General features: G+C 38.8%; 8 protein-coding genes across 12 annotated transcripts; 2 read left to right on the top strand and 6 right to left on the bottom strand.

The window, feature by feature from the left end:
- Window positions 1–3698: 3698 nt before the first annotated feature.
- plpp2 (phospholipid phosphatase 2) lies at window positions 3699–24546 on the top strand. The gene is made up of 6 exons (XM_014472630.2): window positions 3699–4015; window positions 21132–21283; window positions 21386–21648; window positions 22032–22089; window positions 22404–22580; window positions 24079–24546. The coding sequence occupies exons 1-6, from the start codon at window positions 3955–3957 to the stop codon at window positions 24229–24231; spliced, it is 864 nt and encodes a 287-aa protein (XP_014328116.1). The 5' UTR covers window positions 3699–3954; the 3' UTR covers window positions 24232–24546.
- Window positions 24547–27587: 3041 nt separating this feature from the next.
- Window positions 27588–36849, bottom strand: LOC102223230 (amino-terminal enhancer of split-like). Its single transcript, XM_005809347.2, has 7 exons — window positions 36500–36849; window positions 33366–33463; window positions 32265–32328; window positions 32052–32096; window positions 31897–31959; window positions 31431–31505; window positions 27588–30382 (listed from the first exon to the last, which is right to left on the bottom strand). The coding sequence occupies exons 1-7, from the start codon at window positions 36524–36526 to the stop codon at window positions 30143–30145; spliced, it is 612 nt and encodes a 203-aa protein (XP_005809404.1). The 5' UTR covers window positions 36527–36849; the 3' UTR covers window positions 27588–30142.
- A 3155-nt stretch (window positions 36850–40004) lies between these two features.
- On the bottom strand, window positions 40005–76735 carry LOC102238377 (guanine nucleotide-binding protein G(q) subunit alpha). 4 transcript variants are annotated; one of them, XR_002754522.1, is made up of 8 exons: window positions 75454–76720; window positions 56990–57174; window positions 54084–54238; window positions 49980–50108; window positions 47258–47387; window positions 46924–47077; window positions 44600–45665; window positions 40005–44473 (listed from the first exon to the last, which is right to left on the bottom strand). XR_002754522.1 is itself a non-coding variant. In XM_005798351.3 (7 exons), exons 1-7 carry the CDS (start codon window positions 75587–75589, stop codon window positions 45475–45477), a joined length of 1080 nt encoding a protein of 359 aa, XP_005798408.1. In that variant the 5' UTR covers window positions 75590–76735; the 3' UTR covers window positions 40005–45474. The 4 variants fall into 4 exon arrangements, 2 of the variants coding, with proteins under 2 accessions (XP_005798408.1, XP_005798407.1); XR_002754521.1 differs by having other exon boundaries at window positions 40005–44691; window positions 44791–45665; XM_005798351.3 differs by lacking the exon at window positions 49980–50108 and adding an exon at window positions 52733–52861 and having other exon boundaries at window positions 40005–45665; window positions 75454–76735.
- Window positions 76736–77185: 450 nt separating this feature from the next.
- LOC111612170 (protein ALP1-like) lies at window positions 77186–81382 on the bottom strand. Its single transcript, XM_023352397.1, has 4 exons — window positions 81116–81382; window positions 79670–80218; window positions 79434–79594; window positions 77186–78553 (listed from the first exon to the last, which is right to left on the bottom strand). The coding sequence occupies exons 1-4, from the start codon at window positions 81281–81283 to the stop codon at window positions 78121–78123; spliced, it is 1311 nt and encodes a 436-aa protein (XP_023208165.1). The 5' UTR covers window positions 81284–81382; the 3' UTR covers window positions 77186–78120.
- A 1146-nt stretch (window positions 81383–82528) lies between these two features.
- On the bottom strand, window positions 82529–84697 carry tpgs1 (tubulin polyglutamylase complex subunit 1). The gene is made up of 2 exons (XM_014468526.2): window positions 84289–84697; window positions 82529–83305 (listed from the first exon to the last, which is right to left on the bottom strand). Exons 1-2 carry the CDS (start codon window positions 84630–84632, stop codon window positions 82648–82650), a joined length of 1002 nt encoding a protein of 333 aa, XP_014324012.1. The 5' UTR covers window positions 84633–84697; the 3' UTR covers window positions 82529–82647.
- A 1260-nt stretch (window positions 84698–85957) lies between these two features.
- isyna1 (inositol-3-phosphate synthase 1) lies at window positions 85958–91730 on the bottom strand. Its single transcript, XM_005798349.3, has 12 exons — window positions 91640–91730; window positions 90617–90891; window positions 90397–90521; window positions 90119–90280; window positions 89373–89502; window positions 88638–88831; window positions 88391–88540; window positions 88083–88301; window positions 87823–87987; window positions 87619–87732; window positions 86738–86955; window positions 85958–86622 (listed from the first exon to the last, which is right to left on the bottom strand). Exons 3-12 carry the CDS (start codon window positions 90508–90510, stop codon window positions 86421–86423), a joined length of 1668 nt encoding a protein of 555 aa, XP_005798406.1. The 5' UTR covers window positions 90511–90521; window positions 90617–90891; window positions 91640–91730; the 3' UTR covers window positions 85958–86420.
- Window positions 91731–95826: 4096 nt separating this feature from the next.
- Window positions 95827–108239, top strand: pdcd10 (programmed cell death 10). Its single transcript, XM_005798348.2, has 8 exons — window positions 95827–95935; window positions 98682–98900; window positions 100117–100170; window positions 102832–102949; window positions 105323–105449; window positions 105964–106042; window positions 106118–106200; window positions 107371–108239. The coding sequence occupies exons 2-8, from the start codon at window positions 98811–98813 to the stop codon at window positions 107450–107452; spliced, it is 633 nt and encodes a 210-aa protein (XP_005798405.1). The 5' UTR covers window positions 95827–95935; window positions 98682–98810; the 3' UTR covers window positions 107453–108239.
- A 2200-nt stretch (window positions 108240–110439) lies between these two features.
- LOC111612169 lies at window positions 110440–124933 on the bottom strand. Of its 2 annotated transcripts, none has more exons than XM_023352396.1 (5): window positions 124762–124933; window positions 113001–113612; window positions 112174–112504; window positions 111921–112096; window positions 110440–111373 (listed from the first exon to the last, which is right to left on the bottom strand). In XM_023352396.1, exons 2-5 carry the CDS (start codon window positions 113579–113581, stop codon window positions 111160–111162), a joined length of 1302 nt encoding a protein of 433 aa, XP_023208164.1. In that variant the 5' UTR covers window positions 113582–113612; window positions 124762–124933; the 3' UTR covers window positions 110440–111159. The 2 variants fall into 2 exon arrangements, with proteins under 2 accessions (XP_023208164.1, XP_023208163.1); XM_023352395.1 differs by lacking the exon at window positions 124762–124933 and adding an exon at window positions 120515–120601.
- Window positions 124934–139011: the final 14078 nt, after the last annotated feature.

The raw sequence follows: 139011 nt of genomic DNA, 5'->3' as shown, positions 1-139011 counted from the left end.
TCCTGAATCCACGCCATGCGATTCTTGTGAGGTCGGGGTTGCGTCACATCGGAAAGTATTTACATTGTTGCTGATTGTGTGTCGTTTTCACCAGGCAGTCAGAGTTGCATTGATGGGATTGTGGTTTTATCTGCTTGATTGGGTTTGAGAGACGTTCATTCAAAGTAATTGCATCAGGTTTATTCTAAATCCTATAATTCAGAGCAACTTACACTCCTGTCAGGTGACTCAACTTCGGACTCTCCTAATCATTTCAGGACAACGTGTGCACATTAACACCATTTTCATCTAGGATGGTTTGGTTGGTTTTCTTTCCCTTTCTTTTTTTTCATTTTCTTTTACACAGTAGGAAACTACAATTTCAACAAGCCTGCACAATTAAAAGGTCTTTGGTTTATTTGGCTTCTCCACCCTGCAAACTTGCCCAAGAAGCTCCTATGGGAGCAGCCTTTGTTTGTGTTAGTTCAGCATTTACTCAGTCGCATAACGAAGCCGTAACATGCTTCACTCAAGCTCTAGACTCAGATTTCTTTACATTTAATCATGAAATCAATTTCAATTGTACTCCAACACCAGAAACCATGAGTTGAACTCATTGCATTTTTATGCAACGTGAAGCCAACGGCGGGGCTTTCTGACCCCAAACTTTGCTGCTTCATTAAACACTGTGAAAAAATAATATAATAATAATAACTTAGCAGTTATCTCTATAACACAAGATGTTAGATTTCTCATCAAACTTACAACTGGAAACAAACAAAGGCTTGCCTCTGCTGCCCTCAAGTGTGTCAAAGTAGGAAGAAATACACATCTCCATTTTTTAATAGACTCTCCTCCTGGCAGGATAGAGATTCTTTCTCACTAACCCGTCTGCATGGAGACTCACGTTTCTACCAAAGAATTTTACAAAGATTCTACATCTTTGTAAAATCTCTCCAGCTTAAGTCAGATCGGATAAGGAGAGTCTGCAAACATCAGCTCTGTAAGATACCCAAAGGTTGGAATAGTGTTTTAGGACATGAAGCTGCTTTAAACCTCTCAATTTCTTTCTCCCTGACCTCTGTTCCTTAGTCTTCATAATCCTGATTGGTCAATAATGTTCCCTAAAATTTAATTGGCAGGTTAGAAAGAAAAAATTATTTCACATCCTCAGATTTTTTTCAAGCCTCTCTAGGCTGACATCCCAGCTCAGTGTCGGTTTAGAGGAGATATGTTTGATGCACTCAGGGAGTATTGTGTGTTTGGGCCAAGCATTCAAACTATGCAACACACTTTTCATCATCATTGACAGAAGAAAAGCTTTGGAATAGACTCCCATCACATCGGGCTAACAGAATAACTTGTAGAAATCAGCCAGCTGTCTACGAATTATGCAACTAAAGTTGGCGTTGCGGTATTGTGAAAGCTTCTGTTTTTAAAATAAGGTCTGATGCTTTTTATGATCAAGATATATATAGGGTGGGCCATAAGTTTCCATATGTGGGAGAATGTAAAATGTATATTTCTTTTATATTTCAGATACCCAAGAAGATGCCTTTGACAAAAGAGCAAAGAATTGAAATTGTACTGATGGCTGAATCGGGAAGCAGTCGCATGGTTGAGCGAAACTTTAACAGAAAACATGGAACCAGCATCACACACGACTCTGTGGCAAAACTTATTTGCAAGTTTCAGAAAACTGGAAATGTTGCAGATCAACCAAGAAGTGGTCCAAGACACGCAGCGATTACACAGAGTCCCACAAAACTAAAAACCATATAAAATGTTAACTTTTTCTATGCGTGGAAACGTATGGCCCAGTCTGGCATAATTGAGCCCATGTTTTAGCCAGATATGTTCGCCTCAACTAGCTTTCACATCGAGTCGAAAACAGATCAGTAAAGATTTTAATTTGGCATCACAGCATGTTAACGAGTTTATGGGGAAGTGGTTTTCAAGTGCGTTGAAGCTTCGGTTTCGTATGCAGCTGAGTTCTGTTGTATTGTTTCCACTTTCAAAAGCAAACTGAAACCCCTTTCTCTTCTCCCAGCCTGCGGTTGGTGCTGCTGTAAAAACGGGCGGATGTTTGCTGGAACAAGACGTTGCTGGAAACATGACCTGCTGTAAATCACCAGCTGACACATTTGTGCAGGTCAAATTCCATACATGGCTGATGATTAAATAGGAAAACATATTGCATTAAAATGATAAAAATAAGTAAGTAGGAAAAATAGTCTTCAGAGAAAGTGTTGCGGTCTTGGATGAGCCATAAAGAAATACGTGGAGTTCTCTGAACTTTATTGGATCTTTAACTGGAGCAGATTTGAGTTATTCAGTAAAAACAGATTGAGATATTTAGACGAGGTCAGCATGAAACAAATATTGTTTAAAAATGACCTTAAACTCTTTAAGTGTCATGGAGAATGATGGCATTTACGCTCCATGACAGCTTGAACTCTTTGAAATGCTTGGAGATTTTGAATATAAATCTAGTGAGCTCCACCAGAACCAGTTCTGATGTTGGTAAAACTGAGTTCTGCTCCAGGTGGCATAAGAAAGGGGGCGCTACACAGCAAAACAAAATTACTGTCAGTCCTCCTTCAAGGTGATTTTGGTATCTGATTCTGAGTTTAATACTGAAGGTTAATTCAAAGGATATTTGAGTTTTTGAAGGATTCTGGACAGGATTTGACTATTCCCAGGCGGTCAGAGCACAACGTCATTATTATTCTGCAGTAAACATAGGTTCTTATTTACAGAATCAGATTTTTTTTATAGAAAATATTATTCTATTTGTGAAAAGCATTGCTTTCTTGGCATTTAACCTGAACTGAGTCTGAAATGCAAGCTGTGAAAATTAACTAGACCTAGGACAATATTTGGGTAGTAGCTACTTGCTACATTTACTTGTGTAACGTGTAGAGAGAAAAAACTTTTAAGAGTATTTTTACAAAGCTGTACTTTTTACTTTTACTTGTGTAATCTTATTATAAAGTATCGCTATTCTTACTTGAGTACAATTTCTGGATATTTCTGTGAGTAACTTCACTGTAAGAAGAATAAACCCATTTCTTCTTTTTTTTAAAGAAAACAAAATCACCAGACACACACCTGCAGATTTTTTTTATTTATTAAAATTTAATAAGTTTTATATAGAAGGAAACAAATTTGGAAAAGGTTTATGTTGCTTGATTTTGTTACTATGTTATTTATATTAATTATTGAGCTTTAAAATACCAACATTTCCACATAACTTTATTCTCTAGTCTATCTGATTATTTAGTTACTAAATAATCAATGGTTTGATCATAACCATGTTTCTTTATTAACCCTTTTGCAGCGTTTTTACCGGAGTTTCAATGAGACTATATCTTGCACAATGAGCTCAGAAGATGCGCAGCTCCATGCTAACTGCTGCTAGCTAGTCTGAACGGTTGCCATGGAGATTAAAGGATCTCTCAAACATGCGAAAAAGAATCAAAGCAACAAGAAGGAATTGATGAAAGAGCAACATTACAGCATGACGTAAAGCTTAAAAAAAAGTCCATTTCACGTGACACTGTCCCTTTAAGAATATTGCGGCAAGGAGAAAAAAAAGGGAATAGAATAAGCTGAAAGTTTTCACCTTTAGCCGCAAAGAGAGTTTTGATGAACTAAAGCGACCGCTTTCAATTTTCCCGCGCCGAGAGCCGCGCCCCTCCGTGGGGGCAGTCCACGCTGCGCACCTGAAGCAGCCCTCCTACAATCAGTCAGTCAGGGAAGCAGGCTGCCAGACGGGTGGGAGGCCAGGTACGCAGCAGCGGAGCAGGAAGAACAACCAGGTCGTTTTCCCTCCCCCTACCCCATTTTTTTTCCTTCTCTATTGTTTTATTTCCACGCACCCACTCCCGCAACCAGGTGCTCCTCTCAGCCCACCTGCGTTTTCAGCGACGCGGTTTCGTTCAGGAAAGGCGGCGCAGCGCTGGCGGGGAAAACATGCCAGAAGACAGGAAAAAGCGGCTCTTCATCGTGGTGGATGTTCTGTGCGTGTTTGTCGGTGAGTGGCCGCGTTTTGTTTCCCCACTCCTTTTGACAGCGGCTGGGCCTGGGATCGGTTTCACCGCGCAGTCAGCTGCACAACGGGGGGAGGAAAAAAGGGAGAAAAACTGCGCTTCCTTTTGGGATTGTGTGACGCACAGGATTGCGCAACAGAGAGTCATTGGATTTATCGTAGGTGATAACTGTTGCTCCACAAGATGAAAGGGCAGAAAGTAAAACTGATTGTGTGAAAAAGGTTGCTCATCAGGTGGCACAGATTTAACTACGGAGTGGGTCTTTAAAGCCGAACAGAATATTTCTCAACACTGAGTGATCTTTGATGCTTATTGGCGCCTTTCCCTGAAATAATCTGCAATACTTTATTTACTTTTTATCTCATTTATTATCCTCCTCTTGTCTTGCGAAACTGTAAATGTATCCAGATGGGTGTGTGGAGTTGGTGCTATCTTCTCTGCACTTTTTTTTTTTTTTTTTTTACACTTTATTATGTTTTTTATTTAAAAAATGCAATCCAGTACATTTTCCCTAAATAGATGTACACTGACAGGACAAAAAAAAAAAAAAAAAGCACAGCCTGGTGGTAAAGTATAGATTTGAGAAGTTTGCAAAAACAGTTTTCTCAAAGGACATCATGTGGACAAAAAGGCTAATTAATCTGGGTCAATGACACCATAAGAGGCGCAACAGTCAGCCGCCCTTTGGCCTCCATTTCATACTTGCACATTGCCATTTTATTCACGTAAATAATTAATTCGCATCTATGAGTCTAAGCCACCTGTTTTTCTTTTTTGCTGTATTTCCATATTTTTATGAGCTGTGGAGATGCACAGAACTAAAAAAGCTGCAATTTTATGTATAATTTTAATTCAGTTGCAATAGTCCCTGTTTCTATTGTTTATTATTTTTTTAAATGATCATTATTCTGATTCTGTCCGGGCTTGTTGAGTCATATACCAAAATATCTCTAAGCGCCTAAATAGAAAGTGACTTTAATTGGTTTTAACTGTAGTTTAAACAAAAATAACAACTTCTTTCAGCTAAGGTTTTGTAAAATGGTTTCCACCGTTTCACAAGCCTTTCTGCCATGAACTGAGTCCAAACATTCAAAATTGCAGGAGATGCTATAAGTGACTGAAAATTCACAATAATATGTAATATTACACAATAATATACAATTTTAGTCTTTTTTTTTAACTTTTGTACTTTTAGCACAATGTCTTCCATTTGTGTCCTAGATTGTAAATATTCCTGCGTTCTCTGTGTTGATCAACAGGGTCCTAACATTTCCAGGTCCTGTTTATGGCCGACGGTTTGAAAGTCCAAAAGAACCAAAAACAACAGAGTTTATGTTGCTGCTGAAGCTCACCGTTGTTGTTTCGTAGCGCCGGAGGTTACACTGCTGTAATAGCTCAACATGATTTTGAACCCAGTATCTGGTCCAGGAGTGTCAGTTTTGGATCAGAAGCAGACGTTGGTTCAGACCAGGCGCATAAAACCTCATTGGTTTAAAACCATATTTTGAGTTTTGACTGCATGGTCCTTTTGAAAAAATTTAATTTTGGTGTTCTAAACCCCTGCTCAAGAGTTTTCCAGAAGAAAACAAATGCATCTGAAAGCAAGATTTGGTTTAAAAATCAAAAATATAAACTGATGTACACAGTTGCAGGGTTTCTCCCAGTGTAATATAAGCCTGGTGGGCCTCCAGGCTTTACTTGTGCCCCCATCAGGCTTAGCATTGCTTATTTATAAATTATTTTTTTAAATGTTTGCATTTTTTAAGACTTTATAGTTGGTGTTCAGATATTAATCTTAACCCTAACCCCCTGCCAATAATACATAATTATCAAGTGGTATTTTCAAATTTCCTGTCAACTTTAAACATTTTTAACTCATAAACATGGCCGGCTGCTGGATGAATGACTGTTCAGCAAGTTTACTGGGGGAAACCTTGCAGTTGCCTTATGTGATGTGACCTGATGCACATAGGCAGGATAAATGTTTATCTTGATTAAATAACGATTCCTGACACAGTCGCTAAATAAGTGGATGACAAATTTTTACGTACAAGTCGTGTTAGTGGCTTTAAAACAATCAGGAAGAACAAAAATATCTGTTGCTGATTCTTCCTGATGGTTAAGATCCTGTTTTGGAAACCACAGATTATGTGTGTTATTGTATAACCGTGTGAGTCCATCTATCCGACATGGAAAGGTCTTTGTTAAAACAAAGTTTTTTCCTAACTTTAAAGGTCCCATTCAGGAGGGGTGGGAGTGTGTGTGTGTGTGCGCGTTTGTTTGTTTCTAATACCTTGTGGGGACCATTTTCCTGACATATACTACATTGCGGGGACCCACTGCTCCTTCTGGGGACCGAAGCCTGGTCCCTACAAGGGGAAACCCTGTTTTTGGGTCAGGGGTCAGATTTAGGACTAAGGTGTGAATTGAGTTTTGGTTAGGGTTAGGTATGCAATGGCTAGGGTTAGGGTAAGGTTTAGGCTGTAGAAATGAATGGAAGTCAATGAAAAGTCCCCGCAAAGATAGCTGCACAAACGTGTGTGTGTGTGTGAAGCGGGGGGGGGTACAGCTTGTCAAACCGCATCCTCACAGAGACCCAAAGGTGGCCGCTCATGCATGTTGCTCAGGGTGGGCTCAGCTTGTGTGCAGGAGTGAGTCGTGCAAAAGGCAACAAAGCGACGCGCCGCAACTTGCTCTGCTCCCTGGCTTTCACACAAAGCCATCAGTGGCTTATCTTCCAGCTGTTTAGGTTAGGCTAGGTTAAACTTTATTAATCCCATAGGGAAATTGAGGTTATCTGTGTCATTATTGTTTCGGTTGTTTGCGTCACGCTGGACGCGTTTCTGACACCGCGATCCCGCCGAGCGTTGGTGATGACCCCTGGTATCGGATTCTCGCTTCGCTTGATTTTCTGCAGCTGCTTGTTGGGGTTGGGGGGTCACAAAAAGCAGAGAGTTCCTGCTGGAAGATTACAGGATTTATGTGTGGCCTTTGCATGTTTGCCTCCACTTGCGGATGCTTCTGCTGAGTGACATGGAGGAATGATAATGACTGCAGACTCTGCTGTAAATGCTCTTCTGTTTGTAGGAGGAAGTCTTGATTAAAAACGGCTTTTTACTGAGTTACTCAATAAAGACGGTCTGAGTCATTCTAATCTGAGTGATCAGGCGTAATGTTATGACCACTGCCAGATTGGGTGAATAACACCGATCATGGCAAGGCAATTCGTTCATACACAGGGTAATATGAAGTCCTTCACAGATAAAATACGAAGAAGTTTAGCTGAATGATTTTACACGTTTAGTAAAAGCATAAAAACACTGAGAGTTCATCACAAAAGAGAAACAAAACGATCAAATATAAGCAAATAAACATATGACATGACAGAAATGACCTTTTTATAGAAACGCTGCAGTAAATCGAAACATTTAAGCGAGCCAGCAGTTTTTGTTCATCTCAGGTTTTCAGGCAGATATGAAACTCTGCCTCGTCTTCTGCCTGGTCCTTACCTGACCAGGAGCTCTGAGTGAATCAGACGTGTTCATGCCTAAGACCATCAACAAGACTTTAAAATTGATCATTTGACTAACAGGGAGCCGGTGCAGTCAGGTTTATTGCTAGACCTCCTGTGGTTGTTTGAAATTCAGCTCTTAGTTCTTGATGAGGTTTGAATGCTAAGTCTTGAGTCTTGTAGTCAAACTGAGCCCTGATTTAGAACATTTTGCAAACAAAGCCAATAACTTCTGTCTCTTCTGCATTAACACTCTGGCTGGATAGGATATATCACTTCACACAATATCAATATCACAAATAACAGATTGGATGGCGATAAATAGCGCTATGCACTGAGGCTCTCTAGCTAATTGTTTATTTGGTGAGCTTGTTGTCTTAATACAGCATCAAATTGTTTCGGAAGGTAAATTGGTGATAAATTCATTATTAAATTCGGTAACACTTTATTTGAAGTCTCATATGACACGAGACTGTCACAAACATGACATGAATGACTCTTCATAAATGTTTACGACTGTTGTTCTGAAGCGTCATTCGGTAAGTAATGACACTTTTAATGCAACGTTGTACTAAAAGTTGCTTGAAAAGTTTATTAAAAGTGTAAACTTTGCATTATGTAGACAATAATGAGCATTTTAATACAAAGTTCCATTAAAACTTGCAATAAAATTGTCAACTTTGCATTACTTGTCACAATTTACCGAATGACACTTCATGACAACAGTCATCCATGACGACTCCTTCATGCTTATACGGATAATTATTAGGATTTGTTTACGTTTTTCGGGACCCAAACTGAGTTGAAGAGTCCTCTGCCAACATGTCGGTGACTGAAACACCAGAACACCTTCAGGGGTCTCATGGGGTCGGTAGGTACCTCAACCAAAATGGGGTACCAACTCGTTTTTAGACAAGCGGTCGTAATGATCTGCCTGATTGGCGTAGCACCTTGTTGTGAAATCGGAGGTGAGTCATTGTTGTGATGAGGAAGAGTTGTGAAGGCGAGTTTTCCCATCTGACAAGTTCACACAGCTTCCTAAATGTCCTGGATTTCTCTGTTCTTTTTTTTTTTTTTACTTGTAACCATTTATGATTAAATCTTTGTCACTGGCGGATGAACTGACAGCAGAAATGTTGCAAACATCCTTACGCCTTTCTGTTTCATGTTTAATCTAGTAATTATAAAAAAGGAAAGGATATTCTCTTGATCTTCAGTCTCGCTCCGTGTGTTGTTGATTACTCTGACGCTTTAAATCTTCTGACAAAACACAGATGATAAAATTGCCAAATTTCTCTCCTGATGAACTCTTCCTAAATTCCTGAGTTTTTAAAAAAAAATTTTTATCCACATTTATTGATACAAAGTGTTGGACTTCTGTATTGGTTTCTCACTAAATTTGAATATTATTTGCATAATATTTTGGCAGATTTTTTTTCCCCCATCACATCATATGCAGCTTAATGGAAAGGTAGATATGTCGCCACTTTTTAACTACACCAGTTAGAAATACAAGCAGAAAAACTCCTGCAACAGTTTAGTTAAAAGTGACTTTATCCTTGTAACATGACTCTTCAGCTTGTCATCTTGTTTGTAAGAAAAACAGGTTGGACTAGCTATGGAAAGCACAATTACGGTCGTTTTACGCACTTATCGTGTGGGTCATTTTTTAGCTTTATGCATTTAAAGATCTTGAGTGTTTATGTGAGTCATTCTTTTTTTCAGTGAAATAAATACAAAGCATATAATAATGATTTGTGCCCAAGTTTTATGTTGAAGAGTTTGGATGTGTTTTTGTTGTAAAATAATTGTCATAGTTTAACCTGTATAGATGCCGAGTTCCAGGTTGTTGCTAAAGAGTCAAGTCAAAGATTTATCTATTTGCAGTAGACTTTATGCAGAAGTTATGTTTAACATAACTTCTGCATAAAAATAAAAAAAACAGAACGATGCAAAACAATTATTTTGTTTGACTGACAGTTTAGGTTAGTACAAATTTTACCGCAACAGAGCAATGACCTCTGAAGTCATTTTAAAACCTGATTATTCAGTGCATCATGTTTTCTGAGTAAATTTCCCAAAGTTTGAACTTTTTTCTTTTTTTTTTTAAATGTGAAAGTCTATCTTTTTTTAGGCAAGAAGCTGACAAATATGTTTCGGTGTTTTTACTCCTTCCTCTTCCGTTCTGCACACAAACCTCCACCCTGTGGCTCTGACCTGTCGCCATTGCATGCAGAACCATCACAAACTGTACACACAGCAAGATGTACAAGTAGGCCTGTCACGATAGCAAATTTTGCTGAACGATTGTCTCAAAAATTATTGCGATATACGATAATATTGTTTGAAGATCTTTTTACACTGATTTAATGGAAATGACGTAATAATGCATGCGATTTCCTGTCAAAGATAGATACACTTTATTTTCAAAAGAACACTAAACACTGGAACTGATAAACAAAATAAACAAAACAACCAAAAACAAAAATAAAATGGATTCTCAGTCTCCATTAACAAAAAATGTAATGGAAAAAAAACTAAACATAAAGCCAAAGTGGAAATAAATACTGCATTCAACCAAAAGAGTGCAGATTATGAAGTGTGTATATTATGTTGCCCTTCAGTAATAATTAGATTTAAATAGAGAAGATGGGCACATCGACTACCTGATGCAATAATTCACACTATACTATTTTTTGCTTCTATTTTTCCCCTTACAACAATCTTAAAACGTTGGTCTTGGTAGATCGTCGTTGCCGCTCCGATCTAAATCAGGGGTTTATCCCCACTGGGATCTTAACGCAGCCTGTTGAATGTGACAGGTAGCCAATCAGAAAGCGTGGATTCTCCTTAGTGTTTTCTGAGGGGAAATTACGTCGGGGAATCCCAAACAGCTGACACGGCGCAACCCGAAGTCCAGCGGACATCGGAGATGATATGAGGAAACAACATTAATGTTTATTCAACATGCAAAGAATATAGAAATGACAAGAGGAGGAGTTGGAGCGAAATTGCTACCGCAATTTCAGCTGTTCCTTGTTAACGTGACATAAATAGGTTATAATGATTTTCATTCAGTCAGGACTTGACGCTGACACTAGCCACATGCATTGCAGGTAGATTGTAGTAAAGCATTGATTAATGCCTGGTTTTAAAATTAGTTCACTGGACTTGTAGCCATTATTTTGTGCCCATTGTTGGACACCACACGGCAGGACCGAACCCGATCGAACCGTTAAACCTAGGATTTCTGTCGGCTAATGTTTGGTCTGTCAGGTTTTGAAAATGAGCCGACAATCGGCCGACAGCTCTAAGATCGTGTCGTGTGCGCTGGGCTTTACACTAAGGAAATGAGGAAGGGAGGAGTCGGTGGAGAGCACCGGAGTTGAGCCTTTTTTCATTCGGTGTCATTAACAAAAAGAGAAAAAGGCCGGAAGAGACGATAATGCCGATAATTAAAATGACGTCGATAGTTTTAATTTATCGTACGATTAATTGATTTATCGTTTATCGCGACAGGCCTAGTCACAAGTGTGCATAACACGGCTGCCGACTCATTCACACACACTCGTTTAAACGTCACTCTGAGCAGACACACAGCAGTGTTTTTAAGAGATGCATGTATATAATTTTGTTTTCTTTCTCCTTTTAGGATTGCTTTAAACATTTAAACGGCCTACATTAAGAACATTTTAGGGTTTTTATGTGCTCCTAATGAAAGGCACTGAAGTAATCACCATGACAACAATTAGAAAGTATTGAAATGATGAGAAATGTGAATGACTTCAGCGATGGCTTCATGGTGAGACCTGTTATGGCTTAAAATGTGTCCAACTCGAGGCCCGTGGGCCAAATCCGGCCCGCCACAGCTTTTTATGCGGCCCTCTAGATTTTAAGTGTGTTTAACTATTGTATTGATCAAATCAATGCAGTTTTTATCTGTTTACTGCCAAATTCTATAAATCAGTCCCTCCAGATTCTTGAGAATTATTGTGGAAATTCACGCAAAATCTACAAATCCTCAAACCTTTTTGCTCTAATACATAATTGGGAGTTTATTGCAGATTTTTATCAAATTGTCAAAAGCTTTCTTTCTTGTACTAAACAGCTGCCTCAGCCTTAATTGATCATAATCTATGATCTATACAGCAAGTAATAAATAAATAAGCGTAAATATTTCCAAATTAGTACCACAAGCACATAGATTTTTATTGCCAAAAATCACAATCACTGGAGGGACTGAAAAGATGTTCAATAATACTATTTAATTTTAAGAAATCATTGATATTTTAACAGTTTGTGATCAGGTTTTATCAATACATTCTGGCACAACCGGCCCTTTAAGCGCATTCATGATCTTGATTTGGCCCAAAACGAAAATGAGTTTGACGCCCTGGCATAAAATGTCTGCACTCAAAACTTCCAGTTGGTAAAATGGCATAATTTCCAGTTAAAAGTTGGAAAACGGTGAGATTGTTAACGACTGGGATAAAACTAGCCATGTATTTTTCTTCCAGATACAAAAACATGTTTATATAAATGTATTTTGCAGCGCTGCGTGTGCTGCCCTTCGTTGTGATGTAGATCTTAAGTGTTTAGTTTTGCAGATGTGTAGTTGGATTGTCACACCAGTGACTTTCACCACATGACGTAACCAAAAAGCCAAACCTAAAAGCTGCTCTGCAAGCTCAAACTTTCTGTTTCAAGTCAAACTTTACAGGGGATTCTGGTCGTTTTTTTTCCTTCCTGACTGGGAATTTGTCAAATCCGACAGATATTAAAATCAGATTACAGTAATTCAATCCCGTCAAAGCGTGCCTCCTTATGCACACGCATCACAAATCGTTTGTTCACATAGACCTGGGATAATCTTGGATTTTCTGTTGGATTCAAACCTACTTTTGTCAAATTACACTTTCCTTTCTCTTATATGTTGCAATTCAAAGTTAGTATCTGCAGTTTAGACCCCACAGAACCAGAAATAAGTATCGATTGCTGTCACTGTCGTAGCTCGGCTGGTTTATTTTGGTCCTGAAGCTCGATACGGGTCTGCTGAACAGAAACAGAGCCTCCCTAAAATCTAACTGATAAACACAATTTTTCTTTTGCAAGTAGGCAATTAAAATCATTCAACTGGACGGGGAAAATCTGTAATGAGGAACTGAAAATGCTAATTGCATGTACTTTTGTTCTGAGGCATGACAAAAACGACCTAAAACTCCTGTGGCGTTTAATGGCAGTCGTCCGCATACAGCGTTGACAATTTGTTGAAAACATAATTTATGCTCCATTTGAAGGTACTGACAGATGTTGCTGCTGTTGGTCCGATTAATGGAGACGCAGCGTTGGTGTCGGTTTCTGCCACATCAGAGTCGATTGCAGACGGTTGACTCTGGCTGCCCGACATTCCTGTGCGACGGCGCCGCTCACACACTTTCCTGTGCCGATGTATTTATTATGTAGCGGTTTCATCAGAGGGGGGCTGTTTCAGTTTCTTTTGTTGCAGAAATGGTCAGAGTCTCACATCCATGAACATGGTGCAAATTACAGAGTGGCAGTTGATGGTTGGATGAATTTATTTTTTAGTTTTCCAATGTTTGTGCCTTTTGAAAGGAAAAGTGCAATTCTTTCAGTATCTGGCTTCTTTTAGTACAATCGAATGTTGATTCTCGTAAAAAAAAAAAAAAAAAGTGCAGAGAAATAAACTAATTATAGTAAATAACTACATAGACGGTGCAAAAAGGAATACAGTAAACTGACCCAGATCCCATGTATAGTGGTTAAACATTGATTAACATCCGTTTCTGAAGTTTAGCTAATTTTTACTCTGTTGGACGCAATTTCAGCAGTTTCCCTTAGACACGGCTGTGTCAGCTGAAAGTGAAGCAGCTTGCTGGATACAAATCTTGTGGTGATGATTTTGGAAATTTTCTGTGAAGCGAAAATCTTTTTCATGAAGCTCAGTTGTTGCTCTCGTCAAAAGTCTTGAGGGACTGAATCTAAACCATGCAGGAGTCGGTAGGCGGACGCTCCTGCGTTAATCATGAGGTTTGATTTGAAGGCTGATCCTTCAAGTCTGACAAACTGTATCTTAAAGTGAAACAAGACGTATTCCTGCAGTTTTTTTTGTTTTTCAATAAAGTTGGTTAATAAAGACTCCACGTCAAGCTGGACAAGCTACACTTTTTTGGTTACCAAAGCACTGAAAAAGTCACAGATTTCTTATTTATTTTTTAGATTGTTGATGTAGCAGCAATTTGGGTCCCCAGTAGAAAGAGAAATCTTGAGAATGTGATGTAAACGATGCGTGAACACTGAGAGAAAATCCCCACTCGCCAACTATTAGCTGCTAACTAAATTAACATTAACATTTCAGTAGGTTATGCTTACTGTAGTTGTGTGAAACATTAAATATTTTAAACGCTGAAACCTGAACTGTGTGATTTTAAATCATTTCTTGAAGCTGAAGACGATATATAAAGTATCAGCACATCGTCAGTTCTTCTACAATTACAAATTCTTAATAAAAAAAAACAAAAAAGAACTCCAATTAGTAAAAACTTTGTTATATTTGTGGAAAAGCCATTATTTAACCCAAAGTATTGCTAAAATTCTGCTCCATTCTTTTGAGTACAGTTGGCACACTTATATTTTGTTAGACACAATACTTTGATGTTTATCAAAATAATATTTGAACATAATTTTTAGCAACAAATCTCTTGTTTTCAGAGAAAATACTGCTCTGAAAACAAAACTCGTCTGTTTTGAATTTGACAATTCAGCTGCCTTTTGTCACATTTTCAAATGTTCATAATGATAATTTATAATTACTGATGCTTCCATAAAACCAACACATTGTTTAAACGGCAGCAGCAGCAACCTAAAGATCCACTAGTGTTTATCAGGATCATAAAATAAAAGTATTTGTCCATCACTACTTGTACAAGTTGCGATAGTTTATATTTTTAAAGTTTTCACGTCTTCTAGCTTAAATCAAGCCGCACGGTAATTATTATTTCCTTTGGTCAAACCGTGATAAATCCTCTCGGAACGTGAACAGTTGAGAAATGTAAAGCATGTGGTAAATATGCTGTAAGGCTTAAAGCAAACAAGCACCAAGTGCATTGAGCCGTGGCTTTCTGCGTTGACTCACAGCTTTATTGACGTAGTTAAACCTCAAGGTTATTGTTGAGTCCCTTCCAAGCATTGCATCAGATTTTAATACATTTTTCGTATCAGTAAAGCTCGAGCCAGCAGCAGTCGGGTTATCTTAACACAAAGACTGGAAACGACGGGGGTGGAGAGGGAACGGTGCGCCTTGCGCTGGCTACACTTGATAAAAGCACCCTTTGTGGCCTTCTCCAGTCTCGTAAAAATCAGTTATTTGCCTTCCTTTGAAACACAAAGCTGTCTGTTTCTTTTTATTTTTCCCAGGAAAAACGCCCGTCCTGACAGGACGCGATGCTCTTTTTCTGCAACAACACTCGTCTTGATTGCAGCAGCTGTCCAGAGAGTTCTTGGACGACGATGAACGTTGCAGACGGATGGGATTTTGACCGAGCCGCGCTGACGGAAAGCAGCCGAAGTGGACACAGTGTTGCTATCGTGCCGCTCTTCCTGAGCTCATTTCATGGGAATGCGGTTCAGGAGAAACGCAACGCGAACTGAAAAAAAAAGTCACTCATAAACAGAAAGATCTGTACAAGTTAAATATTTGTTTTCCTAAACATCTCCCAGGAGGATGTGCAGTCGGCTCGCAGACTTCAAACGTTCCTTACCTTTCCCCGTTTTTGGTTCTGCTTTTTGGCAAATATCTCAGTTATTCAGCTCTTACGGGTCTGTAGTGATGGCCGCTCATTTTGAGCAGAATAACAGGAACACTTCCCCCTTCCTGCAGGGTCATAGGTCAAGGGGAAGTTATACTTGCGTCTGATCCCAAATTCCATCATGTTTATTTTCTCAGGGTAGATTCAGGGTCTTTTTTCTTTCTTTTTTTTTTAACCTGACAGGACTGTAAAAGTGTGAAACAATACTTTTCCCCTCTTCTTCCTCCCCCTCTTTTTTTCTTCCTTTTTTTTTTTTTTTTTTAAATCTGTCCGGTTGACATTTCATATCAGAGGACAGAAAGTCAGCAAAAACCACGAGTGTGTTCCTCCTCCTGGGTGGAAACGTTGTGAGACGAACCCATTGTTTGTTCGGAGCGCTAACGGCTCACGCAGGAACTAAAACTTGACAGCAGCGTGGAAAATGTCACATCGGGATGAGAAAAGCTGGTACAAGCCTAAAACTCTTTCTACAGCTGTGAGCAAAACGTGGTGTTGTTTTTTGTTGTTGTTTTTTTTTTTTACATTTTTATTTAAGACGGATTGCATGAGAACCATTCCAAGACAAAGAATTAGGCCAAAATCATTTATCAGGCTGCAGAAATGGAGGAAGAATTCACTTTAGGCTGTTTGAAACATTTTCTGCATGAAGTGAAAAATGCTTCATTTTTATCCAGGTTCTCTGGTATGTGTCGGTCAGGCCATCAGCATGACGCGTAGCCCACCGTGCTTCCCTGTGCTGCGGCTTGGAGTTAGTGTTTGGTTTGTTAAACTCTTCACGGTGCTTAGTCACTTTGAGATGCAAATTTATTTTGAGATCTTTTCCTGAAGTGGACTAGTTAGATCCTGTTGATCCAATTTGAACTGAACCAACGTGTGGGTTTTGTAAAAATATCGGCAATAAACTCTCTGACGCACTCTGAGGTTCCAGGCGTCGGCGCGGCCCGCTCCTCGGTCCAGAACACGTCCCATAGGAAGGAAACAAAACCAGGCCTTCTGGAATAACAGAGCAGATAGAAACAGACAACAGGAACTCTGATCTGGATTCAGCTCACAGTCGATGTCCACTTCCTCATTCGCTGTGTGGCTAAATGCGCTTGGTGCCGGTTGATCCCTGTGTGCGTTTTTTTTTTTTTTTTCTTTTTCTTTAAACAAACGCGGCTTAAATTTGTCCGGTCACGCAGCATGTAGCCTCCTGCGACTCGTGTCGAACAATCAGCGTCTTATCTTAATCTTATCCCCCCTCCCTGCTGAACAAACACTGGATGGGCCTTCGCTTCAACGCCAGGCTGAGGGCAACGCTTGACCTGCTGGAGAGATGGGCCTCGGAGATGAGAAGAGCAGAGGAGGGGCGGGACTTCCTGTCATGAAATCAATTCTCCTGAATGAGGAACCCGCTCATCATCAAAGACCAGTACGGACATTAGGGTTCGTCTTCTGGTGCCACTGAAATATGCTGCATGCGTCACAATCTGTGATTCACTAATGATGTAACTGGTCAGAGTCAACTTAGGATGACTAGAAACACTTGTGGTTGTAAAACATTTTGCAACACGGTTTGTGGATCGACTGGGAGACGTCTGGACATTTTATTCTTTCCTCTGACGGTTCACCTTGGCTTTGGAAATTAATTTCAAGTGAATCAAAAATGTTATTTTCCTGAACTAGGTGACCAACAATTTCCTTTTTATGAAAGCTTTCCTCAAGTGATGGGTGCTATTGGGTAAAAGAAAACGATTTAAGATTTTATAAACTCATTTAACGTAAAAAAAAAAAAAGCCCCCCAAAAAACATATTTTTTGTTAAACTGTGATTTATTCTGCTGGTTAGGGAGCATCCCGTCAATTCGCACACATTTTTCCACAGATTCTGAGGGGATTTAGATCTGGACTTGGACTGAGCCACTCGTACGCAGCAATGTGCTTTGATACAAACTGCAGTTGCATCAGATAAAGAAAACAACCAACTGGAATACTGAGATAAATTGAGATGTGACTCCAGTATGTCTTTTCCTTCGTTGTCTCGTCCCCACCACTCTTTGTGAGCTTTTGAATCTGTTATAAGAATAACAAAAGCCTTCCAACAAGCTAAAAATATTACTGGTATACAGGGAATTTTGTCCATGGCACTTAAAATAAGATGCCAAATGTCCTGTGCAGTGGTCAAATTGCAACCTTCCACTGGACAATGAATCTCTGCCTCATCTCTCTTTTTTTATTTTTATTTTTGCAGCCTCTGACTGGATTTCTTCCAGGATTTTTCTCATTTAAGGTTCATTCATTTCCTCCAAAAAATGCTGATTAAAGCTTCCCCCCCACAGCACGACGCTGCCACTGTTTGGCATTGATCAGGTCTAATACAAGCATCGTCGATCTAAATTGTAAAACTTGTGCCCCATACTTGATTTGTGGCAAACTGCATTTTATTTTTGCTAGCATAAACGTTTCAGATTTACATTTGCAAAGAAAAGAAAACAAGTGTCCCATAAAACCCCTCCCAAATGATCAAAGGTGTGTGGATACTATTGCAAAACACTGCAGCGGTTCAGAAAATTCAGAAAAAATATTTTGGTGCAGATTCTGGTGCAGAATAGTGAGGTTTATTTGTCTTTGCAGCATTTGTCAGCAGGCATTTACATGAAAACAACATAAACAAACGAATGTATGTAACGGTTCGCTTTGAGGCCATTTTGAAGTCGTTCCCTTGACACGGTTGCATAGTCTACCTCTGTCCTGTAGCTGAGCACCAGATCTCTATGTGAGATTACTGCTGTGACTTTACGTGAACTTTGGTGGATTATTGTCTTTCTGCTGGACAAACTGAAGGTGCGCTCTCCGAGGAAATGAAGGAAGTGCTGTCTTTGCAGGGAACACTTGTGGTGCGTGTCAGTGACTACGCAGCTACTAGCCTAACACATAAACTCCATCCAATTCCCCCCTTGTTTCTGCCTTCAGCAGAAAGTTCTTGAAAACAGGAAAGCTATTTAAAGGCTCTTAGTCAGATAAAACTGTTGTCCTCCTCTGATTTAAGAGACGACTCTATGTCATCTTTTGTTTGCTCTGAGGGGAAGTTTTGAGCCCAGCGTTTCCTGACCGTCCTCAACAAAAGCCTTTTCTCATTACGACCTTATAAATGCACGCCTCTCTTTTTCGAGTCAGCAAACTTCGGCCCTTTTTTATTTTCCTTTTGTCTGTCAGGAGTGTGTGTGAGCACGTCAGCACGTCTTCGGAGGCATGTTGAATGTGTGTTTTCCCCCTCCGCTGCCCGGCTTCCCAGGCCCTTTACAGTGTGAACGCCGCCCCCGCTGTCAGAGGTCGCCTCTGCAGTGTCCGGCCGGTTTCCACGGCCACCGGTGTCTCGTTTTTTTTTTATTTTTGTTGTTTGTTTTTTGTCGGGGTTTTTTTAAAGAGAAAATGCAACCTGCAGGGATAAAGCTGTAGCCTCTGGCAAATTCACGCTCTTGGGAGAGTGGTGTCTTCTTTCTGAAGCTAAAATCTTGAGTGTGTGTTTAGCCGTTTCCTGAGTAGCAGCTGTCTGTGTGTTTGAACTATTCTTACCAGGACTTTAGAAACATTACAGACCCACAAGCTTTGGCTCCCAACTGGCCACCAGTTTATTGGCATCAACGCAAACTAAGGTTTTTAAGTGGTTCAGGGTCTTAAAAGTGCAACAAAACTTGCGATTCCGTTGTCCACCTGTCCCTGCCCACAAGTTGACCGGCTAAAGCAAAGCTACGCCGTGTTTTTCCTCTTGCTTACAAAAAAAGTTTAACAAAGCGCTTTGGAAAACTGAGCTTTGTGCTTTGAAAAAGTCCTTGCTCCGTTAAAGATTACATTTGCTGTAGACTTTCTGTCACACTTTCGTGTTCAGCAAAAAAATAAATAAAAAATGATAAAAGGTGACTTCGATCATGAATTTTCAAAGTCATAGTTTGTGTTTACTTCACCAGCAACACCCAGGCCTGATTACTGTTCTAAGATCAGAAAATTGATTGAGGGAGGCTGAAAGGGGTAAATGTCCCAATTTAAGACGGGGGAAGCATTCATCGCTATGTCAGGTTGGAAGCTGCTGCAAAGTTTGTGACTCCACAAGGCTTTGTGACTCCAGTGAGCTGCAGCGAAAGACATTATCTATGAAGGGAGAAAATATGGAACAGTGGTGAGTGTTTCCATGAGGGGTTAGCATCACATCACTTCTCTAAGCACACTTTAGTGGGTTACCCAGCGGGGCAGAAAAGAGCAACATTTAAAAATACTTCAGGCTTCATTTGCCTCAGGTCAGTGTCTGGATTCAACAGTAATGACTTGGAAAAAAAGGCCCCAAGGCCAAAATCACAGCTGATAAAAATATGACAAAACAAACAAACAAAAAAAAAAAAACACTATTTCACATTTGCTCAAACTCACCTTGACGATCCTCAAAACATTTGGAAAAATGTTCTCTGGACTGGTGAGAGGAAATTCAACTTTTTTTTTGCCGTTACATCTGCTATAAAACTAACAGGATTTTCTAAAAGGAACACCACACACGCACTCAAACACGGCGGTGGTGGTATGATGGGCTTTGGAAGACACGCTGGGTTACACGGCAGAATAATTGTCTGCCGTAAATGCACCATCAAGTCCAACCTTCATCAAGTCCAAGTCAGATTGAAGGTTTTGCAGTGGCTTAGTCAAAGCTCAGGTTAGAAATTAATTTTCAAAAATGTGGTTTGACAATAAAATACGTTAAGAGTGACAAAGATTGGGGAACAGTTCCTCCACAGCCACGTAAAGAAAACTACTTGCCAGTAATTGTGAATCCTCGATGGCAATTCTTGTTGCCTTGGGCTGCAAAAACAGTTTTAGGGTGAATTTATTTTTGACTTTTCATAAAGTCTGTAGAAATCCCTCAAACGTCTGTTCTCTCTCTCGCTCTCCTCTGTATTTCATCACTACTAGTTTATTAAAGTGATGAGCAATCTGGATGCGGCCATGTTTTCAGAATGGTCGCATTTACTGCCGATGAGACCAGAATCATCCAATTGTTAGTCGGCACATTTTTTGAAGTGACTCGAATGTTGCCCCTGAACGCCGACCCGGCGCATTATTGTGATTAAAATGTAGCGGTGGGCTCCGTTTCTCGTTGGGTTCTTTAAATAAAAGCAGATAAAGCAAATAAAAGCATAAATGCGTACGTGACGCTATCGCTGCATCAGACTGTAAATGTGTTGCCAAAAATTCACGCAGCGCAGCTTGTGTGCATCGGTATCGTTTCTGTAAAGAAAACATCGATAATGTCCTTTTTTATATTGGATGAAATTTAATGTAGAAAGTGATGTGACAGGTTTTGTTGTTGTTGTCTTTGCTTTGCGTCATGTTTTCTCTCAGCTACTGAATTTATAAAAAATCTTTTAAGTAAATTAGAAGTCATAATTTGTATAAAGCTTGAACAAAATACTGGATTTATTTTTTGAATAATAATAATAAAGGAAAGCTTACTGTTCTTTTTTTAAAAAGTCAAACTCTCTAAAGAAGGCAGAACTTAGTTTGGTGATTTTTATTTTTTAACATCATTAGACATTGTAATCATATCTACTGAAGAGACTCACTGTGTTTTTAGATATTAAAGTTCCCGCCTTTCCTACTTAATGAGCACATTTCATTTTAGGATCCACACTGACGTTCAGGCATTTCTTCTCCTACCCAAACATTTAAAAAGGGGAATAAAAAAAAAAAAGAAACTACCTTTATTACTAAATTAATTTTCCTGCGTCTCCACCTCCAGCGGCTCTGCCTTCAGCCATCCTCACGCTGAGGTTCAAACCCTATCGGAGAGGAATCCACTGCGACGACGAGAGCATCAACTATCCCTACAGGAAAGACACCATCTCCCATGGAACCATGGCCGCTGTCACCATCACCTGCTCTATGGTCATTGTAAGTCCTATTGTTGAGCTCGTGGTTGCGACTCGTTGCGTGAAGGTCGTTGGTTTTTGTTTTTGTTTTTTAACGCTTTGCCAACCGTTTTTCTCGCTGCAGATCACCACCGGAGAGGCCTACCTGGTGCACACGAAACGCCTGCGTTCAAACTCCACGTTCAACCAGTACCTGTCCGCGCTCTACAAGGTGGTCGGCACCTTCCTGTTTGGCGCGGCGGTCAGCCAGTCCCTGACCGATTTGGCGAAGTTCACCATCGGCCGCCCCCGTCCGAACTTCTTGTCCGTGTGCGCCCCGAAGTCCTGCAAGGGATACGTGCTGGATATCAACTGCACAGGCAGCCTGCACAATGTGACGGAGTCCAGGTGAGAGGAAATGGATCCGCCACTCGCTCAGTGTCCTCAGAGTTGGTTTACACACGACATTGCAACTAGCATTAATATTTGCTTTATTTAGGCATCACTACAACTCAAGAGTCAATTCATATAAAGTTGCATGAAATCCAGTTCTGTCCAGATTTGGTCTAAAATCAGCATCACACACAGAGTGGATGATTTATTCCTCCTTGAAGGAATAAATATGAGTGTCTTGAATTATTTCTCAACCAAAACTGCTTTTTATTTTCTCCTCTCCCCCCCAGTAATATTAAAAACAGTATATTGAATATTGTGAATTAAAAAAATAATAACTATAATCTCCCAATGGAATGAATCTTCATTTTAATTTTGTTCTCTCTCTCTCTCCTCAGGCTGTCATTTTACTCCGGTCACTCGTCCTTTGGGATGTACTGCATGCTCTTCCTGTCGGTGAGTGACCCCGTTTGACCTTTTGTCCAGATGTGAAAAGACTTGTTTAGTGGAAAGCCCAGAAATGAGCCACAACAGGAGGAGGCTGTCGAGACACGGACGTCTCCGGTCTGAAAACACCATTGTTGTCATTTTTCATATTTTTACTGTAGGAGGAAAGCAAACAGATCTAATAATAACTCCAGTGTCATTTAATAATAACCTCCAGTGTCATTTGGTCAGAGTTAAGTGTGTGTGTGTGTGTGTGTGTGTGTGTGTGTGTGTGTGTGTGTGTGTGTGTGTGTGTGTGTGTGTGTGTGTGCGCGTGTGCGCAGCTCTACGTCCAGGCCAGGATGCAGGGGAAGTGGACGAGGCTGGTCCGGCCCACCATCCAGTTCTTCCTGGTGGCGTTTTCTCTCTACGTTGGATACACACGCGTCTCCGACTACAAACACCACTGGAGCGACGTCCTGGTGGGGCTGCTGCAGGGCGCGCTCATCGCTGTGCTCACGGTGAGTCGGCTAACGCTAGCATCTTACAGACATGTGAAGCACAGTGAGAGAAAACCATGTCACTTTTTTAAAAAGTCTTTATACCCCTATGAGCCATATTAGAAATATTTAGAGTGGGTGGGTTCGATTCCCAGACCCGGCGACATTTACCGCGTGTCTTCCCCCCTCTCCTTCCCCCTTTCCTGTCAGTCTACTTTCATTTAAGGGACACTAGAGCCCACAAAAGATTCCCTGGAGGGAAAAAAAAGAAGAAATATTTAGAGTAGCTGAGAGACTCAAAGATGGCGAAAGGATGGAGATTTAAAATATTCAGCAATAGCATCATGATTAGTTTGCAGCCTTATTCTGTTGTGCCATAATCTCTACAGTTTCAAATCATGCATTTAAAACTGCAGTTTTAAAAAAATTGTAACTTTTTAAAAAACTGTCACTCTTTTGTGACAGTTTGGCATTAGATGGTAAATCTGCGGAAAGAATCGAGCTCTTCTTTCAGCGCCAACTAGAAACAACCAATCAGAGTAGACTGAAAACTCCAAGATGCTCCTGATTGGTTGTTTTTGACCGAGAGTATTTCTTCAGACGGCTCAGGGAGGAAGTGGAGGAGCTCGATCTTTTCACAAATGATCTGTTTCATATTCTACCGTCAGAACACTGTAAGAGTATGTTTAAAAAAAATACACTTTTGTTTATATATAAAATGTTAATTCTGCAGCTTTAACTTCAAATTGTGAACTTCAGATTTAGTTTCATGTCCTACCTCTGCTGTCCATTTTTTCTCCCTGACCTGTCGGATGTGTTCCTTCGTCACGATTCTGCTTGTTCATTAATGCGCGACGTACCCGAGGGAAGCTGACTCTTCAAATCAGACAAAATTGGTGTCAAACGTTTGTGCAGCAAAATGTTTTGTTTGTGCCGCTTTGACTTTGAAGATATTAATGAAAGTTTAAAGGTCAAACCATCGACCAGACCCCCCAACTTTTACTAAACCAAAATGACCTTTTAAACTTTCATTAATGTCTTTAAAGCCAAAGCAGCACAAACACGTTTCTGCTGCACAAACCAACACAAGTCGGGTTAATTGACACCAATTTCATCTGATTTGAAGAAGGTGGTGGTGGGGTGGGGGGGGGGCTGACTGATTGACCTTTCAGGACCTCTGGAAACATTTCTAAATATCTTTAAAATTATAGCGGCACGAACAAACATTTTGGCTGCACAAACGTAGCAGAAGATGATGGAGACCGACTTCACTGAGGTGTTCATTAATTAACAAACCTCTGAGGCCTCCACAGCACAGCTGCACTGGGCTGTATTTATGTGTAGCAGATTAAAGACAACTAAATACAAATGCTTGTCTCTCTTCTGGTTCGTTTGCAAAAGTTTAAATATGAAACATTTGAAGGGGCTGTTAAATAGCAGTTCCAGTATTTACATTACTTCCAGAGGCGGCCTTTCTGCTTTCTGTGTTTCAAACTCGCTCGCTTCTCTCCGCTCTCAGGTTCGACACGTGTCGGATTTCTTCAAGCAGCGGCCGCCGCTCTGCGCGCAGGCGGACGAACAGGCGGAGGAGGAGCAACTCGAGAGCAAGCCGAACCCGCAGCCTTTGGACTCGCAGCACGGAAACCACTACAGCCACCCCGGACTGGCGTGAGCCGCAGACGAGCGCCGGCGGCAGCCGCTCCGTTGTCCACAGGACTGTTTTTTAAAAGCACAAATAACCCACACAGAAAACTTTGACACGGCTATTTTATGACTATGACAAGTATGATTCCCCCAAAACCTGCTGGAACAGAAACTTTAGGATGTTTTTGTGGGTGGGTGTGTTTTGCTGCAGAAAGATGTGCCCAATTGACTTGTGTGTGTGTGTGGATTTGTGCACCAGTGTAGAATAATTATGTTTTATATCGTCTCTTAATCGCTCAGCTTTTCAAATTGTGCCAAATTAAAAGTGACAGTTTTAAACAAATGGCAAGAGAACGTTCCTCTTCTTCAGTCGAATAACAAACCCTTGCCGCGTTGTCGCAGTCCGGACCGGTTTTATATTCGCTGCAGCTGAATGTATCTGCACCTCCCTGACGTTTTAATTTTCCTATGCATGTGTTTTTATCCTCCTCAGAGGCAGGTGCATCTGTTCAGCCATGTTCTCCTCTTTATAGCTATTGCATGCAATGTATGTCATTTCAAGATTAACACGTTTTCTATGTTACAGTGGCAGTTCCTGCTTTGACGGCACGTCGACTAATAGAGAGTTAAGTTTTATATATTTTAAAGAATCTGTCGACAGAATAACTATCTCCAGGTTTTAACTAGTGTATATATTGTTTTGATTCTTGTCTCATGCGAAATGGTTCTAAAGCCAAAAGGCAAGGAAAACAAATGGAATAAAGATTTCATACATTTCAGGTATTTTTTAGATTTTTATTTTTTAAAGAAACACTTTTGTGTGGTTAAAGTTGGGCCGGTTTTTAAAATTTAAACCACAGATGACAAACTAGAATTAAGTCCAACTTGAATCAGAAGGCGGCTAAAATACAACTCTGGAAAAAATTACAGAGACCACTTATCAGTTTTTACTCTTCATAGGTTTATGTTTGAGTAAAATTAACATTGTTTTATTCTATGAAGTATTGACAACATGTCTATGAAATTACAAGCAAAAATTTTGCATTTATTTGCACAAAATGAGAAATGGTCAAATAATAAAGTTATTATGCAAAGAAAACAATAAAACTGACTCGGGGAAGAGTTCAGAAATCAGTATTTGGTGGAATAACCAAGAGGTTTTCAATCGGGTTCAGTGCAGTGGGCTCTTAATTTTTTCCAGAGCTGCATGTAGCGAAGCCCCTATCAAAAACCATTTTACATTTACAGCAAATTTACTGTATTTTTAGCAGTATAAACCTCTTTTTTCCCACGCTTTGGACCATGCGGCTTATAGCCCGCTGTAGTCTGGAAAACGCGGACTTTTGTTTTCATCATATAATGCTATTATCCTTACAACCCATGTTGGCTGTAATTCCCGCCCCGTGTCCCACTTCAACCAGGAAGAAGAAAGAAATTGCATAACAATGTCTCGCACTGAGAAAATGCTTTACTTGCTGATCTCCGTGGTCGCGTTCAGAACCTGCTCAGACTGGGTTCATGTCTGAACCTGCTGCCAACAGTTCAGATTCCTGACGGAGAGCGAACCGGGCCGGTCGAGCCACATCACACGTAGCAGAACAAAAGGCTGTGAATAATGCTTTTTTTTTGCTCCTTTTAATAAGTGTAATCCTCACTTGTTGGATGGATTATTATTACGGAAGCATGTCAGACTTGCTCTATTTACGCCACAGTCCATGCAAACGAGTTTAAATGGTTTCCACTGATCGTCAGCAGCAAACGGAGTAGAACTGTGGAATGGGCGAGGCCCTCTGTTTTCATTTAAATCATTTTTTATAATATCCAAAGCAGTCTTAAAGTCTAAATTAAGACATAAAAGGAAAAAAACAGTAAGGAAATGTTTGTTTCTTAAACTTTACACCTTGGTCCAATACTGAAAGGATAAAAAAAATTTTTATCACAAATATCAATTGTTTTGGTTTTACATTCCACAGTTCACTACGTTTTCTTTCACTTAAACAGTTTGTACCCAACACACTGTTTTTTTTTTTTTTCCTTTTGTTTGCAAACAAAATAAATGTATCAAAAATTTCCAACTTGCTTAGCTGCCTTTTTTTTTCTTCCATTATTGTTGGGGAATTTATCCACAATATACATGCAGGTATTGTGGATTTTAAAATAGAGCTGAGCTTAGTTGGTCCAGGTTGAAAATAAGTGTGAAACCTACAGGCTAGACAATAAAAAAGTGCCAGGATAGAAAACTAATTTTTATTTTATTTTTTCAAAATACTTGGGTGTGGAAAAAGAGTATATTTTTATGCCTATATGGATCACGAGTCTTAAATAAATCAAATATAAATCTTAATTAAAACCAATGTTTTGTATACGTTTAACAAGCTAAGAGCCCAAATATTAAATTACGTAAAACAATTTCTTGCTGTCAGATTCTAAATTGAGACTGAATTTGAATATTGTGAATATAACAGACATATATAGGAGACACAACCAACTTTTCTTTCAATTTACTGTCAAATAAAACCCACTAAAGCCCAAACATCCTCTAAAATGAAAAAGAAAAACCTGTTTTTGCAGTGATGCAGAGACCTCATGTAACTTTGGCCAATTTTGTTGGTTTTAGAAAAACCCATCACCAATATAGGTTGAATTTTAATTCACACAGGAAAACAAAAACCTTGTTGTAATAATTGGGTTACGCATTTTCAGACTATTCAGCCGAGGTCTCGGTCCTTTACAATCATTGAAGTAAGGAAACATGGAAAGAAGAGACAAAAGGAAGGAGTAGTTACACAAAACATAAGATAACAAAAGGGGAAAGAAAATCAGAACAAAGGATTGAAAGAAGAGAGGACACAAGGAAGGTTGCAAAAGCAGAAAGAACAAAGAAATTTAATTCAAAAAGCAAAATTAAATGTAACTAATATAGTCAGCAGAAGACGGTGACACTGGGGCAGAAATGAGCTCCTGTAGCAGTCAGTCTAGCAACGAATCTGAAGTGGCCTCTGACTGAAGACTGACCTGACATGCTAACAGCTGCTAGCAGAGATAATACACAGCATCACATCCTGGACGACACCATCAGGTGTTGGCGAGCTCTGCTAACCCGCCTCATTTGCTTTTGCCACTCCTTACATTTCTGTCTGGCTGAGTCTCTGGACCCAGTGGAGTCTGGGAAATGATCCGTCCCGCTTGGGGTTGAAAGAAAGAACGATAAGGAAGTAATGATACAAAGAATCACAATAACTCCGGAAAACATTTCCTTTTGATAAAACGAATTTTGACACGATGACTTGGAAATCAATGCCGTACCTTTACAGTAAAGAGCTTTTCAAGGGGTTTACCTTCCCGTTTCTTCCTTTCCTTCAGGCAATTAATGACAAACGTAAACACTCTTAATCACATCTTTTATTTGTAAGGCACCAGAGAAGCTTCCTTACTGCTAAAAGGTTGATTCATTCTTAAGTACAAGCTGCTTGCTTACATCATTTTTTTTCTGTCCCGAGTATTTTTAAAATGTGTTTCTTGACACATTTAAACAGGGTTTTTTTTGTTTGTTTGCACAGAAAAAGAACGAAATATGTAGAAAACTAGAATTAATGTTACAAGACAATGAGAAGAAGGAAATTAAACAAAAAAAACCAAAGATGTTATACGACATTGTGCCTCTATGCATGTAATGCGCACGCACACACATACGACACCAAGGTCTTTTTATGATATACACACACACACACACATTAAAAAGCAGCTTTGAAACATACAAAAATGCTTTAAAAAATATGTATATTGATATATCCGTATGTATACAAATCGGCCCTTCACAGCAAAACAAACACACAAACTATTCACAAGTCTGAGTTTTGCCAAAAGGGAGTTTTAGGAGAGCGAGCTCGCAGATGTGTCAAAGTTAAATCTCACCAAGACTTTCTTCTTTTTTTTTTTTTTTTAAACTTCTCCAGCAGCCAGAAGAAAAGCAGGACAGGACTCATACAAATCTTAAGTGCTTCAAATTAAGATAAGGAGGGTAACGTTTTTAAAGTTGATCTCAGCTGTTAATGTAATTCGAGTAAAAGGGGTGAAAGCAAGCAGGAAATGCAGATCAGGGGGAGGAAAAAAAACAAAACTTTTTCCCTGGAATAAAGAGCAATGCTGCCCTCTGCTGTCTGAAGAGAAAATTAAAGTCCAACAATGATGCTATTTGAAGAAATTCAAAACTATCGGAGACACTCCTAAAAATTAGAAATGGCTTTTGAATTGGAATTACGTTTATTAAAAAAAAAAAAAGCACTAAATCAACCTGATCCATTAAAAATATATTTGATGTTTATGATAAATCATGAATTAAATAATGAATCAATACGCATTTTTCTGGTTGTATTTCACCAGCCACACCCCAAAGTGATTATTGCCACACCTGTAGGATAAAGAAACGCTTCAACTGATTCTGTTTAACAACACAGGTGGGCTGAAAGATCTCAAACAGCAACACTTTATGCCCAAACTAAAGAAAACTCAAGAAGAAATGAGAAGTCATTGACATCCAGTCAGGAAAGGGCTACAAAATAATTTCTAAGATTTTAGAGCGACGTTAAAGACTCGGGTATCACAACACTTGATAGAAAAAAAAAAAGAAAATAATAACGTGCTTTCATATGAACAGGTTGGTTTAATTAGTACAAAACAAACATTTACTCAGCTTGTCTTTCTCCGATATTAAACCTGCTTTGATAACTTGAAGCATTTAAATGAGACGGAGAAAAAACAAAGAAAGAAGCAAAAACACTGTTTTACACCAGCGAATGAAATCCGATCCAACATGCCAGCAGGCAGCGCGGCTCTCTGTGCACAGACACTCAACACAGAATCGATGCGACATGCATACAACTCACTCAAAGTCTAGTAAGGAAGGATTCTGAGTCCAAAGAGAGTAAAAAAAATGAGAGTATTCTGTTGTCTGAGCTTCACGTCTGCGTTCGACGGCGAGAGAGAGAGAACAGAAACGAATTTATCACCTTTTCTTTACCTACAACATTGCAGTCAGTGAATTTCATGTAAGTTAAGATTTAGTTGGATACGGAGCCATTCCTGCTGTGCACTGGAGGAAGATTATGTTTTTGATAGAAAGCTGAAATTCACCTAATGGGTCGTGATTTACTGGAAGCTTCGTCTCACGATGGATTTATCGGGAGCAAACAAACCAAAAAAACTGATTTTAGAGGAATAAACTAGAAACCTGACGATGAAAGAAAAGAAGAAAAAACAACACACACAACACACTCTTCAGTCTGGTCCTAAAAATACGATGTTAACCTTTTCTCTCCAGAGGAGCAGCTCAGTAAAATAAAAGCCTTCCGTCTAATGTGATCAAAGTTAGGATCAGATTTTGCTCATCTGGGATAAGCAATCAACTCCAGAGTCAGACGTTTGTCTTTCAGAGTCGTATCAAACAGCCTGGAGTTTTATTTAGAATAAACTGACAGGAGCTTCAGTTTCACCAACATGGAGGAGAACAAAAGATCCAAATGAACTTGGAGGATTTTAAATCTGCTTTCTGTCGCTGCCAGACTGGCAGGAAGGAAATGAAGAAAGTCTGCCGTTATCGTTTCTCACTCAGCCCTCTCTCCAAAAAGGAACAAACATTTATATTTGTTAGGCCTAATAACAACTGATTACACACAAAGAAACTATTGAAAGTCTGAGGTCTGAACTGAGTCTATTACCACTAAATGAAACAGACGTTACCTCTCGGGTTTTAAGCGTTTCAGGATCCAAACGGTTCAGCGCCGTCCTCTCTGTGGTTTCTCCTCTACAACACGCAGCAACCAGACCTGCATCAACCCCCGTTTACAGTCTGTTTTTCCATTTCTTTTTGAACACTTACACCCCTTCCCCACCACCCACGCACCACCTCCCCTCGGCCCGGTGACCTCGGCGTGCCTTCACTAATCAGACTTGTCTCCGTCCTCTCCTCTGGGCGCCCTCTCCGCGGCGTCCCTGGCCTTGTCCTCCTTGGCCGCCTGCGGCTGGCTGTGGGAGTAGTTGGCCAGGATGGAGGAGAGGGAGAGCAGGCCTGAGCTGGAGGAGACGGCAGGCAGGGAGGGCGGGGTGAGGCCCAGGGGCAGCGGGGCCACAGGCAGGGTCAGGCCCTGCAGCTGGGACAGGTGCTGCACCTGCAGCTGTTGCTGCAAACGCAAAGGGAAACGATTAGCAGAGCCCACGATTCGTCGTTAAATGTTTAAAAGGCAACGTTTGAGGTTTCAATCATCAGTCAGCGCTTGGAAAAGGAAGGAGATACAGCGCCCTCTACTGTCAAAACAGACAATCAACACAAACCCAGCTTTCATAGTTGCCTTATCTTATTTTACTGATTTCAAACTTTAAATTAATACGCAACAGGATTACGGCAAAATAAATAAATAAATGGTAAAAGTCAGAATTCTGAGAAAAAAAAGTCAGATTTTTTTTTCAGCAGCCTAATCCTTGTCTGTAACTTAAAGACATTTATTTGATGAAGGAAAAAAACAAACACAAAAACATCTGACACCCCAAAAACACCTCAAGAAATTTCCTTAAACTGCAACTAACAAATTTTTAGTTTCTTTTTTTAAGCAGCAACATGCTACGACAAACATAAAAACAACAGCTAAAGATTACTTGTTGACAAAATGGATGCTAACAACTGAGCCACTGGTGATTTAGTAAAATATTAATTTTAAAGCGGAACTGATGTTTTCTGCTTTAGGTATAAGTTTTCCTGCAATAATTTTTCTTTCATGTATTTAAGGAAGCTTACACACCTTTACCCTCCAAGTTAATGACAGCGTAGCTAGCTACATGCAAAACTTTATGTAGTCCTCCTGGCTTGGATTTGTATCATCGTATTTTGAAAAGACAAAAACACTTTTTACATACATCACAATAGATTTGGCTTGGTGTGAAATCAGAACGGTAATAAAGTTTTCTGTTGTGATCTGATGACTCAATACTAAAACAAATGATCAAATTCCCTACAATAATATTTTAGCTTCAGGCCCTTAAGGAAGCGGTTCTTCCTGAGCTCGCTTACAGAGCAAGATAAAGAAATAAATGCTGTAAATAAGAACATCTGGAGAGTTGCACAGATCAACAATCAGGCGGATCGAATGACAGCAGATCGTCTCTGTCTGTCACACTGAGCCTGGATGGACAGCAGGGTTAAATGAAGCACGAACAGTCATGAGGTTTGCTCACCCGTATGATGGAGTTCATCTCAGGAGGCGTGACCTGCTTGGCCCTCTCTATCGCACCCATGACTTGCTGTTGGTGCTGAAATGGTGAGATTTCATTGTCGTATGAATACAAGAGAAAGTTGAAAAATGGAGGAAAAAAAAATCTGCTTTTCCTGCCATTTATGTTCTTTTGCCGATTGCAGAATTAAAACATTTTAAATGGAACAATAACAACAACTTGCAAAAATGTTAAGACCTCTTTTTTTTCTCTCTTTTTGCTAAGTTACAATCCGGTGGTGGCAGTATTATGGTGTGGGGATGCTTTCATTCAGAAGCTCTCAGATGAGATGAAATTTAATTTTCAGATCTGACCAACATCATCCCTCTGAAACCTGGTCTCTCTAATTCAGCCAGGACTTTGGCTCTGTAAATAAAAACTCTTATCCACTGCTGGACGGAGTCTAATTCAGACAAGAGGGCGTCCTCACCTCCTGGGACAGGTAAGGCAGCACCTGAGCGCAGATCCCGTTCAGTCTTTTCACTATTTCAGCCTGCAAAGAAAACAAATTTAACCAGGAACCTCCTGACCGCCAAGCCTGAATTTTGACATAAGGAGGATTTCTAATAAAATAGAATGACTCACCTGTTTGTGCATTTCAATGTTGAGCCCATAGGACATTTCATAATACTGCAACACAAAGACAAGAATGATAAGCAACCAAAATCCATTTTTCAGAACAAAAAAGTGAAAAATAAAGCCTGGCAGTCAGCTACAGATCAGTAATTGTGTGAAATGTAACTACTGTAACAAGAGCCGGTTTTGTCGCCAAGATGATTTTATCTTAGCGACGCTCACCATGATGTAGTGGCGCTGCATCTCCGACTTCTCAGAGGCCAGCTTATCACACTCCAACTTCAAACTGGATGGGAAAATCAGAGGAGATTTAAACATGGAGATCAGCTCCAGGCGATAAACACGAAGCCCTGCAATTCTGTTTTAATGAGCATTTTAATGAACATTTTTAAAGATATCCGGAAACTAAAAGTATTGAATGATTTTTTTTAATTGACTGAATAAATGTAAAAAATAGGAACGCTAATAAAATAAGTATCAAAAACAATATTAGTTATTATTTTTGATTTCTTTTAAAAAATGCTGCATAGGCAATTTTTTTAGATGATTTTCAATTAATCAAAATATTTATACATCCAGTTAGAAGACGCATGTTGGTGAAATTAAAACCTCTGAACCTAAATCTACCAGGAATATATATAATTTTCTGTGTAACTAGTGAATAAAAAATATATGAAGGCGTGATGAAATACTGAAATGAAAAGCAGCCAACAATTAATATATCAATTATTCTGGCAATTAGGCAAAAGAAAAATTAGAAAATTGTGCAGATTTTTAATTTGAGTGCTTTTTTATACAGTGGTAAATACAATGCATAAAAAGATTGTTGCATTTTTTCTGCAAAAAATGCAACAACAAAGCATTCAATTAGTGCATGTTTGATCACTTGTAGCAAAAGTTCAATCTGCAGATGAAAAAATATTTCTAAAGTGTGAAAAGCTGAACGCTTTCTGCTTGATTCAACATCGGTACAGCGTAGGGATGATCTGTTGATTAGTTTTTCAATTAACTAGCTAATAATTGGTTCGCAAAAGATACCGAAGGGTTGTTTTGTTTTTTTACATAACTTGAACCAGGTGAAGCTAGGCCACTTGAGGAGGTTTGGGTACAACATATTTACAGAAAAAGGCTTTTTTGTATATATTTTTGTAAATTTTTGGCTTAATTACTGCTCTGAGCGTGTTATTCTTTCAGTCAATGGCCTTTTTTTGAGTCTGTATAACCAAGCTAACAATTAATCAACTGCTAAATTAGTTGATGATAATTTTAATAATGGATTAATCATTCCACCCCTGTACTTTAGAGCTAAAAACGCGTCTGTACCTGTGATACTGTGCTTGGAGGAACTGGAACTCATCCTTGATTCGGTCACAGGAGTCGGAGGTGGTGAACTTCAGAGCTTGGCCGGACTGGGATGACGCCTTGAGGAAAACGGAACAAGAAACACGCGTCAGGTTTAGAAATGTAGAGGAAAATAAACCCCTCGCATCTGAAAAGGCTGCTCCAATTCACAGCCTTTTGATTTCCAATTTGACAAGTGAGGCCAGCACGGAGAAGAGATAGACACGTCGCCTGCAGATAAGCAGGTTGTGTGTGTCTGTGTTAATCAAAGTGTGGTTGAGTTTGTTTAGAAACAGCAGCTTGACCTCTGAGATTAACCGTGTGAGGTTAAACGAGGTTCAGCCTAAACTCCAGCCTCATTTTGGATTGAAGTGCGTTAGATTTATAGCGCACGGCTAAAGCACATCACCCATCGACATAAAACATCTGTCGGCCCAGAAACACCCATCGCCCTCACTACCTCCCTTTTGAGGAGCGCAGAGCACGTCGACAAAAGGAAGAGTGTTTACATAAGGCCGAGCGCAGCAGAGCGGACCAAATGCGCCAAGTATTTAGAAGCTGCATAAGAAGTCTGGTTATAAACTGACAACATTTAAACCATCCCGCAAAGCTGTAATCCAGGGTCCCTAAACCTCATTACTCTCTAAACAAGTGGCACAAGGGCAAGAGGTTTCCAGCCGGATTATGGGATTGAAACGAGAGGAAGGAAACATTCGGTTAAACGGAGGTCAACGCTCTCCATCCAACATGTGTGGCGCCAACATCAATCAGAGCAGAAATAGCGGGATTAGGGTTGGTTCTTAAGAGTCAAAAATTAATTGTAATAACATTTGGGGTTGATACAGCAGATATACTGCCAGTTCTTTTTTGTTTTTTTCTTCAGATTTCATTAGATTAGAAAATAGCTTTCGTTGCTCTGGAGACAAAGGGTGACCACACGGTTCAAGTAGAGGTGAGTTTATTACCCGATTAGTTCCGTCTGAAGAAAAACTAAACATTTTCATAACGACTCGATGCTGGGTTTTCTTTGACAATAACTTCTTAAACTTCAATAACTAGAATAAGTAGAATGCACGTGTGACTGAACTGAAATGACTTTTTTTGTAAAAATGTCAACTGAATTTAACCGAATAGGGCGTTTGCCAGTGTCAAGGTAAACTAAGGTTTTCAAAAATTTCTATCGCTTCTATATTTTCCATCAAAACATCCCTTCAATTAAAAACCATGGTGCAATGTCGCTGGTTGACAAATGAATCAACAGAAAAAGGAAATAACTGGACAAATGTATGGATTGTGGACAGACGGACAAACGTGTGTGGATGATGGACGGCCAAATGGTCACATCATACAGACAAATCGATCAACAGACATGAATGGGGAAAAAAATGGACGGATGGACAATATGAACAAGACAGATGGACAAATGTATAGATGGGTGGAAAGATGGACGAAAAAAATAGATGGACAACAAACACGCTCCCTCAAAAACTATTAAATAATTTACCGATAGTCTAAACATTCACGTTAGTCCAATAAATACATATTAATCATATAATAATTGTAATATTCAGACATTTTAGCAATGGCAGGATAGGTTTTTGATTTTAAATAAAAACTATTTGTCTTGTAAATCATATAAAAACATGGCATTTTTATTCAGCTTTACTGTGAATGTTTCAAACCAGCCCCTCCCTAAAAACACATTAGATTTCACTATAAATAAATCTGAAAAAAGCTGGCCTCTAGACATACAGTACAGACCAAAAGTTTGGACACACCTTCTCATTGAATTCAATTAGAAAGTGTGTCCAAACGTTTGGTCTGTATTGAGTACAGACCAAACGTTTGGACACACAGTTGTGTCCAAACTTTTGGTCTGTACTGTATTTGTTTAATAATAAATTGAAAATATTATTAAACATATTAAAAAAGTCAGAAACTACAGATGGGAGTTAGCAGCTGTGACTTTTGGTTTTGGTTTTCAAAAGGTTATTGGGACATAACATAAACATCTGACTGCAAGACTCAATGACCACACTTGATCTATGATCCATGTTCTCTAACCCAAAAGCCTCAACATCTGCTTCTGATTGCTCAAATGCTGGAAAATGTGAAGTTTTTTCCCTCCAGTGAAGAGACATTCAGTTTATAAATCTTAAAGGTCGTTTGAGTCAGACACTAATAATATCAACGTATGCTTTAATGTGAAAGCATAACTACTTTTTAATTCCTTCATTCCCTTCTGGATTCAAAACTTGCACTGCTATGAAATAACCTGGATATCTGCTCCTGTTTTAGTCCTTAAAAAAGCAGAATTGGTCAAAATAGTCAGACCTCAAAGAAACAAACAAACTCAGGGAAAACGAAAAAGGGAGCAACAGTTACATCCTGAAATTCACCCAAAGATATGCAAAACCAGCTTTAAATACCCCCGGTTATAATAAACACTCTTACCTGGCTTGTTGTTTTGCATGTGTTTATTACAGAGCCAGTCAGTGTTAAAGCTAGTTTAGATGTAAAGCTGCAGCTCATGTTTTTGTGGGTGGTGGGGTTTTGCCATCCATATTTTTTTTTTTAATTTGTTTCCACAACTGACTCAGAGCAAGAACAGAAAATATGCATTTATGTCAAACAAAAAGACAGAGATACTGTACTAAGTTTTGTCTGGCTAATGCTAATAATATTTAGCGTCACAGAAGGGAAATGTCATAAAGCATGTGTACTCAAATGTTATATGCAGTTTAGCTATTTCTTGTGCATTTGTATTATATTAATAGCATATCTCCATTATTACACTTGAGCTGAACAGGACATACATCTCTATCACCTGTGTTAGCTGCTTTAAGGAAGGCTAGCTAATGGCAAACACTTAGCAGCTTCAAATAAAAAGCCAAATACACCTTTCAGGTATAAACTACGGTGTTTTATATTTTTAAACCTGCTTTAACTAGTCGGTGCAGACGCGCTGAAGAGACGGGCAGAGGTCTGGCTTTGTGGCAGCCAGATGACAGCTACCTGCAGCGCTCATGTTATCAGTTGTCGGCTGCTAGCTAACGTTAGCTCGGCTGTGCTCCGTTCCCACCCGGGACAAGTTCACCCGGGCTAACTTTACTCACCGAGTGCCTGGATTGAGGAAACATCATGTCAGCGATGCGTTTCGCAGCGTTTCCCTGGTCTCACCGAAACTACAAGGCCAGCTGGCTAAGCTAGCTCGTCTCCAGATATGATTAAATTAGCGGAGAGGCTGTTGGCACGTCGTACTCTGTCATCCTTTAAAACAACAACAGCTAGCGTCAAAGCGGCGGGAGAAAAGGAGCGTCTTCTGCGCTTTAGCAGGTTGCTAACGCGGTCTGAGGGAAAGAAAAGGCTGTTTCAAGGCAACATCAGGTATTAATGCTACGCCTCCCCGGGGAAAACCCTGGATGTTGACACACGAACCCCCCCCCCCGAACCGCTTTGAAGGCAGGAACAGCATCACCCGGAACACGAACTGAGCGGCGGCGGAGCGGGCGCCCCGTGCGACCACGCGCTGTATTAAACACAGGAGAGCGCGAGCTGCACTGACCAGGGCCGCAGACCGAACCGGTCCATCACCGAGGCTCAACCAGAACCATATCCATATATATATATATATATATATATATATATATATATATATATATATATATATATATATATGTACAGTACAGACCAAAAGTTTGGACACACCTTCTAATTCAATGGGTTTTCTTTATTTTCATGACTATTTATAAGGCAAGAAATCCCACTTATTAACCTGACAGGGCAGGTTGACCCATGAAGTGAAAACCATTTCAGGTGACTACCTCTTGAAGCTTCAAGAGGGCCATACGTTTCCACGCATAGAAAAAGTTAACATTTTATATTGTTTTTAGTTTTGTGGGACTCTGTGTAATCGCTGCGTGTCTTGGACCACTTCTTGGTTGATCTGCAACATTTCCAGTTTTCTGAAACTTGCAAATAAGTTTTGCCACAGAGTCGTGTGTGATGCTGGTTCCATGTTTTCTGTTAAAGTTTCGTTCGACCATGCGACTGCTTCCCGATTCAGCCATCAGTATAATTTAAATTATTTGCTCTTTTGTCAAAGGCATCTTCTTGGGTATCTGAAATATAAAAGAAATATACATTTTACATTCTCCCACATATGGAAACTTATGGCCCACCCTATATACAGTACAGACCAAAGGTTTGGACACACCTTTCTAATTCAATGGGTTTTCTTTATTTTCATGACTATTTATAAGGCAAGAAATCCCACTTATTAACCTGACAGGGCAACACCTATGAAGTGAAAACCATTTCAGGTGACTACCTCTTGAAGCTCATCAAGAAAATGCAGAGTGTGTGCAAAGCAGTAATCACAGCAAAAGGTTGCTACTTTGAAGAAACTAGAATATTAGGGCTAATACTAGGGCTATTTTCAGTTGTTTTACACTTTTTTGTTTAGTGCATATTTCCACATGTGTTATTCATAGTTTTGATGCCTTCAGTGTGAATTTACAATGTCAATAGTCATGAAAATAAAGGAAACTCATTGAATCAAAAGGTGTGTCCAAACTTTTGGTCTGTACTGCATATATATATATATATACACACTGCTGTTATATGCTAATGTAAAAAAAAATCAATAAAACATTAAATCTGTTCTTATTTTAGATTTAGTAAATTGATGGCAGTGACAAAAGCTCTTTATCCCTTTCATGCCTAGTGGTCACTGCTACCTGAAAGCCATTTTCTTGTGTTTCTTGTGGATTTTTATGCTATAAATGCACACAGCCCACTGAAGTGGACACTAGTGCATTATGCAATACACAACTAGCCATCCACTGCAAGAGCAAGACATTTTTTTGTTAAATCCAATATGGCAGATGAGCGAAAAAGCATGCCGACCAACCCAGTCCTCTTTCTACTGTAGAGGACTCTTGCAGGTAAAAAAACAAACAAACAATATTGTGATATTGTCAAGCAATCCCTAAAAAACAAAACTACTGAGGTATTCGAACAACAACTTTGTATTTGGAGAAAATTACACTTGATCACCTAGAAAAAAAAATCCTAGATTTTTTTTTTTTACAATTTCTTTTTCTACCATTTTTTTTTTTTTTTTTTTACAATTTCTTTTTCTACCATTTTTTAAACCTTAAGAAAATCAGAAACACTTTGGAAAAAAAAAATCCTGACATAAAGGATAATAATTCATGCATAATTCAGTTCCACTTAGAAAAAAAAGATATCTACACAAAGAGGTGATTTTTTTTTTATGTTTATATTATATTTTAAAAAATCATTGTTTGTACATGAGTAACAATATTGTAGGATAAATCCTGTCACTCCTTTTACATCATCTGTGTTTTCTAATGTGTCAGTCATGGATGAAAGGATAATGCTGGGTAATGAAGGGAGGGTTGACCAAGCATCATGTGAAAACTCACAAGGTTAGAATGACTACTGGTTCCACCACAAGTGGAAGTTTTTCCGCTTAACTTCAGCTCTGAGAGGAGACGGCTTTTGTTGCACACTATGTTTTGCGCATGCAGTAATAAAGGTTTCTACTGTGAGCGTTTATAAACCTCTTAATCTTTGGATTTGTAACATGTGAGCTGATTTTCCTTCATTTACTTTCTTTTTTATTGAACTGTATACTATACTCCTTTCTTTGTGTGAGCCACTTTTTTGAACATCTTAATGACATTAAACATGAATTTAATCAATTTCATTTAGAAATTAGATACAAAAGAAGTTGTAACCAATTTTACCAGCTTTTATCTGTCTGTTCAGTCCATGCAGGTTCATTTTAGGTTCATTTTAGTCGAGGTTTTTTATTATATTCAGGGTTTCCCTCGGAAAACTTGCTAACCCTGGTGCTTGAGGGGCAAGAGGAGTCTTTCAGCCGGCCGCCATGTTTTTGAGTCAAATTTGTTTTTAAAGTTGACAGGATATTTGAACATATTACTTGATAGTTATGCATTTTTGGAAAACTGGAAGATTAATACCTAAACACCAACTATGAAGTCTTAAAAATATGCAATCATTTAAAAAAATCTAAGATAAATTAGCAATGCTAAGCCTGGTGGTGACACAAGTAAAGCCTGGTGGCTCGCCAGGCTTGTAATAAACCGAGGAAAACCCTGATATTAATCTGATATTTCATTTTGTACTGCTTTTTGACAGCTACAGATACTTTTTGCAAGACGGTACTAATATGATGCTCTACCGTGAGGCGTATAAGGTTGGGAAAAACAATATATTATGAAAATACACTGCTTTATCAATGATCTGTAAAGATAAACTGAATTCAAACCTTCAATAAAGTCATCTTCCTCTTGGTGAGACTCAAATTAATTTAGCTTGTTGCATATTTCTAGCTTTCTAAACTTCACTCTTGATCTTAAGCATCTTCAATTCAACGTTTCCCCACTCCAATACCAGAAACTCATTCCATTTCACCATTACTTGTTTAAAATCTTGCATTCTTTTGGACCCTTTCTCACAAATGTATACATTTTGTGATAAATTTGCAAAAATAAAAAAAGATAAACGTAGTGAACACCAAAATCTTGCTTCTTTCTTTCAGTTAGCATAAAACCCACAGACACAACATCAGCAAGTATAGGAACAAATTTATTTCAATTTAAAACAGATACCTTGTCATTATGTTTCTCTCTTAGAAGGCGACAATGATCATAAGTCATGTTCATGTTTGAATGAGGATCAGGCAACAGTGGCTGAAACAAATACATGAAACAAATAAAAAAATATGGCAAGAGTTATTGTAAATCAATAATAACCAACTGATTGAACCCCGTTCAGCAGAAGGGTTCTACTTCAGTGAAAAACATCCAAGCCCTCACTTTCAACACAAAAACAAACACCACATGCAGATATAATTACAGTTTCGTTAAAAATATGAACAAAAAAAAAAGAGCAGATTATCTTTCAAATCAATCTTAAATACAGAATAAGATCTTTGTGTGTTCATAATTATCACTTTAGTCTCTGGTTTGTTTTACAAAGGGGAGCCCCCTCAGCCCCCGTCTCAAATGGTGGTCCTTCTGATAGCGACCACATCATTGGCACTTAGAGAGAGCCTGGCTCTGGAGGGTGGGGTTGGCACACTCAGAATAATACATCATTTACATGTTGGTTCAGATATAAAATAAAACAAAAAAGAAAAAAAAATCACGTTATACAAACCACTACATGATTGAAATTCAGCTTTTACTGGAGTGAGGAAACAAAAGTAAATGAAGTGGTCCAAAAGAAAAAAGACAGTGTTCAGGAATTGTTTATATTAAATAAATAAAAAAACGAGGAACAACCTTTGGGCTGAGTGTCCAACCCTATAAAGATGTATAAGAGATAAGTCTGATTCCCTTAGTTTAACAGCAAGCTTTCAGAAACATTATAAAGGGCCATCTCTCTTAACTCAAGGCAATAAATAAGTAATGTAGTGTGAAAGGAGGATAATAAAACATGGTCATGAGTGATGGGAGACTGAACTGCATCCCTCTTTCCTGCTTGGTTATGTTGAAATAATTACATGTCCAAAACAGAAAGGAAAAATGAGACCGCTAACTCGAGCGCGTCCACACCAGCAGCCACCTGAGCCTTCACCACGTGTCAGGGTTGTAGAGTCAAGTTAGCAAATTCATGGTCAGAAACCGTTTGGGTGAGCTGCGCTCGGCAAAAAGTAGAACTAACACTAGTGATAAAACACTTGGCTATGCATACTGGCATCCTGATCCTCTCTATATGACAGCAGTCACAGCAGCAGTCACTCCTCAGCGTGAGGTTAGTGCCATTTTCTGCAGAGAAAATGGCAATGCCATACTGGTGCACTGTTGCATATTTTAAACCTGATTACATTGGAAACTAGCTCCTCCGTCTTTCGCTGTAACAGAAAGATGGTTGAAGGATTATAAACGTCAGGTTCTGTTGAAGCGTTTTAATTCATTAAAATCTTTCCCAGAGAAAATAATCCTAGAAGCTTCATTTAGTATAAATCGGGGGCAAATGTCAAGATAATGGTTAGTCCGAGAAGAACAAAGAACAAAGTGGACTTCTATGGTATTTGTGATGGATGCAGACTATTTTATGAACATTTAAATCATCATCATCATCATGTAAGACTTTGCTGGCCATTTAAGTAGAAGCCGATTACTTGCTTGGGAAATTTGAGGTAGCAGGCGGTGCGCCACTAATAAGCTTCCTGTGTGAAATATGAACTGAGAACAAAACATGTGAAGCATTTCCAGTCAGAAAACTAATGCAGTGGAAAAATTAGACCAGTGTTCACTTGACCCGTTTTCTTTTCGCTTCTTGATTTATACCATAATACTACTATGACCGAAAACACTTTACTTGTTCTGTTTTCAGTATACGATCAGTGGCAGCGCACTGCCTCCAAGCTCCATTCCCAGTATCCCTGTGTAAATAACCAATGCAAATAATGCAATAATGTTTGCATAAGCTACTGCCGTTTTGATGCCAAAATGATAAAAATCCCCTTTGATCTTGGTTTAGCTGTTAGCTTGAGACTCTGGTACCAACTAATCCGAATTTAAATTAAATCAAAACATCATCTTGAAAACGACAAATTCTTTTCAACAAATGCACAATTCTTAGCCGATACCAGGTAACGCTGCAACCAACACTCTTCAGTGTGGATGTCGTTACTGTAGGAAGAAGTTAATAGGTACTACAAATGGTTACTGTTAAAACTCAGCAAGATGAAGCATAAAAAATGTCAGGATCTTATTAAACAGGAAGTGTACTTTCTACGGCTGTCTCATCGGTGAATTGAACATCAAGCCAATAAAGGGATGAATAGAAAAACTGATCTCCCGTTGAAAAGTCCAATTTGAAGTTTATAAATTCACATTTGCATACACTTCTGATGCTTTTGGTGCCGTTTTAAGACAACAGACGTCCACTTTGGTCTTAGTCTTGCAGTAAGCTTCACCAAGCAATATTGATTTTTGCTACATGAAAGTTCCTCCACTGCTTGTAAGATATCAACTTAAAGTCTCACTTCAAAAATCTTACACTATCCTTTTAGCTGGACTTCTATCACTGCTTTGCATGAATGTAATTGACTTCCACACAAAATGAAGAGATTTCTCAAAATTACATACATGTTATAGTGGGGAAGGAACACCGTTATTGATCTGTTCAGAAGGCAGGCAGTTGTTAAACTGCAGCACTTTAGTCCCCAAAAAAAAGAATAAAAAAGATCAATCTTTTCATTATCACCACTATTTGACCTCCTTCAGCTGCCATAAAAGCAGAAATGCACACAGGATACAATATGCAACGACACCAGTATGGTCTTAATAACATCTCTTGGCTTACTAGCTACAACTCAAATACTTGGGGAAATCATGCAATACTATCCTGGTAGTAGTAGCAGTAGTGTCCGTACTGTTAAGCACCTCAACACTCCATGATGGATTACAAGCAACACTGCGATACGGATGCAAACGGAAATGTGGTGAGAAACCAGAGGAAATACTTAAAGAAAGCATCTTAAGTGTTGGTAAAAATGCTCTACTCGCACACATACACGCACCTTACAATTGTGTTAACACTCTGCCTTACTTCTTAATAGCACAGACAGCAAATAATCTCTTTCTAAACAAGTAGTACTAGTAATAGTGGATGACTTGGTTCACTGTGGTCCTTTACTCCACTCCCCGCTGTCGGATGCACTGTGATATAGCCCTTAATGAGGATGAAGGGTAAATCACTTGTAGAAAAGGTCATGTATGAGACCAAAAGAAAATATATATATATACATATATATATATCTGCACTTCACTGGCACTATTCAAAGCAAGCCTCCAAAAACTGGAAATAAAAGCAAACAAACAAAACAAAACAAAAAAGAAAAGTTTTATCTTTTGTTAAGTTACAAATAGCAAGCATGGACCTCAGAGGTCTTCAATCACTGATAAAAAAAAAAAGTCCACTTATTTTTGTACTGTACATTTTTCTAGGTATGTATTACAGCGCTGCATCTATAACCCAACGAGAAAAAAAATTTGTCATTAAAAAATATGAAAAAAAGAAACATGTGAGGGCTCCCTAAGATATAAGAAAAAAAGAAACAAACAAACAGCATTATAATGGATGGAAATGTAATGGCAAGTACATCTGGAAATGTCTATAAGAAATAGAAAGCAGAGATAAAGTTCTTACTATACCAGACATTCGTTTTTTTTTTTTTTTTTGTCGTTTTGTAATTTTTTTTTTTAACAGCAGTTCAGACTCAAGTTAGGCTCTGCCATGAGAAAAGGAGCCCTTTAACATGACAGAAACACGAGCAGTCAAATTATCAACACCTTCATCCTGGTCCATAAATTATATAAATAAAAAAAAATCTTTAATTACTCTCAAAATCATCCTTTCACCTTAACCGTGAAGATTTTTTTTTTCTTTTTAGTTGAACCAGCCCTAGTTAGTTTTACTCTGAACACAGAGCTGATGCAGTAGTGTGGCGTTCAGAGGCTGTCTTTTTCTCCGACTCCCCCACCCCACCTCACTTCATTTCCTCAACACCATGTGGCTCTTTGAAATTCTATTAATCAAGTGAACATAATTCATAATCACAGTATCAATACTACCATAAATTCATAGGAGAAAACTGTATGCTAAAGAAAGTCATTTTTTTTTCTTTTCAAAAACCAAAGATGGTGTACCACAGAGCACTTGTTTTGTACAGAAGAGTTTTGTGTATATGTATTTACAAATATACACAAAAATTTGCAGACTTCAGAGTATTTTCTGTGAAAGGCGCATCTTCCTACCTTCCCCCTTAATTTAATTGCTCAACAAAACCCAACATAAAAACAAAATATAAGAAGCACGTCCTGACGCCGGTGATGGCCGCGTCGCGTCAGGTAGTGTGTGATGTCGTCGGACATTTTGCGTTTCCGGCCGATTTAGCTACTCGCAGATCAACTCCATGAATGAGACTGCAAACTTTCCAATGCGGGGCCCTTCGCCCCGCTGTGAGACTAGTGTTTTGTACTGATGGAGCGGTTTCGCGTGCTGCGTCATGTGGAAGATTGTCCCTGTAAATTCATACAGAATACATTTTGGAGGAGGGAAGCGTGTGATAAACTTGAACTTAAAAGAAATGTATATCTCCAAAGGATACTTATGTCAAATAAGTTGCTTTTTAAAAAAATTTTGCTTACTCTTTTGATACGCTCTGTTTTCATGCCCGCTTGACGCTTTCATGCCCGCTTGACTCGGCTTGTGTAGTGTTAGTGTTTAAATCAGTAAAAATCTGCTAAAAAAAAAATTTCGCCAACAGATTTTCAATGGATAAATATGCATTAAATTCATAATATACATTTCTCTTTTTTTGCGATTGTGATGCTCACACCTGGGGTACATTCATAGATGCGAGGCGATGACAGAATCCTCCAGTCCGTCCCTTTGTTTGGTGCGCGACCTCACATCCAGACCGCGTCGCTCTGGAGCATGTATGTGTTCAGCACCGCTGGTTCTCAGATGATATCACCAGATAAGTCAGTCAGTGCCTTCCACACTGGCAGGAAAGGAGACGGGGTCAACACTGTGGGGCCCTAAGATTACTGTTTTCTTTTTGTTGTTTTTTGTCTCCACCGAAATTCATTGCCAATAAAAACTGCCCCAAATACAAATGCCAAAGACAAAAAAAAATCCCTTCCAGTCGCCGCCGCAGAGCCCGTCTGAAAGGTTTGTCTGCCAAGCTCTGACACCGGGAGCAGCTTTGTAAGGGCCGAAGACTGATGCGACAAGCTGCCGAGAGAAGGAGGAGAAGGACGGAGCGGCTTTGGTGAAAGAAGGGGCACGATTCAAGGTGGGAGGACCTGGAAATACACACCGTACTGGACAGAAAAAAAAAATTGTTAAAAATTAAAATCAAAAAAGCAACAGTTCTGTTTGTGTGTGAATGAGTGTGTGAGAGCCGGAGTGCTGCGCTGTGCGATGCTGTGGGGTTGACGGCACGTTCCCGAAAGAGGGGTGCGCTTTGTGCAATGGGTGAGGGGGGAGAAGTGCGTCGTGAGCACCGTCCCCACCCCTCTCACACCAGGTTGTACTCTTTCAGGTTGAGCTGTAGGATGGTGTCCTTGACGGCCGCAAACACAAAGCGGATGTTCTCAGTGTCCGTGGCACAGGTGAAGTGGGAGTAGATGATCTTGTCGCTGTCTGGGTTCAAGTCCACAAACATTTTGAGGATGAACTCCCGCGCTGCCTGGGCGTCTCTCTGGGGACCTGGAAATGGAGGGATGGGTAATGTGAATGTTTTGTTGTCATGAACACACAAGCTGACTGCTTAAGATAAATCTCGTCTTTCAGTCTGCCAACAGCAAGTCCTATTTTTGATCAAATCAGGGTGTGAAGTGGAGAGAAATGTATCTTTTTTTTATTGCCATTGTAAACAATGTCCATCCACCATGTCTAAGAGGAATCATCAAATGTAGAGACGGAGCTAACTGGCAATTAACTTACACTTTACCCACAATGGACACAAAAAACCAGCAAGAGTACTTTAGCAGCTAGTTAGTAGCAGCTGCAACCACTTCAAGGCGACTAAAATGTTTGCCTGATAGAAAAATCCCACAAAAAAAACAAACTCTACACACGAGATTAAATAGTCCTTCCACAACAAATTTTAAGACCTGTGATTAATGTATTTAAGGCCAACTTACATTTTTCTTTCAAATAAATTTAAGACATTTTAAGGCCTTCATTTTAGATACATAAATGTAAGACTTTTTAAGGATGCAAAGACAAGCTGGAAAACGTTCCATTTTACCATGTAATGGCCTCAAGACATGTAAAAAGTGTTTTGGTGTAATTAGACCAAATTTGAACATTATGGCCTACACAAAATGCTATTTGTGGAAGAATTTCAACACTGCACATCGCCTTGAACCACCTTAAACATGGTGGCGACGTGCTATGCGGATGCTTTTCTGCAAGAGGGAGAAAGAAGCTGATCACAGTTGGATGGATGGAGTCAAGTTCAGGTTAGATCTTTGCCAATTTGTAGAAAACGTCAAGGTTTGAAACACCCATGCAGGTTGTTAGAGCGCCAAACAATTTATAGAAATGTGTTTGTAAAGCTTTACTGCCCACAACTAATAGCTTTTCAATGCAAAATCTGCATTAAAAAAATGCCCCTTACTCAAGGCTTTGGTGAATAGCACACGCCTCCAAATTGCACCAAGACTCATTTAACACATAAGCTGTTGCATTTTATAAATCGAAACCTTACAGGATTTAAAGGTTCAGTACGACTGGCTCACTGTGGCTTGGAAATGGCACAGAGGATCATTTTGGATACCAGGAACTTGAGGAAAAACTTATTTGAGAAAAATCAGCATAAAAGCATTAACATTTCCATCTCACTTATGGTGGTTTTCCATATTTGTGAGGTCGTTAAAACCATTGTTCAGTCTAAACCTTGCACGCAGGAGGTCTTTGGGAGACACTTTTGTTGTTAGTTTGGTCTGAAATATTAACGCACCATCAAATTCAGGGAAGTAGTCCACCAAGTGCGAATAAGTAATCTTCTCCTCTAGTAGATCCTTCTTGTTAAGGAAGAGGATGACTGAAGAGTTTTGAAACCAGGGATAGGTGATGATCGTCCTGAACAGAGCCTTGCTCTCCTCCATGCGGTTCTGATACGGAAAGAAAAAGGGATCAAAAGACTCAAAACCGTCACAATTTTTACAAGAAAAATAAACAAGCAGAACTCCACATGGCCGAGCAATGACGACTTAAAAAGCATTCAAAGTTTGATCTTCCGTTTAAGTTCAGAAAGGCTAACAAAAGCAATCAGTTTATTCTTCCTCGCTTACCTCGTTGTCGGACTCCACCAGGACCTGGTCGTACTCACTCAGAGCCACAAGAAACATGATGGAGGTGACATTCTCAAAGCAGTGAATCCACTTCCTCCGCTCTGACCTCTGACCCCCGACATCCACCATCCTGGCGGTAAGACGAGGAGGAGGGAGGACACGTCAGAGAAATTTGTCGCAATTAGAGCCTCGTGGGGCTCAAATGTAATAGTATTTATTTTTAAGACTTTAGGCTGGGAGCGCTCAGGCAAATCAGAAGAAACTATTTTAGGCGGAATATTTTTGTTGTGCAGACGACTGTTTTGAATCCATCGCAGTGCATTTGTTGCTATGCGAGGACATAAAAACACCAAATCAACAGGTAGACAGATCAATTGTTCTTTCTAGTCATAATGAGGCCTGCGGTATCTGTAATTGGTCAACTGATTATCTGATTTAGCAAGATTTCAGCTTTTCCATTTAATGACATCTTAATTGTTTTCCTTTTTGACTCTCTAGATGTTTGGCTGATGTTCTTTCTCCCCCATAACACATATAAAATCAGATGGGGACAAAAATGCTTCATTCTCCCTTCATATTCTCATATTATATTTATTGCATCTTGGCAGTATTTTCAGCGTTTAACTTAAATAAAATGCACGCCTCATCCAAAAACAAACAAAACATTTTTACTCCGTTGCATTTTTATTCTCTTTACAGTGTTGGAGACAAATGCACCTGATGGATTCAAACTCTTGACGAAATGTTATCAAATTTAAACAATCTTACCCTGATGAGTGTTAAAATGTAATGCAGATTTCCTTACATATCTGCACCCAAATAGTAAGATTTAACAACAATTTCCAGTCTGCGTGAAAGGAATGCCGTTCATCTCACAAAATTGAAATTTCACAGCTATGTTTCAAATGATCATATGGATGAAAATACGCTGTTGCTTCGAGGTAAAACTGCACTACTCAATCTGCAGGGAATCAAACTGTTTCACATTTCCATATTATACAAATATAATAATATGAATAAGTACAAATAGGGTGACAACTTGGAAAAAAGCAAGTGACCTCTAAACCTAACGACTGGCTTGGTGACAGCAACTACCATCAACCGTTTGCAATAACTGCCGATACGTCTTTTTTTTTTTTTTTAACAGGTTCTGCCTTCCAGGCAGACCGTCTGTCTACATCTGGCAGGGCAGATTTGCTCTACAAAGCAGATATCTAACGCAGGCATCTTAAGTGTGTTGACTTTATTAAACATGTGCTTGCATGACCGTCAACCATTTAGATTACTTGCATATTTGTGCATGTGTGTCTGCATGACTCACAGGCAATAAGTATTTCATGTTGTCTGTGGAAAAATACCAGTCAGATGAATATCTAAACTGTGACCAGGCCAGTCCAAGCCCTTCGTTTTGGTTCTTAAAGTTTCTTTTTAGCCATTTATTGATGTCATTTATATTGTCATGAAGTAAGTGTCTTTACTAAGGTTATGTTTGAATCTAAAATCTTTTCAGAGGACAAAATAAATAAATCTGTAAGGAGGCTACTACTTTTCAGGGGATTGCATACTAACTCTTTGGTATTCTTATTTAGTTAATCAAAATACAGCTTAATCATTAAAACATAGCTGAACATTTCATAGTGTTATTTTGGTTTCTTAAAATGAGCGGCATTCCTTCAGATCCGTACACTAGGGGTAAATCTTATATGAATATCTTCTATGTATGCAGGTTTGCATGAGCTCTTGGGAAATTGAACGTCAAGGTGATTCAGTTTCAAACCAGGTTTGTCAACTTTTCCCACAACAACAATTGTCAAGTTTCAGAACATGCATGGAAATGAAAAGTGAGAGTAAAAGATGTGGCACGAGGAGCCGAAAAGTGGGACACGGGAAGGATGGAGGACAGACAGAGGACAGGGAGAGTTAATAGTTTGGTGAAAGAAAGAGGGAGCCAGAGGTGTGCGGGAAAAGTTGATTTCGAGAACATGCAGGAAAGCAAACGGCTGACCACTGCCATGCACACAGAAAACATGAGGTTTTTTCAGGTTTTCCAATGTGTCACCCACTGCTCATTTTAATGAGCCCTAAATTGTAAAAAAAAAAAAAAAAAAAAAAAAGATCCAGTCAGATCCTTCAGGAAACCGCTAATGCAGAAAAAAAAAATGCCTGCATCGCAATTAAATGTTTCCCTTTGTGAGTCTGTGCTCCTCCTGATTCGCAGGTGCATCGGCGCCCTCTGGTGGTGGCCCAGTCCACTGTGGTCCACAGAGACCCAGGGCCAATATAGGCCCTGCAGGACCTGCTGCCCAAAATAACATTCCTCCACAGCAGAGAGGACGACCTCGTTTCTTATGACGGCCGGGGAGGAAAAGAGGAGGAAAAGAAAAAAATGAAAGAGAGAGAAAAAGAGGAGGCGACCCATTTAGAAAGACCGGGTGGCAAAATGTAGGACTTTGTGTTCATTCGCTGTTGTGTTTTATGTGCACTGTAGGATTCTTCTTGGTGGCAGCAGGTGACACTAAATTAGCAAGGACTTCACTTTCATGATCGCATGGAAGCATTTAGAAAAGCACGGGATTGGAGTGGGACATAGACAAAGTGTTTTTTTATTAATGGAGATGGATGAAAGATGTTTTTAAAGGGCCAACAGGAAAAAAGAAATCCAATGATTATATGGATATGATGGAAAAAAGTAAAACCCACTTGAGGTTGGGCCTCTTTCTACCTGAAAATGATGCTTTGCAAGTCGAAGGGGTACTCTATGATTCCTGTAGTGGGGATGCGCACTCTGAGTACATCCTGCTGAGTGGGAAGATAGTTGGGATCGGCAATACGATCCAGATCCGAAAGATAACTACGAGAAGGCCAATCAGGAAACGGGGGAGGAAAAAAAACAAAAAACAAAGAGGGAGAAAAAAAAAAAAGACAGACAGGAAAACAGTTACATAAAGCGTGACAGGCAATTATCGCAAACCGCTACAATTCCAGGAAAGCGCTGATCAGTCCTGTAGAAAAAGCTTCAAAAAAAAAAAAAAAAAAGACCACATCACAGAAACAAAGGAGTGTTAGTCTGTGCCACTCCTCCAGCAGTACTCTTTCCAGAAACCAAGAATATGCCCAAAGTTCAGCAGCACTAGCAGCAGCTTTTTAAAGCGAATACAAAATCTGGAGTCAAGTTACTGATGGGTTATGGCTCAGACAATGAGATGGTGTCAGTGACTGCAGCAGCATTTGGGCCACATAAAGAAGGACTGGGCATGTATGGAAACAAGATCCATGTAAAAAAAGGGACAGGAAGTGTCATTTTGATTTCAATTTATGAGGCTTTTTTTTTTCTTTTTTTTTTTGCGCTTCAGTTCCACACATCATGATTTTCTGTTTAACCCTTGATATCTCTGTCCAATCCGTCTTTATCTGGGATTTTGTGGCTGCTCCCTACACGCTTCAGTGCAGCGAGGTCTGGCCTCAGGCCAACACGATTCTAAACACAAACCACTGATCTCCAATCAGATTAACTGCATCAGCTACCGTCCACATCCATAAGACAACTTGGTTTGTTCCAATCTATAACCTGGAGTCGCTTCACAGATTTTGAATTTGTGTTGCAAAGTCGCACAGAAAGAGATGCACCGAGGAAACTGCTGGTGGCCGGAAACGGACGATTCAATGTTTTGATTAAACCCAAGTGGGGTCTGGCAAGTTGGGACACTCAAATCTGATCTTTTGAACGCATCAGGTATTTTAAGGTCTGCTAACCTCAAAATTGTGCAAATTGGAGTGAAAAAAATAAATCTGTTTAGAGGAAACACGGTAATGTTTTTCAAGAAAAATTTTTTGCATTACGATTAAAGTGATTTTTCTACAGAATCAAAATTGGTGTTTTTCGCAAAACCGCAATAAAAGCACTTATTTGAATCACTTGTACACATGTACACAGCAACACGCTTATTTGTGGGAACTGGCTTTGTTGGACAATGCGCAGCCACTCCCAAATATGAGGGCCTTGTTGTTCAATGCCTGAATGAAACGTAGACGTCTCCTCTGATGGCTGATGATGAGCAGCAGGCTGAAATATGAATCTCTCTAAAGTGTTTACATCCGTCACTGCCACAATTTTTAATGGCTTACCAAGTGTACAAGCTTATACACCTTTGAATTTAATTCCATTTCTTATTAAATAGAAATACCACTAATGCGAAATTGTGTTTTGTAGACATCAGCGGAAAAGGAAAAGTTTTGCACGCAGCTGCAATGGAAACGCAGCTACTGACACTCTTCAGTGTTGAAGCCTTCACTGAGGAAGAAAAACTCTGATTTAGCTATGCAAGACTGTTTGTTCCCATTTGCCTGTAAAAAGCTGAAATCAAAACGTGTCAACTGCAAATTGACATATGGCAAGTAACTTGGGAAAAAAAGTCTTGACAAAAATTCCCTTCTCAAATATTTAGCAGATATTTAAACTAACAACTTCTAGATCCGGCTTTTATAAAATGACAAAACCATTGAAGTGAATTCTGCCCTTACAGTGGGTGCTACAGTGGGTCCCTGCTCTATCCCAAAGTGATCACACACTGCCCTGTAACTAGTCAGCTGCAGTCGGACCAAGAGAGGCGTACCCTCCAAATCCAGACTGCAAATAAGACTCAAAGCTGATCTTGGCTGGATTATTGTTGTAGGCTCACTCTACAAACATTGAAATTAAACCAGACCCTAGAAAACGTAATGAAATATACTGCCAGATTGTAAAAATTTTTATGGTGATCTAGTATTCCCTCTTAATCTCGACTACAATATTATTCCTCTCTCAAAGGGTGCATTATATTTGCATGGACACTGCTAATTATGCAAATTGAGCGGTGACAACATTCACTGATTTTCAGACTTTCAGGACATTCAGAATTTCAGCAGAAAACAGGAAAGCAGAACAGAGCGCGGTGAAGTCGCTCCATTTATCCTTTTGAGTGTTTGCACCGCCTTCTGTCATGTATTTGGAAACGTTGGCAGCCTTTTGGAAATCATTCGCTTGAGGTAAGCATCCAATTTCCTAAAATATACACACACAGACTCCCGTTTCTGTAACGCTAGCCCCGCAAACCGCCAATACACAATACGAGAGACAGTCCAATGTGTCGACTAATCATTTCGCCTGTTGTAGCAATAAAACGTTGGCTTTAGACTGACTCCTGGCTTATAGGAAGTGATGTCACTTCTGGCCCTAATACACATAATTGATGATGTAGGAAAAATGTCAGATTTCAGAATTAACCAACATTAGCAGGTGAAAAATCCCAACGTTTTGATACTGGCCACAAAAGTCTGACCAGTGCATCTCTATGTACTTGTAACGTTCTCGCTTTTGATTGGGAGAGCAGAGTAAACGTCCGCTCTTTCAGCTTTCTCGTCTCTACTCTGATTCACATCAGTGGTTTATGTTGTCGAGCCCCGGTGATGCTGCAGTCCTGGTGCTTTTGGGGGTACCTGAAGATGACGTTCTCCAGGTCAAAGGGGTACTCTATTATACCCGTGGTGGGAACACGGACCCTCAGCACATCCTGCTGGGTGGGAACGTATCCCTCCGCAGTCACACGGTCTATATCGCTAAGATAACTGGAGATATACATGAACAGTGTGGATAACTGTGAAATGAAGACAAATATGATGACTGACTCATATACTTTCTCACACACACATACAGAGAGAAAAAAAAACATTGAAGATGCAAACACACATTGGAACCAAACTGCATATGAAATCAGATGTAATACAGCTAAACCACAACCAGGGGGCACTATAAAGTGACTGAATTCCCCCCGTGGTTGGTACCCTGGGGTCACATTTAGCACAAGTTTACACTGCAGTACACCGAGTAGCACGGTTCAAAAATTTAAACCTTTAAATGTAGAATCATATAAATATATATACATTTATCTCTAATTATTTAGTAAAATTGAGTAAAATAACCAGAAGAATGTGGATTGGTATATTGCAGAGAACCAATGAGCTTGATTCAGAGTTTTCTGTCCAGGCTCTGTGCTTTACAAACATTTTATATTTGGGGGAAATAAAATAAAAAATAAAAAATTATTCTTGGGTTTGGTCACTAGGCAGATTTAGTCTACTTTGGAGGTATTCTGCTTCCTTTACTTTAACTCTAAAGTAAATATTGGGTTTCTGCTATTGGGTAGAAAAGGCTCAACTATTAGAGGCACAGCTGGTCTCCTTAAGCTGCTGGCTGACTTTCTTTAATTATTGTCATTTTAAATTTGGAAAAGATTTTTAGTTTTCTTCAAACCCCAAATCATGACTTTTAGAATTAACTTTGAGTTTTTAGAATACAAGATTGCAAAACGTACGTAGATTCAAATCCAATATCACACAAAGCATTTTTTCTCCCCTTAATCACAACCTTTTATGAGCCAACATGTCAGCAGTTGCACAGAAAGCAGCCGAAACACCCGTCATTCAATCTTATGAGATTCACAACAGAAATTATGTGCCAACGTTTTCTACGAATTTTGTCCGTACACAAGTAAACAACTTTACTGCAATAATTTACAAACTGCATTATGAAGAAGTCCAAACCAACCATGCTGGCGTTGGCCTGGCTCATTGTGAGCACTTCTAGCTCTACGTGTAAAATCCTACACAGTTTTACAATCTTCTGCTCCGGTTGGGACAAAATGCGTCGCTGTCAAGAAAGACAAACACTGAAGCATCCAGAACATCACCGGTGAACGAAATGAACACAATCACAACCCTGCACTTAAAGTGGCTGAATTTAAAGCATATGCATCAATGCACATTCACACAGAAAGATGAGCACACGTACTATTTAGTGGAATCGGAGAGTTGGTATTCTCTGCGACGGTCGTAGGCCTCCTGGATTCCCGGATCAGCCCACAGGCTTTTAATAGCTACGACATAGTGCTGATCAAACCCATTGATCTTCTCAATATCCACTTCCTTCACAAGCATGGCATTGGCCTGGAAAGACACGCATGAAAACAAAGAGACTAGGATTAAAAGAGGACATTAAGAAAGTCAACAGAGTAAATAAAAAAAGTCTGATAGAACTATTTTAATACATTTTAACTGACGTTTTGCTATATGAAACATTGCTCCTACACGTTTTCAATCAAAAGTCCCATATTTTTCTAGAGTCCAGACACAAATTATTCAGTTTTAATGTTGCAATGAACACTTGAGGACAAATATTCTGTTTCGCCCCAAATGTAGGGCTAATTTACCTTTTTTTAACATCTAAACACACTTGGATCATTTAAAGTATACAAAACTTGGGACTCCTTTACACCTAACACAAGGCGTGAGGGTTTCAAAACCAAAAAAGAAAGAAACTTTGCTATATTTTTTTAAGAGAGGATACAATAAATTTGTAAAAAAAAAAAAATAGATATGCATTTTGAAATACTAAAATAAAGTCTCAAAATTTTAACTTTTCTTTATGCTCAGTTTTTTTATTATCCACAAAAAAGACTAAATTCAATTCCACACATTTCAAGACTGCGTAGGAACCGCTTATAAAGCCTTCCACACTGTCTGCCTGGACCAAGCAGGAAAAATCTAACCACCCACCAGGTCTATGTCCTCCAAATATCTTTCCGACAGACGGATTTTAGCATAACTTTCAGTGCCAGAAGTTGGTTCAAGGTAAGACCTAAAACATGCCATCAACCCACGCAGATTACATTCAGAAAAAATGCTAGTTTATTGAGATTTAAATAAAAGGTCTGTTGCTGTGAAGACATTTTGTAAGGGTTTTAAATTAAATTATTTAATTATTATTTATTACATTTTATATATATCTACATCTATATATATATATATATATATATATATATATAGATATATATCTATATCGATCTATATCTATATATAGATATCTATATATATATATAGATATATATATCAGTGACTGGTGAGGGACTGACTTAATCAAAATCCTAAGCCCCCCTGCATGTTATTGTTAAAATACGGTGTTCTGTTTATTTGTGCTACCCGTAAATCCGTCCTACCTTGTGGAAATGCGCAGGCGCACATCGATGCTACGTCACATACTGCTTACTCAGCAGATTTCTTATAAATACGTCCTACCTGTGGAATATTTTTTTCGTGCGTTTTATTTCATCGAAGATCACGGTAAGCTTTATTTATTTTATACCTGGCTTTCATTAAGCTGCTGTATTACTTTATGTTTTTACTTTACATGACGGGCAGCTTATAAATGGCTTTAGTTTGCCGTCTGCAAAGTCGTTACTACTATTAACAAGTCATTGTTTGGCGGTTAATCAGGACAAAATACGTTGTTTTGTGGTCTATTTTGTCCCTATATTTTAAAAATATTTTAGTTTAATTACACACTTTTTTTATTATTAAACTTTTCTAAATAGATGTTGGTACGATATGATTAATATACACTAATATTACTATACTGCGTAATAGTCGTGTAATATTAGTGTATATTAATCATATTCTATAATTTCAGGAACACAATGACCTGCGCAGTTCGGTGGACACATTGTGGCTGCGCTGCGTTTGATGAAGTCTGTCATATAATGCGCAAAAAAGAGAGTTGCGGTGATCTGCAGTCGTCTGTGTTTAATTTAATTCCAATAAAAAGGTGCTTCCCCTGTCTGATACCGTTTTACTCTTACAAACTCCTCTGTATTTAAAATATTTTTTTTAACATGTAGGATATTCTAGTAAAAGGATTAGTGCACACATCTACAGCTTTTCATTTTAAACGGGTACAATATTCAGATAAAGGAAGTGATCTTCTTGTGGTTTCGTCATATATGTAAATAGTTCCAATGCTAAGCTAAGCATAACTCCTAAGCTTCCACTTCAGTCCCGTCACTCAAATAATGTTATCCATTATTTGTCGGGTTGTGTCAATATTTAACATTAACACAACCCGCTATAGTTTTCTGTTCGTAAACATGACGGTAGCAGTTTTGGACGCGTAGCACTACCCTAAATCAATCAATCAATCAATCAACCTATCTATCTATCTATCTATCTATCTATCTATCTATCTATCTATCTATCTATCTATCCGTGCAACGGTAGGAAAATCTGACAAGGTAGCACTGATAGAACAGCGAACAACATTGAAGCGCAAAACGACTATACTTTAACATGCCATCCACAGCCACGGTAGAATAATTCTGTTAACTCAAGGAAACTTGGAAATATAGATATCATTTTAAAAGTTTTTTTGTAAATCCCATTTTATCCTATAAATAAAACATATTAAATGAATTCTATTTATTCTATTTTATTAATATGTATAATACAAATAATAGAATAAAAATATCCTTTGTTGCCCCATAAGAGCAAAATTGTAAAAAGTAGTAGCACACATATTCAAACCAAGATGAAAACAAGCCATAAAAACAAAAATACATTTACTATAGTATTAAAGACCAAATTATTCAGATTCCTTTTATCCAGTGGAAACAAAAACAAAATAAAACAAACAAACAAAAAAATCAGGCAGTTATTTGCACTACCCTAAAGAAATAAAATATATTTTAAAAAAGCTACTCTTCTTTCCTCAATATACAAAATGAAAATAGACTTTTTGCATCCATTTTTCCAACAGCAGTATGCCTTCTTTAAGATGGCAGACAATACATTTTCCTTAAATGTGAAAGTAATTAAAGAAATAAAAAAACATTGAGATTTTCCCATTGTTTCCTTCGGGCCAGCATTTACCCGGTTCTGTTCATATTTGTACGGGATCTTGAGGTTCTCGGTGGCGCGGATCATGGCCTGCATGGAGGTGAAGATGTTTTGGTAAACAAGCCGGATGAAGCCCCGCTTGTCTTCATCCGAGTAGCCGGCTCCATGGATGATCCTCATCTGCTTGATGAAGGTGCTCTTGCCACTTTCTCCCGTACCTGAACACAACGAGGAACAAAACAAAAACACAAAGCAAAGTTACAAGAGAAGCACAAATGGGTCAGAAATGAAAGCAGAGACCGGAAGTGACTTGGTTTCTCTAGAAATGCAACCAAATGTTTCAGAATTCCAGTTAACTGATATAAGAAAACAGTTAATTGTTAAAATATTGTGTAATGGGCACTAAATATTTAATTAGAAAACAAGGGAAGTTGAGATAATCTATATTACATCAACTCTCCACATAATCTGCACTCACCAATTAAAAAAAAGGGAGGTTCTGTTTGATTTGGATCAAATTTCAAACATTTATGATTTGATGGGTCAGAAATTGTAGGTCTTATTTCAGCATTTCTTCCATCACCCTGGCTAAGTAGTTCAGTTTCTCATGAAGTGTGAAGAGTCCAGAGGGAAATATAATGTCTTCATCCTCTAGACATGCCAGATCCCCACACAGACCCATTCAATCAATTAGAAAATTGTTGAAAAGTTTATTTCAGTTACTCAATTCTCAAAGTCAAACACATCATTTTGATTAATTACACATAGGCTGATGTTTGCAGGCTTTTTGTTTCTCATCATTAAATCGATTGTCCACGTACGTCTGATAAAAACACAATATTAGAATACCACTGTAGACCAATTAAAGGAAACATTTTAACACAGAAGTGTATGTTTAATGCCTGATTATTGTCAAGAGTTCATTTTAACTTGACAAGCTAGGTTAATCGGAATGGATATACAAAATCCCTTATATATCCATCATTGTTACGAACCAAATGATTAGTGAAGTTAAATCAAACCCAGTCCTTAATGTTGTTTAAGTTTACCAATTTCAAGGTAAGTCTGGCTGAATTCCATCCATCATCTAAACCCATTTATGAGAACCTGTTGGTTATCTCCAGCAGCCATTGGATGAGAGGCAGAGTAAACCCAGGACGATCACCAGTCCATCGCAGGGCAACACAGGACAAACATCCACACAGCTAACAAGGCATCTTGTACCCATGACATTTTCCACACTCCTTGCAAGATTTGAAAAGTTAATTTAACCCTATAAGTCCTAAATGAAACAGAGATGATCCAGCCAAATTTGCAGCACCGTAATTCCACCACACTTTGCGCTATCTGAAAAATTCCAACAGTTTCGGAAAGGAGAGACGTTGCGCTTTTCAGTCAATATCAGGTTATTACGGTAATTTCACTCCCGCTGTAGAAGGGAGTGAAATTAATCTGAGGGGCGCCCTTTTAATAGACAGTAAATTACAAAAATAACTTGCTAAATATTGAAAGTTCCAGTTGTTATGGGTAAATGGGCAAATATATATTTACTCACAGAACATTTAAAGAACTGCCTACAATTAAAATAAGCAAAAGATATCCAGGGGGGCATTTTAGATTTAGGACATAAAAGGTTCAATGAGAAGCATCTCTCAGTAAGAGCTGCATCAAGCATTTATTTTACATTTTAAAAAAAAGAAAGAAGAAAAGAAAAAAAAATTACTTCTTAAAAATGCTGACTTTTTTGCATGTTAATTTGGGTATTTATCTCTGGTGATAAATTTTGTCTTTGAGGTCGGACAGCCTCCTTCCCATCACCCTAATGTTTTGCCCACACCACAAATTCAAAATGTTAGTTTTCACTTCCAGTTAGGAAAGAAACACATTTTGGTAAAATTTAAAAATGACTTTTAACCTATGAGATATTCAGAAATATGAGTAATTTTTTTTTATCTCAGCTATACAACTGTCATTTTCTCACTGGGACATAAAATATATTTATTTATTTCAGCACTGTGGATATGATGTTATTGGAATATCAAACGTTTCGTAGAGGTGCTGCTATTGCTGCAATCTATTGCATGAAGGAAGGCGTGGGCCAGCTACCAGTGGCAAGGTCCAACAGAGTTTTAATAAGTTACAGTTTCAAAACCACTAAAATATTCCATCAGATGATATCTACAGTTCAAAATCCTTTCAAAGAGATACCAGAAGCAGTGCCAGAGATCTCCTGCTGTTAGCATAAAATAGCGCAGAGCTTCCGGTCCTGGTCGCTGAAAAAAGGAAATTCATTTTTATTTGCTTGTGAGAGAGGAAAAATTCAACTGTAAATACTTCAGGGTGTAAAAATAGCAAACGAAAGAGAATATGGTGGTGGCAGAATCATGGTGTGGGTTATTATTGGTCATTTTATTTTCAATGACCAATTAGCAGCATGTGTTTTAGTTAGCCAACAGCTTAATCTATATTTTATCTTTGTATCGAACAATAACAGTCAATATATATATGTGATATTATTACAGCAGCGATAAAACTAATTGTTGCTATTCTGTTCACTTGTACCAAAAAGATACTCAGTGAACGGCACAAATAAGCAGCAACAAATAAACTCTTCTTTAAAATGTCCAATCTAGTCGGATTTAGTTTTTAGGAAATTCCTTCTGTTAAATGCCAAGTTGATTAATCCGGTTATGATGACAAATATGTCAAAGCACCCTTGTCTGATGTCGGGAAGTAGTCCTACAGTTTGGTACGTGACCAAATTAAAAAATACTTCTAGGAAGAAGACATGAGTGGAAACTGAGAGCTAACTGGATTATGATAATTAAGACAGCTAGCCTCATTTCCTGGATCCAACACTGAGCTACGTCTGCCTAAAAAGGTGACAGCAGAGGTTGCATTTCTTGAACAATCTCTCCTAAAATCGACATTTTTATCCACCATATCTGGTTGTAAAACAAACGAGTGGCGTTTTTATTTATTGTTTTAGAAAAATGGGTTTAAGCTGTTCAAGATTTAACAGCCCCCATACTCTACGTTTTGACTGGAAACGCCACCCTGGGGCCATTTAAATAATACAAATAATGAAGAGAGAAAAAAAAAAGTCAAGCTGATGGCATTTCAGTCCTTACTGAGATCAGAAAGGTTCCAGCACATCCATAATAACTGCAAAACCGAGAGAAGACAAGGATGGGGAAAAAAAAACAAAACACCATACACACACACTCATCTCACCACCACCTACATTCAAGGTTTTTGAAGAGCAGCCATATTTTGGTTACTATAGCAACCCCTCCTCTGTCTTCCTCGCTTTTTCGTTCCTGCTTTTATTTTTGCTTCTTTTTATAAACCCCTCCCATCCGCCCCTACTCTCTCCTCTCTTTCGTTGCAGACAGCAAATATAACCGAGAGCACCTCAGGCTCGCTCTGTGCTCTTCATCTTCTGGTGCACCACAGAGAACAAGAAGAAGAATGAGTTACAATCCAATTAGATGTTAAGAGAAGGGGAGGCGCAGAAAAAAATAATAATAAAAAAAGTCAAATACAGAGTGTGGCATTCGCTGCATCCTGCTTCTGCAGAGGAGCAACAAGATCACTCCTCAACTTACTGTCTGATTTATTTCTCGTGACCCCGTCACAAGATCTCCCTCCGCAGCGTTCTCGTAAACGTCGTGTCCCCCTTTGACCAGAGAGCACACTGCGCGCCTCTGTCTTCCCGGTTTCCTCCCCACGCCGCGCCAGCCGCAACCACTTCCATGCCCCTACCAACTCGCTACCCTTACAAATCCACACCACCAAACCCCCAAATCCGCCCCAACCTCCTGCTCCATTTCATCTCAACCCCTCCTAACCTCCCCGAGGCAAGAAATATGCCTCTCCATTCTCATCCCTCTCTGTCAAGAATTTTGGATACTCATAACTAGAATCAATCCATTCTTTTTTGGTGATGACCCAGAAAAAGGAGGTCACCTTTTAATAGCTCAAACACTACTTTGGCTTGATAACGCCTTCTGTTCCGAGCAGCCAGGAGTGTGAGGGAAGAGAGGGAAAAAAAAAAGGAGAGGGAGAGAGAGCTGAGATTATGTCCCAATGCAACAGTGCAAGGTACATAGCACAGCCCACACACCAACACCAGTCTTTTGTGAAGCTACAACGTTTCCTGAATCACATAGACGTGGACGAAAGCAAAGGTTTCTATTATCATTCGCTCCAAGTACCCAAATGTCAAGGAGTTGGTCAAAGAAGAATTGCATTACAGTAATCCATGTTGGAGCAGGTTCTGAACACCTGGACCCTCTACCACGAGGCTGGCTTTCATAAGTCTTTACATAACTACCGATGTCAGTTTTGAATAATACCTGGTAGAACTCGCACAGTGGTATTAAATACAGCGGTTTTAGATGAGTTGATGTCTGGAGAAACTTTTTTTTACCTCCCACACACACCTCAGATACAACGGGCGTGATGTTTTTAATCCCAGGGCAGATCCTGGTACCAAGGTATACAGAGGGGTTTACTCAATAAATGTTTTCATTGTACCATTCCTAAGCTTTAAAGTCAATCTAATGAGAGGTTTTTCTGGCTGAATCAACCACAGACAAGTTGTTGAATGTTTTGCGTGGCCATCGATTGAAAAATTGCATAAACTTTATATGGCAACCTTGGTGGTTAATGCAACTACACATTTAAAGAAAAAAAAAAAAAACAAGGGTGCAATTTTTACTGATAGGCCTTTCAAAAAAGATAGAATGGTATTCTTATGTTTTAGATTTACTTTTTATGTTCCATTTAAATATTGTGTGGGGGGGAAGAAAAGTTTATGTAACTTTAATTAAAAAAAATAATTTCTAAGCCAGAAAAAAATTCAAAAATTTGTGATTTCATTGGTTACTGCTTCTTCGGTTTCCACACTACACCTATCATTGTTCTCAACGGCAGCAATAACGGCCAAATTGCTTTCTTTTTTTTTTTTTTGAAAATGAAGAGGAAAAATGTCAATGTCGATACCAAATCAGACTAAATTTTTCCTGTTCAAGGTCGGAAAGGATTGCCAAATCATTTCCACAATTTCTCAGCAGCACAGGTCCATCTCTGGTACACAGAACCAGTCGCCTTCCAGGACAACGTTCACAATAAGTTTAATTATTGAACAGATGAACATCTGGAATCTGTGAATCGAACTTTGACAAATCTTTTCTTCATATATTTCTTTTCTTTTTGGCTGATTTTGTTTGATTTTTCAATTATGTCACTAAAAGCAAAGTGTTTAAGGTCAGAGTTTCAACATTTTAAATTTTATACTTTTCCACGGCCAGATTTCTAGACTTTTTTTTCTTGTTTTTAGTGTAGATTATTAACCCTTAAATTCTTTAGTAATAAATGACTTTTATGTTTAGGTTCCACAAAATATGAACCGTAACAATACTGAAATTGGTTTCTTATTTTCATATTTTAATATGCATCAATATACAGTGGAAATGGTCTTAGTACTAGTACAGAAGCTAACATTCACGCTCTTCTTCATCTCATCTTCAGAGGATTTAGCCAATCAGCACCAAGGAAGAAGGTAGAGATTCTGGATTGGCTGCCTAACCACCACCAGTGGTCCAAAGTTGCACTGTAGTCAATCTGTAATCTTTTAGGTATTTTATTTATTTTTCATTTTCTTTTCTGTTAAATAGGCTCTAGTGGCCTTTATTTGACAGTTGTCAGACAAGAAGTGAAAGGTTGTCGGGCCAGGACTGGAACTGGAAACGGCTGCTTCTATGATGGCCTCCGTATATGGGTTGCGTGCTCTACCCTACTCCACCTTCAGAAGACGCTCTACAAGCCCAAAAAACAAAAAAAAAAAAGAGAAAAGAAAAATGGACTTTTCTGTAAATTTGAAGTTATGTCCCAAAGAAAAATATAGGCAGCAGTTAACTGCGACTGATTTTAACCATTTCGTTTTAATGTAAAGTGACTACTACTCCAATAAGTTAGTAGTTTTAAGAATGTGACTATAACTAAACAGTTCTCTCCTATGGCACAGCAACTGGATAGTCCCACATAAAACAGATTTCACTGATGAGAAATCTCGTGGCGAGTTAATATCACGCAATCTCATTACACCCCTACAACTCTTTCCCGCTGCTTACCTGGCGCCTGCCTGCAATACCTGCCAACTCTCTCTATGCACCAAAGATTATCATAGGAAACCCGCATGCAAATACACACAAATATAATACGCCACATTCAGCAGTGGTGGCTTATCTCAGGTTGTGAACTGTCCACTCAGCAGGATACATGACAATTCAATCTCAGCGAGGGGAACGGACTTGCATTGACACGGCAGAGGTGAAAGTGCCAACAAACCTTGAAACTGGGCTTGAGCACGTGTTGGCATTTCTGTCAGCACCCTGGAAAATCACCGTGCGAGTCAGAGGAAGAAGAGGGCTAACCAAAATGCGGCGTGAGTCCCAATCTTTAAGCCATTGAGGAAAGTGGCCTCTTTATGGCACATAGAGAGAGGAGTCTGAGCCAAAACAGCCTGAAGCCCCACAAGACACCACCTGCCTGACTAAATGTACCACACAGACTCTGAGGTCAACCTCAAGGCATGGATGTTACCTCCGCTGCGATGGCCCACTTCTCCTCAGTCATGACCCGGGCCATCCAGACCACAACAAAACCAACAAACCTGCACACGTAGCGACGCAGAAAAAGAACCGTTGCCGCTTGCCGTCAGAGTCTGTTGTGTTTATCGCTGTCTGGATGTGCTGGTTTGTGCGGACGGCTCTGCAGGTGCTGAAAGATCTGCGTGCGTGCATGTCTGTCTGTGTGTGTGTGTGGGGGTGTCGGAACTGTAAATCGAAGATACATGCTGGAGCTTGTGCCACACACAAACACAAGCATCAGAAAGTAACACACTTGGATTGAATCACCTCAGGATTGTCTTGTCTGCCGAGCCACCGAGTGTCGTTCTAGTTAAGTGGGAGTGGGTGAGCAAAAGCAGGATTCAGAGGGCGCAGCAGTGGTGTGTTTTACCTGCATACGTCATTAGGGGCAGCTTTGCCATAAATTGCTCAAATTATTAAAGGCAAAAACAAAGTTAGCGTTCAAAATAGGGGTGGGCATTTATCGTATCGTTTATCGGGATAAACGTCTTGTCATGATCAGATTTTCGATTTTAAATTCCCATTAATAAATTTGAGAAATGCTCCAAAACTGTCCTTTTTGTTGGGATTGTTAGTTTTACTATTCTCTTCACTGCTTGTTCAACAAAAGTAACAACAGACATCAATAAAATTTAAAATATTAAATGCAGTTGGTGCGACTGGTGTTGCATAAAGAAGTGCACTATAAATGGGTTTTTCAAAAGCAAAATTTGGCTTTGTGGGGTGTGATACAGATACCTAAAAAAGTAGTAATAAATAGTTCTTATCGTCACTTTTATCGATATCACAATAGCACCAGAATGTACCGCGATTACTCTTTATGCCCCCAGAGCAAAAACAGAAAACAGATGAATCTGCATGTCACCTGATTGGAGCATACATGGACGAACATGTCTGCTTGTGCAAACCTGACTTTAATATTTCTAAGTTGATGCATGGAGCCTCCGTTTCCAAAGTGATGGGAAGCGCTAAACTTTGCAAGAAGCCACTGAACAACAGAGAGAGAGATGTGAAATTCAACTCCAGCTTTAGCATGCTGAATTTGATCCTCTAAAACCCGTAGATGGTTTCAAACCACAAAGCAAAAAAAAAAAAAGCAACAGGAAAACAAACCCATGCACATTCATGCATTCAAATATGTCGTCTAGGAAAAGTATTCACACCCATTAACTTTTTCAAATTTAGTCGCATTACAACCACCAATTATTAGCTGATCTGATAATCAGCTAATAATTATTAGCTGATTATCTAACTAGTTAACTAGTGTTAACTAGAACGCTAGCAAACGATCAACATCATAAAGAACATCACGTCAGGGGGAAAGTTGTGGAGAAGATTAAAAAAAAAAAGGTTAGGTTATAAAACAATATCTTGAGTTTTGCCAAAAGCCACTGCTGAGATGGCAAAATCTCAACTTTTACATTTGAACTCCACAGACCCAGACTTTAGGAATTTTGGCAATAGGAAAGCTATTGCTGAAAGAAAGCAATAGTCCCATATGAAGTTTGCCACAAGTCATGTAGAAAGTTGGTGTTAAACATTTTCTTCCACAGTGGAAGATGGTAATGGCAGCATCATGCTGTGGTAACATAACACAGGAAAGCTGGTCAGAGTTAATTGGAAGATGGATGCATCCAAAAGAAGACAAAATGCAAAAAAAATTAACATTTACATAAAATATAAACTGATATTTTTCTCATTTGACTCTAAACTTCGGTAGGTTTATTTATTTTCTATCGCCAATTAGAACAGGTTGAGCTAACAATTCAAAAAACACAATATGTGGGAAAACGTTTAGTGTTCTCTGCAGAAGCTGCAACTAAATTCAACAAACTTAGATTTAGATTTCTGGACTTCCAGTGGAGCAATATTCTACTACGCACATTCAGTGTTGTAAAAGCCATGATGCTTTTTTTTTACGCCTTTTCATTAAAGTCATGATTTTTTTTAATTAGGAATAACAAAAAATGGCTGCTGCTGCTGCATTTGGTTGAAGATTAAAGTGCCAAGAAGTTTAGTTTTGATAAAATTTTTTTTTTTTTTTAAATGAGACAGACGTCCTTCTAAATATAAAAAAAATATGTAAAGGTAGCATCAATTTAAAAAAATATTCTATTTTTTTTTTCCAGATTACAAAAAAAAGCCCAGAATGTTGCAATAAATGTATAGCCTGTTCATAACCAATGGAAAAATCTTTGGCTTTAAACCAGTTAAACCCGTTTTCCAATAGACCAGCTTTATGCATTTTTAAAAGGCATCCTGTCTTATCTTTAGCCAACTCTACAGATTCTGTCAGATCCAAGTTGGGACTCCGGATAGCCGAGTCCAAAACATAAATATCACTTCCAGTCAAAAATTAAACACCAAAATCACTTCTTAATAGAAAAATGACACAATCAGTTGGAGAGCTTACTTTGAAAACACTTTCAGGATCTTTACAGACACATTTATTCACCCACTTATGCCAATTATCTCTCTATAGCATAGAGCTAGTTCTGACCATGTAAAGAGCTCTGCAATACCAACCATGTGCAGGGCTCCAGATCCACTGGCATTAGCAGCTCTGTACACACACACACACACACACACACACACACACACCCACACACACACACACACACACACACACACACACACACACACCCGCCTGCCCACACACGCACACACACACAGTGAGCAGAAGAGTTAGAACATCCCCCCTTGGCCATATATGATCAAAATAAGACCGCTTGGCAAGAGTAGTGAGTTCAGAAAGAAAAAAAAATAGTCAGCCTACAATCTGATCCTCTTCCTGGTTCAACCAGACTGTTCATCTAAAACACATTTTAACCAAGGCAACAAGGAGGATCACATGCAACAATAAAACCAGAGCATTAAAATATGTAATCTGAGTCAATGTTTGAGCAATGCGGTGTGCTTTTAAGCCTTTGATCACAAAACATCCCTTTCTAGCAGCATCCACGTTTAAATGTAATACATTGCAGGTTAAAAAAAAACACACAGATGAGAAGCTAACACCGGCTCGCTAACTGAGCTTTACCTCAAAAGGTTTTTGCCCAAGCGTCTCACCTTCCCGACAGCTCCAGCAGTCCATCTACCCAAGGCAGCAAAGGCCGCAGCTTCTGGCTCGCTGTGTTTTGACCAAGTAGAGGCAAATTACTGTCTGTGGAGCAGGATTTTGTCAGTATGGCCTCATATGGCACTCCGTAACAGGCAGCCAGACTGCGGGCACTGCTTCACTCAAGACAGAGACGATATCTCAATATACGCAGCTGCAATGATATTGTCAGCTTAAAAAAATACATAAGGAATCCGTCAGCTCTGGAAAAATATTTGAACCTTTAGAGACGAAGGTCTGTCAAAGGAATTTCACTCTTGTGCCCTGAGGTAAAGGTTAGCAATGCGCAACTTAAATTTTTGAGTACTTACTGGTTATGTAAAATAAGAACAATAGAAAGACTGAAATGGATCAAGCTTTTTGTTTGTGTTGATTGTGCAAACTTCATTCCTCACATTTTGTAGACGTCCAACTTCACATGCACTGAAAAATCTGCTGGTCGATTTTCGACTTAATGGCCGATTTTCAGTTCGACTGACCCAGACTAATTGTTAGCCGGTTGGAAACTCAAATCAGATCTTTTTCTGATCTACGCAACTTTAGGCATTTGAAAACTAGGTCAGTGTTCACAACTTGTGACACTAACCTCGCTAATAAGTAAACCAAGCTAAAAAATTTTAGAAGAAAGTCATTTTGTCACTGAGATTGGGACTTAATACACCTGTAAGTTACAAAGAAGAGAAAAAAAACAACTTTTGACTTGACTTAGACTCCAGTTCATATATTGAATGTTTATCCTCAATTAGTCACTACATTGCTTCGCTTGTTGTGTTGTTTTTTTTTAGTGTACCATCATGTTTAATGCTAAAACTGGATAGATTTGACTTATAATTTTTATAATAACATGAAGCAGCTATTTTGATTGCTGAATTGTAGAAATCATTCTTAAATGTTCAAGTGTTAAATTACATGCAAAGAAGCGGTACAGGTCTGCATTGCAGCGCTGTACGTAAATTACATGGATTTCTGAAATTAGAGGCAAATTGTCTCTGATTTGCAAAGAACAACTAGTACTTTATCTGCTATAAAACGGTAAAACACTGTTTTAAAAAGTTTTACAAAACCCGCCGATATTAGAAGCTGGCTGTTAATCTCTGATTTGTGCATTTCTAATTGGGTCAAAATCTGAACTATTTCTGCAAGTCAGAACTGTATTTAATATATATACACAACAGATGGTTTAAAAAGGTTTGATATTTAGGAAGCCTTTGTTTTAGTTTCAAAAATACAAATTATTTCCAATGTTTCCCTATATAAAAAATTAAATGTAGTCTCATCTGAAGCTAGTAATCACTAATCATTTTTATTAAACCCTTTATTTACATTTTAATAAGTTAATAAAACTCCATTAACAGTTTCAGCCTCCAAAGTGAGGTCCAAAATAGACTCTCCTCCATTTTGATGTACTAATATGTCAACAAGGCATATCGTATCCAGAACTGATGTACTATTCATTTACGGACACCATTTTTGTAATAGTACATGAATTATCAGCAAATAGGTACTTATTAACAATTTTAGCTTTACCCAGTCATTAATAAATGAAATTATTGCGCAAGTGCTACTGCAGTCAGCTGTAACACATTATGTACAAACTGTGCATACTTAACTAGATTAAGCTGTCGGGAACATTCTTGCAAGATCAGCTGAAATGAACAACAAACTGTATCTCCTGTACGTGTGCTGAATTTGCTGAGTAGTGTAAATCTTGACAGAAAACCTCAAGATTTACCCAAGAAGGCGATTGTTATCAATGTTCAACTCCAGTACAGTCGAACACACCTGATGACGGCTCTGTGGCTCGGTACGGCAAGTCTAAAGTGGAAAGGGTCACTGGTCTCATTTCACTTGGGCAAGACGCTGTAACCCAATCGATACGGCGGTCAGGGCAGCATCTTGAAGGGTGGGCGCCGACAACGGAGCAGATTCGCAGCTCTGAAGAACTATAAACATCGTCTCAGTGTGGCACATGTGGTTAAACACTCGGAAACAGACATTGTCCTGTCCTCTCCGTGAAGAAGGCGACTCACTGAGGGTTGAATAATGCCAGAGGGGGAATAATAGGAGTCAGTGACATCTTAAAGTCTGAGCAGCAGATGTGTTTAACCAAGCCTATTAGAGCCCGGACTAATCCTGCCTTACACGTCCTTATCCAGGCATTCACCAACAAGACTTAAGTCACACTGAACGATCCACTTATGCCGTGACTAATTGCAGCTCTTGCTTGCTCTCTGCCTTTCACCCTGACACTTTGATAAACGTCTTCTATTGCCTGTCATCAAAACCAGGGTTCATTCGGAGACACAGGCAGAGACCAAAGCACAACACCAGAGAAAGAAAGTAATATTGAGAGTTTAGATGTGGCCGTAGGCAGGGGATGAATAACAGTATCGAGGCATCAACCCCTCGGTGTGACTGTGGCATTGATGAGTGGGTCATTTCAGGTAAGAAAGCGTGAATGTCGTCGTTCATGCAAAGCGTCGTGGGTTATAGGAATAAGTTGCATATGGAGGTTTTAAAAAGTTCTCCATTAAATCCTCATAGTTCAACGTGAAAAGGAAAATTATGCTGCAATAGAAAGTGCTGGTGCGACCAGAACCTTCTCTGGTTGAACTGACAGAAGGTTGTTAGGTTTGTCTCTACCGTATGAGACAAATTTGACTGTTTGTGTTTTCAGCAACTGGATTTTTCCAATCGTGACAAGAATGCCATCCACTAAAAAGGTAATTCTGTTTTTTAGCAAAAGTTGATTAACTAGAGGGAGAATAATTTGTTAGGCATATTGGCAAAAACCCAGATTTCATTAACTTGAAATCTGCTACTAGACTTCAATGTTATTTCCAACCCAAGACACAAAGTCAAACATGATTTTAGCAATATGTTTTAGGAAAACTAACACTCTGTTTTTAGAAATAAAGGTTTCACAAATGTCATTACACCTTTATTAATGAAGTACTTAAAAACACACAGTTGGCTGAAGTACTGTAGACCAGCAACCACAAAGAAAGAGTTAAAATAAAATAATAAAATCACCAAACCTGATCTGTAGCGGTGTAACAATGAACAATTGATATCTTACATACTTTTGGGAAAACTAGGAAACCTCCCACCCTGAATTTCATGGGAATAAATGTGTCACAAACTGTTCGAAGAAATCTGGACTCAGAGTGGAGTCATCCAAGTCCAGGTTTGACTAGTCCATATATTGTAGGATTTATGTCATCTTTTGTGCATGTTTACCCAATAAATAAAGTCTATAAAGATTTCAGAAATCTCAAAATGTATTGTAAAGAATCTGTTGAGTGTAAAATTATCCCGTTCTTGTTTGACCAGTCTAAGAATTTTAAGATTTCAACCTAGAAATTATCAAATACCGCTGCAATGGATAAAAAAAATAATAAAAAAAGATAACCGTTTGGTGCTGGTAGAACGGACTTCAGTGTTATTAACAACTAACGGTTAGTCGGTCAAGATATTTACTTGGTGCTTTGAAAAGGACATTACAAATATGTATATAAATATCAAATATCAATTTTCTTCTACCAAGTACTCAAAAATGCTGCCAGATTAAAAAAAAGGTTTCTTGAGTTTTTATGTAACCAAATGTTGTCCAAGTCCAACTCTACTACCCAACAGCAAGGCAACAACTCAAGAACTACTTCCTTTTTCATACCAAAATAAGAGTTTTAAAGAAAGTGTGTTGAGCTAAAGGTTTTCACATCCAGTGCCTATAAAAGTTATTTGCATGAATTTCACCATAGGGACGATATTTATCACTTTGACAGCAAATGCGTTTTAATTCTGTAAATCTCTTGACACATCATCATGATAGACACTTATTAACAGCCATTTTACTCAAAAATAACTTGGAGATTAAATTATAATAGGAATAATTGTGGCTTTTCAGTCTTTAAGATGAGTAATTAGTTTGTGTAAGATCTTTGTATATCTAACGTGACAATGAGAAACCCTGGCATTTTTCCTCCAACTTCCCATATCATGGTGTGAGAATCTCACACCAACCCATGCACAGTAGTTCCAACCCGTAGATGTGTTGAAATCAGTCCCTCACAGACAGTCTGGCAAAAACCCAAAATGATTGCAGCACACAAGCTTTCAAAAGCACTGCAGAAAAGCAAACACCTCTTTCCAGATCCTCTCACCTCAGCAGTGAGGTAGAGGAGAGCGCCATAGTGGTCGAAATGTACGACATTAAACAGAATGTGCCCCATCAATGGTATGGCTCTAGTGTGGCCTACTTTACTGAGCTGAGGTATTCAGCGGGGAAATAAAGGAGACACACATGTCGGATAACCAGGACTGCTTTTGGTGGGTGAGAAATGGGAGCAAACGTTTTGAAACTAAGGGTGCAACCTAGATAATTCTAATTGTCCTAAAAATGGCCACCTGCGTCCCCCACCTCCCCGTTCCCGCCTCCACAGCAAGTTTCCCACATTCGACGATCCAAAAAGGTGCTTGACGAGTGGCTGAAGGAAAGGAAAAAGGGAAACGGGTGCATTTGTGATAAATCGCAGCCAAATGTTTCTGTGTCCACAGAACTATGAATCAATGCAGTGGAGCCCAACTTATTCAACAGCAGCTCCCACCTGCCCACACACCAGCTATAAAAATAGCTAACCTACTCAGCTAGACTCCAGGACGAGGGGGCAAATCCATCAGAATCCTTGTCCTCCAGAAGGGTAAACTCTGTGCAACACCATGCTTACTGAACAATAACAAGAAATGCAGCGGTGACAAACTGGACACCCAGGAAGGTCTAAGTGAGGGAGCCAAAGCCCTTTTCTAGTCATACAAATGTTACGCAACATGTTGAAGGCAACTCAAAGCTGCTGCGTTTTTTTTTTTTTCCTTTTTCTACCCTCCAGGCTCCATTAGGTTTCTAAGTGTATGTGAATCCATCTTGAGCTCTCACATTAGAGACGTAAAGGCCGGAAGCTGCACAAATAATAAAAAAATTAATGAATGCAACATGGAACGGAAGTCCATTCAGAACAACACTCATGGATAAACAATGGACATCCACTGATAAGGCTTTTATTGGCTGATACCAATTTAAAGTTTTGTCTAATGCTCCCCGCCCAGCCCCCCCCCAATCTCTAGGTCTATAAAACACATAAAATAAATTGCAAGAGTATTCCCTCTGATGCAACAAAGGATATGTAACCAACTTTCTTTATATCTAAATTTTAGAATCATTCTCAGAAATTTGTATTTGGGTAAACAAAAAAAAATGTGCAAGATTTGCTGACACAAATCTGTTTCATTGTTAAACTGAAAAAGCACATTTAGGTGCAGGATAAGGAAAAAAAAAAAAAATCAGTTTCAAGCTTGATGCATTAAAAAAAATGTTTGAGTTTTTTTTCTAGCCTTTGAACTGCCAATAAATTGGTGTAAAAATAATTAACTAAATAATTAACTGCTAGTATTTCCGTATGTACAGAAATCCTGAACATCTTCAACCACAACAGGTGGCTCTAAATACATTACACATTTAAAGTAAAACAGTTACTTTACCTTTTCTAGTCTACTACAATGCACCTATTGAGCTGGACTGGTTATCATTATTTATTTCTTTTACACAGACACATCTTACAATTACTAGTGATTATTCTATTGTTTATTTCTACACTAAACTTGATTTTGCAAGGATTTTCTTGTAGTAGCAGCACAGTATAGAATAAAAATGATTACAATGACAGGTGAAAGTTGTCCTAATAATTATGAGATGGGAAATTACAACAGGTAGGAGCAGAACAGCTCCAAACTAAAAAGCTGTGCAATGTGGCTGAAGTGTTCTCGATTGTTCACCTGAACCAAGTTCTTCCTGTTGTCTACTGGAGGCAAAACAGAGAGAAATAATTGTTTTGTAGAAATACTCAACTAAATGTTCTTTAAACTGTGTAATCTTTTATTCAGTAGAAGTTGAAACTGATTAATTTGATAGTACAAGATCATTCTACAATAGTTAAGGTTTCTGAAACTATAAATAACGTGCAAGGAAGTGTATTTTTGACTGCCGATTTAAACACAAACAGAAAATAGTGAATTCTGCAGCTATTCCTCTGGAGTAATTACATAATTACCCTGTCAATCATCAATTTCCTCATTACCTGCATGTGGATTACCATCATTGGTTTACACCAATCTCATTTAATTAGGTAACATTATAATTAGCATGTACCCTCAATGGCAAACTCAAACTAAATCACAAACTAACCACATCAAACTTTACCGAACAACAGAAGTCGTCAAAGAAAGTTTGAAATGTACTTGTGTTGGTTAGAAACCGAGACGTCTAGTGGAAAATGGCGCCTTTTGGTGCATCAAAAAGTTGTAATTAAGTTGATCAAAGCTGTAAGGTGACCAAAAGCCTTACAAGCAAAATTCAGATTAAAGTAATTTATGTTAAACATTCAGAGATTAGTGAAATGAAGGAGATAGCTGCCAGTTTAACCATCTACATAGTACAAAATGAGACGAGCTAACACAGAAGAGTAGTGCAGGACGAAACAACATGCAGCACAATTCACAAATCTCTGCCAAATATTGTTTGTGCAAAAAAATCTCAGTAGTGCAAAAAGATGGAGTCCTGCACTGAACTATTTTATGCAAAAACAAGCAACAACCGTTGGTTGTATTCGTGATTACTGTTTGCAAATTCTGCAGAGCTAATATTGTCTTTTTATAACATATTTGTAGAAAATGTATCAATAAAAAGTGAAGCGGTTGCACAAAATGTCTGGCTGCTTTACTGCAACAAAAACGTGTCAACGTGTTATTATTATTAGTAGTAGTGCTAATATTTTCCCATCATTTCACTCAATCTTTTATTCTCATAATTACACTCAGACTGGCTTGTTTCCACATTAAATCTGTCAAGTATAATTATTGCGATTTAAATAATTGTTTAAAAACGGGTCTCTTGTAGAAATCACCTGTAGAAATAAAGCTGAAATCAAATAATTAGATACTTCAAAATCATTTCCATTTTTTTTTTTTGCCAATGTGTTAAATGTCCAACTATTGTGGCAGATTTTCACACATCATCTCATTAAAATCTCACAGATCCAAAGTGCTGGCATAAAAAAAAAAAAAAAAAAAAAAAGGAATAACCTTTTGGTTTTCGTTACAACCAAGTCCCATTTCTCTACATATCGCGTCATAGCATTTACTTTTGCAGCAACAGCTAGAAGACTTTCTTCGTGCAGTAGCTGGTTTTTTTACTGATGGGAAAACAAACAGCCCAACAACCGCTGTACATAAATGAGCAAATTGCTCAACAGCTCAATCTCCATCAGCAACACATGCCTCCTAATGCACCCGGCACTTTGCTTCTAGAGTTGCTACAAATGGTAACAAAATAATTTCACAAGTTTCTTTTAATAAATGGCAAGATGTGTCACAGGCTAATTACAGTTTGCAGCATGGACACACAGCGCACTGAGATTGCTTCGGTATGAGCTCGGTAGACACTAGAAACTCCCTGAATATGCCATTTGAAGTTCAGAGCATGCTAAATATTCTTTAGGCTCTTACGGCTAAGGAAGTTGCATCGCAGTTCATTCACTGTACAGGGACAGTCACAAAAGACGAAGAAGAGGTTTGCAGACATGCATTATTTACATGGTGGTCAAGAAAAAAATTAGATGCAATGTGCAAGTTGTTAAAAACAACAAAACAAACAAAACAAAAAAAACATGGTTTTTAAATAAACTAAGAAGAACCTAAAATAAAATTTTAATTCTGAATATGTCAAATTCAGATCCAACAGGTCAGACCTCTCAGAAAATCTGTATTGACCAGAAAACCCACATCACTGCATATTTAACTTTATAATTTTTTGAATTACCTGAAGAAAAATAAAATCATGTTATAGGTATATACATATAAACATGGATAATCATGTAATTACTGCTTTTTGGATATAATTAAAAATAACTGCTAACTCCATCAAAGCACACTTAAAAAAAAATTCTAATAGGCAAATCAGCACTTTGCATTAAGAAAAATATACAGAAACAACTAATCTGTATCAGGCAGGAAAAGCCAGCTCAGTGCATTTCTAACTATCCTCCACTTCTAAATAAAAAAGAAGAGAAGTCACACATGTTAATGACTTGCGGATAAATGGAGATAGCTATGTAAATTCTTAATTTTCCATTTTCTAAATCTGACCATAATAAGCAATAAAACTTGCAACAGTTTGATCCCTAGTGCAGATGAAATCATTCATCAAGGAGAGGCAGTAGCACAATGGAAATGATTAATGACGGGGTTTTGGAAAACGTGTGGCTGACAAATTGTATTTACAATTGTTTTAAATTTGTTTATCAAATTATGTGTTTTAGTGGTTCAATTGAGGCGTTTGGTTTGTTTTTGTTGTTTTTTTTGTTTTTTTTTACACTTCTGTGCCCAGAAAACCTTTGATTCACTATTTGTCCGTGCTTTTCACGTATACGCCCCTGGGCAATTTAAATGCCTAATGTTTTTGTGTGTTTTTTCCCCCCAACTAATCAGAATTCATGCAGCGCATTTCGCAGAAATCCCATTAAAAGCCTCATAGTGAAACCTGTCTTCCAGTTAGCAGGCTGGGTAGCATATTTGTTAGCATTGCCGAAAAGGCCGAAGACGGTAAGTTGCCCACACAGCAAAACAAAACACTGCGAGCGATAACGGCGCCTGGTCGTTTTCATGCTACATACCGAGCAGCAGCAATTTCAGCTCCCTCCTGGAGTCCCGCTTGTCTCGGCGGAGTTGTTTGTCAATTTCTGCATTGATTCGTTTCGACTCCTTCGCCTCCTCGCTCAGGCAGCAAGCCATCATGGACTCCAGAGTCATCCCCCCCCCCTAGTTGTGGCAGCCCGGATCAAACGGGACCTGACGAACACTGGCTCGCTGGCTTCCGTTTCTCCCGAATCCCCGGCCCTCGCTTGGCTCTCAAGCAAGCGGTCAGTCGGACTGGACTGGACGGACGGACGGATGGATGGATGGTCGGGGCTGGGGGAGGGGAGACTTAGCCAAGGGGCCTCGCTGTCAAGTTGTCCCCCCGGCCGGGAAGAAGCGCGACTTCACCCGGATGTTCCACCGTAAATCACGGGAGATTCACACTGGAAAGGGGAGCAAGTTCTCCTCTGACTGCACCGCTCTGAACACAGCTTAGGTATTTTTGCCTTTTTTGTTCCTAACGGCAGCAACTTAAAGCCCCTTTAGGGTTTTTTTTTTTTTTTTTTCTGTCACTGCCTTTCCCAATTCAATCTTCACCATCCGTCAAAGAGTGGTTCAGACCTGCAGCATCCAACCCGGTGACAGCTGATGTGTCCGCAGTCTCTTCGGCGTTATCCCAACAACATCAGCGCAACCCTCCCCTAAAATTAGGCCGAAGACAATCGGGAGTGCTCGCCCTGCTAGCCCGCTAGCTCGCCCAACCAAACAGCGCCTCGGCTAACGTAGTGACAGCCGGCAGTGATTGAAACAGCAGGCTGGTTGAAGGAATTTGTCCGCCTAGCTAAAAACAACAGGACAACACCCAGTTACATCCTGAGTCATCCCCGCGGTAAATGATAAAGCTAGTGCAAAACAAAAACTGGTAACAACGGAGAAAAAACTCGTGCCGAACCGGCGGCTCTTGCCGTAAATATGTTCACATCAAATGCCCGTCGCAGGAATAAGGTGGGCACACTCCTGGATGCTGCCAAGCGAGGCGGAGGAGGGAAGAGCGGCGTTGACTGACAGGCGGCGGACTGCATGAAGCAGGTTTGGGGCAGACCAATTGAATGAGCGAGGCGGGTCTCGGGGAGGGATTTGTATCCGAGCGCCCCAACTTGCGTCCATGAGATGCGAAAATTGTCCACAGCATACATAACCGTCTCATCTTATAAATGTAGGACACGTATGGTGTGGTCTAAACAAAGTGTTTGCGAAAATGGAAAAGTATGCATGGAGCACGGGTGTTAAAGTGGAACTAGACCCATATTTTAAAGGCACTGAAGCAGCACCGCCGCATGGAAAAAAAAAAAAAAAAAAAAAAAAAAACCCGATGTAACCAGAAGGCAAAGGTGTGCTGGAACTGCAGCGACATCTTGAGGCCAGGGGGAAGAATTGCATAAGACTCATTCACAAAATTTGTGAGCTACGCAACTACCAACAATCTGTAAACCGCTCATATTTTATTTAATAAAATAAATAAATTTATCACAACTAAAATATTTTTTAAAATATGCATTTTTTTTATATATATACAAGTATTTTTCCTCTTTCTTTCAGAAACAGCTTAAATTTCCTTGCAAAATGATAAATTTATAAAACTTAATTTAAAAAAAAAATAAATGTATTTTTACCGCTAATACAAAAAAAAAAAATCAGAAAAGCATGTGCTACTAGCTAAAATGCTGTGCAGTCATCTACTTCCAGAAATTGCATAACTTGTAAACACAATCTAGCCATCTGTCATTTATTCTCAGTTTAAATTCAGCTGCCACATGAGAGCCTTGGAGGTTTGTTTGAGAACATTGGTGAGCAAACGGCATCATAAATGCCAATTAATATGCCAGCAAATGAGGGATAGAGTTGAGACATTTATAGCAGGGCTAGGTTATAAAACAATATCTCAAGCTTGAAAAAATCTCACTTTACCGTTTCTAAATTTGATCATAATAACCAATAAAACTTGCAACAGTTTAGCCGTATTGTCCAGCCCTAGATCACAGGTTGTCCAACCAAGCAGACGGGCAAAGTAAGGAAAACATCAACAACCGTAACAACCATAAACATACAGCCATAATGAAGAATTCTTGAGGTACGTTGCGAATAAGAACGGAGAGAGGAAGAAAGAAATCAGTCTTTAGATGTGCAAAGCTGGTAGAGACACTATAGACTTCCAGCTACATACAAAAGAGTGATTCTGCAAAGCACCAGCTCTGGGACGGTGAATACAAACCCGTTACATCATTTTTCACTTTCATAAACATATTAAAAAAAAACATACATTATTTTTTGTTTTACAAATATGCACGTCTTTTAGATTTTCACATAAAATCCATTGAAATGTGCATGTGGCAAAATGTGCAATAGTTCAAGGGATTATTATTGGAACGGCATTAATGCACCTGCGTTTATCTGGCGTTAGACATCATCTTCAGGTTAGGTTTTGCATTTTTGTAAGTAAACAAACCGGACTGAACTGGCCTTCATGGAGGCCACACTGATAACAGACAAGTCAACATGCTGTTGTTTAAAGAGAAGATGAAACCACACACCTGTCTATGTTCAACATCAAAAAGTGTTTATGCGTTGAATGCACAAGTTCAGTAGGTTATATATTTGCAAAGACAAAATTGATTCACCAGTTAAAGCTTTTTCAGCAGCTAAATTCAGGTTCTTTGCTGTTGGAAATAGTCACAGAAGAGGCCTCGGACCTCCTCAGCATCACTTTGGTCCATGCTGGTAGGAGCCAGGGCTTTGTGGCAGGGCTGGGGGTTCTCTGCCTCACACACCTCCACCTGCCACTCTGCTTTGAAGACATCTCTGTGGGACTCGCACATGTTGTGCAGAATGCAGCAGGCCAGCATCATGGTGGGCACCACGTCCAGCCCGCAGTCGTTCCTCTTACTCAGGCACTGCCAGCGCGCCCTGAGCCTCAGCAGTGCCTCCTCCGAGGTACGCAGCGCTCTGCTGAGGCGCCGGTTGAACAGCTGCTGCGGCTCCGGCAACGCCGCGCGACATCCCCGTCGGCTCTTTTGCTCCGGATAGGCCTTCATGAGCCAGGTCTGGAGCGGGTAGCAGGCCTCCCCCAGCAACACATACCTGCAGACAGTAGATGGGTTTCAGGCTGAAAATAAAAAACACAGCCCTCAGACACAAACAAGTAAACAAATTATACCTTCACTTCTGAGGCTGAGCTGGTCGATCTAATTTCCCTTCATTTCCAACTAATATTTTTCCACACGCTAAAAGCCTTTCTTGCAGTCTTATTTTACATATTTTACAGCAGGAGAGATGGTTTTTGTTTGATTGGTGTCCAGTTTTGTTAATTTTATGCTCAGTATTCTAAATTCAAGTTTGATTACCTTAAATCGTAAAAGTGAAATCTTTCATTTAACCATTTATTTACAGGTTTTTTTCCCCCATACATTTGTTGTTTCTTGTTTCAGTTTAGTTGTTTGAATTGTCGAAAGTATGATTTCCCAGTTTAAATTCATTTAATGTTTATTAGTCTACATGGAGTTTGAAATGACGTGTAACAGAATCTTTGGTTATTGTTTTTGGGATGTTTTGGGAGGAGGGGGCTGTTGCTGAAAATAACAAATTTTTACTTTTGCAAAAGGTTTTGATATATTTAAATATGTTTGTTTTTTTTAGTAATTTGCAAAACAGCAGTTTCATGTTTCGCTACCATGTCTCCTAATTGTTTAAAACACAACAGGGTGGTGAGAAAGGAGAAAACGAGTACAACAAAACGAATCAATAATCATTGATATCAACTGATAGGAAGCACTTATATTGTGATATGTTTTTCAGCTATGTTTTCAAGCCCTAGATCACATTTTGTAAAAAAGAGAGAAATATTAGTGAAGCAAAAAGACTGAAGAATGATTTTAGCCGATCCATTGTCATTACATGAAGGTTGTTCTGTCATTTGTGACGTGTTACTGGATAGAAGTGTTTACTTTCTTACTAACTGTACCTAAGCGGTTTCCCCATGAAGATAGGCGTTTGGGCAGGAGACAGTCCACCCTCAGCAGCTGTGGCCCACAGAGCGGAGTTCTGTAAGATCTCAGCTGGATCGGTCCCACCGGGGAAACTGGCACATACATCCCAGAAGTAGCCCTGACCACTGATAGCAACCTGGAGAGAAAGAAAAATATGTTACAAAAGAAAGTCTAAATCGGATGTAAGCGGGAACATGAGCCACACAGACACCTGAGACAGGACAGACAGCCAGCCAGCGGGGTTGGCGTAGTCCGACGCGTTGCTCGATGGGGTGATGATGGCTGTGTGAAGCGTTGTGATGGCAGCCACACAGTGAGGAAAGCCCAAGTAGGAGTGGAAGAGCTGGGCCGATTCCTCCAGCTCCTGCTCGGTGGGGGGACGCAGGTACGTGGAGCTGAGGAGAGCCACGATGGCGTGGCACATGTCTCTGACACACCTGCACACGGTGGACTTCCCCACACCGAAGAGGGTGCTGATGGTGCGGTACTCGACGTTGGACGCGAGACGCCACAGGGCCACGGCCACGCGTTTCTCTACCGGCAGCGCCAGCCGGAAGCTTGTGTCCTGGCGCGCCAGGCGGGGCCTCAGCTTCTCGCACAGGTAGAAGAAGGTCTCCCGGCTCATCCGGAATTTGTCCAGCCAATCAGAGGGCTGGAACTCCGTCATCACAACCCTCTCCCACCAGTCGGAGCGGGGAGTGGTTGTCCAGGGTCGGGTGCGGATGCGGACGTTGGAGCGCATTCCTCCCGCTATCATCATCTGTCGGGGCACAGACAGAAGAGATAAGAAGAACTGCTTTTGGAAGAGGCTGGAAGTTTCAAGCTTGCCATCCTCAGAATATTTGGGTCTTCTCAAGACGCAAACATATACATCAGCTAAATAAGGTAAAGACAAGCTCTAGTCCACTCTACACAGGTTACAAGTCAACAAGAAAGTGTTTCATTTGGGTATGGCTTTAAAAGTACTTTCCAATAGCGTTCACATTAAGCATTTTCCCCACTTAACCATATAAAACAAATAAAGTTTAGTGTATTTTACTAAATGTTAGGTGTTAAATGATAGATGTTAGTGCCTATCTCCAGCTAACGTTCTGGGCGAGAGGCGGGGTACACCCTGGACAGGTTGCCAGTCTGTTGCAGGGCAAGGGGATAAACCAACAAAAAGCAATTTATAATTGTACTGTGGGAGGATATGAATCATTGGTTTCAACCCTGAAAATGTGGGCTGCATGTATTCAGCCCCTTTACTCACGAATAAAATCTATTTCCACCACCTGCCTACACAAGACATCATTTAAGTAAATGGTAAATGTAATTTACAGCTTAAATGATTTTGTGTGAAGATTTGTTAGAGAACATATGTAAACAAAAGCATCATATGTTTTTGTATGTTGACAATATTAGTAGTTTCTTCTATACAACCAGCCTTTATAAAGGAATGAATGAAAGAAAGCCATTGTAAAGAGAAAAGCTTCCAAAATCTTACCTGGAGTTTCCCTAGTGTACAAATGCACAACACAGTTAGGTGTGCAAAAGGGAACTGTACTGGACCCCATACCTAGAGTTCAGCTCTGGATCTGAGACATTTTAACTAAAACTTGCGTTCAAAGCGCCAGTAATTATAGAATATTACCGAACCGACTCCCAAAGCACTGACCATGAGCATCCTCCTCTGTCTCTGGAAGAAGTACTGTCGATGTCGGATCCGCCTCTGGATCTCATCGCGCCTCTGAATGTCTGCGTGGTTTAGGTCTCTCCTGCGCTTCAGCAGCATGTAGGTCAGGAGAAACATCAAGGAGCGCTGCTGCTCCTCCTCGTCTCCCATTCTGGAGAAATTAACGGGGAGTTAACTCGGATAAGGCGAGAGCATCATACTAACCTATCTGAACGGTTAGAGACCTGACAACCAAGCTATGACGTTTACTTCCGCCTTTGCGTCCAATGTTTGTTTCTAAATGGTGCTGCCATCTAGTGGCCATACGTAGTCACTGCGTCTGTAGGTCAAAGATCGAGCAAAGTCCAATTTTCATTTTTTTTCCATTGATAATAAAACGGACTTCACAAAGTTATATGATCCTCCAAAATATAGTAAAACTGACACTGTAGCTACAGAAAGAGGTTTACGCAAATGCTGTTTGTTGTTGCTTTAACAGTTTTTTTTATTTCGTTTCTTTGTGTTATGTTGAATTTCCAGCTGTTCTTCGTAGTAGTAGTAATGGTAGAACTTTATTGTTCTGCGCTTGTAATACATTTTTTACTCTCTTCTAAGACCTAAATTTTTAGTGACGCAGGTAGAAGTTTCCAGACACGGTTTGTTTTTAGAATATCATTATCATCCCCATTTTTTGACACACTTAGTCACAAGAGAGAACCCAAATAGAGAATGTTTTGATTCCCCTCCTTGTCGATGCCAATGCTCTTGGGAGGATAAGATGCAAGTTCGCAACTTTGGATGAAAAAAAAAAAACCCTAAACGAGGCTAGCTACTTCAATGACTGCAAAACAAAAAATGTATATTTCTGTATTTTCTTTCAAATAATATTGCTTAGTGAGCAATATTTACTAAAGGAGGTTCTGTGTATGCATGAAAGGTTTGAGACACAAATCATCAGAAGGGCTAATCAACATTTCTTACAGCAGGTGTAGCTAAATTTTATGTGGCAGCCATATTAGATTTTGATAGTTAGGTTGGAGAGACACCTCAACCTGCCAAAATAGGAATTCTGATTGATATTTGTGTTACTTTTCCAATTTGGGAATGCAAGACTTCTGAGAAACAATGACCTGCACGTTTAATTAAATCGCATCCTTTAAAAAAAAGTATGTGGCAGCAATAGATAAGATTTTCTTTTTCCTTTTTGTTTTTAATGATGTAACCATCCAGTCAAGGGCTTGTACTACTATTTCAAAATGTCTCTCCCTAAAAGAATCTGTGATCTAGATACTAAAAAAGTAATTACACTTGCAGAAATATATGTTTTTTTCCATTAAAAAACTGTTTCTGAAGATGAATACTCATAGGAGCTGATTTGATAAAATAGCAGAAGTCACCAAAAGTGTTTACTGTGGTTACTGAGTTTATTGTTAGTGTTAAGGTTTGTTTTTATTCTGGAGTTTTCAGATGTGTGTTAGAGATGAATACAATCTAAGGATTGCTTATTGCTGTACATTTGTGATATCTAAGTACCTCTAGGATACAACTTTTACACGAGCAATGAACAGGTCTGCGGCTGCGTTTTCAAACTCTTTTGCGTCCATGTTGCCACCAGGCCCGCTGGTCTGGGCTCCGGCCATCACCTGCGCCAGTTTGTGTGGGGAGATCTTGGCGCTGGCCTCCAAGTAGCGGATGGCCTTCGCATTTGCTTCCAAACAAGCACTAGATTTAGTGTTGGCATTAACGAAGCAGTTTGCGTCACAGTCCTGGGAGGTCTCGAGCGCCTCCTTTAAGGTCCCAAGCACCGCGGAGCACAGCGCCCTGGAGGCGGGCCCCTCATCGGGGCAGCACACCTCGGCGTAAAGCCTCTGAGCCTGCCGGATGTAGTCCGAGAAAACAGCACAGGTGAGCACGCCATGACGGAAGACATCGTAAGGGACAGCTTCGTGGTCCTGGCAACAGAGGCGTCGTAGGAGCGGGGCGGAGGTCGAGGCAGGGACGCCGCCTTCACTGCAGAGGCACTCCAGAGTCTGCATGTAGAGGCCTCCTTTAACGCCCCCGCTGCCCTCTGCGTCAGGAGGGACGACAAGGAGGGAACCATCTGGGCCCTCCGGATTCTCACTTGCCTGACTTAGACACCCGTTAAGGTTCAGGAGGTCGTAGGCCACACGAACATTGTTGCTGAAAGCTGATCTAAAATACAGAAAAACCATACGGTCAATGTGTAGAAAAATGTCTCTTTTTAGTTTATTGTTTTTAATGATGCGTATTGACTGTTATTTTCCCAGCAGCTACAGAAAAACAATAATCTCCGAGACAGGGCAAATAAGACCAGGGAGATGTTTTATAGCTGGGTGAATAATCAAGTGTTTAGGTCTTTCTGACAACAGTGCTAAAATGTCTTACTGAAAAAATAGCATTATAAGCTCAGTAAACAGACATTTTCAAAGACATTACTGCCAGTAGGCTATACTAACTTATTATACTAATTTCATCATGAAATTGTTGGGATGACAATACAGTATCCCTAAAAAAAAACTCCTTGGACTTTTTCACATTTTCCTCACATTACACCCATAAGCTTCAGTGTCTTTAATTACAATTTTATGTGATCGACCAACACAAAACTGCTTACTTGTAAAGTAGAAGATAAAGTAAACATGTTTTTTTTCTAAAAAATAAAAAATACACAATAAATATCGTGGTGGCGTATCGCTGCCACCACAGTATTTACTGCTGAGGTGGGGTGTTCATGGTGCAGTGTTTGTTTTCTCCCAAACTTGCATGCAGGTCAAGCATCTTATTTCATCGTCTGTATGTATGGTGTTCTTATAATGTAAAGGACTTTGAACGGCCTTGTTGCTGAAAATGTGCTGTAAGCAAATAAACTTGACTCATGAGCTCCTTCTCTTACTGTTTCCAAATAAATACATAAAAATATAAGAACTAATCATAGTTTGTATTGATCTATCGCATAAAGTCATGACATTATACTTTGCAATATGTTTCTGTAAAATGAATACATTTGAAGAAAAAAAACATATGCATTTGTAAAATTGTCGATACATTTTTAAGTGTTTCTAAATCAGCTAATGTAGCCTGATGAATAGTAATCCTTTCTGACAAATGCTGGTATCTACGGGTGCCTAAAAGTGAGCGCTAAAATCCGCCCACACCTCTGAGAGTGATGCGCCAGCCGCAGGTGCCACAGCGCCCTGTTAAGACGCTGCTGCTCGTGTGCGCCTGCGCCCGCAAGGCCGGCGCTCTGCTGCTGCTGGTCCTCATCCCCGCATCCAGCCGTCCCGCTGTCCGTAACCGAGGCCAGGTTGCAGAAGTGGTCGGCCAGGAACCCGATGGGATCATCCGACCTGGCCTCGACCATCTTCAGGATGGCCCCGCGGAGCAGGTCCCCGACGCCGGCCTGCTCCAGGAACTCCCTGTCGCTGTCCGATTTGACGACTTTGCCCGAGGACATCCCCGAAGGAAGAGCCGCAGACCGGCGCTTCTCCTTGTCAGCCATCGCTGTTGACGTCCCGTGTCGCAGCAACGGCAGCGGAAGTGATGGAGCACCGGTCGGGAAGCAGGAAGCAGTGCGTCATACAATAATAGCGCACTGTTGAAATTTGTCAGCATAATGACAGTAAAGAACAAGATAGATAGATAGATAGATAGATAGATAGATAGATAGATAGATAGATAGATAGATAGATAGATAGATAGATAGATAGATAGATAGATAGATAGATAGATAGATAGATAGATAGATAGATAGATAGATAGATAGATAGATAGATAGAAATATTTCATTTTGCACATACAATAATTTTGGTGTCGTACCTGACTGAAAAAAATCTGGTTTCAGCTCCAGATGGGTTTCACAAAGCCAAACTGAGTTATAAAGAATCTATAGTTCATACAAATGATTCAGTCTAAGCTTGAACCTTATATACTTTATGGTTGTATTAATGATCTTAGAAAAACTGTTTAAAAATAGTATTCCATCTTCAGCTCTTCATTAAGCTTTCATAAATCTCAAATCTTTTTTAAAGGGGAGAAGGGTAACATGTATTTTCTAAATAGTTGTTATAAAATACTATATTAAATACGATTTAAAAGAAATTTTACTTCATAGTTTGACCATTTGAAATATGCCTCTGTCACTTTAAGAAGCTCCTGCTCGTCAGCCCTTCTTTGTGGAAATAGGCAGCGTTTAGGCACCCTCTGAATGGTTGCAATGGGAGATACAAAGATTTCTGAAATATGCATGAAAGAATTAAAGCAACATTCTGGGTATGTGTGCTTTCAATTCTTGTTCAATTAGAACAAAATTTGGTGATTAAATGGGATATGTGGCTGTTTCCTTAATCATGTGACAGAAGGATTTAAGTTTCAGGTAACTGGTTGTCTTTTCATGATAAAAATATGAGAAATAAAATTTTCCTTTAACTTTGAACATCTGAGGTCAAGTAGCTGTAAAATTATATTTTTTAATTACACACCTCTGGTTTTATCTGTCCTTATGATCAAAAGTGCAAATATGCAACAATTTGTCACAATAAAAACACATTTATTATTTTTTAAATTAGAATGGATTTTAATTGTTGTACCAATAAAACATAATGTATAATTGTTAATGATAAAATATTAAAGTCTAAAAAAGTGTAGCTTGCATGTTTAGCAACTTTACTGAAACTCTTAAATAAAATCCAGATCATAAATTGCTTACTTTACTCATTAAGTACAGCCTGTCTGTTAAAACATTTAACCAAACATGAGATACTGGATAAATTTAACAAAAACTTAATGTTCAACCTAAAAATTCTAATTTTATTGTAAAATACTCAATTTCACACAAAACCTTTAAAAATTCTACAATACATCAGAAACAAGATGTCAACACAAAACCAGTGAATGCAACATTCCCTCTTTTCAACATTATAAGCTGTCTATTCAAGTAGAAGCATTACAGTACCTATATTAAACATCTATTTTTCAGATATATACAGTACATTTGTGCGTTAACATTCTAAATATGAAAACCTACTTCAATTAAAACATGGTAAACTCATAAAAACAGCATTAAATAATTTACAAACAGTGAAATGTTAAAAAGGTGGTGCACACAAAAGTCTTGGTCAGTTACCGTGTGTGGTTTCCACACATTTCTAAACAACTGTGGTCTCTACCCTCAAGCAGATTTAGCTAATTCCTTTTTATATTTGGATCAAAATTTGATCAATCAGGGTGTTTGATCATCTCAAACAATTCATTAAAGTTTGCAGCAGTCCGTTCAGTGAAATATCTGCCGTTACATAGCGCAAGCCGTGTCGCTCTTGTGTGTGTAGATGCCGTTTTTCAGTGGTACAGGGGTATGGTTCCCATTGGCGAGGGCGGCTTTTTTTAGTGTGGCCACATCGTTGTTGATGTAGGTTGAGTGTGCCGTCAGGAAGTTTCTCTGCAGCTTGTGCTCCAGCAGCATGTGGTTCTGGGGAGGAAGACCAAGGCATGCTCTGGACAAGAACAAAAAGAGATCAGTCAGAACTTATAATTCTCGTGTTGGATGGACCGTTAAGTTCACTAGAGAGAGAAAAAAAAAACACATTCTCATTTGAAAGGATTGCATACCTCATAATGTTTTCTATGCAGGCTCTCTGGCGGAAAAAGGCATTGACGACAGGAGTCCCTGATGGGACCAGGGGGGCCTTGCAGAGGAAGGAGAGCAGAGCGAGGACGCTGTGGAAGGACTGGAAGTCCTCCTCTCCCTGAGGCCTGACTGTCACTCGCTGGCAAAGCTCAGTCAGGATAACCAGGTCCAGGATGATCGGGCTGGCCAGGAGTGAGTCCTGTTAAGATTCAAAGAGGAAAATTGAAAACTAAAGCTGAGTCAAACTGCGTCAAAACAAAGTGTTTTTTTTTCTTAGTTTATCTTGATTATTATGAATAACTAAGTTCAAATTAGAGTAGTATTTTGTAATAAATTAAGCTGTTAAATTTAGAAAAGCTATGTCTCACATCAAGCTATTTAGATGTCTGATGGTGTGAGCAAGGCATTCTGCAGAAATGCTCGCCTTTTTTCTTTTTAATCACTAGAGGGAGACAAAGTCAAAATATCCCAAACCAAGACCACTGTCTTTAATTTACCCTATTTAGAATAATACAAATTTTAAAAATACCATCAAAAAGTGTATATTTGACTTTTTCCCATTTACTTTATTGCCTCTAACAAAATCTAGTACAAGTGCCTATAAAAGTCCCCTAGCTAAAGAGTTTTGGAATGAACAACTACAAATTGTTGCAAATTTAACTTAGATGTTGTGCTTCTGTTTCCATCTGGTAGCAGAATGAGCTAAGACAGTGTGTGACCTGCATGTGTCTCTTTGTATTAGATTTAAGGCTTAAAAAGATGGATTATCATCAGGATCAGTTGCTCCTGAGCCTCTCCGCAGTAAGGCTGCTTCCACTTGAATCTCATGGTGGTTTTGTTGCTGAAATGCATTGATACTAACCTCACAGGTGTTGTGGAGCGCGATGGTGTTGAGCCCGCCCATCATTATTTCGGATGTGTACTCATCCATGGCACGCTTGCTGTCTCCCACATATGGGACATATTTAATCACCACCTGACATAGGAGGGAGACGCGGCAGAGGTTCACTGTGAGTATTCACACAAACGTTCCAGTGTGAGTTTGTGCTTTTTATATTTCACTCACACAGTGGTCAGGTTTCTCCCCAGGCTTATACAGCACAGGATTGGACTGGACCATGTCGTCCACCACGTTGCTCTTGGAGATCTCCTTGGAGCGGAACTGCTGAGGAGCAGACAGGTTCTTCCCGTCGTTGTTGCCGAGGTGATTGTAGCTGACGATGGACGTAGGCTGTCAAGACGAAGCAAAGCTGCTGAATCTGCTTTGTTTGTTGTTTTTCCTGGATTACTATCCTTCTAAAAAAGAAAAAAAAGGGATAATCTTACCTTGATGCCTGCGCTGACCAGGAAGTCCACCAGAACTGACTTGATTTTGGTCTGGCCAGACTTAAAGTCGTCGCCACCGATGAACACGCCTCTCTGTATGGCCAGCTCTACGGCCCCGGGGACGAAGGTGTTCTGTGGAGAGCCGTTGATGTAGGCGCAGTCCTCCAGAATGCTGGCCACGGCAAACAGAGTGGAGGGAGAAATCTCTGCAGCTCCAGCCTGAGGAGGAGGAAAAGTGTACAGATGAGAGAACTGAAGACTTCAAACCAAACCTGCTCAATGCAACCTCGCATAGAGCTCTTTCTCACCTGGATTCCAGCCAGCAGGTTCTTGGCTGAGTCACTGACCCCCGGGACGATATCGCAGAAGCGCTCCGTGTTGGCCGTCCACAGAACTATGACTTTGTCCACGCCGCTGGACTGACGGAAGTCTCTAATGTCAGCTCTGATCTGCTCCATCTGGAAAATCATTTACGTTTTTTTAAATAAAATGGCACAAATAATAGCTAAAATTGATCAAAAACAAAAAGAAAAGGGGAGTGGCAGCATCCGTTACCTGCTCCACCATGGTGCCAGTGAGGACGTTGTCAGCCCGACTCTCCTGGTTCGCTGCAATAAATTCGGGTATATAAATGGAAGGCCTTGGTTTGAGGCTGCTCATGTATGGTCGCAGCTGCTCCTGCAGGGACCAGTCCAGTGCCTGCGCTCGCTCCATTGCTCTGCCCAGATCCAGTGAGGAGATGTCCCAACCTGAAGACATGGATCCATCACAAAAATAAAGGACTTTTACTTTTACAACACAGATTAACTAGAGAAACGTCACTATGCTCTATGTTCCGATATGAACATTAGTTCATGTCAGAGCCAGCATTTGGTAGCAGTTGGTAGACTTTAAATTTACCGTTTCCCATTGAAACACAAATATACTCATCTAGGTTGTCATCTACTATGCAAAATTTATACTAAAAAAGTATTACTCACAATGAAACTTCAAGAAATATTTTAAATTAAGCTCTTTGTTTACAAAGTTGAGTGAAAATAAAGGACTCAAAAACACAAATCTTCTATCTGGGGAGCCCCCTGCTGGCCTGGAGGCCCTAAGCAGTGCGATTATTTGCTTTTGACTTGAGCCAGCACTGGTTCACATTAACTTGCTTTCCATTGGATTTTCAAGCCACAGCTTTAAAATCAGGTTTTCCTAACAAAAGTCTCCCTGTCTTCACTCTCACACATAAACACATTGAGGTGTTTCAGGTTAACCCATGAGCGGAATATCTGGGGTTCTCCATACCATCAAAGACAATGTCATTAGGGTGCACCATGGGCAGCAGGTCACGGAATGGCACATTGACCTCTCCCTCCAGCCCTGACCCCAGACAAACAGTGGACGCCTGTAGCAGGGAGCCATAGTAGTTTGCTTTCTAAAGGAATAGAGATGAGAGAAAAGGCAAAAAAGTAAGTGAGTTAATTCTGTTACAGGTCAGATTAAACTATGTTACATCACATAAAGGAAGACATTTGGTTTTTTGTACCCCTCCAGGGGGTCTTTTGTGGGCTCTGGTGTCCCTTATATGATAGTAGGCTGACAGGAAACGGCAAAGGAGAGGGGGGAAGACATGCGGCAAATGTCGTCGGGTCTGGGAGTCGAACCCGCAACGGCCGTGTTGAGGACTCAAGGCCTCCAAATGTGGGTCGTGCTATCCACTATGCCACCATGGCATGCCCGAAGACATTTGGTTTTATAAGGAGAACACCAGACTTGGCCACCGGGGGTAGTGTTGCATATCCATGCCCTTCTATGGGAAATATCTAGGAACTCTGATAGTTGAGAATGAACACTCCAATAAGGAGGAACAAGAAGTTGATGATTTTTATATATATCATCAACATTCACACATAATTTTGTGTAATTAACTGGAACCTACCATAATTATATTCTTATAATAATATTACTCTTAATCTCAAATATAACAACTTTAAAGTGTAAACTGATTTTTTCTATATTTTCTGCACTTCAAACTGGGTCCCTCCGCTCACCTTTTCTCCGTTCTTGGTCCTCCAGGTGAGACCCAGCTTGTTGGCCAGGACAGCGGCGGTGACGGTGGTTCCGTTGTTTCCTCCCCAGCCCACCAGCATCACGCCCAGCCGGGGAACACGCCGCTCGGTGCGGAATGTCATCTCGGTGCTGCGCGGGGTCACCTGTATGCCACAGAGACCGACGTCAGCTACGGAAACTAGGACAGACGGCAGTCTGTGCGCAGCCGCACATTTACTGTGATGGCAGAGTCGGTGTTCATGACTATAGTTGTACTGACCGTCACTCTGTTCCCCTCCTGACGCACAGAGGTGGTTTGGTAGGAGTAATGCGCCTCGATGTGCGTGTCTGTGTACTTCACATTGGGGCTGTTAACGTGAATGCTCGCGGACATGGCGGCAGACTCTGAAAAGCAACAAAGATGTTATTACAATTTGCAATGAAACACTTCCTGTTAGCTCCAAGCGTCCGCTAAGCAAGAAACACACTCTCCAACTAACCTATTTTTCTTCTTCCAATGGTAAGAAAAAGCTTTCAGCTCTAGTGTCGTTGTCGGATATTCTTCTGGAAAGTTCTAGTCCTTGTCGCGAAGTAGTGTCGAGTGGCTTCCGTTGGTTGTCTCTGCTAGCGGACTCCTCTTCTTAGTACGTCGAACTCATCCGATTCAACCCAACCAGCTCGCCCCCATCCGTTTATATAAGGCGCGTGGCTGCAGACAAAAGGCTAGCGCGTGGCACCGTCAACCAATGGGAGCGCTGCTCTGAAGCCCAGCATCCTAGAGGAGGGACCGCAGCACAAGTCAGAAATATTCCATTCTAGAGGGTTCTGATGGAAAAGAAAATGTTCCACTGGCGTGGGTCTACTGAAGGCTGTTTGTAGAATCACACATTGCACAATTTAGTAATTCATTCCTGGATTTGATCACTTTATAACCCAATAAAGCATTTGTTAAAGCTCCAAATGATAGCCTTAATGGCGTTTGTTTTTTTTTTTTTTGCATTTTGTTGCTGTCCTTGTGCCTTCAAATGCAAACGTATTAATCCAGGAGACTTACATGCAGTTGGAAGTGCTTGCATGTATGAATACTAAGTCATAAATGTAAAAAAAAAGGTCCATGTTGACAATAACCGATTCAGCCTTGCATCTTGACAGTCATTATCAGTTGGCGGTGCTTTAATTGTTTTTCCTACTTTGACCCAGGTTATTCCAAGCAGCATTTTCTCCTATAAACAAAATGTATGACACCAATGATGGCAAGATTTTTTTATTTCAGTTTAGAAATGTTTGACATAAAAATAAAGTTCTACACTTTAAAAACATTTTGTCATCTTTTAATTATTTGTTAGCTATACCAAATACTTGACTTCGAATGCATGCTACTTGACGCAACCAAATGTCTTGCAAATGACAAATAATTGTATTTATGTTTACATTCATTAAAAATTATATCATTGTGCCAATTTTAACCCCGGTTCTTCTAAGCCACATGCAAAAGATAAACAGGGTGTGGAAGTAACACTTACCATTTCACTGTTTCAGGGTTTTCTTCGACAATTTCTATTGACACTTTATTTTTGTTAAATAACGGTATTAAAAGATCTTACAAAATGAACGCCTCTTCCTGACCAATTACTGCCAAGTAGAGACTGTCGCCTGCCAATGAGCAACAAAAACACCATATCACGTGCAATACATGTGCAGCTGCTGTCTCTGATCTGCTTCACAGCACATGTAGAAAACTACGCAGGATATATGCAAATCAGGTGCAGATGTATTTAACACGCATTAACACAATCCCCTTGCCTTATAATGCATGTTAGGCATCGATTGTTTTCCATTTTAGCTTTGAAGGCGGTGCATGCGCCGGTCTCAGGAAAAAACCAACCGGTTATCAAAGAAAAATAATACTGTCATCCAATAATTGCAACGTGGAGACACAAATCATTCTGATTTATTCATCATAATTATGCGGAACTAAACAAAGTGGTTTGAAAGGCGATTAGAAGAGGATGAAAACACGACTCCCTCCCACTCCACTCCACAGTGTAAAAATAATCTTAAGAGTGGAAAATTCCTATGTAACTTCGCTGACTGCAGTAAACATGGGATAAGGGTATTGCTCTTTGCAATTGTATTAGTAAAAAAATGGGGGGGGGGGAAACGTCTTGGTTGCTATTGTATTTATAATAATTATATTCACAACGATTTTGTGCATGCATATTTTGCATGATTTTATTTATTTTTTTATTTTTTAATCTTACATACCTCTGTGACAACACTTACATCCTCTGGCAGACTAGATGGGAAGAGTTCACACAAAAGCATTTATCGCCTTCATTTTATGACTTTAGTGGTCCAAATTTTCCACGAACATGTCTTTGACCCTCAGCCAATCAAATCGCTGGAAATATAACGCCTGACCCACTGTTGACTGTCACCCCACGTGAATCTAGGTTGGAGGAGGAAAAGAAGGATCCAGAACAAACACCGGTAGACAATCAAACAGATATCAAATGGGTGGGGGAAAAAAAAGAGAGAGACAATAAAATCGTCAAGATACAATCTTTTTAATGCTGACATAATCAGGATCACGTCCAGATCAGTGTGAGAGAGGATGCAGATGAATCATTCATCATTCAACCTCTTCTTCGAAGAAGCTAAATACCGTCTGGACACTATTAATAATGGAAGTAATCAACATGTGAAGAAGAAGAAGAAGAAGAGGTGTATAAGGTGAAGTGCTGCCAGCTAACAGCACAACAGCGGATGCTGAACAAATGGGGGTATCAGAAAATAACGATGAAAGGAAGATAGTTAAATAGTAATAACAGAAATCCATGGGAAAATAACATAAACCACTAGAAAAATATAAAGGGATGGCTAAAGACAACATGTAAATGTTAATTATCATGGTGGTTTTTTTTATGTTCTTATGATGTAAATCCTTTGAACTGCTGTGTAGCTGAAATGTACTATAAAAGTGTTTGGTTGATAAAAAGATGCTGAAAGAAAAAGCTGATGATCCTTTGCCATTTTTGTTGTGAAGAGATTAATAGAAGAATCCTGATAGTGGTAACAGTATGCTTATTTACAATGTTCACACTACAGTTGGACTCCCATTTCAATTGACTGACTATACAATTCAGTAATAGAAAACACAATCAGGGTGGAATAATAGATAACTTTTTTTTTTTTGGCTTTGTGACCTCCCCCTAAGCTGTGCCGCCCTGGACAGAAAGTCATATCACCCATTATTAAATTTTATGAAGACCTAAGAAACTAACCTTTCTTATTTTGTCTGAAGACAGACAAACTAAGAAAAAAAATTTGCACTCCAAACAGATTTCTATTGTTTGTTAGCGAGTCAAAGGGGAGATTGTACCTCTCTGTGTTGTGAACAATATAACCGCTGCAAGAAATCATAGCTGCACTGAAGCTGGTAAATAAAACGATCGGTACTTGATCCAAATTTCAAACCGAGGGGCCGTTTCACCATTCTTAGACTGAATGTAACAAACAGTTGAAAATGTATCACGGAGAACATTTTCTGCTTTTTTTTAAGCTTCGATACAAAATAGATGGAGACAAACATGAAGCTTGTGGCAACAGCGCAAACCTCTTGCCCAAGATGGCCTACACAGCATTTTTTTACTGTGTAGCTGAACTTTGACCTTAGTGATGTATTGTCTGTTTGGCATGGGGAAGGAAATTTATAGCAAATGATAGGTGACAAAATAGACAGTAAAAGATGAGTTCATGGTTCAGTTTTAATGTACGTTGCTCAGATTTAGACACAAAATCACAACTATTGCATATAAATGAAAGATTTTTACTCTATGGCAATCTAGGTCAGATTACGTCAGGGTGTGTTTGTGTTCATATCTGTCTGTCTGAAGTCTACATGTAAATTAATATCTTATCAAAGGAGATGTACCCAGACAACAAACAAACAAGACAATAGATTGATACACTGTAATGCAAGACAAATATTGGATAATTTTCTAGTGTTATCCAAAAAAAAATTCCTAAAAATGTGGTACATATGCAGCTTGATTTATTGTAGTACAATACAAAGAAGCGACCCACTACATCAACTCCATTTGCTAGCAGGTTAAAGTTGAACCATTCTTGAGGACCTCACAAAATTATACCTTCTAACGGCTTTCGGGCCTAAGTTTGGACACCTCTGGTTCAGGTAGTATTTCGTATTTTTTTTTAAGTCTGTTAAGCATATTTTTTTTAACTGATAAAACTTCATCTGTTCTTTGAACCGCCGTAGGCGCTTTTGGTGTCTACTTATAAAAAAGCCGACAATCCCTGCGGGGAAAAGCAAAGTACAAAGCCATTAAGGCAAGCCATTTTAACATAAATTCGGTTTTGCCACCCTTACATTCCAGATATCTCTAATTATATTTTGACTAGACAAAATACCTATTTGAGATAATCTCTAATTGCATTCTGACCAGTCGAAATGACGTCAGATTTACCATTGAGTTGTATGGAGACTTCAATTCAAGATATCTGCAATTAATTACCGACTATCTGAAATACACATTTCAGATATCTACAATTAAATTATGACTAGTCATAAAGTAAATTCAAGATATCTCGATTTTAGTTTTGACTAGTCATAATTCTAACTAAAGATATCTCGAATGACAACATCATTCATATCTTAAATTTATTTTTGGATTGGAGGTATGTAGTTTTGACTAGTGAAAACTAAATTATAGATAGCCTATCTTAAAAGCAAATAATGACTAGACAAAACTAAATTAAAGGTATCTTGAATTGTAATTTTGACTAGTCAAAATTCCTTTTAAGATATCTCTAAATGAATTAGAGATATCTAGAATTACACAGCTTTTCTATTTAAGATATCTTAAATTAACATCCTGACTAGTCAAAATGACATGACTGAAATCCTGAATATGTATTCTGTATAGTCAAAACGTCCCTGAGTTACGTAGCAATTTGAAAGTTTAATAAAACAATGACAAATAGAAAAAACGAAAAAAGATGTTTGAAAATGCACAACTTTTATGTTGAAATTGCTATTGTCAAAGCAATTTTAACTTTTCAACGCTGTTTTTAAGTGCATTCAGTTTGTCGAAAATGAATAAACAGGAAATTCTTTGCAGATTTGAGAAGCAGTCTTATAGTTGAAGTTTTGCGTTCTCCGCATGTCCAACATTGCCGAGCTCTTTCTACGTTGTGGCATTTACTGACAATTTTGTGCGGGGAAACATAAAATTCTGCAGGCAACTGTTTGGACAGCACAAAGGGCCTTCACGCAATTCTTAATTCAGATATCTAAAATTGCAATTACGGATGTGTCCCGTCAAATGACGAATCCAATGTCGTAATTTGAGATATCATGAAAGGATTTTTGACTCGTCAAAATGTAATTAAAGATATCTCGAATTATTATTCTTACTAGTCAGAATGTAAATCCAGATATCTTAAATTACCATACCGGATAGTCAAAATGTAGTTTTGTGTAGTCAAAATGCATCTAGAATGTAATTACGGATAGGCAGACGAAACCGAATTTATGTTAAAACGGCTTGCCATAGACAATAGTCTTATTTTTATAGTACTGTACCTGAAAGCGGCAACGCCAAAAATGTTAACCATTTAAGTTACGTCACGGTCAATTTAGCCAGCTGATTGGATGACGCATGCTCACACGTAGCATTGGTCCGGAAGATGACGCTTGGGCCAGTCCTAAAAAACTTCCGCCTTAAGTTGTAAAGAAAACACAGGAGCTAAAAGGCAGTCGACGGGAGAACCAACCTATTTAAGAAGTCAGCCAAAAGGTAGATACTAGTACCAGTTTGAAACGAGTCCACGAACATACGCATTAATCCCTCAGCAGTTCGTCGATGTATTTTAGCCCGACTGCACACACAAATATATAAATTACCGAAGCTAGCACGCAAGCTACGTTTCGCTGCTATCATCGATCTGCTCGGCTACAGGCCTCAAGTCAATATTACGAGTTAATAGCGTTTAATTTGTTTTGATACATGGCTTATCGTCGTGATTTGAATTGCCCAGAACAGCTCGTCGAGTAAAATAAAATGTCAAACCCCGGTTTTCATTTCATCTCCCACTTTGTTAGCTTTCCTGTTAGCCAAGTAGCCTTACCCAATATCTGCTTCTGTGTCTAGTTAGCCTTCTGTGTAGCCCTCAGTGGTAAAGACATCGCTTTAGTTAGCGTTAATAAATAAACAGAATCCTTTATCTACTGTGTATTTTCAATGTTTTCACTATATACGTCGCGAGTTGGGCACAAACGCTCCCAAACTAGTATTATTTACCATCTTAAGCATTAGCTTCCAGTATTGTCAGTTTGCTGCTTTGCATATGTTGAAATCAGCCCGTCAAAACCAATTCCTGTTTTTATCATATGATGCTTATGGTAATTTTTCTTTGTTTGGACGTTTGAGAATGAGGTCATCAGCGTGTTAACCTAGATGTGTGCCACTCCCGTCGGCAGGGATAAAAGTTCTCTCTTCCCCATTACTGGCTCGGCATAAGATTGGATAGGGTACGATGGGCCAGTCTCCGTGGTGGTTATGTCTGTAATATTACACAATAATCAATGTGAATTAATTTGTGACTGTGATGACTAAAGCTTCTTTTAATTAAGTCACGTCAGTGTGATATCCTCACAGTACATACACCCCGTGGTGACAAAGTGTGCACAAAACTTTTAAACAAAAATATGTCATGTGATCTTTCAAAAGATGTCAACTGACATGGGATTGGTGAAAATGGAAAATATCCATGCTGAATAAGAATAGTATATAGAAAGTAACCTGTAAGAATGAGTGGTTAAGTGAAAATTAAACAAAAAAATATATTTGTACATTTCCAGTGGATTGTAGAGAATATTATACCCTTTAGAGTTGATAAGCTGATATTCTCCAGTTGTAAACAATTGTTGCAATTCACCTTAAACCTCCAAGTCGAAGGTGTTGCACATATGTATCCATCACCTGTTGATGCACATCTAATGGATATCAAAGGATTGCTTGGGAGTGATTTGGCTCCATCTGCTTGTACGTTTTGTTCAAATATGCCTAATTTTATCCATTTGAACTACATACACAAAAATATATTGTATGCACTATGTTCAAATTAAGACTTTTTACATAGTTCAGAATCAGTCTGACAATAAAAGCACAAATAATTAGTTATTTTTTCTGTGAGATGGTAAATAATTTATGCCACAAGAGTTTTATTAGTTGGACTATCAGACATTATTATTAGTTGGCTTACAGACATACGTAGTGCTTGTAGTTTACCATTTATAAATATATAACAGAGGTACCTGAATTTAAATCGGAGCGCGTGCTCTGTTGGTTTCTATACCACGACTGTGTAGTTTTTGTACCACAACAACCCCAATGCCTTTCTTTCAGCCAATACATAACTGATGGACAGTGCATTACATTTTTTTTTTGGTTAGATGTATTTTTAGGTTTATTTCATGAAAAAGACTCGTCTTTGTAATGGTAACTTTGAAACCTCTGCATATCTTCATACCAGAAACCAGCCCATGACTTACTGGGGTTCAGATACCTGATGTTACACTACTCTATATTTCACCATTATTGTTTTCCTCATGTTCTCTGTATTCCAAACTCACAGTGATGTCTCTTTTTCTTATTATTATACAAAAAACCTTCCCAAGAGCATCTTGGACGGTTTGTTTTTAAAAGCAAAATACAAACTCCTACATTTATTTTGACTATTTAGCTTATTTAGTTGAAGTGTGTCGATAAGTTGTAGATGTTTTAATGGTGTTTGTATTTTATTCATTTAACAAATTAAAGGTTTTTTTTACTATGAGTGTATCTTTTTGTCATTATTTTTGATTTAATAAAGCATATTTTTATCTTTTTGTTTCCGTGGTTACTAACTTAGTTTAGCGCTATAGCACTTTTGGCTCTTTATAGTTATTTCCTAAGTTGCCTCATTGCATGATTGTGATTCCTCAATTCTTTGTCTTCCATAACTGTGTGATTTATATCTTTTTTTTTTTTACATCATGTTGTGTGACACTTATTTGAATGAGAAGTGCTTTAGGAATAAAGTTTAACCGTTCAGTATTTCATATACAAATCACCTTGCCCAAAGGTTGTGGCTCCTTACAACCACAGACATTTGCCATTGGTGTTCTTGTGTTATTTGACTCTGTTTGAAAGCATTGTGCTTAAGTTTAAACAGTAGATTTGAAGCATTTATCCATTTATCATGTAAAGCATTTTGCTCCGGAAATAGCAAGGTGGGAGTGAATTAAACTGAACGGATTGAGCATCTGACTGGAAGTCGTTGCAGTTTGGCTGTCAGCAGCCACCTGTGATTGAATAAATATATTTGAATGCTGAGTTATAACTATCAGATGGATTAAATTTTATCCTTTCATCTACATCACAGCAATCATCATAAGTATCCTCTCACCATGTCAACCCCTTCCCTCTTAACAGCGATGGTTAGCACATTTGAATTTCATCACTTCTCATTTGTTTTTTTGTTTTTTTTTTGTCTTCCCAGGCTCTCGACTCTCTGGATCTTGTGTGGTTTTCAGGGTGTGTGAGTGTGAGTGCGTGCGTGTATGTGTGAGTGTGTCTGAGCTGCAGTTTTCTCCTTACTGTTTTGACAAGAGCTACTCCTCCCTGGAGGATGACAATGGAGGAGATGAAGAATGAAGCGGAGACAAACTCCATGGTATCCATGACACTGTACGCCGTGATGTATCCAGTTTTCAACGAGGTAAAGCTGCTGATGACATAAGGGTTTTCTCCTCTAGAGAGGCAAAGAGAGGGCGGCTCATAATCATTATTGACAGAAAAATGCTTGCATTATGAATATTGTTAGTCAAATATTTTCTTCCATCTAAGCTAGAAATGAAATAAATCACTGTTATTCATTTGACCAGGTTATCTGGATTTGTTCCAACAACATACTTTAAAAAAAAATTTGAGTATAACCAAAAATTTTCAGCATTTTCAACGTCTTCTCAAGGACCTGATGACACATGTGGGTGGACATAATCTATTGAGTAACTCAAATAACTTAATTACAACACACAATCAACAGCAGATCCTCTCTGAATGCATTGTTTAATCTGCAGAAGGGCTGGGTGATGTGACCTAAAAATAACACAAAGCCTGCATCTGTTTAGTGGCTCTGATCCAGTTTCTAAAATGATTGAGTTCAGTTTGGCTGCTCATTTAATTTAGTTGATCTATCAACTATTTTTGAAAATATCTAACTGACAAAACAATCAAGTGATTTTGTCGTCCAGCTTGTTTGCAATAGATTTAGTCCTGACTACATTCCATGGGATGAAATTGAAAGATTTGCACTTTAAAATATATTTTCAGTGTACAAAGTAAATAAAATTAACCCTTTTTGCTTATTGTTTTACATATATGAAAGTCTTGTCATTGTCAGACTGTTTGTTTTGGTGTCACCTCGCTCCCTCTCTCACCTGTTATCAAAACAGCCGTCACGCTCTTGAGTTTTCCAGGTAGGGCGGTGAATGATGCATTCAGGCGCATTTGGGAATCTGAGTTTACAGCGAATAAGATGCAGACAGAAATTTTGACCTGAAAATGTATTCCGGATTGATATATGTAATATGGGTTTTGTATTTATTTACTTAAGAAATATCCTAAAAGATATTTAAATGCCTTGGTAATGAAAGGCTGTTGAAAATTACACCAGGGCATGTGTGGTTTCTTCTGCACTGACAAGTTGCCTTCAGTAAAAATGCTTAGCAAGTGTTTTTGGAAGCCAATAAACTCATGAACATAAAAGGTTGCATGTCTGTGGGGACTGCAGCTTCACACGTGCTTGATACCCACAGGAGGACACAACCTAAAGTAAAAAGAAAGCATGAAGGGTTGAGCTAAGTACCTTCTATGTCCACATTCCCAGTTCTGGTTTGGTTCTGATGAGCCTTTCTCTTGTTTTCTTATTCTAGCTGGAAACGATTAACATGTCAGCAGCTCAGACGCTCAGAGCAGCCTTCAAAAAGGTAAGCAGATGCATCGATAAAATGAGCGTAAACATGAAATGGCAGGATCACACCACGGCCACAGCAGCAACATGGAATGAGAGCCGAAGTTGCCGGGTTTCCGGTTTGCAGTAAAATAATTGCATATATAGTTGCATCTAAAAACAAAATCAGAAAATCGTTTAAGTGTGTAATTTTTCTTGCCGTTTGTGTTAGAAAGTGGAAATTTTCACACTTTTTGTAATTTTGAATGATTATGGCTTACAGGTAAAGAAACCCCAAAATTCAACGACTCAGAAAATTAGCATATCATATTAGGCCAATAAAAAACTGATGTTTTAAGCACATACATCAGTTTCCTTAAAAGTATGTGTATTTCTATACACTCCATACTTGGTTAGGCTTCATTTTGCATGAACTACTTGAAGCTCTGCATCAATGCGACGCGACATAGAGGCGACTTCTCTTCTCTACAGACTTTCTTTATTTTTACTTTATTTTGTCAACTATACGATATTAATTGATATTTTTTCCTCCGAAAATACTGATTTTTCATCCGCGTGTATCGATGCATTAAATCCTACTTTGAGTTTTATGTCAACTTCAGATGAATTAAATAACCACTGTCACATGACATTTTTTTTACCCAGTTGTACATGTACATAAAAAATGACATGTAATGAAACAACCAGTTACAATTAATTAAATAATGATATAGATAAATTACATTATCTAATATAAGTTTCTGACAAAAAAGGTTCATTTTCTGCATAACCAACTGCATAAAGCCACACTATTAACATTTAAGCAAAGCAAATGTATGACAAATGTGTAACAAAAACAACATTTATTACAGCAGTAGTTCAATTAATTAAATCCAAGTCTATGGAACAGTCACAAAATGTCACCAAAATCACCCTGTCCCTCTAAAATCTTTCAGAAAATCGTAAAAATGTATCTAATCATATCGTTTGCAGAATATCGGGTATCGTATAGTTTCCATGTACAGACCCTGATTTAGAGCGTAAACCACACATTTTCAGCATTGTTGACTTGCTGGCTTTTCTAAAAAGCCTAATAGAAAACTTTAACAATTCCAAATCCAGTTTTTATCTTTGATTCAGTTTTTCTGTTGGAACAGCTGTTTGAGTCAAAGACTCAATCGTCTGCTGAACTTCCTTCATTATTCCATTCACTTTGTGCAAAGCACAAGTACCCTTGGCAACAAAAAGGTCCTAAAGCATTTGTCTTTCACCACGCTTGGTGGTTAGTACAGTGTTTGCATGTCTGAAGGCCTCACTTCGACTTCTACAAACACTTAAAACTTTTCTCCCTGAGGTATTTTGCTTATCCCAGGAGGGATGCAAAGTTCAGTTGAGCATAAAGGTGTCAGCTTGAGAGCAGAGGAACCAAAACTTTCTTTTCTGGGGACGATAACATTGGTGATTCTGCAGCATTCAGGACATGTGAGGAATCATACTTGGTGGTTTCTTACCAGTTTGCTCAATTTACCTTCATCTGAGGTTGTCGGGTTGAATCAGAACTGGGTGATCCAACAACCATGATCCAAAACATATTAGCAAGATAAAGCTTGCTAATATGAAGTTTTTGGAAAACCCCTGAACTAAACCAAACTTAGAATTTGTGTTATACGCCTAAGATCCAAGTCTGTCACAGAAAAATGGACAAATTAAATAAACTCAATTTGCTAAGAACAGTGGCCAAATATCCATATCAAAATTATACTCATTAATGGCAAAGCAGGTGTTGGTCTCTACAAGAAATATTTAAGCAAACACTAGTGGGAATTTCTATTCATCACATGTATTCATCACGATGAATACAAGTGATATTGTGTTCATCATTGTCACGTCTTTGACTTCCAGTTTTGTGCATCATAATTTGCTTAGCAATTTATGGGGAAAAAAACCAGTTTTTCTCAAACTAAAGGACAGGATAAAACCGACGCAGAGCCGGTTTCTACTTATGGATTACTAAATTACTACTAATATTTTGCTGGTTAAGAAGGGAAAACATTCCGAACCATCACTCGAGTGATGAACAACTTAAAATACAACATCAGTAGCTTCCTATTCAGCTTTAGCTTCATTCGCATGTAATACCTTCACAGACCACTAGAGGTCATGGTAACTGTTTAAATGCAATTGACTTATAAGCACAAAATGTTAACGATAATTTAAAAACATGTTAAATTTGTCTCTTTTAATTACAGCTTTCTTTTCTTATGTTCCACAATACATTTAGTTTAATTATATTACCACTATTTCCATTATTTAAACACAGAATGTGCTTAAAAAAACACACACAAGTAAATGAATTTATTTTATTACCTGTTATCCTCTTGCCACAGCATAAATGTGCATTTACTCCCATACACTAAAATAACCCCTGTCCTGTTGATTCCTTCAATAATGCTGAGTTAGTTTTTCTTTAAATAAACCAAATGCAGATAAGAGCACCTTTCAGCTCTTTCACTACAACTTTCACAGTTTTTTTTTTTTAATCACCTGCTTTCTCTGCTTGCTTGCTATTGTAGTGGAGTTTGAATTATTTAGTGAAGCCCATCTGCGCGTTCTGCTCACAGCAGTTATTATTTTCTCAGCTAAGAGCGGTGCGTTTCACCTTCCTCATCTTACTCGCATATTTCCCTTCTGTTCCCAGGCGGAGCGAGAGAACCCTGGTCTGACGCAGGACATCATAATGAAGATCTTGGAGAAGAAGAACGTGCAAATTAACTTCACCGAATCCCTGCTTCGCATGGCTGCGGATGATGTGGAAGGTAAGCAACAAAGAAAATGAGATTTTGTTGGATTATGACCTAAACGGCCTCTTTGGGTTTGTTGATGGCGCAGCCGTTTGTGGTTCTGGTCACGTTTATTCACACCGCTGGAAGAAACAAAAATAAAAAAAAAATATGCAACTTTTCTCTGTCAAGATTATTCTTTAGCAATTCCTTTAAAATAAATGCAATTGTAATATTTATAAATATAGATTTGAACTTTTCTTTATATAATCCATCACTTTCAGACTCACGTTTGTCGGAATTTGCACACAGTGAGCTGGATGATTACGGGAAGCTCGCGGTTGGTGAACTGCAGCATAAAATGGCCTCTTGAGATCAAAAAGTTTCAAAAACGACCATTAGAGTCTAATTGGGCCACTGTGTGTTTTGGAGTGATGTCAGAAAGAAAGCATTTTCTGTTCTGCCACATAAACATGTGGACCTTGCTGAACTCCACTGGGCCTTTAGTTGGAACTGTGTTTTTTGATCAGATAAGAGTAGTTTGGGATGTTCAGCACCAGTGATTCAGGCGGAGGATTTCCTGCTTTAGAGAATAGTTGGTCTGCCTCAACCTAAAAAAAAAAGAATGGTGAAGTATTTAGAATTACTACAATTTAAAAATGAACAGGGACACAGAGGATGTGTGACAGACATCCTCTATCTGGGAGGATGTGTGTTTCCTCCAGATAGAGGATAATATCTGGGGAAATTGTAGCCAAAATACTCGACATATGAAAACACTGCAAAAACTTGTTTCAGTCAGACTTAAAACATGCAGACTGTATTAGCCTATAGAGTTATGTTGTGTGTTTTGTGCGCAAAACAGCCTTGATAGCTTTTGTCTTCAAATAATGCTTTGAGTAGACTTTGTGCTCAATGTTATTTTATGCTTTGTTATAGTTTGCAGGTACTCCAGCTTACAGCTAATATTATAAAGTAATTGTGAAAAGCTATTTTAATTTCCAGAGTTAAATTCTCTCGGTTTTTCATTCTTCCAGGTACAAGTTTGATGAGGAGCTTTTTAGTTAACATGGATGTATGGTCTTATTATAGGCATCATTGTATAAACATAATATTTAATAAAACACTGAAAAGACAGAAGTTTCTTTGACATTCGCTTTCACTTCAATATTATAATTGTGACAGTGTGGCTGTCTCAGCAAGATTAAAATCTCTCGGCAGTGAAAGAGCGTATCAATTTTTAAAGAAATGGCAGCTCTCTTTATTGTAGACTGCTGCATTTTGTTTTATCTTTTGAAACAAAATAAGGTGCAAATATTTCCCCTGGTGTGGCATGCACCTCCGCATGTCGTAGCTTTCTAATTGGAACCTCATTGAGGTCATTGTTACTTGAGGTCGGCTTGTTTATGGCTTCTAACACCATTGTTTGCACTTTCCGGCTTTGGTGCGAGACAAACAATACGAAAAGAAATCACTTCCTGTCTTTTGTTGAACAAGGAAAGGAACCTGGAGAACTTTGCTAGAATGCATTTGATCATAAACTCACTTTGAACCGAAATTAGCACCAACATTGAGCCGAGTTATGATTTGCAGTCTTTGTTGGACATAACATCCTCTTGTTCCGTGGATATCCCAGTTCCTCTTATAGAAAATGTAGGAGGATCCTGGATCTCTCTGAGAGAGATTGTAGAAAGAGGAAGGGTCAAAGGTCGTTCTGTGAGTGTGTGTATGCGTGTACACCCTAATGTTATAAAATGCCGCTCTATAAGATAAAGTTGTCTGTGGCAAAAGGGTGGAGGTGTGGAGTATTGACCGTTTTGTATAAAAAAAAGAAAAGCTTTATGATTTTTAGCTCACAAATACATTTTTTACAAAGTAAACATTATATTTTTATTTTGAGATTATACAGACAGAATAAAAGCAGAATTTCTACGGTTTGCAGAGCCATGTGGCTGACATTGGATGCCTTGTTGCATCTATCTGTAACTGAGTTTGATCTTAAGTTTGTGTATCTTTGAATTATGAAAATAAATTTGCTTCATGGAAACAAAGCAACTTTGAAAAAAACACATTTTTGCTCTAGGATGAGGTGTTTTTTTAAAATCTCTATCAATATAAGTGCATTTCACAAAACTGCAATGGAAACACTTTTTATTTTTTGCATCAAGAGTCATGTGGTCAACAGCCTTATTGACAGAAAAGACAGGAAGTGATTGGAGGATGATGGCACGTCATGTTTTCATATTACTTATTGCATGTGATTTTAATTGTGTTTCTTATTTAATGGAAAGATCCCAATGACCAAATTCAGTTTTTTTTTCAACAATTTTCGATGTTTTGCAGACATTTGTAATGAAACGCAGCTTATGATTGTTTCCTTAAGGATTATCTGAACCTTTCCTCCTGCAGAGTTCATGATCAGCCGGCCTGGACAGGAGTTCCAGGACCTGAACGAGAAGGCCAGAGCTCTGAAACAGATCCTTAGCAAAATCCCAGACGAGATCAACGACAGAGTACGGTTTCTACAAACTATCAAGTGAGTGCACGCAACCAGCATTTTACTCCCATTCAATAGAAGAAAATGTTGCAATTATTGCCACCATATTCCAAATGTACATAAGCATGAAAACCTCCAGTTTTTTGGGGTTTTTTTTACATTGGAGGCACTGGTTTTAGGCTCTGTAAGTTGTTAAAGTTGTTTTCTTATCTCAACATCCAGCACTTAGTGTTGTTGCAGAGCAACTGGTTAATCTTTAAAACCTTCCACAGAATTGTTAAAATGTCACTAAATACCCACCCTGTTCAGCTAATGTTTGAGCAGTGAATCAAACATTAGTGGATTATTCTGATGTTTCCTGAAGCTGATAAGCTGATAAGCATTTTGTAGTGTAAATTTACATTTAGACGCCGTTTGCTTTATTATTTCTAATCCAGCTTTTAGCAGCAGCTGCCTGTCTAAAAGTTGGGAGGCTGACAAACAAGTAAAACACTCTGTTTAAACGGACAATGTTTAATCTCATGTGTCTTCATCTGATGCCTTTTGTCCACAGAGACATAGCCAGCGCCATAAAAGAGCTTCTGGATACAGTCAACAACGTCATTAAGAAATATCAGTACCAGAATCGCAGAGTGAGTAACACCGCTGGTTCTGAACTCATTCGTTGAGTCGTCCCTCTGTCTCATCGTGTTTCTCTGCCCTCCAAGGCTCTGGAGCACCAGAAAAAGGAGTTTGTGAAGTACTCAAAAAGTTTCAGCGACACCCTCAAAACATACTTCAAAGACGGAAAGTGAGTCCCACACAACATGCTGCTTCAGCTCAGCAAATATACATACTGCTGTAGAATGGGAACATTTAAAAAATGACGGTCAGACGTTTACATGAAACATGAAGAACTCTAAGGTTCAGGCTTTTAGTGATGCATTTACACTTCTTTCTCTCTCTCCCTCTCTTTTTTTGAGCAGTACAGTTATATGATGTCAGTTCATTTTAAAAGGATAAACAAGACTCAGATGTGTTCAGAATTATTCACTAAGGCTCAAATATTTACATACTTCCTAAACTCTTTGGTTAAATGTTTTTCTATATGGAGATATATTTATTTATTTATTTAAGCTTGATTTAAACAAATGGTTTCCATTGAGATTAAGAATCTCATTTTGACCTGGCAGTGATGGGCAGCAACATAAACCCAAACAGTTACAAACCCTACATAAAAATAACTTTCACAAAGATTACCTAAACAAACAGCTTTAACACATATACAGTACAACTACTAAGAGATGTTTTAACATTTTTATTTTGAGTTCAATACTAAAAACATGGTGTATATTGTTACTGCCACTCAACACAATATGAATTTTATGACATGCCACACATCCCTACTGTCATGTTTTTTTTTTAAATCAATAAAATGAATGTTCTTAAAGGGCCGGTAGTGCCAGAATGATGTGAGAAAATCACATGATTGTTTTTTTTATGTTTTTGTCAATAAAAATCAATGATTTTTGTGGAGCTAATTTGGAAATATTTGCAAGAAATTTTGAATGGTGATAAATTTGACTTTTTGTTTCTCGTGATATAAATCATGGACTTGAAATGAAGTAAGTCTGAGGCGCCAGGGGAGTTAAAGTAAGAAATACTACTACATTCAGGTGGGAGTTGCACCAAAACTTTTCTTCCATTTTTGTGGAAAATTTTCATTAAACTCACAATTATGCATTGGAGCAAAAAAAAAAAAAGCAGGGATGTGATGATTTTTGGGTGAATTTCTGTGAAAAACTGGAGGGAATGATGTAATTTGGCAGTGTACAGATAAAAACTGCTTTGATTTGAAAGATAAAATATTTATACTCACAACTTTAATCTTGGAAGTTTTTATTTGCTTGTCCCTCTGGAGTTTAAAGCTCTTGAGTTTGGCTCACAGTCAAATGAATGAACAACGGCTTTCTGTTTTCAGGGCAATAAACGTCTTCATCAGTGCAAACCGGCTCATCCACCAAACCAACCTCATACTGCAGACCTTCAAGACCGTGGCCTAGCCCGCAGAGAGCACTGAGTCCCCACCTCCCCCGTCCCGTGGGGAGACACTGCTAAAGCGGCGGAAGCTTGAAGAGCGCCTCGCCCATATATGTAAATTAGAGTTGATTTTAAGGGTCGGGGTCGATTTCATTGGAGTCGAGATTCTAGATTCCAGTTCAAAAGACTGAAAAGTGCCATTTGTTTTCTCAATGAGGATTTTCCAGTCTTGAAGTGGAACTGAATGGGCCCAAAGTCTTTGGTTAAATTGATTTTATTTGGACAGTTTTAATTTATAACCCTGTTCTTGTTTGGGAGGTGGTGAGGCCAGGTGTTTATGAAAGACTAATTGCCATTTTTCTAATATATTCATGTTGATCATTTTACTTTTAGCTTTTCAGTCACGACTACACATCTGAGAGCACATTCAGTTAGGGGTGCGTCTCAGCCTTCTTTACTGGTTTTCTCTTCTCGCCTCCTCTTGGTGTCATTTTGCCACGGTGTGTTTGCGCAGGGTTGACAAAAATTGGTCGCCTGGCTGCGGGTGGAAACAGTCACGAGGAGAGGGAGCAGTGTTGGACATTTTGAGAGGCAGACTCAGATTTTGTTTCTCGCTATCAGAAGACAGAAAGCCAAATTACTTCCAGCACTGTGTGCGCCTTACAAAGTCCTGTAACATTCCCTCCTCTCAGAGTGTAATGAAGTGGAACTGGTCCCTGCTGTTTAAGGGGATGTAGAGAGAGAAATTAAACTTCTGTATTTAACTAATGTCTGGTTGCAAATGTTCAAATAAATAGTTTCCAAATGATGTCTCTTTGTTCTCTGCTCTTAAGCTAAAGTTGTGATCTTTGTCGTAATTTCTACACACTGTTCTGCTTTTGATCTTTAACAGATGCGGACATATCAGCGGACATTTTCTTAAATCTGATATGTAACTTGCAGGAGTTGACAAAGTTGCAGACTTTTCTGCTAGGCATTTTGGACCAAGCATTGCCCTCATTTCCTCCAAATAGTCTTACTTTGTTTTTATCAGTCCACAGGAAATGTCTCCAGGAATTAAGGTTTTGTCAACTCTAGCATTTGCTTTCCTTTTGGGATAAATAAAAACGGTAAGATTCAAGGTTTCCCCCAGAAAACCTGGTAGTCCCGGTGGTTGTTCATCCAGCGGCCCGTTGTGTTTTTGAGTTAAAAAATGTTTAACTTGACAATTATGTCAGTTGTCACAATTGACAAAATTGTGAGAGTTGAAAATGTTACTTCACAATTATGTGTTACTGAAAAATTGAAAGATTAACACCTGAACACCAACTATGAAGTCTTAAAAAATGCAAACAAAAAAAAAAACTTTGCTTAGCCTGGTGGGGGCACAAGTAAAGCCTGGTGGCCTGCCAGGCTTATAATACACTGGGGTGAACTCTGCATGGACATTCCACATTACAGTTTATATTAATCTCAAAGACTGAGGAGCTGAAAATGTTTCTGTGAATACAATAGAGACGCCAGCAGGAAATCAAACAATTCGTTTGGTACCTCTGGACAGCTTTAGACAGTGGGCTAATGGTAAAATTTGATGGATTATTGCTGCAGCTTGGATTCTACATTAATATATTCAAATTACATATAAATGTAAAACAGTATGAAGACTGAACAAAAATCAGATAAGGATACAAATATATATCTTCATGGCATACCTTTGGATTTCCTCCTAGTCATATGACCTGTAATGAAAACATTACAAAAAGTTTTCAGAACTGCAAGTGATCTAGAATGCAGATCCTTTTTTCTGCTATACAGAACAAATAACCCAGGATGACAGAATGTTCTTTTCTACATGTAGTTAGAAAATCCACAAAGTTGAGAGCGACAAATGCCATCAAAACTTAAGGCCCTTAACATTTTACAATTTTTCATCTGCCAGAGTAAGCTGATGCCAAATGGATGAAAAAACTATTCTAAACTTTGCAGTTGTAGCAAATATTAAAGCCACAGTATGTAACTTATAAAAAGTTTTTTTATTATTTGCATATTTGTTAAAAGTACATGAAACATACAACCCTCCACCCCCAACTCCTCCCAAAAAAGAATCAAGTGCACAGAAACAGTGCAGTTACCACATACCATCTTGTGTTTCTCATATTCACACACAAGCTGTGGCGATATTTAATTCCCGACACACAAACCCAGAAACCACATGCAAAGTAAGAGACAAACAGTCACATCCAAAGTGTTCAAAAGTAAATAGCAGCATTAACTGTCCTGTTATGTTTCGGGTCGAATTGACCCGTTTTAAAGTTACTTTTTTTCTTGTTGGAAGTTTTTTTTGCATGAAACTTTTTCTATTTGTCTGAATAGGTTCACTCTACATATAAATAGAAAATTGATTCATTTTACACATTTGCAGCCCCCTCCCGTGTCTACTTTTTACATAGATACTGTTCGGGTCAATTTGACCTGGCAGTCAAGTTAAAGGGTAAAAAAAGGTTTTAAAAAATGTTAAATTCTATACGTTTCCTTGCAGCTATGAACCATACTTCACCACACACATTCATGCGCACGTGCACCCCCACAAGCCCACTTTCTCAACATTCTCTTTGCTTCAATAGGAAACTGCGAGAAAGCAGGTGTTCATGCAACTTTTGACAGGAATCTTTTCTGTTACTGTGGGCAAACTCTACCCACACTGAGTGGAAACTCAGCTGAACTGGAGGAAAACATAAATACTCTCTGCATGACTCATTTATCTTGATTTTAATCAGCGAGTCAATTTGACCCTGAACAGAATAAATGTCTCAATTCAATTAAAAAGATCACCTTGAAAAAAAACCCCAAAATGTAATATAATTTTTTTTTTTTTTTTTTTTTTACAAAAGATCAATTTCAGGGAAATTATAATTGTTTTGTTTGTAGGTTTTTTACAGTGGATATAAAAAAAATGTAAATTCCAGTTTTTATGTCCAAATGAGTAAATTGTCATCATTGATCCTTAATTTGTGAGAATAATAAAAAAAACATTATTGCACAAATTGTGATTGAAATTGTTAGTATTGGAGTTAATAATCAAATACAAAAATGTTTTGGTGGATTTGTTTGGTTTCTGGCACTATTGCATGATTCAACACCCTACAGGTTAAACTGACCCACCAACATTATTGCTGTACCTCAGAAACAAACATAACAGGAGGGTTAAAAGGTTTGGTAGATCTGCCATAAAATGCTTCCCTGAGGCAGGAAAGGCATAAAGAATCCTGTGTGAACATTCATTGACAACAAATTTTTCAAGTTTCTAGGAATTAAATGTCGTTACTTGTGCATCTAGCATTGATAAGATACTTTTACATGCAAACTTAATTCCAGTTGATAAAACAAATAACTTAAAAATCCCTGAGTCATTTATGAAAATGAAAACAAAATATCAAAGAAAGGATCAGCTTTAGTTGTTTTGAATCCCTGCTACAAATAGGACTTACCTGCTGAAATAAAAAGCACGAGTTTACTCCTGTGTTACATGTACATGAATAGTTTAACTACCTGTGCAAAACCTTTCAAATACACCACATAATTACATTACAAAACTGACTTGTGTGTGCTGGCTATAAACTGGGGGGAAAAAAAGTCTAAAGAAAGTACTAAACAAGCTCCCACTGAAAGAATACATTCACTGTCTGTTTAAACTGCGAAACAGGATCCTTGTTGGCTGGTCTTTCCTTCCGACCCCATCCTGCAACTTCTATTATAGGAACCCCAAATTTTCCAACACTTTGTCCACATTGGGAATCAATTTTTCCTCAAAGTCCCACAGCCGGTTGTCCACATTGAGCTCCTCCAGTTTTAGTAATTTCCGTAGGGCAACACGAACGTGAATGATCCGACAGACGTCCAGCGGGACTTTGTACTTCTGCCCAAAAAATTGAAGCACTTCATGCACTGATGTCTGCTCCACCATCCTACGACACGGGTACACAAGAGTGAGATGTTGGTCATGTACACAGCACTGTAAAACAGACTTTAAATCGGTACTGCTCATGAGAAACCAGACTTTACTATTGTCTTTATTCATGTTTGACTGCTAAGCAAGCCTCCTGTCACTAGATGACAGCAGAGTTCAAATTAAGGCTGGCTGTTCAAGCCAGTAGAAGAAGTAGCCTATGAGAACAAAGTACTGTAATACTACCAGAATAGGGTTAAACTATTCGCGGAATAAAGTAAAAAAATTATGATCAGGGTTCAAGTCCTTGAGCCTCTTCTAAAACAAAAAAAAAACCTTCTGTTGTACTATTTTAAAAATGTAAACCAGGAAAAATAACATTGTATTTACTGAGGTGGTACAGGTTACAAAAACATTTGAGAACCACTGGACAACATCCCGCTATTGTCCAAAGAGGTTGAGCATCTGTTTTACTGTAATTTAAAAAAAACCCATATATTTAAATGTGGACTTTACCTATTTAATTTAAATATAAATTAAGGCTGAATGCATTTCTCAGCCTATACCTTGGCTGAACGATCATCTTGTGTGGATGGTAAGTCTGTCGGTCAGGGTCTTCTCTGTAAACATGTTCCAGAATATTAATTCCAGGCACCCGGCTCCACTTAGGAAGGTGAAACCTCCCACTTGGTTCAAAGTGATGCTTGGGAAAGATGTGGTTCTCAATGAGGAACACTCCCACCTAAAAAAATGTGAATATGCTTTAATAAAAAGATGGGAAACGTATTTGGAAATACAAGCGTAATGCACTGATCCTACGTTTGGATGCTGCTTCTGCAGCTCGTCCATCAGAGACTTCAGGTTGTCATGTTGATACGGCATGATGATCTCATCTATATCGTTTAGCAGGACATAGCGGGAACGCTCCATGGATCTGTAGATGCACTCGTTGAGTGTGGTGAGCTGGCCAAAGTAGTGAATATCGCCACCATGTTCTGAAAAGAGCCAGCCTCGCGATGGATTCATGTATTTGTCGATTGGCCAGGAAACTACTTCCACAAAGCCCTCCTGGCTGTAACTCTGCAGAAGACTGTCAAGGTCTGGGCCACAGCTGGTGTTATAGATCACCACTCTGTTCACGCCGAGCAACCTTGGACAAAAAAGACAAAATAAAATCACCTACTAAACATTTTGACACTGCAGGTAAAGCAGCCTGAAGTGTTAAATGATTTTGCAACTTTGCAGTCACAAGGTGCTTCTTTCCTACAGTAGGAAGGCAATCTGCACACATAATTTAAGATAGATAAATGTACAGAATACCGTTTGTGAATCCAGTACCTCTACTCCTGGCCGAATGAATAGACCTTGATCTAAGTTTTATTCAAATCTGCAGCAGGAAGCTTTCAATCACTGACTCCCCAAGATTGCCATCGACAGCCACAGACACTGGCTGCCTGTTTGAGATTTGTGAAACGCAGCTTCATTGAGTCTGGCCACCTGCCAGCTGATGTTGTGCAAACCAGAACTAAGAGGATCCACCATGTTACAAGCTAACCTGTGCTAGCTACACATAACTGTTGACAACCATTGAATTTGCTGAAGGACTGGAGCTCAAGACGCCACTAGTAAAGTTTAGGATTACTGACCTGTACATCTCTAGTGTCTGTGCAAACTGCAGCACATTGTTGTAGCCCCCAAACAAATTGGAGACGCATACAGTGAAATCCATCCTTTTCTCCTCTCCTCCATTAGTTTTCTTGTTCCTTATGGGAAGCCAGACGTATTCGGTTCCATTCTCAGGCCTTGTTTGAGTCAGAAGAGTGACATGTGTGGCATTGCAGGTTTTAGGAATCTGGCACATGACATCTGTGGTGACGAATGGAAACCCGAAGTTGTCCGAGTGTTGTAAAATTTTCGCTGGAGTGGTTTCACTTGTGTAGCCGGCACAGCAGAAAAAGCAATGGAGTTCCTGGACGGAGTCTCTCCGAAACATCCCGATGAGGCGAATGTCAAAGCCCTGTACTCTCTGGTCCATGTAGGCTGAGACTAAGAAGTGCTTGGTGTTTTTCAGGGGAGTTATGCTCTCTTTGGAGACTGATCGCAGAAAAACCTCTGGAACAACAGGTCTCGGGTTGAAGCTGGTTGATCTACTGCTAACCAAGAGTGTGATTACGCATATGGTGATGAAGAGGAGGATAAGGAACTTTTTTCTGATGGGTTTTGACATGGTGAGATGGATTCCTGGCCTCAGGCAGAACCTGGAATCAAAGGAAGAGAAAAAACCGTTCTGAATCTGTTACATAAATCAGGCCTTAAAGGTAAAGGTAATTTTATTTATATAGCACATTTTCAGCAATACAAAGTGCTTTACAGGAATTAAACAGAAATACAAACAAAATAACAAACCAAAGGAAATAGCAAAAGAAGAAAAAGAATCTCTGTTGAGCTAAAGTATGTAAATTAGGTGCTCCTGTTCAGGGTTGATAGGTAAACATCCTCTGGTCTAATTCCACTTCTGGATTGGAAGAACAGGAGTCTAAAAAGAATCTAATAAAGTTGATCCAAAATACATAAACTAGAAACTCTTATTCAGGGCTGGTAGATAGGTATAAGTAAGTATCCTCTGGTCTAATTTCTTTTCTGGTTTGGAAGAATATGAGTCTAAAATGTAGTTGCTATAAGGTAGTTTTTTCTAGATTCTAAGTTTGTTCTAATCCTTGTTCTGGGTTGCTAAATAAGTGTAGGTAAGTATTCTCTGGACTTTCTAAGTATGCTCTAAATTTGTAAAAAGTAATGAGTACTCCACAGTCTCTAAGTAAGAATAAAAACTAAATGTTCCTGTTCTGGAAGATTTTTTTTAATGGATTCCTTTTCTGGGTTGCACTAATAGGAGTCTCTCTGCATAATAATCTAAAAATTAATCCAAGAAGTATAATATTGGCCAGAGTACTGTACATTTTCTAAAAAAAATTAATAATAAAAAAAAAGCTAAAGAGTGACTAATCCAATTGCTTTTTTGGGTTAAAATGAGTACTCCACAGTTTCTAATTAATAAAGGGGAATGAAATAAAAAGAGGAAAGGTCACATTAGGTCACATGGCAACATTCAGATCAAACAAAGGCCAAAACAAAGACTTGAGTGAAGGCGGTGACATCACAGGGCCATGAAACCACGTTGCTCAGCCTCCCGGCAGAAGTCCGATAAAGATGTTATCAAAGAAATGTCTTTTGGAGCGCTCAGCTGCATGGATAACAGGAAGGGGTGAGGTGGGAAGGAGCGCTATGTTTACATATCTTCAAAGAGATTGGAAAGATGCAGCCCTTCCAAAGCAACACGGGGAAAGCCAGTTCAGATACAAAATGTCTTAGGTCTGGTAGATTATAACTTTCAATCTTCCCTAAAGTCTATCTCAATTCCCAATTATCCAAACTAGTTTGGCACTGAACCAAAACTAGCAACTTCTCCTCGATTGATTCCATCCCTCTAGTAAGTTTTAGAGTCCTCAGCTGGGCTGCGAGTCTCAGCAAGACTCGCAACCAACTTGTGTCTCTGTCCACACCAACAGTCTGAGTGTTCACTAGTTCGGCCAAATCTGTCAATAAGCCAGCTATCTGCAATCTCCAAACAGCAGAGATCCTGTTAGGAATAAATGCAGGGTGTATCACGCCGGGTATGTCCCCGCAGGACAGGATGGCTCGCCTGTGCCCAGTTTTCTCATGAAGAAAATTTGATCAATTGCATTGAGAGACCGGTTGACCAGATTTGTAGATTTGGAGGATGTGCAAAGAAAGGTTCCAAAAATAGAGAAAAAGACAGCACAAAAACAGAGCAAGCGGAGCAGGCAAGGGCAGGGAGGGAGCAGAGGAAAAAAGCCTCCGCCTTCACAGAGAGCAAGAGGAAAACGTAACTATAGAAGCACAAAGTTGAACAACAATTCTAGATGCAACTTTAACACATACGATCACAAAAGACTGCAGTATTTGGTAGATATAAATACTTCAAATATTCAAACTGCTTGCAAATAACATGTGGAATGGTTAGAATGACTCGGACTCCATTTTCTGCTAAAAGACATGTGACCAAAATGCTAATTATGAAGCACAGTGGTTCGGCCATCATGACACATAAGTTGAAATGTTGGTAAATCTAATCAGTACTGTCACATCAAATGACATCCCTGGTGTCAGTACAACCACAAAATGTGGGAAATACTTTTATCATTATCAGTATAATGACAAAAAAAAAATTCCCTGCTCGCTGTCTACTTTTAAGACAATGCTTAAAACTTTCCTTAAAGTTAAAACGGTGACGTTTACCCAGTCAAGTGGGGGAGTAGAGGAAGGCAGAGTGTGACGGGGGTGGACAGGTAAATACAGTCTGGAAAGACAGCCTTCCTCACACCGCCTCCATCATGCCTCCGTTGTTATGCTGCTATAGGTTTACGCTACTGGAGGACAAACTGATCACTTTTTCCTCACTTTCTTCTTCTACTACTCTCCAAGTTAATTTTTGCTCAGTTTGTTCTCCTCTATATGGAAGCTACATCTGACTGGCGTTCCACTAGGCTACGGTACCTTTGTGGAGGCGGGGGATTGGCTGAGAAAATGCCAACAACTGAACCTTCTCCTCCTGCTGCTGATTTGAACTTTTTATTAACATAGAAAGTACTCCTGTTTCCTTCCTTTTCATTCATGTGCATCTGCTCATATGGCACCATGTTCCGCTGGAGGTTTCAAGGTTTTCCTCTCCACTGTCGCTACGTTCATGCTCAGTATGAACGATTGCTGTAAAGTCAAATCACACAATGCGGGCGCTTTTCCACTCTAAGTGAATGCTGCAAGCCAATGACTTGATGCAATTTGCTAGGTTTCCTTAGAAAACTTTTCAAACTATTTTGAATACTGAAGTGAGCTGAATGCATTAATAGCTGAATTGATTGTAATCACTTCTACACATTAACCACATTGTGTGTGTGATTAAATTTAAAATTGTTTGTGTGGTGCTTTGAGGTGACATTTGTTGTGAATTGCCATTATATAAATGAACTGAATTGAATACAACTGTTGTTGCTCAATGACAAAATTGCTGAGATAAATTTAGAGAAATTTGAAGATGATACAAAATGAACAAAAGGCAAATGAAAGAGGCATCTCCAGACACACTGAAAAACCAAACAACACTACTACACTGGTGACTGAAGCAGCTAATGTAGGATTTCAAAGTCATTCTCAGGACAGACATGCAGCCTCATCTGTTAGACTCTGAAACACATGACACCTCTGATATAGAGGTTAAATATGGAGAACAGGAAGAACAAGAAAAGATGCCAAGCATGACGGTCAATAAGTGTGTGCAGTGAAGTCAAACAAGAAGTTACTTGTAAAGAATTACATGGAAGAGGATAAGATACCGCCTAAGCTTTCAACTGAGATAGTAGCATTAAAACAGGTGTAGCCTCCATGCAAACTGGAGCTGAACTAGTGTTCAAGTACAGCAGACTAAAGATGACTGGTGTGAATGCACCCTAAGACTTTGCATAGATTGCAGAAATTTTAATAGAAAATCCCAAAATCCCATTGACACACAGGCCTTCCCACAAATAAAGGACTTTTTGAATCATTTGGATGGAAAATTGTGGTTGTCGCTCTTGGACCAGCAGGCGCTGTGAGGATTCCTGAGGGGACAGGCAGGAACCCAGCTGACCTCCAGTCCACCCGATTGCCACTTGGGGTATACGAGGCTGATCACTAATCACTGGAACCTGCTTGTAACCCATCATTATCCCCTCATCCACAGAACCTAAGCAAACATCCCTGAGCACCAGTAAATGTGGATACACAACTAAGTAGTTAGTTGTGTATTCATGTCCTCATCATTCTGTTTCTGTGTTTTTAAACTCTGGGCAAACTAACATAATAGCAGATGCAATCGTACCACCATGTGTTGATGTCAGTGACTCCCTAAGGATTGTATGAGTAAATTTCCGTCCCATTTGAACTCGGGAATACTCCTGCAGCATTTCAGCCCTGAATCATGGAACTGCATGATAAAACCTGCCAAACTTATCTGGATGACTCTCAGTCTATAGCAAAACGTTCAGAGATCACTTGGAGGATGAGATGAGAAAAGTTCTCCAGAGATTAAGTTACCTTGATGTAAAACGCAAGTCGAGTAAGTTTAACACGTTTAAGCACAAGGTGTACTATTTAGACACACCAGCCTTGACCTTGAAGCAGTCAAAAAACTCAGTTATAAAACCAGAGATACGTTGGTCAGCTCAGAAAAATGTTAGATCTTTCCTACTTCAAGACAAGACTTTTCCAGAAACGCAAACTGTCTGTTAAAAGCTGACAAAAATCACAAATCTGACTCCATGAAAGTGACACAAAGATGACCAAAGAAACAGTCAATTTTGTCCTTCTCAAAACAAATTGCATGGACTTACAAGCACCAAGCACACTTGAGGAACAAGTTTTATCAACTCACCAGTGCTTAAATTTCCAGATTACACATAACTGTTTCCTTTTGGCTAGGTCCAGGTGGTAATCTGTGAGTTTTTTCTTATGGCTACCATACACAAAGAGCAGCTGGAAAAACTAGAATTTCTAGTTTTAAAATGGGCCATCAGGACAAATTCAGAGACTATTTAGACTAAGCTCCAACAATTCCTGCTTATGACAACAACAACCTGCTTCTGTACATTGTCAACAACCAAACTGAATGCAACCATATCTAGATGCATCACAGAGCTAGCTGGTTTTCACTTCACTATAGCACACCAGGAAAAGAAAGTGATGCATTTGCTTTGTCAAAAATGCTAGAGGGTATAAAACCTTTAATGAGAGACTGTTCTGAGGAGTTGCCTCTAGACACTATTGAGGCAGCTAAAAGACAGAACAGCTACATGGAAACTGTTAACCGCAGCTGAAGTAGAGAAGCTGAAAAGAAGAAGAAGAATTACTTTATTCATCCCAGCAGGGAAATTATTTCGCAGTTACAGCAAGAATTTTTTATACACAGATTAACACACACATGACAGGAGCTGCGTCTGCAGGCAGCCAGCTGAGCCGGCGCCAAAAAAGCAAAGAGTGCAGTGCAAAAGTCTGTGGCTGCCCAACAAGCTCGGAGCATTCAACCCACAGACAAAACGCTTGGGAAACACTGTGTATGCCAACGAAACCACCTATTTCAGAAACACTGCACTTAAAGAGCTGCACAATATGGGCAATCAAGACCTTTGAACCATGACCCCTTCCTTTGGCTACTAATCCAGGCAGACATTAAGCATCGTGTGACTGAAGTTTACCCCTGTATCAAGCTGAAAAGGTCCAATCATGACACAAGGGCTTCCTTTAACAAACATTTTAACCAGAGCTTTAAGTAGGCCTACATGCACCGGTATACAGTACCAGCACTTTTAATTTTATTGTTCAGCGTATCGGGACAAATTCCCAGCATGGCGTTTACCTGGACTTTTCCGGTGTTACGTTTGTCTGCATTTTACTCCCCTACAGCAACGTCCTGCACAAGCAGCAAAATACGCATTATGCTCACTCCTGCCCTGTCACCAGTGTGCTGTGCAATACATTTATTGTTACACCCAACTACTCTTCCTGGGGTTCATTGTTAAAACAAACAAAGTAGAAATCATTCACATGTATGACAGGTGACAGGTCTAATATACATAGCTATTAAAAAAAATATAATAGTTCATACAAAAATGTTGGTAAATTCATAAAATAATAAATCATTCCAGTTATAAATGTTACTCTGAAAAAATGTGTGAAGGCACAGTGTATAATGAGAGGTAGCATTGGGAAATGTAATAAACAATATTTACAAAACTCAAGAACAGGAAAAAAGGAACAAAAAGTAAAGAGTAAAGAACTAGATGTGAATCAAAGTAGGAAAACAGAGAATCCCACAAGGTGACAAACATTTCACAGACAAAGGATCATATACACACACTCCAGAATTCAAACATTACAGAAAAACTTATTGTTTCTTAACACCTGCCCTGAGCAATGAACAAAATAAGAGCTTTTTGAGGGCAGGTCAGGTGAGACACATGGAGGCATGGAGATGTGTTTCACCTGAGGGTAGTGCAGGTGAATAGCGTGAGTGAGTGTGAATACAATAGAAACAGGAAGGAATATTAACATGAGAGAAACTAAAGAGGCATCTGCAATGCATTTCTAAAGACTGTAATAAGACCACAGAGAGGAGAGGAGCTTGTTTTTTTTTCAATGATTATCTGTCTCATATTACAAACAGTGACAGTTTTAACAAAAAAGATATGTATTTTTAAGTAATTTTTTTAATAAAAGCTATATACTGCAGTTTTAATTCAAACTTTTTTCTTTGCTGCAAATCAGATTTTTTTGTCCTGCACTCCCAAGTTACCTAATTAGCCATGTAAGGATAGGAAGATTTTTTTTTTTACCCCTCCAGGGGGTCTTTTGTGGGCTCTAGTGTCCAGTGGGCTGACAGGAAACAAGGAAGGAGAGGGGGGGATGCATGCGGCAAATGTCGTCGGGTCCGGGAGTCAAACCCGCGACGGCCGCGTCGAGGACTCAAGGCCTCCAAATACGGGTCGCGCTAACCACTACGCCACCACGGCACGCCCCCAGAAGAAGTATTTTGAACTTTGATCGACAAGTACAACAAATGTAGGCCTCATTTCTTTACTTCCTCCAAATCATTCGCTAGGGTTTGGGTAAACCTCAACGTAGTGCTTTTCTTTTTTACTAGATTGAAAAACACTAGTGTAACAAGTCTGGTAACTTGGAAACTGTATCTCTGAGGAGGAGTTGCGCCTCAAAGTAGACTCTTGGTCCACCCAGGTGTTTTACACAGATGAATGGTTTCCATTAGAGATTGAAGGATTTCTAAAACATGCATGAAAGAATCAAGGCCACACTCCAGGTATGTTTTTGATGAGGGAATAGCACCAAAACATGATATAATTTTACATAATACTGCCCCTTTAAAAATGGGAAAAATATTGGTGGGATATTGCAGAGAGCGCACTTGGTGAAAATAAGGAAACTGGACTAAAAACAGCAACTTAAAACAGACGGAAGTTGCAACAACAATGAGACTAACTGAACAAAAGTCACTAGAGCGTTGATGATGAAAGAACAAAAAAGGAGGCCTGACCTTGTACTTGTTCCGACAGCAAATGGGTTATGGCAGTATTTCCTCAGGGCCCACAATCCCACAATTTATGTTTTTCCCTGTTGTCACACATATGACTAAAATAAATTAATGATTAACAGCCTTCAGCAGCACCTGATGCAATCATTTGACACAGGTGTGCTGGAGCAAAGACACCTAAAACAAAAAGTACTGGTTCTGAAGAACGGGTTTGAAAAACACCTGAATTATTCACTCAGATTCACAATCAGTCAGACAAACACTAAATATACTTACATCTCATATGTATTGTCTTTGTTAGGGTTTTGATTATGCTTTACAATCTATAACTTTGTCTCCCCTCCTTATTGTTATGGGCCAACCTGTCAATGTTTTGCCCTTTTGCTGCTTTTACAAATCAATAAAATTTAGGAAATGTGGCTTCTCTTTAAAGTCACTTAATGTCAAAGTAGAGACTGATTTCTACAAAATAACGACAAGTAAATAAGCAAATAATTGCATGAATATCCCACTTTCACATGAAAGATTTTCTTTGTACTTTTTTGTCAAAGAAAGCTACTCTGTTGATTATGATGGATTTAGAAAAGAATTCAAAGGGTGAAGCATCCAAGGGGGTGAAAATGTTTTATAGACAAAAACAAAATGTCAGAGTAGAATAAAAATTTCCACACATATTAAAAACTTTGGGTGTCAACTTTATTGAGCAACCTGAAGAAAGATGAAGATAAAGGCAAAGACCAAGGCAAAGACAAAGAAGAAGAACTGGTGCCTTCCTTCCATGAGGTCAGCTCGTCTACATCTCAACCGACCAGAAAGATTGCGAGACAAGGTGAAGGGAGCTTCAGAGCCGCAAGACAAGAAGCTGAAGAACGCAACACACATGAGGAAGTCACCCTAAGACCCCAGACCTGCCACTCTAAATCAGTACTCTTCTTGCCAGCACCCAAGTCCTGTGTGACCTCACAATCCATGCAGAGACAAAAGCTCATCAGATCTACAGAGATCCCTGCCTTCATCGATCAACAACCTCCTCCTTTTCCTCTTCCTGCTGCTGCAGCACCTTCTTCATCATCAGGCCAGTTCTGGGGTTCAAAATTCCATACACTGTCTGTCTCTCTCAAAGGTTCCCTGTTTGGTTCTCAGTGTCAGCATTAGGGAAAGATAGGCTAGATCATTGATTTTACTTATTTGATTATTTCAGCTACTGAATTAAGCTGTACTGATGAGATCCAGCAAACAGCTCACTGGACGTTGGCCGTCAATGGTTTCTGCGCAAGCTGTAACGTTTGAAAGTAGACCAAGATCCAAATAACAACCTACCAACGTGGGATGCAAAGCCGCTAGAGGTTGGTGATATTGGGAGTTTTATTGGCTATTTACAGGAGCATTTTTTTCAATGTGCATCATACAACAATTTCATTCCTACAGCTGCTGTAGAAACAACAATCTATCCTTGACTTTCAACAGACCTGAAGAGTTAGTTACAAACCTGAAGAACCAGGCTGATCCTGAGAAATAATGATTTTTGCCAATGAAAACAGAAACTAATCAGTGCTGTGAAGTGAGAGTGAAACTTTTATGTAAAGGGGGAGTAGGCTGCTTTTAAGACTTTAACACGATGTGGCCAACCTTGGTTGGCCTAGTTTGTATATGAAAACATCTTCATAGCAAAAGGTAAAAAATAATGGTTAATGGTCAGTACATCAAATAATGGTTACATCAAGTCCTCACATCTGCTCCAAAATTAAGACCAGTACATGTCTGTAAAAAACAAACATTGCTAAAGAAAACAGGAAGAAAGCTCAATCTAAAACTTCATAAGATCATGCATTGAGATTACAAAAGAGAAAGCAACAGATACAACACAGATTGTAAGAAGGCGGCCTTTTGCGGTTGGGTTTTACAGTGAGGATGAAAAGCTGAGGCAGAGTCAGGTGGAAACAGCAACGGTTTATTCTTCACACAGCACCAACAATCATTTCACAGGTGAAACTGCAGCCTTAAATAGTCCCAGCTGTGACAGACCAAACCACCTTTAATACACAGGGGAATCTCAATTCACCAATCTCCACCTATATATATAAAATACCTTTTACTAAATACAAACATTTCCACTTACTTTTTATAAATATTTTATGTTTTATTCTTACACCATAACGAAACACCACAAAAACCCATAAACAATCCTCCCCCCACTTTTTAATGGCCTCTCCCAGAAACTATATATGGTGTCTGGACCCCTAGCACAGTATTTGTCCCTGGAGAGAACACCGAAAAGACGGGTGAGTCACTCTATATTAGCACTCCACACTTAACAGATTATGCACAAACATTTGCTCATTTTACCCACCAGTAGCTCATTGCTCTGAGTACCAACTATCCTCCCTTCACAGGCAACCACCTCACTTCTCAATGAGGAGCAGCTGTGCAAAGCCCAGAACAAAAAGCTACATGCTAACCACTAAAAATACTCAATAAATACAGTCAAAACTTCTTGTGTGCAAATTGTTATTTATGTGCAAATCTATGCTTAGAGTGCAATGCTAAATAAAGTGCTTGTTAAAAAAGTGCAAAAAGTGCTTTTAAAAGTGCTATACAGTGACTTAAGTAAAAAATAGTCCCAGTAATAAAGATGCCTTCATTACACAGATGTATATTTGGAGGTTGTGGTCGGTTGCCTAAGTCACAACCTCAAGATACACAGATCATGATGAAACTTGGAAGATGCCACTGGTAGAAGACCTTTGTCACTACTTTGATTATTGGATGTTATTGTGAGAATGATTGATAATCGCAGCATAAATATTGCATTTTAAATGTCTGAAATGAATCATGTCTAAGTTGATCTTGTTCAACCCTGCTTTAAATGTTAATATATTTGTCCTTTAATTTGGACACCATTTTTAATTTGTTCAGTGTAGAGGTGCAGGCACTACGTCTAACATTGATTTTAGATTAACTCTTGCAGGTCTGTCTTGTAAAATAAGTATGTTTTTCCACCACATTTTACTACAGCTGATGCGAGGAGCGGCCATTATGAAATACAAAGTTGGTCACAAGTTGTAACTGGTAGTTGGAGTTGCTCCCACTTTCCCAGTGTGAAATGTGACTTTGGAGGGCATTCCAGATTATTATTTTTTTGACTGGGAAGTTGAAATGTCCTAGTTCAGAGTAAAACTGGAACGCAGCGTTAGTATGTCTACTTGTAGATGGTAAATGCAAGTATTCCTTCTTATTTGAAGGTTATCAATGGAAATGATGAAAAAACAAATAATTTCTCCATGCATTCCCTTCAGGTTAAGGTTTTTTCAAGTTTTGGCTGAAGAGAGTAAAATAACTCTTTTTAATACACATTTCAGACTTCAGTCTGAAAATCTTTGGAGGCAGCTGCAGATTAGAGTGACAGCTAGGTGCCTTTGCAACCTACAAGTCTTGAAAATCACCACCAGCTGATAAGTTTTCCACCAAATAGGTTCTGGAACTTGCTCATTACCTGTTCTTCAGAGAGATGCCCAAAGAAATCAACTGTTGACATGAATAAAACTATTTTCAGCCCAATCAGCCAACCAGAAAAAAAGAGCTACCTTTAGACTCAAATCCAGAGATACTGTTAGCTGAAGGACGTGCAATTTATTTTTCGATGTATTTAACTGTTCTAGTTTCAGTTCTCTTCTCACAATGCTTTATCTCAGATCATTTTCTAAAAGGCTTTTTAAAATACTCTAGTGAGAATTTGAAACGGAGCCATTACTTCCTCTATGTCAAGGTATGACACAGAAGAAGTTCATGACTATACAACGTCGAACCAGTTTCAAGGGTTTGATTGAACACGTGTGAACAATCAATTCAAATCAGTTTAGCACATAGAGAAGCGTGGAAATACAATGGCCATATAACAGTTTTTTCCTCACCGTTTTATAAATGATGCGCATTACTTTACTGTAATGAAGGTAAGCAATAAGATGTCAGGATTCCCCGAAGGACAAAAACCAGATCGTACTAGTTAAAACCGAAAAGGGCAAAAAAAGAGAAATACATAAAAATGTACGTTAATCACGCATTTAACTCTAAAGTGCACTTAACTATACAACTAAATCAATTCAAAATGAATTTATGCATGAGCACTTGGTCAAGATAAAATAATAATAATAACAATAATAATAATAATAATAATAAATGATGTGCCACACAAATAACAAAAGCATTCTAAGATCGCACACATTTTTTAAAAATGGCTTTATCAAACTTACCCGAAGCTGAGACTGCAGCCACTGCTCGTCTCGCAGACAAGACGCCGAGAAAGCGGGTGATGGACTAATGATTAATCGATTTCCTATAGGTGCACTCCGGACCCTCCTATTTCGTTTAGCCGTCACCCACTAACACCAGCCAGTCACTAGTGATGTATGGAGAGAGCCTGCATCACAGTAAGAGAGTCACTTCACGTCTCTTCGTCGTCCTGAATACTCTGGGAGGAGGATGGCCAATGAGCAGCCGACATATAAAACCACAAAAAACTTTATATAACATATAAAAAATATTCGAACGACGAGCTTTAAATGTTTCAAGGTGAAGTATGTTTGAATAAACTCTGTTTTCAATGCATTAGATTATTTTTAGTTTTGTTTTCGTAAATGGTCTACTCAAAAAATAGCACAAAAAAATGAAAATTGCGGGTATAATTAAGAAGTAAAAAAAAAAACACAAAACATATCTAAGCCAATAGAAGCGGTACGATGAAGTAAAAAAAAAAAAAGCTCTCAAAATAATTTATGATCAGACTGTAAACTAGGAAATTAAATGTTTAATGGATGTTAGAAAAGTGGCTTCAGCGACTCATGATTATTATTATTCTCTTGTGATCCAGAGAATAAAGGTACTGGTGACACCTAGAGGTAGTCTCTGGTAACAGAGTCCTAACATTTAAACATAAAATAGTGTAGTTTAATTCCTCTTACATAAGAAAATATTAATTTACAAGGAAGGATTCCACAAATTAAATGTTTTCAAACAGTAAAACCCTCGGACTAATTCTCTCTCTCTCTCTTTTTTTTTTCCATTTAACCAGAAGGGTGCATTATGGAGACAAACCTGACTTTGGCAAATAAGCACAGTAAACTGTTCATCTTTAGATACTAAACATACATTTTATTTGTCACATGTTTTTATACTCAAATATTTTTTGTTGGTCAGATGTAAATGTTGCAATCATATATACTGTGTTTTCATTAGCTGTAAGTGGAAAAATCCCAGTTAACAGAAATCAAAGCTTAAAAACATGTATTTAAATTACATTTTTTTCTAATGTTGCAATTTTTCAGAATCATTTCTAACCTATATGACACCTCTGTTTATTTATACTTATCAAATCTTACATCCTTTTTCCCACTTTCTGCTCTTAAAGTTATTTCAGAATTTATATTTAAAGTGTTTCAGCCTCTAGGAAATCCATAAGCTCAATATAATTTTTTATCTTTTTTTTTTTTTAAATAATCAGCTTTATTTAGTTGTCTTGTTGATTTAAAACATGTTTCCATGTTAAGTAAAATAATTCACCTTTCAGAACTGTTTTGACAGCTTATGAAACACAATTTGATTTTAGCATCTGTACATAAAAAGTGGCCATGTTCAATGTGACGGTACAGATCAGAGATTTGTAGATGAAAGAAAAAAGAAAATAGGTAGACAACAATAAGAATAGTTGATTATTTTTCCCCCTTGCTGTTAACAGGTAAACATGAATATTCCAGGAAGTTTCCAGAAAAGACATTACAGTACAAAGATACAATAAAACACATCAAAACTACAGGTTGTTTATTCATTCAACAACAATTCATCTGTTAGAGGCGGAAAAAATGATTTTAAGCTTCACAGCTGTAGCAAATCTTTGGTCCTATTAGCTTTTATAGGTACATCAACATATGCTGTGCTGCTTCATACTGATACACAAACTAGTCGTTTAAATTTGCTTCCTCAGAAACCTGCCCTGTTGAGTCTTGGATGTTTTGGTGTGACTTCAAAACCGTCCAAAGTTGGAAGACAATCTGAAACAAGCAAAAGCAAAAGATGGGGAAAATACTTTTTCACAGCATGCAAATGTTGCCCTTTTAAATCTGCACTATGTAACTTTTACTAAAAAAATATATATTTTTTACATATTTGTTGAAATTGTCACTATGTGGTAACAGTATTGTATCAGACAGATAGTCTGGGAAAACAAATCCAGCTCCTCCTCCTTTACCAAATACTCCCAGTGGTAACTTGAAACGACCAATCAGAGCCAGGAGGAGGGTCTTAGCGCTGTCAGTCATCCTTGTGTACACTCTCCCCCCTCCATCTCTCCTGCTTGTTCTCTGCCATGCTATTGTTTCTTCCTGTCAGCAGAGCCTGTCGTGGTTGCTCATGCTAGTTAGCATGGCCACCGATGATGGCAGATAAATGGTTTTCCTAGAATGGTGGGTTGTTTAGCACATTGAGCAACGTGTACACTGAGGTGATTGACAGCACTAAGATGCTCCTCCTGGCTTTGACTAGTTGCATTTCTTCAGATGGCAATATTAGCACTGGGAGGAGGTGGAGGAGCCCAGTCTTTTCACGGATTATCTGTCTCATAATAAACTGTCACAACACGGTAGCAGTTTTAGCAAATATATTAAAAACATTTTTCTTTTTTAATAAAAGTGACATGCTGCAGTTGCAATGCTTTGCTGGCATGTTCCCCTCATAAATTAACTACTTTACAAAATTCAATTCAGCCTTTGTCTTCAGCTTCAAACCTCTTTGAGTAACAATATCCCTTGTAGAGGTTTTGCTCTCCACCAGCAGATGTCCCCACAGGTCTATTTTACAGTCTCTGCTATGGAAACTTCCTCTCAGCCATTATTACTATCAATAGAGGCGCAATGCAGTGACTTGTACATTATTTTAATCTAAGTTTAGTTGAAAATATAACAGATACACGCTATAGAACAATTCTGAAATGATTTCTTTATCATTATATTGCCGCAGGTATGTTTAGCTGAAGCTTTATCGTACAACTTTTGTTTCCATGTTTGATATCTTAGCATCGTTATGAAGCCAGCAGTGTTAAACTCTCTTAAGCGGCCCAACGGCAGTGGCATATAAATTCTCAGAGATATTAGTCAGTTTGGTGCTGCGTTCTCAGCCAGTCACACTGCTTCAAAGTTGAAGCTTCAAAGTAAGCCAGCATCATTCATGCCAGGGGGCTTGAAAAGTAGAAATAGAAATTGTCGAGTCACGTGGGCAGGCGAACAAGATGGCAGCTGGCTAACGGCTCTCCGTTTCCCGACATGTAATTAGACGACGATTCTGTAGTAAGGGGCTCTTATTTGATACCGTTCTCAGCAAGTGAGGGAGCAGTATAGGCTTGTGGACTTCTTTTTGGGAAAAAAGTACTTTAATCCTGCAATGGCCGCAACGAAACACTCAAAGAGTATAGGCCGCATGTCGACCCGTCACAGCCCTCCACATGAGGAAGAACAGGGGGAAACACCTCCTCCTCCTAATATAACGAATTTGTTCTCGGAAGTGGTTAAAATGAGTAACATGCTACAAAGCGTAGCTGCTGATGTCTCCACAATAAAGCAGACGACGTCGGAACTGAATGCAGCGGTGGCTGCAATGCAAGAAAGGCTAACGGAGGCTGAAACACGTATCTCCCGCTTGGAGGACACTTCGGAGCGGCTGCACACCGCAGTTGGTGAGAGAAGCAAGTGTTAAGGAAAATGATTATTTAATGCTAAAAATACACTTAATCTTACGACATGTGTAAAGGGATAGCCAACACTTTATTTGGAACAGTTTTCTGTGGAGCATGGGGGAAGCAGGGCCTTTTCCTCCCCCATTGACACAACAGAGCAATAAATTTGCATTCCAATGGGAGTGGGGGCTACGGAGGTGTCTGTGAAATCTCATCTTAGGACGTTTGGCGCCAGGGATCTTCCGTATCAGGCAGCGATGGGCACGAAGTGGTCCGCCCTCTTACTTAGATAAAAAAACAGACACCTTTGCCACAATGAGGGGAGTTTTTTCAAGTTCTCTGAGGGCTGAGGGAGTTTCTAATTGGTCAAAGAACGGAGCGCCTTGACTGCATATATTAAATTGAAGGAACACCCACTGAATATAAAAATTTGGGTCAATGCTGAGATAGAGAGAGAGAACGCGGCCGCTATTTTTGCCTTTTTGTATTTGTTTTGTGTTTGTCTGTCTACCCCTTGTGTGTGTTTTTATTTTTATGAGAAAATGCATATCTCTGTTCCTCTGCACCTTTGTTGTCGATTGCTTTGTATGAGATTAAACTCCGTGATCTGTGACGTCAACACGTTTTGTTGTTGTTTCGTTTTACCAGCACGCGGTCGCTGCACGTCGCTGCACGGAGAGCGTCACTCGCCAAGGACTCGGAAGATCCCGGGCAAGATTAAAGAGGAAAAGAGCCAAACGTTTTGTCCAACGCTAGCATAAAATGATCCTCTTTTTTAATAATTGGGGGCTTCGTCCGGTTCTGGAATCTTGGCGGGTGGCGGTCTCTCCCCGATCGATCCGTCCGGCTCGTGCGGTAAGACGTTTTTTAATTACTCTTTTGTTGTGTAGAGCCACGCGGAGTTTTGAAGCTGCAGGAGAATATAGATTGTTTTTAAAAGAGTCTGTTTAGTAATTTGACAGGAAAAGTACACGTTACAGGGAATCGTGGCGGATTCAGATGGACGGAGTTTACGTTGCCTCTATCGTAAAAATGCTGGGTTTCTTCATTATGTTCTTGTGCCCTGGGAATTCGTTACTGGGTCCCTAAAAAAGCAATTTGGGAATTGTGTATCAATTTGGTAGTTTGGGCTTGAATCGGCCCGGAGATTTGACTCAGCTCCAGCGGACTTATATTGGCCTATATCGGTTAAATCTAGAAAAGTATGTTAAATTAATTTTTCTCTGGTGAAACATTGAAAAGGAGTTGAATCGCTCTATAGGACTTATATTGGAATCAAGCTGAATCGCTTTATTGGACTTATATTGGGTTTCGCGTTGAATCGCTCTATTCATCGGTTAAATCTTGAAAAGTATGTTAAATTAATTTTTCTCTGGTCGAACATTGAAAAAGGGGTTGAATCGCTCTTGAAATAGGACTTATATTGGACTCGAGCTGAATCGCTCTGTTGGACTTATATTGGGTTTCGAGTTGAATCGCTCAGAGGACTAACTTTGCAAGTTGGAAAATGGATGCATTTTTGACGCCGGCATTTTATTTTTATTTCCCCCGTTTGTCTCTTACGTTTGTTTGTAACTGTGTATGTGTGTCTCTGTATGTGTCTGTGCATGTGTATCTGCGTGTGTATCTGCGTGTGTATCTGCGTGTGTATATGCGTGTGTATCTGTGTGGCCGTGTGTGTGCGCGTGCGCGAGTTCGGGCTGGCTGTGTGTTTGAGCGGAGTGTTAAGTTGTTTGCAAAGCGCTGTTTGCGTGAATGTGACTTCCTTTTGCTGCGTTTTATTGTAAAGTTATTATGGACACTGAGTTGCGACACGTGCTTTACGCTATGGTTCGTAGAAGAATCTTAACGGGAAAGTAGGACGATGGCGACACGTGGTCTTTTAGTTTAAAAATAAATAAATAAATAAAAATAAAAATAACAGTTAAGTAAACTAAACTGGTACCAGACAACAAAATTATTGGTTGTGGTTTGATTTTAACATAACTTTGAGATCTCTCTTTTTAAACGTGCACGGGGAACTAAAAGGTTCCTGACGATTGGAGTTTAAAATTAATTAAATTGACACATGAAAATATGTTAATAAAACATTGGACGATTCCTGAAGCCTCAGTAAATTTGATATAAATTTCAGTAAATTTGATATAAATTACAGTAAAACTTTGATAAAATGATGACTGACTGAAAACTTTGACTGACTATAAACCTGGCCAGATGTGTGTTTTGTGTTTTTTGTAATGTGTTTTGTGTTTTTGTATTGTGTTGCAATTCATTTTGGTGTGAAAGTGTGTGTGATTGGAGATAAAATATCACTGGGTATTTCATGTCTTATAAATACAGAGAAATTTTTAGTGTTGTTTGATGGTGCAAAATTTCTAGTTTTTACAAACATCCTCTGTGTTAAATTGAACTAACTTCTTAAAATTAAACAATAACAGCAGTAAGTGTGAACTGCAGTGTTAAAGTTTGGAAGGTGATTAAAGGATAGAATCTTAATAAAATAAATCATCAGAACAAATTGAAAATACATTATGGGTTCTACGGTTAAATAAATGCATAATTAAATAATTAAAGAAAGAAAGAAAGAATAAGCCAAGAAAATTAGGTCACAGAGGATTCTAGAAATGCTGTCTTGGCAAATTAATAGTTAAATACATAAATATGGTGAATGGATGAATAGATAAATACATAACTGATTAGGTACAGCAATGACATAAATTAAATGAAAATTTATATAGACTTGAGAACTAAATAGTGGATATAATGTTAATTATTCCTTCTAAGGCTGTGAAGGTAGCAGAAAAAATGGAATAAAATACAATGAGTTGAAATAGGACTTTTTTAATGAGTTGAGGATAAAGAAAAAACACAAAAGATTTTTAGAGAAACAGGCTCTAACTGTAAGAGGACTTGCTCAGATGACAACAAACTGTAATATGCAACTGACTCTAGATATTTTCACAATCAGTTTTTTTTTTTTTTCAAACTGACCAAGACTTTAAGATAGATAAAATATTGTTAAATCTACAGGACTTACGGATAATTAGCCAGGATAAATTAGAAGTCACTCTCTTGTTAAATAGCAATTGGTTAAATATAGAAAAGTTTGCTAAAATTTACAAGATTTGTTGTTGAAGGATAACATTAAGTTTGAAATAACTTATTGGTTAATAAAAAACATTATATGGAACTATTGTAGAGAATGAATATTAAACTGTAATTAGAGATGATTAAACAGTGCCTACAGGAAATACAATAAGAAAATTAAGTAAAATAAATAAATAGAACAAAACAAAAAGAAGCGACAAGCATGTTTATTTAGACATGAGACTAATGGAGCCCAAGGAGGAGTTTCAACCCCCACTTACAGAAGTTCATCACGGGAGAACAAGCAGCTGTGAGGCAAATCATTGTCTCTCCCATCATTTAAAGTACCTTCTGACAAATTCTCTGAATATAACTTACAATTTTTGTAATGGTACGACAAAAGGGTTTTTAAGTTCAAATTTTATAATTATAGGAGACTAAAACATATCTGATGCTTTCACTGACAAAGCCTACTAATAAATTTAAAGAATTGGGAGTTCTTCCTGAAATCCTTATTGGCTCTTTTTCCTGCCATACAAATAGTTCCTCCGAGAGGTGAAAAGGGGGTTTTATGGTGGGCTTAGGAATTTGTTTTATGGTCTGACAATGGAGATTGCTCAGACTGGTGTAGTGACTTTCAAATTTAAATTGTGACATCTAAAAGTACAAAAGGATTTAATTTTTCTTTTTTCCTAAGGAACATAGAGATTGGCTGTTTAAATTTTAGGGTATTGTTTCACATTATAGATTATAGGAAGGAGTAGAGAGTCTTTTCTCATCACATAAGACAGGATTTTTGATGCAGTTTGGTTTCCTAGCTTTAGTGAAACATTTTCTCTTTAAAGTAGATAGTTTAAACAAGCGAATACATAGTGAGTAAGGAATAATGTGGAAAATGTTACATATAAGTTTTTAGCATCAAAACACTGAGTCAACTGTCACACGCTGACACTCTTGGTAATGATTTTCTGGTTTCCTTTCATATTACTTTATATAGTGAGTAGTTTAGATTTTTATCTTTAAATTTGTTTTCATTAGTCTGACTCTTTAGTTGGCTATTTGTTCTGCACTCATTTAGTTAACTTTAAGTGTCAGTTCTTCTATATTTTGTTAAATATCACGAATTCATTTTGAGTTACCAGTTTCCTCTTATTTTGTTCCGAAAGGGGGAGGGGGAAATTTGATCTTTAGTTTACTTTCTTTTCATTTGTAGATTTAGTGATATACTGACCAGTATTTTAGGATTTTGTGTTTAATTACCCCTTAGTGTGTTAATGGTCTGATCAGCCGTTATCTAAGTTCCCCTTATGTCTTGTTAGGTCAGTTTGTGCTTACGTCGTTCTGTTACTACCTGTGTTGTTTTTTGTTATGTTGATTTCAGTAGGGGCCCAATTTATTATTTTTGGATTTTCTTTGTTAACTGTGTTTGAATTTTTTTTCTTCAACGTCTCTCTGGTTCGTTTATGCAAAACCTTCGCAGAGTCTTAATTGGTACACATGCTTTGTCAAACGCTAGTGAAAATTTTTGAGAATTTGGTAAAATGAATTATTTGAGAATCATAACAGTAAATTGAATAATGAGCTTTAAAACTGTAATGTGAAATGTTTTTTGAAAATAGCAATCTTGAAGGTTTAAAGCATGCTATAATAAATTGTTCTGTTTGTTTTGGGAGTTTGCCTGTTAGGACGGGGGCAGCATTGCATATCGGTGGGATTTTTCTTAGCTTGAATAATAACCCTGTTTCATCAACATCGTTATTTCACATACTAGAAATAGTGATACATTAGCCAGTAATGTATCAAAGGGGGAGAAGATGCATGGGTTCATCTTTTATAATACTTAAACAAATTTTTGAAGAACATGTCTGATCTGTGCTACACATAAAAGTGAAAGGAAAATATTCTCTGGTAATATATGTGCTTATTTTAAATAGGTTTGAGTTGTTCTCCATTAAAAGATTTTCTGACAATGGGCTAACATATTTTGAGAAAATAGATAAATTTATAGTGATAATGAAGCATATTTTGGTTAATTAACTTGGGAAAATAATTATAGAAATTAAAATATTATTGTGTTAGCCATTTTCAGAGCATTAATTTAATGGAGCATGAATGTTTTAAGAAATGTTTTGAAGAATCTGTTCTTGATTAAAGTTATCACTAATCACTAAAAGTACACAGGCGGGATTATAATGATTTTTCTAAACTTGATTTTGATTTTTTGATTTACATCCATTTAAAACGATTTTGAATAAAACTTTAAATTCGACAAGTAAAAGCCGAGGTAAAAATTGGTATATTTTGAAAATGTTTGGTTTTGTTAAGGCATACATTTACATTATAATTTCTCCAGGTCTAACTCTTTTGAATTTTGTTTAAGGAACACATGTAAAATGATTTAGATAAATGACCAATAAGATCTAGTTTGTTCTATAAAAGTAATTTAAATGGGACAGTTTAATTCACAGCGATTTTCATTTTTGATGGTAAATGTAAGCTTTACAGCTACATTTTTAGGGTTTTGTGTTTGTTTTGTTTCGTTTGTTTAATCCTATTTTTACAAGATTGGTTTAAGAGGACGATCTGCATATGTTTAATATTCTGGCAAAACGTTCCTTTGGAAACATGTCTTTTGAAGCGGGTGATTACAAGGTTTTGCTGTTTTCCATCGGGTAGGAACTATAGTTTGAAATAATAGAAACGTAAATTGAAGGGATCACATCCACCATTTGATGAACAGAACTGGACAAAGTAGGAGATAAGGCTTCACGAGATGAGTTGCTCATGGTTTTACACGCAGACTGCCCTGGAGTTCCGAGCTCCAGGTGGGACTTTGGACTCTGTCACACAAGCTGTTGTCATGCGAGGCGGGGGTGAGGCTGCTTGGAGAAGCGGCTTCACATTTTTCGAAGATAGCAGCCACAGAGTCACGAGCGGTGGAGGATTCACTCTGACACGGGGTGACTTTAAGATGTTTGTGTTGAATACACAAAATGAATGATGCTTTTGGAAAATCTGATCTCTGTTTGTCGTTTCAGTTTGCAGCCGTTTTCCTGGTGCCCTGTGGATGTGGTCTCATTCAAAATCTGCGTTCTTTGATAAAAGGATTAAAATAGTTCCTCTGATGGGAAGTGACAAAACAAATTTATTTTTGGGTGAAACCATCGTTTGATTATGCTGACAGTAATGAAGATGATATTAAAGAATGTTGTAATTGTGTTTCTGATGCTAATGAAATTCATGTTGAAACAAAATGTCTGTTTAATAACCTGTGACAGGTCGCTTCACGAGATTTAGTTTCCTCACGAGGAGATTTCATTTTCTCCTTGACATCTCTCTGTAATATTGACCTAATAATCCCATTTTCAGTGAGCAACGGACGCTCAGGTGGAAGCCTGAGGTTTCCGACCGAAGAAGATCAAGCTGCAAGAGGATCATCATAAACTTTTATTGCGTGTTTTTCGTTCGTAGTGAACTCTGGAAAGGACTTTCGTTTCGTTTTTTTGCGCGCATTTTTTGAACATTTCCTGACGAAGACTTCATATTTTTTGAGAGACTGACGATGGACATTTTTAAAAAAAACAAAAAAAAAACAGAAAAGACGTGCAGCAGATTGTAATTTTGTGTGTTTCTTGGTTCGACGTTTGTAATTTTGTGATGAATGTTGTCTTTGAAGTTGCAGAGCATTTCTTACTAGTTTTTTATATGTATGTCCCTGCTTTATTTTTTATTGTATACTTTGGGTTTTTGGTTTGTCTTGTGTTTTGGTTGTATTGTGATGATTGTGTTTTATGATTTTACATTTTGAAGGATAAGTCTTTCTACACCTTGGGTTTTGTTTCAAAGGGGGATTGTATGTAATTAGGGTACGTCACTCTTTTGTCTTTTTATTTTTCGGTTTTTTCGTTTTTTCATACATAGTTTTGGTTCTGTATTAGAAGGCTTAATCAATTTTTATTGAGGTCTTTTGATTAAGACCTCAAAAGGGGGATTGTTAAGGAAAATGATTATTTAATGCTAAAAATACACTTAATCTTACGACATGTGTAAAGGGATAGCCAACACTTTATTTGGAACAGTTTTCTGTGGAGCATGGGGGAAGCAGGGCCTTTTCCTCCCCCATTGACACAACAGAGCAATAAATTTGCATTCCAATGGGAGTGGGGGCTACGGAGGTGTCTGTGAAATCTCATCTTAGGACGTTTGGCGCCAGGGATCTTCCGTATCAGGCAGCGATGGGCACGAAGTGGTCCGCCCTCTTACTTAGATAAAAAAACAGACACCTTTGCCACAATGAGGGGAGTTTTTTCAAGTTCTCTGAGGGCTGAGGGAGTTTCTAATTGGTCAAAGAACGGAGCGCCTTGACTGCATATATTAAATTGAAGGAACACCCACTGAATATAAAAATTTGGGTCAATGCTGAGATAGAGAGAGAGAACGCGGCCGCTATTTTTGCCTTTTTGTATTTGTTTTGTGTTTGTCTGTCTACCCCTTGTGTGTGTTTTTATTTTTATGAGAAAATGCATATCTCTGTTCCTCTGCAGCTTTGTTGTCGATTGCTTTGTATGAGATTAAACTCCGTGATCTGTGACGTCAACACGTTTTGTTGTTGTTTCGTTTTACCAGCACGCGGTCGCTGCACGGAGAGCGTCACTTGCCAAGGACTCGGAAGATCCCGGGCAAGATTAAAGAGGAAAAGAGCCAAACGTTTTGTCCAACGCTAGCATAAAATGATCCTCTTTTTTAATACAAGCTAATGGAAGCCATGCTGGACCGCATGCACGTTCTCGAAAATCACAGTAAGAGGAATAATGTGAGAGTTATTGGGTTGAAAGAGACTATCGGTACTGATGGGACACTTTTGAGCTGTGTTCGGAAGATGTTAATCGAGGGTCTTGGAGTTCGCGATGACGCCGAGTTCGAGATTGAACGAGCCCACCGGGTCTTCGCACCGTTACCCGACCCGAATCGAGCCCCGAGACCGGTTCTTATTCGATTCCTGAGGCAATCAGCGAGGGATAAAGTGATTATGGCAGCTAAGGAGAAGCGCGGGTTTGAGTGGCAAGGATGCAGGCTATCAGTGTTTCCAGATATGTCTAAAGAACTGGCGGAGAAGAGGAAGGCTTTCACCGCAGTGAAAAAGAAGCTGCAAGAGCGCAACACTAAATACACCCTGGCGTTTCCAGCCACGCTGTGCGTGAGGTGGAAGGGCAGAAACATAAGTTTCAGCTCGGCGAAAGCAGCAGAGAAGTTTTTCAATGAGGAGAGCCGGGAGGAGAACGAGCAGGGGGAGGACACCCCAAATTCAACTGATTGATGTAATTCCTAGGAGCCCATAGAAGATGTTGTGTCTGACTGTTGGGAGGCGGACCTCGCCACCTGTCATCATGAACAGAGAGAAGCAGAGTCCACGGACCTGATAAGGTTTTTTCTCTTAGTTATTCTTTCTTTTTCTTTTTTCAGCTGTGGTAGACAGCAGCAATAGAGTAGGTTTTAAGTTTGTTTTTTTAATGTTGTTTCTATCCGTTTACATGACGGGAATGTTTATTGCCCATGTAAATTGTTTTCATTTTGGCTGGGTGCACTCACAGAGTAGGTTGGGGATCAGGGGACCGGGGTATAGATATATCAGTTCAGAGTGTTTTGTTACAGGTTTAAAACGTGTATCAATCTATAATCTGCAATGACTGGGAAGTATATAAAATTCACATCTTGGAATATTAATGGATGCAGAAATCCAGCCAAAAGGCGCAAAATATTGGCGTATTTAAAGACGAATCAAACCGATATAATATTTCTCCAAGAAACTCACCTAAATGAGGGGGAAGAGTCCAAGTTTAAGATGGGTTGGGTAGGACATATTTTTCATAGCTCTCACTCGAGTGCTCGCAATGGAGTAATTATCCTTATTAAGAAAAATATTCAGTTTTCATTGATAAAACAAGCTAAGGATACAGAGGGAAGAATAGTTTGCGTCGAAGCAATGCTGGAAGGGGTAAAGGTCATACTCTGCAACATATACGCGCCCAATAAGGAGGACCCTAATTTTTTCCACAAAATAAATAGTATATTGGGGGATATGGAAGGACAAATAATATTAGCAGGGGACTTTAATGAAGTTATGGATCCTATACTTGATAAAAGCGCACCAAAAGGTTCACTTAGCTCTATAGGAAGAGATGCAGTCCATATGTTAAAGGAAGATTTGGGTCTAGTAGATGTTTGGAGGTTAATCAATCCGTCCAAAAGAGAGTACACATTTTATTCTCATTGTCACAAATCCTATTCTAGGATCAATCTGTTTTTGGTTTCAAAACTCATAGTAAATAATGTGCGGAGTTGTGATATTAAAACTATTGCACTCACTGACCATGCACCTACGGAATTATGCATAAGATTAGGACTGGGGAATATAAGAGGTTCAAGATGGAGAATGAATGTCTCGATTTTACAGGACAAACTTTTTAAAGAACAGTTGGGGCAGGACCTGAGATACTTTTTTGAAATAAATATTGGCAGTACAGAGCATGTTCAATCTGAATGGGAGGCCTCTAAGGCATTTCTGAGAGGTAAACTTATAGCATACACTTTATGGAAGAAAAAAGAGAGTCTATGTAAAATTCGTAAATTGGAAAGAGAAATCAAACTTAAAGAAAGCAATTTGGCTAGGTGTTATGATGATTTACTTTATCGAGATATTTGTGGGCTTAAGTTTCAGTTAAATGAAATTTATAACAAAAAAGTGGAATATTCTCTATTCAGGTTAAAAACTTCATTTTATGAGGGAGGGGAGAAAACAGGCAAATTATTAGCAAGACAAGTTAAAAAAGAGGATTTTTTGAACACAATCCCTGCCATTAAACAAGGAGATACTTTAGTAACCTTACCAAAAGACATAAACAATGGCTTCAAACAATATTATGAAACATTGTATACATCTTCAGTGTTTGACGAGACAAACCAAAGAGAAAGTGATGCTTTTCTCTCCAAACTCAAGCTACCAAGGCTATCTCAGGAGCATGTAGAGTGGTTGGAAGCACCAATTACTGAAGAGGAGATTAGGAAGGCAATCTCAGCGATGAAGGTGGGGAAATCCCCCGGGTATGATGGTATTCCATCAGAATACTACAAGGAGTATATAGATATTCTTGCTCCAGTGTTACAAAAGGTCTATCAAGAGATCTTTGAGAGAGGACAGCTGCCTCCTACTTTTAATGAAGCTCTGATATCGTTGATTCCAAAAAAGGATAGGGATAGCACGGACCCGGAAAATTATAGGCCAATTAGCTTATTAAATGTAGACTGTAAAATATTAACCAAGGCGCTGGCTGTGCGCTTACAACAAGTCCTTCCTAGTATTATTCATCAGAATCAGACAGGCTTTATGAAAACCCGCTCCTCCTCTGATAACATTAGAAAATTGTTACATCTGATGTGGTTGAGTCAGTCAAAGGAGGAGCCAGTTGTTGCTATCTCCTTAGATGCGGAGAAGGCGTTTGATAAAGTGGAATGGAGCTTTCTTTTTTCGGCTCTCTCAAATTTTGGATTTGGACCCTCTTTTATTAAATGGGTCAAAATATTGTATAAAGAACCAAAGGCTGCTGTCATAACCAATGGCACCATTTCATCCTTTTTTAACTTATCACGGGGGACCCATCAGGGTTGTTCTCTCAGTCCATTATTATTCATCATG

Source organism: Xiphophorus maculatus, chromosome 19, assembly GCF_002775205.1.
Source record: "Xiphophorus maculatus strain JP 163 A chromosome 19, X_maculatus-5.0-male, whole genome shotgun sequence".
Taxonomy (NCBI): Eukaryota; Metazoa; Chordata; class Actinopteri; order Cyprinodontiformes; family Poeciliidae; genus Xiphophorus; species Xiphophorus maculatus.
This window is presented reverse-complemented; position numbering and strand designations above follow the sequence as displayed.

What these genes read in the sequence shown, in the direction of transcription:
- LOC102238377 (XM_005798351.3), bottom strand. Translation starts at nt 75,589, where the DNA reads ATGACTCTGGAGTCCATGATGGCTTGCTGCCTGAGCGAGGAGGCGAAG. An exon ending in CTCTCCGATTCCACTAAATA is followed by an intron (nt 52,862 to 54,083) that starts GTACGTGTGCTC and finishes GTATATCTCCAG; the next exon opens with TTATCTTAGCGATATAGACC. An exon ending in TGGTGGAGTCCGACAACGAG is followed by an intron (nt 47,078 to 47,257) that starts GTAAGCGAGGAA and finishes TTTCCGTATCAG; the next exon opens with AACCGCATGGAGGAGAGCAA.
- plpp2 (XM_014472630.2), top strand. Translation starts at nt 3,955, where the DNA reads ATGCCAGAAGACAGGAAAAAGCGGCTCTTCATCGTGGTGGATGTTCTG. An exon ending in ACTGCATGCTCTTCCTGTCG is followed by an intron (nt 22,090 to 22,403) that starts GTGAGTGACCCC and finishes GCGTGTGCGCAG; the next exon opens with CTCTACGTCCAGGCCAGGAT. An exon ending in CGCTCATCGCTGTGCTCACG is followed by an intron (nt 22,581 to 24,078) that starts GTGAGTCGGCTA and finishes CTCCGCTCTCAG; the next exon opens with GTTCGACACGTGTCGGATTT.
- LOC111612169 (XM_023352396.1), bottom strand. Translation starts at nt 113,581, where the DNA reads ATGTCAAAACCCATCAGAAAAAAGTTCCTTATCCTCCTCTTCATCACC. An exon ending in TGCAGAAGCAGCATCCAAAC is followed by an intron (nt 112,097 to 112,173) that starts GTAGGATCAGTG and finishes ACATTTTTTTAG; the next exon opens with GTGGGAGTGTTCCTCATTGA. An exon ending in AAGATGATCGTTCAGCCAAG is followed by an intron (nt 111,374 to 111,920) that starts GTATAGGCTGAG and finishes CCCGTGTCGTAG; the next exon opens with GATGGTGGAGCAGACATCAG.
- pdcd10 (XM_005798348.2), top strand. Translation starts at nt 98,811, where the DNA reads ATGACAATGGAGGAGATGAAGAATGAAGCGGAGACAAACTCCATGGTA. An exon ending in TCAGAGCAGCCTTCAAAAAG is followed by an intron (nt 100,171 to 102,831) that starts GTAAGCAGATGC and finishes TTCTGTTCCCAG; the next exon opens with GCGGAGCGAGAGAACCCTGG. An exon ending in CGGTTTCTACAAACTATCAA is followed by an intron (nt 105,450 to 105,963) that starts GTGAGTGCACGC and finishes TTTTGTCCACAG; the next exon opens with AGACATAGCCAGCGCCATAA.
- tpgs1 (XM_014468526.2), bottom strand. Translation starts at nt 84,632, where the DNA reads ATGGCTGACAAGGAGAAGCGCCGGTCTGCGGCTCTTCCTTCGGGGATG. An exon ending in CTGGCGCATCACTCTCAGAG is followed by an intron (nt 83,306 to 84,288) that starts GTGTGGGCGGAT and finishes TCTGTATTTTAG; the next exon opens with ATCAGCTTTCAGCAACAATG.
- isyna1 (XM_005798349.3), bottom strand. Translation starts at nt 90,510, where the DNA reads ATGTCCGCGAGCATTCACGTTAACAGCCCCAATGTGAAGTACACAGAC. An exon ending in ACCTGCTGGCTGGAATCCAG is followed by an intron (nt 88,302 to 88,390) that starts GTGAGAAAGAGC and finishes CCTCCTCCTCAG; the next exon opens with GCTGGAGCTGCAGAGATTTC. An exon ending in TGGTCAGCGCAGGCATCAAG is followed by an intron (nt 87,988 to 88,082) that starts GTAAGATTATCC and finishes TCGTCTTGACAG; the next exon opens with CCTACGTCCATCGTCAGCTA.
- LOC102223230 (XM_005809347.2), bottom strand. Translation starts at nt 36,526, where the DNA reads ATGATGTTTCCTCAATCCAGGCACTCG. An exon ending in CTCCAAGCACAGTATCACAG is followed by an intron (nt 32,329 to 33,365) that starts GTACAGACGCGT and finishes TTTCCCATCCAG; the next exon opens with TTTGAAGTTGGAGTGTGATA. An exon ending in ACATTGAAATGCACAAACAG is followed by an intron (nt 31,960 to 32,051) that starts GTGAGTCATTCT and finishes TTTTCTTTGCAG; the next exon opens with GCTGAAATAGTGAAAAGACT.
- LOC111612170 (XM_023352397.1), bottom strand. Translation starts at nt 81,283, where the DNA reads ATGGGAGACGAGGAGGAGCAGCAGCGCTCCTTGATGTTTCTCCTGACC. An exon ending in GGCTGTCTGTCCTGTCTCAG is followed by an intron (nt 79,595 to 79,669) that starts GTGTCTGTGTGG and finishes CTTTCTCTCCAG; the next exon opens with GTTGCTATCAGTGGTCAGGG. An exon ending in TTCATGGGGAAACCGCTTAG is followed by an intron (nt 78,554 to 79,433) that starts GTACAGTTAGTA and finishes TACTGTCTGCAG; the next exon opens with GTATGTGTTGCTGGGGGAGG.